The 144179-nt window shown below is 36.9% G+C and overlaps 1 protein-coding gene and 1 long non-coding RNA gene across 3 annotated transcripts; one reads left to right on the top strand and one right to left on the bottom strand.

Moving 5' to 3' along the window:
- The first annotated feature begins 22402 nt into the window (after positions 1–22402).
- Positions 22403–87324, top strand: ADAM7 (ADAM metallopeptidase domain 7). 2 transcript variants are annotated; one of them, NM_001319352.2, is given in 23 exon segments: positions 22403–22537; positions 23843–23946; positions 29672–29748; positions 40852–40930; positions 42627–42703; positions 43726–43915; positions 45719–45772; positions 53728–53799; positions 59943–60112; positions 63078–63162; positions 64968–65098; positions 67016–67190; positions 68620–68709; positions 69752–69947; positions 70342–70444; positions 70887–71073; positions 77095–77175; positions 78012–78090; positions 78606–78711; positions 79286–79385; positions 83917–83982; positions 85278–85333; positions 86356–87324. In NM_001319352.2, coding segments are annotated over 23 exon segments (2331 nt in total). In that variant the 5' UTR covers positions 22403–22485; the 3' UTR covers positions 86357–87324.
- Positions 68132–92666, bottom strand: LOC135964522 (uncharacterized). Its single transcript, XR_010577007.1, has 5 exons — positions 92584–92666; positions 92374–92462; positions 89455–89727; positions 69709–70009; positions 68132–68327 (listed from the first exon to the last, which is right to left on the bottom strand). It is a non-coding gene; the product is annotated as an uncharacterized lncRNA (long non-coding RNA).
- Between the last annotated feature and the right edge of the window lie 51513 nt (positions 92667–144179).

Raw genomic sequence — 144179 nt, forward strand, 5'->3', positions numbered from 1 at the left:
TTGGGAGGCTGAAATGGGCAGACCACCTGAGGTCAGAAGTTCTAGATCAGTCTGGCCAACATGGTGAAACTCTGTTTATACTAAAAATACAAAAATTAGCTGGGTGTGGTGGTGGGTGCGTGTAATCCCAGCTACTCCAGAGGCTGAGGCAGGAGAATCACTTGAACCTGGAAGGCAGAGGTTGCAGTGAGCTGAGATCACAGCACTGTACTCCAGCCTGGGCATCAGTTGAGCAAGACTCTATCCCAGAAAAAAAAACAAAAAATTGTTTGGTTAAATGCTGGGAAATGAACTTTCTCATGGCCTGCCGGGCAACTATCACCAGCTAGAGATTGTTAGTGGTTGTGTTTTCTCTGTGTTTGTTGAGTTTCCCCTATGGCCCTAGACCAGGACAACAGGCATCTACTAACTATAGGTTCTGATTACAAAGAACAGAGATAATTCTTTATTTCCCTGCTAATTACTCTTAAAACGCACGTTGAAAGAAAGAGTACCACCTCCTGTATCCATCAGCAAATAGGACTGTGCCTACCACCATCCTTCACCACCCAGGGCCCGCTGCCTCAAAATTCTCCATTGTTGTCATGAGTCATTGACCAGCAGGGGCAATGGCACCTTTCCAGAGTTAGCCTCTGTGCAAAGAAAGCAGAATCGGGCAGAGAGACACCTGGCAAACTGGAAAGCATTGGCAGGGATGTGTGACTCACTGGGTACCTTCCAAATAGCATGTGGTTGGTTACCATATTTCAAGTGCTTTCACATTTTAACATACATGAAATTGGGATACTGCTTGTAGTATATATGTATGTATATTTTTTGCACATATACGTATTCATATACACATAGAAACACACACACTTTATAAGGTACTATTGCCCTTTTTCATCTCAAAAAGTGTGATGAAATAGATGCTGTCTATTCCATGTCTATTCCAGCATGCTATCTGTGAATGGAGGAACTGTACTCATTACCATGGCTGTTCCAATATGTTAATGATACTAACTGAATGAGTCTGTATTTTTAGGTGTTGGTGGCTTGCTTTTTTGCATTAGGAAATCTTGCAGCTTTCTTCTCTTTTATTAGGCAATTGTGACACCTGCTGTCAGAAACAAAGAACTTACCCTCTTCTCAAAAGCAGGCCTTTTCTGTGGAAAAGAAACACTGCTAGGACATGAAAACTTCTGGGGGAAGATGAGCAAATAAGTTATTTTTTTTTTTTTCTGACTATTTAAAGTCCAGTACTAAGCAGCCTGTTAAAAGTCCAGTATTAAGCAGGAAGCATTTTTCATTGAAACATTCTAAACAGCCCCAAACCTGTCTCTCTACCTCTGCGTCCCTGGCTTTTTCCCTGAGGATGTGGTGGTGAGCCATTTAGAGACCAATAGTTGGACTAATATTTGCAGGCATCTATGCAACCTTTGGGCAGGTAGACAGCACTCTTTTCTAGTTTCTAGCTACCTACATACGTTTGCCTCTCATTTTTTTGGAAATATGACTTTATTAAGGTATAATTTATACACAATAAAATGCAGTTCCTTTAAGGGCATAGTTCAATGAATATTAACAAATGTAACAGCTTCTGCAATCACAATATAAAACATTTCCATTACCCATTCCTTTATGCCCCTTCCTTGTCAGCCCAACTTCACCCGGGGTCCCAGGTAAACACTGATCTGCTATCACTATAAATTAAGTTTGTCTTTTCTAGTGTCAAGCAAAAGGAATCATCCAGAATGCATGTTTTGTGTCCAGCATCTTTCACTCAGTGTAATGTTTAACAGGTTCATTTATGGTTCCAGTTACTATTGCTGCATAACTAGTCACCTCAAACTCAGTGGCAGGGAACAATCATTTGAGCATGCTCATTGATCCCATAGGTCAGACTTTCATCAGGCCACAATAGGGACAGCTCAATGATACATAGGGCCTCAGCTGGGAATACGGACAGACTAAGGGCGAGTAAACGCTTGGGGGTCAGAGTAATGGGGATGATTTCACTCACGTGCCTAAGGATTGATGCTGATTACTGGTAGAGACCTCAAAGGCATGTCTGGGCTGGAACACTTTTATGCGGTCTTCTCATAGCTTCATGGTCTCAGAACAGCAAGACTCATTACCTGGTAGGTCAGGATTCCAAGCAGAAGCCATTTGGCCTTTTCTGACGTAGACACGGAGGTTACGTAGCGTCACTTTGATTGCGTTATGTTGCTTTTAAGTACATGATCATGGTCAGTGTAGATTTAAGGGAAGGCCCAAAAAATTTGACAAAGGATCTGTGGATATATATTAAAACTGCCACGATATTTAATTACAATGGAATAATTTTTAAAAATCATTTTTAAAGATGTTTTAAGAAATCATTTTTTAACTGTTCATGGGTAGTGAGGCAGTTTCCAGTTTTTGGCTATTACGAATATAACTGTAATGAACATTTGTGTACAAGTCTTTGTGTGGGCATATATTTTCATTTCTCAGAGTAAATACCAAGAGTAAAATTTCTAGACCATATGGCAATATATATTTAACTTTATAAGAAACTGACAAAATGTTTTCTAGAATGATGTCACTTTACATCCCCGACAGCCATATGTGAGAATTCAAGTTGCTTTACATTTTCAACAACAGTAGTATTGTCAGTTTTTTCAAATTTTAGTCACTCAGTTGTATATATAATGTTGTCTCATTGTAATTTTAACTTTCATTTCCTTAATGACTAATGTCATTGAGCACGGTTTTCAATGCTGGTTGACACAAATGGGTTGCAATCATTTGCATGTCTTTAATTAGTTCTTTGTCCTATTATTGAATGATTGCAGTTCTTTATATATTCCGGATATATTAGATATCCACACTACACAAATATCATTCCCAGGCTATTGTTTTTCCCTGCTCATTTTCTTAATGTTATCTTTTCAAGAAGTTTTCGATGAAGTCCAAATAATTTTCTTCTGTTGTGTCTTATTTTCTCTGTACTATGAAATCTTTGCTTCTCTTTGGTTGCTAAGATTTTCTCTTATATTTTCTTCCAGAATTGTATTGTTTTAGCTCTTACCTTAGATTTCTGAGGCATTTCCAGTTAATTTTTATGCATGATGTTAGATATGGTTTAATGTTCATCATTTCAATACCTATAACCAGTAGTTCTGGCACCATTAATTGAAAAAAGTATCCTTCCCTCATTGAATTACCTTTGTACATTTGCAAAAATAATTAGCGAGCATAGACATGAGACTCCATTTCTGTCGTCCTTATTCTGTTCTGTTGATCTGTATGTCAGCGCTTCGGATGCTTTGGCCTTGCTGAACTAATTTATTAGTTTCAATTGCATTTTTTAGACTCTTTAGGATTTTCTACATACAATATCATGTTGTCTGCAAATAAAGAGATTTTTACTTCCTTCTTTCTAATAAGCACACCTTTTATTCTTTTTCTTATTGTATCACAATGTTAGGTACTCTAGAAAAATATTTAGTAGAATTGTTGAGAATGAATATCCTTGTCTTGTATTTGATCTTATGGGGGAAACATTCACTCACTCACTCATTCACTCACTATAAAGCTTTCTCAATCCATACGGATGAGGTTGACATATGGAGCTAGATAATTCTTCATTGTGCAGGCAGCTGTCTTGTGTATTATAGGATATTTTGCAGCACTTCAGGCCTCTACTCACTAAACACAGGGGGAACGTCATCCCCCACCCTAACTGTGACAAGCAAACCTGTCTCCAAACATTTTCAAAAGTTCTCTAGGGGCAAAAATCACTCCCAGCTGAGCAACATTGCTATGAAGTGTGATTTTAACTGTAGGTTTTATGGAGATGCACCTTACTAGGTTAAGAAATTTCTCCTCCATTTCTGGTTTGCTGAGAACTTTTATAACCAATGGGTGTAGAGCTTTATCAAATGATTTAATTGTTATAGTAAGTCATTTGATTTTGAAGCGGGATTGCTGTCTGGGGTAAATATCCAAAATTCATCGTCTCACACCAGGGAAATCGAGGATATGGACACACAAGAAGTGAGTTTAAGAGCAGAGGTTTAGTAGGCAAAAGAAAGAGAAGAGCTCTCTCTCTTACAGAGAGAAAGGGGTTCTTGAGTGGGTCTTCTGGTTCTGCGGTGAAATGCATGGGGTTTTATAGATGGGCTTGAGAAGGCAGTGTCTGATTTGCATGGAGCCCAAAAGATTGGTCGAGCCAGGTGTGCCATTCACATAGTGCGAAGAAGCTGACCATCCTACCCTAATCTTTTATTACGAAGATGGGGTCTCTACCTGGCCATTACCATGTTGCCTGCCTCTTTTTTTTTTTTTTTTTTTTTTTTTTTTTTTTTTTTTTTTTTGGCGGAGTCTCTGCTTTGGCCCAGGCTGGAGTGTGGTGGTGTGATCTTGGTTCACTGCAACCTCAGCCTCCCAGATTGAATTGATTCTCCTGCCTCAGCCTCCCTAGTAGCTGAGATTACAGGCACTCGCCACTACGCCCAGCCAATTTTTGTATTTTTAGTAGAGACAGGGTTTCACCACATAGGCCAGGCTGGTCTCGAACTCCTGACCTCAGATGATCCGCCTGCCTGAGCCTCCCAAAGTGCTGGGATTACAGGCGTCAGCCACCGTGCCCAGCCTTCCTGTCTTTTTACTGTACACGTGGCAACAAAGAAAACGGAAGAGGGAACCTCCATTTTGAACACACCTGCCCCCAGGTAGCCTTTTCCTATTAGCACAGTTGCCGGCATTCACCTGTACAAGCTTCCAGCTTGCTTATTTTTGTCTGCAGCTCAATTTTACAGGCTGCTCTTTGTTAGAAAAGAAATTATTTGGAGGAGAAGATGCAGTTTGGTTTTTGGCCTCAGAAATAACACCACACATCTACAACCATCTGATCTTTGACAAACCAGATAAAAACAAGAAATGGGGAAAGGATTCCCTATTTTATAAATGTGTTGGGAAAACTGGCTAGCCATATGCAGAAAGCTGAAACAGGATCCCTTTCTTACACCTTACTCAAAAATTAACTCAAGATGGATTAAAGACTTAAACGTAAGACTTAAAACTATAAAAACCCTAGAAGAAAACCTAGGCAATACCATTCAGGGCATAGGCAAGGGCAAAGACTTCATGACTGAAACACCAAAAGCAATGGCAACAAAAGCCAACATTGACAAATGGGATCTAATTAAACAAAAGAGCTTCTGCACAGCAAAAGAAACTATCATCAGAATGAACAGGAAACCTACAGAATGAGAGAACATTTTTGCAATCTATCCATCTGACAAAGGGCTAATATCCAAAATCTACAAAGAACTTAAACACATTTACAAGAAAAAAACACCATCATCAAAAAGTGGGCGAAGGACGTAAACAGACACTTCTCAAAAGAAGACATTTATGCAGCCAACAAACATATGAAAAAAAGCTCATCATCACTGGTCATTAGAGAAACGCAAATCAAAACCACAATGAGATACCATCTCACGTCAGTTAGAATGGCTGTCATTAAAAGTCAGGAAACAACAGATGCTGGAGAGGATGTGGAGAAATAGGAATGCTTTTACACTGTTGGTGGGAGTGTAAATTAGTTCAACCGTTGTGGAAGACACTGTGGCGATTCCTCAAGGATCTAGAACTAGAAATACCATTTGACCCAGCAGTCCCATTACTAGGTATATACCCAAAGGATTATAAATCATTCTACTATAAAGACACATGCACACATATGTTTACTGCGGCACTGTTCACAATAGCAAAGACTTGGAACCAACCCAAATGCCCATGAGTGATAGACTGGATAAACAAAATGTGGCACATATGCACCATGGAATACTATGCAGTGATAAAAAGAATGAGTTTATATTCTTTACAGGAACATGCATGAAGCTAGAAACTATCATTCTCAGCATCATACACCAGGGCCTGTGGCAGGGTATGGGCCTTGGGGAGTGATAACATTAGGAGAAATACCTAATGTACATGACAGGTTGATGTGTGCAGCAAACCACCATGGCACGTGTATACCTATGAAACAAACCTGCATGTTCTGCACATGTACCCCAGAACTTAAAGCATAATAAAAAAGATATTATTTGAGGGCTGCTTTTTATTAAAAGGAAAACCTTACCAAGAATTCTGACCCTTCCTATCTGCCTAAATAATCTGTTTCTAGCTCCTGTATCAGTTTCTCTTTCATAATGATGAAATGTAGGGGTTAATTTTTGAATGTTATTCCAAACTTGTATTTCTAGGATAAACTCCACCTGGTCATGTTATATTATTCATTTATATATTGCTATATTTCATTTATTTGTATTTTTAACATTTTCTTTGAACTATTTTCTTTCTAAGCCAACCATTTTTAAAAAATGTTTTTGTATGGTTTTGGCAATAGGTTAATTCTGATCCCAAAATGTAATTGTGAACATTTTCCTTCATGCTCAAAATTTTAGAAGAGTTCATGTAGAATTCTTAAGATGCTGGAATGAATTTCACCAAGGAAGTTATCTGGGTCTTGAGTTTGCATTGTGGGAAGATTTAAAACTACAAATTTCATTTTTCTAGTGGCTATATCTATTTAGATTTTCTATATCTTGTTTAATTTGTTTTAACAACTTGAATCTCTTAAGGAATTTTCCCATTTCGTGTAGATTTAAAATATTTATTAGCATAAAGTCATGCTGATCATAATCTCAAACACTTGCCCAACGGTGTTGCTATTCAATCACCAGTATTGTTTGCACCAAATCTGTGGTCTGCACATGAGGGTTTGCGAAAATTCGTTTCACAAAACAACACAGAAGCATGAAAGTTCAATAGGAAATGCTGACATCAATGCACATCAATTCACAGAAAAATTTCAGAAGAACACAACCACATAGAAAAGGAATGTGAATGTATTTTCCAAAAACTCTGCCCTAACAGAAAAAAAAAAGCAGGTATTCATCATTATATAAAACTTCAAAAAATAGTTATTGATCATAAAAGTCAGTCAGTTCTTAGGGACTACTTCTGTTCCTACCATAATCTGTCTCTGTAGTATACTTTCTCACATGTCCAATTTTTCTAGTTTTTACCCCTCTGTTTTAAATGGTCAGTGTTACTTTTTACAATTTGCTACGCTATGTATTTCATTATTACATCATTTCCGATACTGAAGGTGTAAATTGTGTAAAGACTTTTAGAAAGTTTTTATATCTAAAATCTATCTAATCCATAGAAACATAAAAAAACATTTTCTCCATATTCCACAGAAATATAAAAGTAAGATCATAAAACCTATACTAACAAGAAAAATAGGTTAAAGTAGCACAAGGTAAAGTTCTTAAAATTCTCTTTTCTTGTAAATCCCATAGATCAACTAGTTTTCTAGTGAATTAATTCTCCCTGCATGGTAAAACCCATTCACATGTAGGCCTGCGCATGTACACACGTAGAAAACAAATGAAAAAAAATCCATTATTTTTCCTAAAAAAAGTGACTCTATTGTTTTATGTTTCTGTTTTACTTTCACCTGGGAAATTAAAAAAAGCTTCACAGAGTTAGAGAATCAAAATAGTTTGTTGTAAATTAGGAGGAAACATTCATTTGATTGACCTAAAATGTTCTCTCGGTAATTTTACTCTTCAGATAAAGTGCTTTTTCTCAGGGCATACGGTTGAAGTCAGATTTCATTATTAGAAAAAGAGCATTTTAGAGCTAGAAAAGAACCTCAATATTGAACAACCTTAATGGATTTAGAGCTAATTTTAGAAAAAGGTATATTTAGGACACATATTGATTCCTAGTACTGATTAAGTTCGTGTTTCTTCAGAAGTATATATTGCCAGTTACCACTCTATTTTCCTATTCCCTAAATGAGACTTCTAACTGCTTTGAATCATAAGTCTTGGCAAGAAATAGATACTTGGTATTTTTTTAAAAGTTATTTACTTTTAGTAGAGTTACTGTGATATCCTGAAAAACAATTGGATTTTTAGGACATGGACTCAGGAGTCCTTATTCTGCCACTTACTATCTGTGTGAATTTAAAAAGGAAAATTAGTTTTCTTATCTATAAAATTACCACCCCATCCTCCCATTTTAAAGATGAGGACATAGGATATGCAAGCCCTGGATAAAGCATGGTTATGTTTTACCATCTTTGAAAGGTTTAATAGAGATTGCTTAGCAGTGTGTGTGAGACACAGTAAGCATTCAGCAAATGGAAGGTAACATTAGTAACTCTCAATAATAGAAATGATTTTTGTCTTTGTTCAATCTCAGATGTAATGTCACAGCTCTGCTGATTTTCTACTGCACTATTATCTCCCTGACCTAAACCGGTAGCCCAGGGCACATGAGCACCTTCTTTAAGTCCACTTTTTGGGGCCTACATTCTTCTGTGTCCCATGTACTGACACAATCCTTTACACACTTTTAACAAAGAAGGGTGCCCCAGTGTCTAAGTAAAGAATTCTCAGAAGTTTATTATGAGGTTGGATATTCTAAGAGACAAACTTGGCTTTTTCTAACAACAACAACAAAAAAATACAGCATTAAGTTACACAGTAGGTCAAACAAATAATTTTTATCTTTGTTTCTTGCTTTGTCTGTTTAAAATGCTCTTCTGTTTACATGTGTGTATGTGTTTGCACATGCACGTATCTGCATGTACATGTGCAGTGCTCTGTTACTTTTACCATTTGAGAGGCCTTCTATACACCTTCTTTCTTCAAATTTCCATTTCAGTTCTTAAGAGCTCTTGATAGTAAAATGTAATGCAGTAAACCTCTGGGGACGACAGATACTTTGAGCCAGAGAAGTATGTCCTTAAGAAAATGATTCCTCCTTCTGTACACCTGCCTTCTTGTAATATAATAGAGTTTTAACTGCAGTTGTACAATTGGTAGAAAATCTATTTTAGAAGGAATATGATTTGTTTATGCTCCATGTTTATTTCCTTGGAGTTTAATCTCTTTTTTTGGTGGGCCAAAACCTGACCCAGAATCTGGTCGCCCTAAATAAATACTATTGAAAATTTTTCTTTTGAGTTGTTCAAATATCTCCCCAAATTTAAAATGCTTACAAAAATGGAAAATAACACTAACATTAAAAAAAATCGCTGAAGCCAGAGGTTGATATACATTTCCTGTAAAGGCCAGATAGTATATACATATTTTATATCTCACAGGCCCTATGGTTTCTCTTGTAACAACGTTGCCATTGTATCATGAAAGCAGCCACAGACAAGTAGACGTGGCTATGTTTCAATAAAACTTTATTTATAAAACCTGTGTTCCATATATTGTAGTATCCTTTCCCCTGGCTTAAGAAATGCAATGGCTGTCATTTTATTTCTTAATTTTGGAGAAAATCATGCAGCAGTCTTCCAAATCACTGAGAAAATCTTCCAAGATTCCTTGAAAATCATCACATTTAATATCCTATATTAAATACAGTTTGGGTACCCTTTCTCCAGCAAAAGAAAACTCCAGGAATAAAATCTCTGAGCCTGAAGGATAAAAATAAAATATGTCAGTGGGAGAAAAAACTAAATTAAGATGACATCAGGCATAATAACAACCATTTTCTTCTTTCCCCATTCCAATCCATTATTCCAGATATTCTTATCGTTCCAAAAAAAAAAAAAAAAAAGGTTGAACAATTTTATGTCTGTATTTAAAATCTTTAGCAGCTATTGCCACCAGGATAAATTATCTTTTTACCCTAGCAAACTGACTTCTTTTTTTTTTTTTTGAGACGGAGTCTCGCTCTGTCGCCCAGGCTGGAGTGCAGTGGCGCGATCTCGGCTCACTGCAAGCTCCACCTCCTGGGTTCACATCATTCTCCTGCCTCAGCCTCCTGAGTAACTGGGACTACCAGCACGCACCACCATGCCCGGCTAATTTTTTGTATTTTTAGTAGAGACCGGGTTTCACCATGCTGGCCAGGATGGTCTCACTCTCTTGACCTTGTGATTCACCTGTCTCGGCCTCCCAGAGTGCAGGTATTACAGGCCTGAGCCACAGCAACTGGCTGTTTGTTTGTTTGTTTGTTTTTTTAATCTTCTTAGAAGACTATTCAATTGCTACAAGCATGTATTACTCAGGCAAAGCAACAGAGAAAGTCCAGCAAGGATTTTGATGGAAGCCAATGCTGGAGGGCCTTAAACCATAACAACAAACAAAATAAAGCAAAAGAAACAAAAAAGAACAAAGAAAACAAAAACCTACCTCCTGACTTCATAGGGAGTGAGAATAGTTTTTTTGTGAATTCTCCTTAATAATTAGGGATACATAAGCATGATCTTTTAAGGAAGAATTTTGATGAAAGAAAATTTAAAAATTCTTAGATTTCTGAGGACAACCATGAGCATGAGCAGACAGCAGCACCACCAACAAGGTACAGAGGAAGGCAGAGGCTCCAAATACGCCCTTGACCTTTGCATCATTTGCGGTTAGAGTTTGAAAGTGGAAGAAACTGGTTTCCTTAATTTTAAATCTTGTGCAGGTAGTGGTTGCCTTGAGAAGCAAAAACGTTTTTCTAAAGACTATCATTGATAAAGGGTTTCTCTGTGATGCACAGAAGTGAGAGTTAGAATAGTGGAAACCCAGTAAATTAATTGTCTAAGAGACTTGGGCTAGGACAAAGCTCCCCCATTTGCTGGTTTTCCTAGAGTGGGTGAATTTTTCTCTTGAGTCTCAGTTTTCTCATTAGTAAAATGGCTAAACAATAACTAATATGTATTGTGAAAATGACTGAGACTGACAGAGGGAACACTCAGGATATCGGCTATATTTCATGGTTAGCTAGAGGGGTTAATTTCAAACCTGCCTCAAGTGCACGCTTTCCAACCAAAGGGGCATTCTGGGTACCAAATACACTCCTTTACTTTCTCTTCCCAGGGGACAATCTTAGCAGCAGGGAGCTTCTGGCACAAATTTGAGGGCCACACTCAGCCTCTGACCCATGATTAATGGAGACCTGCTGGTACAGGCACACAGAGATCAAGCTGTGCCCAAAGGAACAACTGTGGGTGAAAGCGATCTTACAGAGTTTGAATGAGCAGACTGTAGAGATGCTATCACATTCATTTCTCTTTTCAAGACAACAAAACAAAACAGAACAAAACGATTATGGATATTCAGGTAGTTACAACTATCACTATGGCCTTGGCTCTGGTGTTCAATGGCTTATGAATAGCTCTGGATCCCAGATAACTCTGGAGCTTTTCAGCAGCCTTGGGCTAACTGTAGAGACCCAGAGCAGTATATATTCTTAGGAAAATAAAGGTTACAGTGGTAATTGCTTTTCAGTCATATCAAATCCATAATATTTATCATCTATTCTATAAATTGGGTGTGGCAATAAAGTTATGATAAATCAATAAACTTCTTAAACTACTAGTTACTGAGTCCCAACAATGTGCACGGTCTGGTGTTTTCAGACCCTGCAGAAGACACATGAATGTTAGCCATGGTTTCTGTCTTCAAAGAGCCTACACATATTGTAGAAAATAATATGAGAATGTGACCTATGATTCCTGGCATTGCAAATGTTCAGAAGCAGGAATAGGCAGAGGACTTCAAATTAAGATTTATCACTTTATTAAGGTCTAAACAAACAAACTAACTGAATACCTCACACCTCACTACAACTAGTCCACAATAATGAGGAAAGAAAAGATTGAAGACTCACTCAAAGACCCTCACACACCAACAGGGAGACTGTAGAGCAGAGGGAGGCAGAGTATTAGGAGACAGGGAGGGGTAACAGAGGTTTCCTGGAGAATGTGATATTACATGTGTGGGTTTGGGGAAAGTGATGGGCATGGGACAGGGAGCCCCTCATGCCAGAGGATGATTTATCATATTGTCAGATTGGAGGAGAAAGGGGACATGGAATCAAAAATATGATTAGGCTGCAAAAGGCTTTACAGGTGCCCTCGGAGTTCTGTTCAGTCAACCTTGAAAACTATCTTTCAGTACAATCTGTAGGAAGATGAAAGCAAAGACAGCTGCATGGGAGAATTCACACAGACATGCCATAAAAGGAGCAGGAACATCAAGAACTGAGCAGACCAACCAACCAAGTGATCGTTGGCCAAAAGTAACATCTCTACTCTTTCTTAGTTGATGATTTTAAAACATTTTCCAAACAGTGACTGGGCATGATAACCTATGTCTCCTTATACTTGAGCATTTATGAGAGTAGGAAATTTTCTTCAGAAAGCCAGAAGAATCTGGAGTCTTGGTTATTTATTAATAATACTCAGTTCTTGGAAAGAGCATGTAAGCTATTGTAAGGAATGCAAGAAAATGTAATATAAGGACAATATCCTTAAAATGGTCAATTTACACTAAAAGTATTTATTGAGAGGCTACTATATGTGAGGAACTATACTAGACATTAAGGGTGCAGCACAGAACAACAGATGAAATTCTATGTTTTATTGTAGTACAGAGGGATAGATGAAGAAATACACAAATAAAGTTTTAATCGAGCAGGTGTTAAGAAGTGCTATGATGAGACATCAAGCGGGGAGAGGGATGCATGTTTAGATTCATGTGTGTTGGGGGAGTGAAATCTAAAGTAGAGTGGAAAGTGCTGATATTTTCTGAAAAGTGGGAAGGTCTTACTGCAAAGGTGACATTTAAAGAAAGGACTAAAAGAGGTAAGGGATAGAGCCAGGAGGAAGGAGCCCTGGGATGACAACATGCTAGCATTTGACAGCAAGAACACAGCATGTTACATACAGCAACAAGGGCAGAGAAGGTGAGCAGGGGATGGGTAAGGGATAAGGTCCATGAACAACAAGGCCCCAAAGCAAGTGGGGACTTGGAGATCATTGCAAGGAATTTAGCTTCTACTCACCTACTCACAGTGGGGTGGGAAGCTATTGGAGGATTTTCAGCAAAGAATGGCATAGTATTGTGTCCATTTTAAAAGGAATTATGGGAGAGAAGCAAGGACAAAAGTGATGACACTGCCAATAAAGAGGCTATTGCAGAAATCCTAGTGAGAGATGATTATGGATTAGCTGAGTGGGGGCAGTGCAGATGAGAAGTGGTTAGATTCGGAGTATATTCTGAAGGATGAGACCACAGGATTTCCTTACAGATTATGAGGTGTGAGGGGAAGCAAGGTGTCAATGGTGACTTCAGCATCTTTGGCTTGAGTAGGTTTATTGACAGCATTGCCATTTACCTGAGGTGAGAAAGACAAATGGAGAAAGAACTTGGAGGATGAAGATCACGACATTGGTTTTTGTATATATTAAATTTGAAATGCCTACTAGGGACCAAAATGAAGAGATGATAAATAGATAATTGAAGTCAAGGAAATATTTCTGGGTTCTATGAATTTGACAATCAACCACCCAGCTATCGTTTTAAAGACATGCAATTTATTGAGATTCTCCAAAAGAATAAGTGTAGACAGAAAGGAGAATAAGCAAAACGAGTGAGCTTTGGGGCTCTCCCCATGTTTAAGTGTCTGGAGCATGGGGAACAAGTGGGCAGCTAATGAGAAAGAAAACCTGAGCTGAAAGTCACATAGAGAAAGTGTATCCAAACAGCAGATGATCAATAACAAATCAAACTCGAATGAGAGGTCAAATGAAGTCAGGACTGCTGAGAACAGACCACTGAATGTAAAATCTGGGGATTCTTGGTGACCTTGATAAGTAGTTTCAGCAGAGTAATGAGGGCAAAAACCTGTGGGGTGGCCTAAAGAGCAAATGGTGAGAAGAACTAGTGACAATGATTATAGATAACTCTTGGAGGGGATTTTGTTATAAAGAGATCAGAAAACTCTAGGTAGCTGGATGGAGATGTGAGATCAAGAGAGTTACTGTAAGTTTTTAAAGATGAAGGAAATTGCGACTTGTTTATATGCTCATGGAAATGCTCCAGGACAGAGTGGGTAAAGGATGCAAGAGGGGGTGAGTTGCAGCTGTCAGTTGAGAAAAATGACTAGACAAGTCTCGATCATTTTCAGGAGGTTTATTTGCCAAAGTTAAGGGCACGCACCCACGACACAGCCTCAGGAGGTCCTGCAGACATGTGTCCAAGGTGATTGGGTCACAGCTTGGTTTTATACATTTTAGGGAGATGTGCGACATCAATCAATATATGTAAGAAGCACATTGGTTCCATCCAGAAAGTCAGGGACAACTTGAAGCAGGGAGGGGGTGTCCAGGTCACAGGTAGGTAAGAGACAAATGTATGAATTCTTTGAGTTTTATGCATCTATCTCAATGAGCAGAGGGATGACTTTGAATAGAATGGAAGGCAGGTTTGTCCAGAGCAGTTCCCAGTTTGACTTTTCCCTTAGCTTGGTATTTTGGGGTCCCAAGATTTCCCCTTCATATTGCCATAATGTCCTTCCATAGGGAAGAAGAGTGGGAGTCTAATGCAGAAGTGGATGTATCAGCCTTTGATAGAAGCATGACTCGTTCATTCTCAGTAACTGTAAGACAGAGGATCTGGGCACAGACAGGTGGGTAGATGTGGCAGTGGGGGTTTGTAGAAATGCTTTTCTGATTCTCTTTGTTTCAGTAAATTGGAAGCAAGGTAATTAGCTATTAGAGATGAAGGAAGAGCCACTGGAGGATTGAGGAGTGAGGCGAAGCTGTGACTGAGTTTTGGAAGATGAAACTTACGAATAGAAGCATGAATGCCATCACCTTGGGCCCAGTAATTCAACAGGGGAAAAAAATCTAATTATACTGCCTTCTATACCCTGTCACCACTTGGCTTTAAGCCTGTGTTATTAAAACCATTTTGACCTTACTGAACTTAGTGAAATTCTTAAAGCTGTTATGAAAGAGTCAGATGGAAAGTGAGAAAAACATCAACCCTTTCATAAAATTGAGAGTTATACATGTGCTATGCGCTATTCATTAATTAGCTTGTTTAATGTACACAGTGATCCTGTATAGAATGCTAGGATCACTGTGTACATTAAACAAGATCATTAATGGAAATATCAAGTAGTTTGTTCAATGTCGCTAGCTAAATAATACGATTACCATAATTAAGAGGTAAAATTGTTATACACTCTGTTTACTCTGGGCCTGCCACTCCCTAGGAATAACCTTGTCCCTTTGGGCAGCAGAGTGAGTCAAATTTTTTGATTCTTGCTGCATTTATTATTTGACATTTACTATATATAAATCAATAACTTTGTGGTTGGAAATGGAAAACACGATAGTGATAAAATGACCTCAGTTTTTTATTATTATGATAAGTTAAAATCTATACTTACAATGAAGAAGGTCTAAGAGAAGAAAAAAATCAGTAAAGAGATGCAAACACTTGAACAATAGAGTGATGGAAACATAGCATTTTGTTGTTAAAACAATCTACGGGATCAAGCATAACTATCCCAATTTATAAATAAGGTTCAGGGGCCCCCAGAAATAAGTGACTTGCTGAAGTTTGCTGAATTAGTTAGAGAAGAATACAGGGCTTCTGATTTAGCATCTGGTATTCTTTTCAGAATACTTAAACATAATTACTGAGCTGAAAAGAGCTTCTGAATCTATGAAGAAAATTACAAATTCTCCTGGAATAACATGTCTTTAGAGTACTTTATGATATTTATTGTAAAGTCAGATAGAAAATGCTGATTTTTATTCCAGTAATTCTATATGAACCTTTTTTTGCCATTACAATTATAATTTAAATAAGATACTTTTATTCATTCTCTTCAGTCTCTCCATTCACTTGAATATATTGCAGCTTTCCTTCATGCTTCTTTTTACAAAGGTGGCACAAGGGTAAGCATTTTGGGTCCACAAAGTGGGCACCTTTCCATTTCTGACACAGAATATATTCTTTATCAACTGCCTTTCTTCCCAGGTCTGCATTATTGTGAATTCACTCTTTTAAGTCCTGAAGAAGGTTGATGAGATTGCTCTCCAAGTTGCTAGCTGGGAGTGGGAGTGGGAATGAGGGCGCTAGAGAGAGAAGGAGACTTAGGAGGGTAAGCCTGAAGGAGTATCTGGGTTGTGAGAGCAATCGAAAGGAGGAAAAGGCAAGCTGTGTGCAGAGCTGTGAGGCCTCCAAGACAAGTACTCCTGGCTGACTATTTTGTAAAAAGATGATGCCAGTGGCGATAAGGAATGAATGGAAGAATCTACGGCTTCAAAACTCCTCAAGGAAACCTAGATGGGACTCAATCAGAGCACCTGCTGTGAGAGGTTGCTTCACTAATTTACAGCAGAGAATTAAGAAGAGAACAGCGCATTCTCATACTTGTTTCATCTTCTCTAAAATCTGCTTTCATTTGGCATTTGGACTCCACAGAGTTCCTTTGATATTGAAATGCTTCAGGGTTTTTTTTTTTTTTTTTAAAGCTTTGTATACTTTAACAATATCATTAATTTAAATATAGAAAGCTGTGACCTGAGATGAGAATCTACTATGGGCTAGTTATAAAATCTTCATTTTTTTTTTCCTATCCCATACCAATGACCTGGTAGAATTTAGAATTGAAGGATCATATTCCTCAAGTTGGAAAAATTGATCATAGTGTGATTGTGAGAAGGAATAAAGCTTCTCCTCTCCCAGATCAAAAAAGGAAGGCCTCACTGTATAATAAAAATAACACAGCGCTAGGCAGAAATTTTCTTTTCATCTCTGCTTTCCACTTATTATGTTGTTTGAATAAGTTACAAAAACTTTTCTGTGAATTTCCTTAAAGTTCTTGGTTGTTTCACCTGGGGTAATCATAGATAATGTCATATGTAATATTTCAGATACACTAGAAAGTTGGCTTGACCATAAGTTGCCGAAAGACATCAGACAAATGCCTTAAAATCTTATCTTTTAATATGACACTATAAATAACTAAGATTCCATGACTGGTATTTTAAAAATTGACTTATTTCATTTTCCACAATCTTAACTCTAATAGAGGCAAGTTCAACATATTTCCCATCACCCAACATAAAATGTTCTTTTCAATGGTCACTGAATAAAGCTGACAATTTCCACTTGATGCATGAATGAATGTTTGTTTGGTGAAGGGTCAGATACACTCAGTAGGCCCATTGGCCCTCAACTGTCTCTTCTATTGACCTGAAAGAATCTTAGAAATTCTACCAGTAAAGATGATAATTTGGGTTAAAGCTGTTTCAAGGACAGGTTCAAAATTTCTGGAAAGAAAATATGTAAGGATCTAATCAGAAAATAATTATTTTGCAAATTAATTTAGTAATTCGTTTAACAAATTTATATTGAATGCAATGTCTATATGCAAGATCTTGTTAGGTTTGTGGTACTAGAGTAAGCAAAGCAACTGCACTTTTTACTTTATGGAGCTTTGGTTTTCTGGAAGAGACAAATATTCAAATATTTAGACTAACAAGTGTGGGACACACCAACATAAATTTTCAGATGTAAAGGAATCTTGTTTCACAGAGAAATGTGGCCTAGACTTAGGCATTGGGGAGAATTTCTTGAGATAGTGAACATTGAACTGAGAACTGAAAATGGAGAAATTAATTTGGCCACAAGGAGGAGAGGACAAGACTACAGATAAAAAGGTAATTGTGTCTAGAGGCCCTTTAATGGGAGAAAGCATTGCATATCGAATAAAGAGGGGAAGCCCGAAAACCTGGAGCTCAGAGAGCAGAAGAGAGAAAAAAAATAGTAGCAGATACAATTGGACCAATAAAAGTAATAATATCAAAAATCGACATTTATATAGCTCTTAGAAAATCAACACTTATCTATCTATTGACATATGGGAGGCATTGTTTTCAGTGATTTACATAAATCACTTCATTGAATCCTCACAACAATTGCTACAAGTTAGATAACATTGCTATTCTCATTTCAGGAGATAAAAGAATACTGAAGCAGAGAGAGATCAGATATGCCCAAGGTTTACAGGTAGGAAGGTTAAGTGCTGGAAATTGAACCCAGGTGGTGTGGTTCTTAGTGTGTACTTTTATTTACTCTACTCTACAACCACCTCATCATTAGAATCTAAAATAATCATAGCTTACTGTCTTTATTTTTGAAGTAGAGTTTTTAATAGGCAAGAGAAAGAGAAAGGAATACAGCTCTCTCTCTCCAGTGAGAGGGGACTTCCTAGAGGAGAAGGCCCATAGTTTACTTTTATTGGGTGTTTGCTATGTACCAGGTACCTTTCCAACTTTGCAAATGTATATTATACGTTCATTCAATAAAAATCTATTGCCAATCTACTGTTCTGGGCAATAAAGATACGGTGGTAAACAAAACAGACCCAATTTTTATTCTCACAGAGCTACATTTTAAGGAGAGGGGTCGGGCTATGAAAAATAAGTAAACAAACAAGTAAATGTATAACATTTTAGATGGTGACTAATACAAGGCACAAAAGGGCTTAGAGGTGCCAGGGCGGGAGTGGGCAGGTCTATTTTGCATAGGGTGCTTAGAGAAGATTCACAGAGTGATGCATTTTAATAGAGACCTGAAAGGAGAGGAAAGGATAGACGTGTGACTGAGAAGGTTACATTCCAGGAAGAAGGAACACTGAGCAAAGACCCTTGAAGCAGAATGTGTTTGGCATGTTCAGTAGATGCCAAAAATACTTGGCAATAGGCTCAGAGTGAGGGAGGGGGAGAGTAGTAAGATATGAAGCCAGAGAACATCAGGCTAGATCATGTAGATCCTGGAGTCTATCAGAACTTTGCCTAATACTCTGAAAATGGAAGTTATTGAAAAAGTTTGGACAGAAGGAATCACATAAAGTGATGCATGTTAATAAGACCATTCTCGGTGATTGGTGGATAATACATTGTGAGGGACCAAGAGAAAAACAGTAAGACTAATTAAGAGTTTAGCTTCAATAAACTAAGCTAGAGATGATAATGTCTAGATTATCCAAGAATCAGTTTAAGTAGCAGTAAATGTGGTAAGACATGGTCAGAGCCTTGATGCCTTTTCAGGATAGTGGCAACTGGATTTGCTAAAGAATGGGATGCAAAGGGTGAAGAAAAGAGACGAATCAAAGATGACACCTGAGTAACTGAAAGAATGGAGTTGCAATATCCTAAGATAGGAAAGACTATGGAAACACCAGGTTTGGAGGGGGAGAGCAAGAATCTGGCTTTGTACTTATGCTTGAGAAATCCATTAGTCTTTCAAGTGAAGATGTTGAAAAGAGAGTTCCTTCTATGAGTCTGAAATTCAGAAAAGATCATGTTAAACAAATAAATTTGGCAGCCATCATATTATAGATAACATTGAAGACCAAAAGATTGAATGAGGAACCACCTCATGAGTATATAGAGAAGAGGAAATTCTCAAGAATGAAGCCATGGGAATCTTTAGCGTTTACACATCGGGCAGAGAAAGAGGACCAACAAAGGAGACTAAGAAGATGCAGTGAATAAGTATGGAGGAAATCCATGGTGCACCAGGGACTCAATTCCTTTTAAAAAATTAGAATAATCGACTGTGTCCAATGCTGCTAAAGGATCAAGTGAGTGAGGATTCAAAATTGATCACTGAATTAAGCAAGATACAGATCATTTGTAACGTTGCCTTGTTGAGCAAAGGGTAAAAAGTCTAACAGGACTAATCTGAAGAACAAATAAGGAGAAAGGAACTGGAAATAAACTGTAGACATTTATTTATTTATTTATTTTAGAAATTTTACTGTTAGAATCCAAGAATGGGTGGTAACTGAAAGGAGAGTGATGTAAAAGAATAAATATTTTTCAGAGGATAGAAAAAAATGATATATTTTATATATATATATATATATATATATAATGAGATGATAGAGTAGAGATGGGGAACAATTGGTGGAGTGATGACATTGAGGGGACAGGAAGGAATAGAATCCTGCATATTAATGGGAAATAGACCTTAGAAGCATGAACAGTGCATGCATAAAAACAGGAAGGAATGAGTCTATATGGGCACACATTGTAAGGTAGATGTCATAATGAGAGAAAGTGAGAGTTCCTATGATGGTTTATTTTTTTCCAGTGAAATAGAAAAGCAAGACGGTCAGATGAGAGTGATGAAGAGAAGATTTAGAGATATAGGGAAAGAAGAAAGGGTATACAATAGTTAAGAGAAGTGGGGAGTGAATTAACTAGGGAATAAAAGATGGCTTGTCAGTATGGATTCATTTAATATTCACGTCATTCCTATCAGATTTATATTATTGTGCCCATTTTATAGATGAGAAAACAGAAGTATAGAAATGTTTCATACCTTAACCAAAGCCACAGAGTTAATAAGTGTCAGGCAATTTAAGTCAAGTGAGTCTTTTTTCTAACACCAGTGAAAAACTATTGAAACATTTTTTTAACAGGCATGTGACATTGTCAGGTTTACCTATTAAAAAATCACACTTGTGGCCATGCGCAGTGACTCATACCTGTAATTCCAGCATTTTGGGAAACTGAGGCAGGTGGATCACTTGAGGTCAGGAGTTTGAGACCAGCCTGGCCAACATGGTGAAACCTCATCTTTACTAAAAATACAAAAATTAGCTCGGTGTGGTGGCACACACTTGTAGTCTCAGCTACTCAGAAAGCTGAGGCAGGAGAATTGCTTGAACCCAGGAGGCAGAGGTTGCAGTAACCGAGATTGCACCACTGCACTCTAACCTGGGTGAGAGAGTGAGACTGCATCTCAAAAATAATAAAATAAATAAATAATTACGCTTGTTGCAATGTAACCAAAGAATGTCTTGGACTAGAATGGAGGCAAAAAAAAAACTTAGTGGTGGACTGATTATAAAGGATGTCAATGATGATCCTGACTTTCAGAATTGCAATGCTGAAGGGATGATGGCACTGCTGGCCAAGACAGAGGACAAATTGGGGGGAAATGTATTTTAAAAGTCTTGCACATATTGATTTTACAGGGACTTTGATCCTTCCCTTGAAGACGTTAAGTAGAAACTTCGTTGTAAAGATCTGTTGCCCAAATGGCTAAAAATATAAAATGTGAAGCATAGCATAGCAATAATTAAACCATAACTGAAGATGAGATGGCTTTGGAACAAGCATAATTGGGGGAAAAGAGGGTATTGAATAAATACCTCCAGGAACTCAAAAATTTAAATGCTACATAGAAGAGGATATGCCTACAAGTTGCCACTGAACCAGGAAGAAGTTAAGAAGGCTATTGTGACAAGGGAGCTAAATAGAATAGTTCAAGGGGAAGGATGTGGTCAACAGTGCCAAAATTTGTCAAGAGGGCAAATGAGATGAGAAACAAAATATCTCTTGGAAATCATAAAATCACTGGAGATATTGACCATTTCAGTAGAATAATAAAGGCAGATGCTAGAACTGGGATGTGGTAGCACAAGTTGGAGGTAAGAAAATTGCAAAAAGTCCAGATAATACTGTGTAAGAAATTTAGCTGTAAAGGAAATGGGAAGAAAGTTGATAGTAGGGGTATATGAGATATAGAATAAAGAGAATTTTTCAAAAAGGAGAGACTTTTGTCTTGACTTAAAATGGTAGCCCCATTTTAAGCCAATGGACTCTGATTTCTTTGCCTCCTTTCCAAGGTTGCTTATATTTTCCCAATTTGTAAATATCAGTGTCAATTTCCCCACCTGCAAAGTGGGGATTATATTTTATAATGTTGCTATACTTGGCTGCTAACTGGGAGCAAGTGAAAGTATGAGAACAATTCTGTTTTTCAATCACAATGGATGAATGTTAATGTCAGATGGATTTTTCCCCTTATGTTTCCTTGTAGAAAAGGTTATCCTTGGAGTAGAGGGTCTAAATATCAAAAGGAAGCGTCCAATTGACATAGATTGGTTCAGTTTTTGGAAATATTAGAGAGCTATAGATGCAGGCAAGACATAGAATCTCAAATGAAGATAAAAAGATTATATTGGCCTTGAGATAACTCTACTAACATAACAAGAGAACACAGACATACAGGTAGAATTATCCAGGCCTTTTGCACATTTGTCCATTAGTATTCTCCTTTTTGTATTTATTTGAAAGAGTTCTATATTATAAGGACACTTACTCCCACCTTTTAATTATTTATTGCATACATTCCTGGAGTTTGGATATTTTAATTTTAATATGTGATTTATGCCACATAAATTTTCAATATTTTTCATTTATTTTAACAAATGTTCCTTATAGTTTTTATATGGCAAACAACCAGAGCATATATAAATATTTTTCAACATTTTTTTCCTAAGACATTCTTGATTTTTTCCCACTTTTGAAATTTTCAGATATCTGGTATCAAATTTATATTAGACATGAAGTAGGAATCTATGTCTAGCCAACCTTCACCACCACCACCTTGGTCGTCATCTTTAATTAGAACATGATGTTCAACCTCCAGGTTTTAGCCTCAAGCACCTAGCATGTTGTGTAACTCCCTCAAGGAACACTTCCTTGTGCTGGATCAAAACTGCCCACCTATCTGTGAGGTGCTTCATCCCTGCAGTGGAAGCAAGGAGGAAGAAAGGTGAACACCTTTTCTCAAGCACTTGTGCTCTCCTCTGCCAGAATCACTCAGAATGCTTCCCGGGTGTATATTCTTGATGATTTTACTCATTCTTCAGGTTAAAGGTATGTCTTGCTCCTTTTATCAGGACTTTCTTATTATGCTATGAGGTCATGTTAGTCACAAACTTTAAATTGTAAGTGATAAAGACACTAACTATGCATTGGTGATTTTGCCGAGAGCTTCGACTGGATTATGGCTAATCATGAGAGTCCATGCATCTGTGTAATGCCATATCACTCTTGAACACTCTGACCCACAGTAAGGAGGAGAAGGGAATGGACAAGTACTGCATACCTGCAGCATGGCAGGCACTGTGCTGGCCATTAGCTGTTTTGTATGTTAAAGTGTTTAAAATTCGCAATTAATATCCCCACTTTACAAGATAAAGAAAATGAGATGAGTATTTACAGATCAGAGAGATTAGATATGCTACTCATGACCACACAACTAATAAATTGGTAAAGCCTTGATTCAAATCAGAGCATATTCCACAAAGCCCCCGCCCTCTCCTCTTTATTGCTCTTTAAGTACCATACCTTAATTAAGCAGGGCTCACCTCAAAGATGACTATTAAGGTCATGAATGGAAGATTATGGTTAGCACTGATTCAGGACCAAAATTCTTTAACAGGTAGAAGACTTATACTTAACTATGGAAGGTAAGAGTTTAAATGCAAACATCCCTGGAAGACCAAATTCAGTAATTTACATTGAAACAGGCCAACAGTGCAGGCTTTGACAGGAGACAAAATCCAGGGGTTAGCATGAGGATAATAAAATGACAGCTGCAGGTGGGGCATGGTGGCTCATGCCTGTAATCCCAGCACTTTGGGAGGCTGAGGCGGACGGATCACCTGAGGTCAGGAGTTTGAGACTAGCCTGGCCAACATGATGAAACCCGGTCTCCACTAAAAATACAAAAATTAGCCAGGCATGGTGGTGTGTGCTTGTAATCCCAGCTACTCGGGACGCTGAGGTGGAAGAATCGCTCGAACCGGAGAGGCAGAGGTTGCAGTGAGCTGAGATTGTGCCACTGCACTCCAGCCTGGGTGACAGAGTGAGACTATCTCAAAAAAAATAAATAAATAAAATAAAAAATAAAATTACAGCTGCAGAACATGGGAAAAATATGGAGAAAATGGAGGGACATTGATTTATTTGGCTCCTTTCCAAGTTTCCTCATATTCTCCTGATTTGTAAATATCAGTGTCAATTTCTTTGCCAGCAAAGTGGTAATAATATTTCATAGTGTTGCTGTCCATGGCTGCTAATTGGGGGCAAATGAACTGTATTATAACAATTCTGTTTTTCAGCAGCTGTGGATGAATGTTAATGTCAGACCGATTTTTCCCCTATGTTTCCTTGTAGAAAAGGTCATCCTTGGAGTAGAGGGTCAACAACTGGTTTATCCTAAAAAGCTTCCTCTGATGCAGAAGCGAGATATTGGACACACCCATGATGATGACATAGAGGTACAGGTTTTGATTTAGTAAATAAGACTCATTGCTTTCACAGGCATGTAGACAGTTGTCTCTGGCTCCAACCAAAAGCAAATAGGGAGAGAGGAGTTTCAATTTTTCTAAGGACTCCCATTCAGCATACAGTATGTGCTTAGGAATAAGCAACCTCTCAGTGGGTTAGAAAACAAAAAGGAGTAAGGCTCAGGTTTAGGGGATACCATTCTAAATTTTCCAGTTTATGGAGTTCCACCAACGGCTTTTCAGGCTGACTTATAACAACCTCATTTGTTCTGAGCCAGTGCCTGGCGAATGTCATCTTGAGCATTTTGCTTTCCAGAGGTCTGGTATGCAGGTTTTGGTTTGGAGAGTCTGCAGCAAAGATGTACAACTTTCAGAGGAACTCAAAGACCTGCTTGGTCTGTTGCCTAGAAGGGTATTTATTCAGATTTTAAAAATTAAATAACAATATGTGAAATATTACTTTCAAAAGTAACAAACGCTTGTTATAGAAAATATAGAATATATGTAAGTGGGAACAAGTTTGATAGTTAGGATGTTTTCAATTTCCACTGTTATAAAAGACATTAGATTAATGTCCTTAGATATTTTTTATTAGGCACTTGATTTTTAAGCCTTAGGTTTTAATTTAGCTCATGGACAATATTGACAGGCACTTTGTCCAAATGTACTATGGAAGTCCCAACCCTTCCCAGTGAGTTTCTTCTGTCCACCATTAGAACAGCCAGTTTTTCAGGTTCTCACTTGTTGGGTTTCTCATTCATACATTAGATACATTTTAATTTTCTAAACAGTCCCATTGAGATCTCTTTCCTATGACTTGAGATGATTAAAATAAAAAAGCAACTCTCCATCTCCTCTCCTTTGGAAGTAACACATAACTATTTTTCTTCAACAATTCTCTTTGAAAGATTTCTCTCTTAATATCCAACTCTTTTCTCACTGTCTCAAACTTTGTCTTGGCTGAAGATTGGTACTCAGCTAAGGGGGCTTTCACCAGTTGTCTAACACCCATTGTGCATACACTGGTGGGCTCTTCTCACAACTACTGTCTTAAGACTTAATCAAGACTGATGTTAAAAATCTCATTATAGCTGGGTGCAGTGGCTCACGCCTGTAACCCCAGCACTTTGGGAGGCCAAGGTGGGCAGATCACTCAAGGCCAGGAGTTCAAGACCAGCCTGGCCAACATGGTGAAACCCCATCTCTACTAAAATTACAAAAATTAGCCAGGCATGGTGGCGTGCACCTCTAATCCCAGCTTCTCCAGAGGCTGAGGTGGCAGAATTGCTTGAACCCAGGAGGCAGAGGTTGCAGTGAGCTGAGATTATGCCACTGGGCTTCCAGCCTGGGTAACAGAGCAAGACTCTCTCAAAAAAATAAAATAAAATAAAATAAAATAAAAATATCACTATGAATATGCCAGATAAGCTTGGATAAGGGCAAGAAATATAAACAATGAACCTAAAGCTTCTTGTAGTACCAGAACGTGCTCAAACAGACAAAACAAAATTCAAACCACATTGAAGGGGTCTTGTCAAAAGAATTCAGAAGCCAACAGAAAGAGCTCCCAATGCCCAAAGCTAGGATAATTTGAAGAGCAAAATAAATAACAGTTTTGTGTTATAACATGAAGTATAAATAAATATCATGAGCCCATATTGATCTAAATAAATCATTGAATAAATTATAATACATAAATGGAAAAAATGGACAATTCTCCTGGGAGAAGAATCAAATAATTTATGTAGATGCTATCCTCTCCAGGAGGTGGAACCTAAATCTCCACCCATTAAGTGTGGGCTGTAGGTGGTGACTTCCTTCCAGGGAGTACAGTATTGAAGGGGGGAAAGAGTAATTTTACAGAGAGAAAGATGGTAACACCACCTCAGCCACGTGATCAAGATTAACACTTGTTAAGTCCTGTGGCTCGTAGGGTGTAATAAAATGGCATTTTCTATTGTGGTTCTCACCTCAAAATCCATAACATCAGTCTAAGCATGAGAAAAACATCAGAACAAAAACAAATTGTAAGACATCCTACAAAATGCTTGACAGATACTCCCCATAAAGGTCCAGATCATAAAAAATAAAAAAATAAAAACCTGAGAAACTGAGAGACTTGAGGAGGCTAAGGAGACATGACAACTAAATGTAGTGTGGGATCTGGGATCAGATCCTGAAAGAGTTAAAGTACATTAGGGAAAAACTATGAAAACCTGAATAACTATATACTTTAATTAATAATAATATATGAATCTGGGCTCTTATTCGTTGTGACAAATAGACTATAGTAATGTCAGATGTTAATAAACAGGGAAACCTGAGTGCAGAGTATGTGGAACTCTGCACTATCTTTCCAACTTTTCTATAAACCTAAAATGATTCCAAAATAAAAATTAAAAACCAAATTCTTATTAAAAACAATATTAATGACACAATTTAAAATATATTAACAATATTGACAATATTAACAATCTTTTAATATTTGTTAATATAAAATCCACATTTGAATTTCCAAAAATTTCCATTACACCCATACATGCATGTACACATACACGCAGACACACACACATACACACCTCTACACACACAACTCATCATGTTGCAAAATGTGACCAAACGCTTTCTACCTGATTAAGTACCTAGCCTAGTTTCTTGGCTCTCCGCCTGGGAATTCTATGTCTTTATGATAAAACTGTGATTTTATTGTTCAACTTGCAGTCAAAACAGCCTTAACTTATGCACACTTAACATTGAGCAAATACAAAACTCTCCTTCCCGACTTCATAGCTGCCCCTCTTCAGATCCTCCTTGCTATAGTAGCATAGCTCTACAAGTTAAACAAATCAGAAATCTGGGCTTAGTCTGATTAGTCTCTCTTATATCATCTAACTATCACTGAGCCTTGTAGATTCTCAGGACATAGGCATGGGCAAGGACTTCATGTCTAAAACACCAAAAGCAATGGCAACAAAAGCCAATATTGACAAATGGGATCTAATTAAACTAAAGAGCTTATGCACAGCAAAAGAAACTATTATCAGAGTGAACAGGCAACCTACAGAATGGGAGAAAATTTTTGCAATCCACTCATCTGACAAACGGCTAATAATATCCAGAACCTACAAAGAACTCAAACAAATTTACAAGAAAAAAACAAATAACCCCACCAAAAAGTGGGCAAAGGATATGAACAGACACTTCCCAAAAGAAGACATTCATACAGCCAACAGACATATGAAAAAATGCTCATCGTCACTCTCCATCAGAGAAATGCAAATCAAAACCACAATGAGATACCATCTCACACCAGTTAGAACGGCAATCATTAAAAAGTCAGGAAACAACAGGTGCTGGAGAGGATGTGGAGAAATAGGAACACTTTTACACTGTTGGTGGAACTGTAAACTAGTTCAAATATTGTGGAAAACAGTGTGGCGATTCCTCAAGGATCTAGAACTAGAAATACCATTTGACCCAGCCATCTCATTACTGGGTGTATACCCAAAGGATTATAAATCATGCTGCTATAAACACACATGCATATGTATGTTTATTGCAGCACTATTCACAATAGCAAAGACTTGGAATCAACCCAAATGTCCATCAGTGACAGACTGGATTAAGAAAATGTGGCACATATACACCATGGAATACTATGCAGCCATAAAAAAGGATGAGTTCGTGTCCTTTGTAGGGACATGGATGCAGCTGGAAACCATCATTCTCAGCAAACTACCACAAGAACAGAAAACCAAACACCGCATGTTCTCACTCATAGGTGGGAATTGAACAATGAGATCACTTGGACACAGGAAGGGGAACATCACACACTGGGGCCTATTGTGGGGAGGGGGGAGGGAGGAGGGATAGCATTAGGAGATATACCTGATGTAAACGATGAGTTAATGGGTGCAGCACACCAACATGGCACATGTATACATACGTAACAAACCTGCACATTGTGCACATGTACCCTAGGACTTAAAGTATAACAACAACAAAAAAAATAGCATGTAAATGTCTTTTAAAGTTATCTACTCGTTACTCCTCTGCTCAAATCACCTGCATTCATCAATAGCCTTAAATGGTTTTCCTGGCTACAGTACTGAGTTTTGCTTATCCATTATCTATAATAAGTAAAGTACTAAAACACCATGCTTGCTACCATACGTTTCTGCCTAGATATTTAGCTTCTCTTTGTCCTTAGGATAAGGCCCAAATCCTTGACTTACTAGGTTGTGCATGATTTACTCCTTCCCACCTTGTCATTTCATTTCTATTCAACTTACATTTGATTTTCCAGCAATATTGATCCTCTCTTTGTTCTTCAAATGTGTCATGTTCCTTCCTGACTCAGGGCCTTGGCATGTACTGTTCCCTGCCCCCACCCCCAACTTCTTGCAATATTCCTGGCACAGTACTCGCACCTCTCCTGTTATAATGCTCATTACACTCCACTACGTGTGCTTGGTTATCCAGTGTTTTTCTCTGCCAAGCAGGGTCTTCCATGAGGGCAGAGACGTCCACCTTCTACACCATTGTATTTTCCATATTACTGTGCCTGAAATAGCAGGCATTGAATAAATGAATGGACAATCATCTCAAAGAAATGTGCAACACGTATGACCAACAACTGTGAATCTTACATTATAGAGAATTTTTATGAAGCATGAAGAAATAAGATACCACAAAAGAAAATGGTGAAAGGACATGAATCAGAATCCATTTGAAAACTACAAATAACTCAATAAATAAAGGAAAAACATTGATGTGAATGATCATCCAGGAAAACAATTTATCACAATAAGTTATCAATTCATTGTCTGAAATATTTGTATTAATCATAATAGCTATTACTGGTAAGAAGGCAAGGAAACAGAAACTGCTATAAATTGATGGTAAAGTTCTAAATATGTCCACTTCCTTTCTTCATGATAGTTTGGCAATATTTATCAAAAGCTTTACATTTTTTTTTCATGTCATTGAAAATGCAGCTCTGTCCAACTACAAGGAATACCCCAAACCAAATTTCTCATAGTAAATATAGATTAAATAAATGAAGTTTCACTCACATTGTGCTTAGCTGCCTAAAGACACAGACTATGAAAAATTTATTAAAATAGGAAATAGTCATGATTTATCATTGAGTGGAAAGTAGATGAAAAAACAGAATGTATAAAAATTGTTTCAAAAATGCGTGAACAGGATATCTGTGTATAGGGCTGCTGCATGGACATATGGTAAATGGTGTATCCTTGGATGAGGAGAGAATCTGCATTTTCCATTGTATTGTATTTGATAACTAGAAACTATATATAATATGCTATATATTATTTATAATTATATTAAACTATAATATGCTACATTATAATATGAATAGCTATAATATAAATATAACTAATAATATAAACTATAAAATATAACCAATAATATAAAATATAAAAGAATAAATATAACTGAATATATTTATATTTTATTCTAATATAAATACAACTAGAAGAAATCAGTTCTAAAATATAACTAGAAGGAGGTTTGTAAAATCTTCCTTCTAGTATTAGTTCTCTTTCAATTCATCTTTATCAGTATTTTGCCTTTTGGCTGAAAGGACTGCTGGGTGGATTGGAGATAGGGAATGTCCACCCAAAGCACTGCTTGCTCCAGTACACACTAAATGAGCCCATGTTGAAGTCATGTGATGCCTCTTGTTTTTCAGGAAACGTATGAAGAAGAATTGATGTATGAAATAAAACTAAATAGAAAAACCTTAGTCCTTCATCTTCTAAGATCCAGGTAAGTTCTATTGTGATTCCAGTACCTTATAGATTTTAGTGACTATGGTATCCGAATTTTCGTGAAAACTGCCAGTGAAGTGGATTCCTCAAGTCATTGTTATTTGTATGTAATCTGAATTTTTCCTCTTCAAATAAAAGCTCTTCATGTGTAAGCCAATCACATCTCAAAAGCTTAAAGGCAATCATAGATGCCGCTCTTCTTCTCCCACTCCTAAATAACTCCCTACTTTGGATACTTGGAGTTTTTTGAACTCCATATAGTCACTCTAAGAACAGGGTTAATACATCACTGTGTTGGGAATCAGTGGAACAAAAGAAATTTGAAAAACATGGTTTTTAAAGTGACTTCTAAGTTGTGTAAACTAGATATCAAACCAAGTTCCATTGCAGAGTAAACTACGAACTGTAGAGCATTTGCTTTGTCAAGACATCTTGTGTAGCCAAATACTGTAATTGCAATGCCTATAACTTTCTTCAAGGTGTTCTTCAAAATAATCTTTCTTGTTGCTGCTGTTTAATTTTCATTGTTTCTCCATTGGCCCATTTCTACACATAATAGCTCTGTCTCAGTGTCCCAAATATTAAAAGGATGAGGAGCTGTCAAATGCTAAGTAGAAAAAAAGAGTGATACTGCTGGGGAATTGAGACTCTGGTCTATTAGCTAAAAGTAAATAACAACACACACACACACAGACACACACATGTGCAGAATAATAAACTTAATTCCATAACTATATTGATAATATATTTAGACTCTGCATATTTTTACCTTCTCAGCATGAAAGAAGCTAACATTTATTGAGAGATTTCTCTTTCCCTAAGTTGCTTTTTAATTCCTGAAAAATGTAAATGAGACAGATACTGTTTAATTTGCACTTTATTGAGGAAGAATCATAGGTGCACTGAAAAGATAACTTGTCCGGGGTCACAATACTCATAAGCACACGATGATGCAGGTGGTCTGACTGAGGAGTTTCAAGTTGCTTTCACAATTCCCCCAGGCTGCCTAGGCCTCTGAGTCAATTTCATTGTACTAGCCATTGCTTGATCCTGCTAATCAGCCTGGCGTGGCCTGTTATTGGGTTGCACACACACAGAGCAGTTTAATATAATTTCAATGTGTGTAACAGGCAACACGGCCTCATTCCCTCAGTTCTACAAAGTAAATGAATTTAATGCATACCACAGAGCCTCCAAACCTGTGAATATTACGTAATTGGATGTTTTCATAACACAGTAATAAACAGAAACTGATCTTATTTAGATTTCTATTTGTCTTTTTCTCCATGACCACACTTTTCAACGTTTCCCCTGTAAGTTTCATTCAGCTTGGTTTTGATAAAAATACGTACTTATTTTATAAACTCATGTTGAGAAATAGTGATGAATTTTTCTATGATAACAATGTCAAATCAGATTGTATATTCATTCCGTGGAAACATTGATTGGGTCAACTTTCTGTTCGCTATAATAAATCTATTAATAGATGAAGAGTTTTATTTGTATATGTATATGACTCCCCAGAAATATTAATTTAGAATCTGCTATACAACCAAGCAATTTATTATACAATTTATATTTGCTCTTTCAAAACAACCACAAAATAATTATATTCTATTTACCTGTCGCATCTAGTTAATGTTCCCAAAAAGTTTACTATGATAAAATTTTAACACACAGGGCAGAATTGAAAAAATCCATATACCCACTAACATATACATATACCCATAGACCCATTAAGGTACACATACATACACATATTCATTCATATTTTACTATTTCTGTTTTATATCGTCTTCCTCCTCTATCTATTCATCCATCGATCAATCCATTCATCTTCCATGTTATTTTTATGCATTTCAAATTATATTACAGACATCAGTTTACTTTCCTCTCAATACATGAACAAGCTTAGCATTCGAGTTTAGTATTTGTTTTTGGTTTGTTTGATTGTTTTGAGATACAGCCTCACTCTGTCACCCAGGCTGGAGTGCAGTGGCACAATAACGGCTCACTGTAGCCTTGTTCTCAACCTCCTGGGCTCAGGTGATCCTCCCACCTCATTCTCCCAAGTAGCTGCAACTACAGGCCCATGCCACCACACCCAGCTAATTGTATTTTTGTAGAGATGGCATTTCACCATGTTATCCAGGCTGGTCTGAAACTCTTTGGTTCAAGCAATCCTCCTGCCTTGGCCTCCCAAAGTGCTAGGATTACAGGTGTGTGCCACTCCACCCAGCCTAATATATAGGTTTACAATTAATTTTTTATTTGTGTAACATTTTCATAAAATGAAATGCATAAATCTTAAATGTGCATCTACATATTTGTTGAATTTTATGTATGTATGTATGCATGCATGTATTCATTTATTGTAATTTGACAGACTATGATTGTATATATTTATGTGGCCAAAGTGATGTTATGATTAATGAATACAATGTGAAATAATTAAATCAAGCTAATTAACATATCTATCACCTCAAATACTTATTTTTTTGTGGTGAAAACATCTGAAATTTACTCAATAAGATTTTGTATCGTAAAACACACTATTATTAAGTAAACTCACCGTGCTATGCAACGGATCTCAATAAAACACAAACTAACTTATTCATCCCATGTAACTTGGGCTTTGTACCCTTTGACCATCATCTCCCCCTTTTTCCTACAGCTCCAGTCACTGGTAGCCGCCATTTTACTCTCTGCTTCTATGAGTTCAATTTTTCTAGATTCCACATATCAACGAGATTATGCAGTATTTGTCTTCCGTTGCCTGGCTTTTTTCATTTGGCATAATGTTCTCCAATTCCATACATGTTGTCATAAATGACAGAATTTTCTTCTATTTTAAGGCTGAACATCATTCCATTGTGTATCTTTACCATATTCTCTTTATCTATTCATCTGCTGATGGACGCCTAGGTTGATTCCGTAATTTGGCTATTGTGAATAGTGTTGCAATGAACATGGGGAGGAGACATAGTGATTCCAAATCTTTTACATAAACAACCAGAAGTGGAATTGCTAGGTCCATCCGTTGAGTTCTGGCAAATGCCCATACCTATAAAACTCCTATAAAAATACAGAACTATCACTCAGAAAAGTTCTTCACGCTTCTTCTTAGCCACCTCTTCTCAAAATCTGTCCTTGGAAGTTTTTTTCGCCACGGATTACTTTTGCCCATTCTGGAAAGTTTTAAAATGAGAATCATACTACATGTACTCTTTTGTGTAAGACTTTTAAATTTTAGTATACTGATACTGAGATTCATTCATGTTGCTGCATTTATCAGAAGTTTGCTTTATTTTCTGGTAGTATTCTGTTGAATAAACATAATGCAGTTCGTTCATCCATTCTCCTATTGATAGACATGTGGGCTGTTTTCAGTGTTTGGCTATCATGAGTAAAACTTCTATGAGCATTCATGCACAGCCTTTTTATGAACATATGTTTTCATTTCTCTTTGGTGAACACCAAGGAGTGATACTCCTGAGTCACAGGATATGTATATGTTTAGTTTCATAGAAATCTGACAGATTCTTTTCCAAGGCATTTGTAAAATTTTAGTAACTACCAGCAACGTACGAGAATACTAGCTGCTGTATGTATTCTTCATCATTTTATATTGTCACTTTAAAAAATTTTAGCTATAGTAGTTGGTTAGTTTTAATATTTAATTTCTATTAAATGTTCTGTTTCCTGTTGAAAACTCATGTATGTGCTTATTTTATCATTTTTATATCTTTTTTTACCTTTAAATATTTACCCATTTTTATTGGGTTATTTGTACTGCTATTATTGAGTTCGAGGAGATTTTTTTTTTTCTTGCTCTGTCATCCAGGCTAGAGTAGAGTGGCGCGATCTTGGCTCACTGCAACCTCTGCCTCCCGGACTCAAGTGATTCTCGTACCTCAGCCTCCCCAGTAGCTGGGACAACAGGCATCCACCACAATGTCCGGCAAATTTTTTGTATTTTAGTAGAGATGGGGTTTCACCGTGTTGGCCAGTCTGGTCTTGAACTCCTGAGCTCAGGCGATTCACCCACCTTGGTCTCCCATAGTGATAGGATTACAGGCATGAGCCACCATATAATTTGGAGACCAGTCCTTAGTCAAATATAGTTCTTGTTATGCTTTGTTCCTGTCTGTGACCTTTTAATTCATTTTTTTTAAATTGTGTCTTTTAACAAGTAAAAAGTTATAATTTTAAATAAATTTCAATTTATCAGTTTCTTTCTTTATGTTCATCACTTTCTAGGACCTAAGAAACATTGCCTAAATGCAAATCACAAAGATATTGTATGTTTGCTTCTAAGCTCTTCATAATTTTAGCTTTTAGTTTTGGTCTGTTATGACCTTAAATTTGTGTATGTGCATATACGTGTGAGTGTGTGTGTGTGTGTATGTGTGGGTGTGATTTGCTGGAGAAGTCAATATTCTTGTTTTTCCATATTTACTGCCAATTATTCCGGTCCATTTTGATGAATTGTCTTTCTGGTGCTATTGGATTACTTTGGCACCTTTGGCCAAAATCAAATGACTGTTTATCGGCTCTCTATTCTACCTTATTGATCTATGTACAGTCTGTAAGTCATGGCCAAACTACCTTGATTACTGCAGTTTTTTAGTATACCTTAAAGGCACAATGTGTAACTCTTCTAATCAGAATTGTTTATTTATTCTAGGTCCTTTGCATTTCTCTACAAAATTTAGAATCACCTTGGCAATTTCTATTAAAAGGCCCGCTGGAATTTTATAGAATTTCATTTTAACTTATTGAATCTATAGATAAGTTTGGAGAGAACTAACTTCTCAATAGTGTTGAGTATTCACCTTATAACTCGTCTTCTTTAATGTTGATCAACATGTTTTAAAGTTTACAATGTGGAGCTCTCACCCGTCTTGTTAAATTTATTTCCATATATTTACTAGTTGTGGTCGTTATATAAGCTGAATTTTTTTTTATTATTTCATTTTTCTATGATTTGCGTCTATAATAGAAAAGCAAAATTGATTATTTTATTTAGGCTTTGGATTTGAGAAGCATTAGTAAATGAATTTATTGATTGTTTTATAGAGTACCTAGAAATCTTCTAGGAAATTTACCATCTTGTCATCTGAAAATACTGATATTTTTATCTTCCTCTCTGATTATTATTTATTTTATTTCTATACTTTATTTTATGACAATGGCTAGGACCTTCATTACAATTTTACTAGAAGGAGTGAGGGCAACCTTACACTTTTCCTGATCTTAAAGGGAAAGTATTCAGTATTAAATGATTAATACGACAGTACCTGTAGATTTGCCGTTTATTTATCAGATTAAGAAAGTTCCTTGAAAAGTTTGCTGCAAGTATTGTCTGAATCCATTGAAATGTCCATATGGCAGTGTACATTCATTTTTGATCATTATACATTATATATTATATTACAGTAAATTACTGTATTAAATTTGTCAATATCTTAAGGGTTTTTGAAATTATGTTACTGATGGCTATTCCCAAAAAAACTAAAATTTTAGTTTTTATGATAGATTTATCAAATTTTGATAATAGATTATGTTGGGATCCTGAGTTGGGAAATATTTTCTCCTATATTTTCTAAAAGATGTTATTTATATTCAAAGTGTTTGATAGAATTTACAAGTGAAACTACATGTGCCTTGAGCATATTTGTGTGTATGTGTAGGAAAGAGGTTTTATAACAAATTCAAATGTATTGATAAGGGGTTAGTCAAAGTTTCTATTCTATTATGTATCAGTTTTAAATTACAGTTTTCAAGAAAAATGTCTATTTCAGTTAAGTTGCCCCATATTTGGCATAAAGTGTTTTATAATATTATAATTATTTTAAAAAGTAATAATTTATTGAGTGATAACTCTTTTTTAAATTTCTAACATTGGTAATTTGGGTTTTTCTTCTTATATTACCAATCTAGAAGGGACTATCAATTGTTGACCTTTTATTTAGTTAGTTATTTTTATTTTTATTTTTTGTTTTTGAGACGGAGTCCTACTGTGTTTCCCAGGCTGGAGTGCAGTGGTGCAATCACGGCTATTGCAGCCTCAACCTCCCAGTCTCTAGGCATCCTCCCACCTCATCCTCCTAAGTAGCTGAGACTATAGGCATGTGCCACCATGCCTGGTTTGTTTTTTAAAACCCTTTATGTAAAGATGGGTTTTCACCACATTGCCCAGGCTGGTCTCGAACTCCAGGGCTCAAGCAATTCTGCCTTGGCCTCCCAAAGTGCCAGGATTATGAGAGTGAGCCATCATGCCTGGCCTGATCTTTTCTTTAGCTTTGTGAATAATTGTAATTGGTTGTCTATTTATTTCACTGATCTCCTTTATCATTTGTATAATTTTCTTTTTTCTTCTTATTGGGTGTTTATTTTTCTCTGGTTATAGAAATGTTTACTATTTTCTAAGTATTTAAAATATTGAAGTCATAGCATTTTTCTCAAGTCTTCATTTAGATACATCTCAAAAGTCTTGATTTTTTTTATTATCATTCATTTCAAAATATCTTCTTATTTCTTCTGGGATTTCTTCTTTGAGTCATGAATCATTTTAGAGTATGCTATGTAATTGCCAATGTTTGGATTTGTTTGATTTTTTAAAACGTATCTTTGGGCCAATCATTTGTGTATTTTGCAGTTTGTTATCTGATATTAACACAGGTATTCCAGCCTTCTTATGTTTATTATATAAATAAGATACTATTCTTTTATTCATTTCCTTTCAACATATCTGTGTCTTTACATTTAAAATGTGTCTTTTGTAAGATGGAAATTAGTTTGGTCCTGATTTTTAATGCATTCTAATAATCTCTGATTTTCAATAGGAATGTTAACATTAACATTGAATGTTAATGTTTTTTTTTGTTTGTTTGTTTGCTTGTTTTTGTTTGTTTGTTTATTTTGAGACAGAGTCTTGCTCTGTCACCCTGGCTGGAGTGCAGTGGCGCAATCTCAGCTCACTGCACTCGGTTCCCAGAGGGAACCTCCGCCTCCCAGGTTCAAGCGATTCTCCTGCCTCAGCCTCCCGAGTAGCTGGGACTACAGGCACGTGCCACCATGCCCGGCTAATTTTTTTTTTTTTTTTTTTTTTTTTTTTGTATTTTCAGTAGAGACGGGGTTTCACCGTGTTAGCCAGGATGGTCTCGATCTCCTGACCTCATGATCCGCCCACCTCAGCCTCCCAAAGTGCTGGGATTACAGGTGTGAGCCATCGCCCCCGGCCTATTCTTTTTTAGTAGGTTAACATTTAATGTTAATGTTACCATTCCTATTAACATTACATTAAATGTTATGATTCGTATGGTTGGAATTATTTCATTTCTGTTTATCTCCTCTGTTACTATCCTTTTTCCTTTGATCTTTGGCTTACTTTATTTTTCACTTTCCCTACTGGCTTCTTATTAATCTGTTAAATTTGTAACAATGACTCTCTACATTAGATTTAATTTTCATTTTAGAAATTGCAGCATATATTTACAATTAATTAAGTTATTATTTATAGTTAATACCATGTCATTGTACCTAAAATGTAAAAATATTGCAGTAAGTTCACTTACAGATACTACTTATTTGTGCAAATTTGCCATATACATATATTTATATATTTATATAGATTATTAATCCCATGATGCATAACTATAATTTTGACTTTAAACATTTATATGTATCTTATGTGAAAATATAATGTTTTAGTTTATTCATTTATTTATCATTTCTTATCTCTCCCTTTTGTTAGAGGTTCAGTTTTTCATGTGTTACAATTTCATTCAAACTAAAGAACTTTTACCAACTTTTCTAGTATAGATCTGTGGCAAAAATTTACTTCAGTTTTCTTTTATCTGCAAGCCTATTTAGTCTTCCTTCTTGAAGGCTATTTTTTGCTGCATTTTGCTGCATATAAATTCTGGGTTCACCAATTTTCTTTTTCCTTTTTTTTTTTTTTTTTGCGACAGAGTCTTGCTCTGTCACCCAGGCTGGAGTGCAGTGGTGCGATCTTGGCTCATTGCAAGCTCCATATTTTTAGTGGAGACGGGGTTTCACCATGTTAGCCAGGATGGTCTTGATCTCCTGACTCATGATCCACCCGCCTCGGCCTCCCAAAGTGCTGGGATTACAGGGGTGAGCCACTGCACCTGGTCCATTTTCTGTATTTTTAAAGAAAAGATGATGACTGATGATGTTCTCCTCTCTTCTGGCTCACATGGTCTCTAATGCAATGTTAATAGTTGTATAAATTTCTGTTCCCCAGTCGTATAAATTTCCCCAGAAAGACGTGTTGTCTTTCTCTTGCTGGTTTCAAGATTTTGTCTTTATTTCTGATATGCTGCAATCTGACAGTGATGTGCAAAGGAGTGACTTTCTTCATATAAATGCTGTTTGATGTTTGCTGAACTTCTTGAAATTACAATTCATGTCTTTCTCCAAATTGGGTTCATTTTTTGCTACTACTTTTCCATTTTTTTCTATTATACCCTTTCTCCACTTTCTAGCACTCCACTTATCAGTATATTAGTCCTTTGATATAATCTACTTGACTCTGAAGCTCTACTTCTGTTCTGTCTCTTTTTCAGATTACATAATTTCTATTGAACTCTCATTGAGTCTGTCAGCTCTTTCTTTTATCAGTTTTGTTCTCATTTTAAGGATATCAAGTAAAACTTTTATCTAAGTAGGTTTTAGTTATAACATTTTCAATTTGTTTTTTAAAAATATAACTTCCATTTATCTGCCACAGTTCTACATTTTTGCATGCTTTGCAAATAACTTTCTTTTACTTTGCTGAGCATAGTTATAGTAGCTGCTTTAAAAGTCTTATCTATAATTTCAAGTTCTAGGTTAACTTGAGATAAGTCTCTGCTGATCATCTTTTCTCTTGACAATAGTTCAATGTTTTATGTTTCTTCATTGTATGAATTTGAATTATGAACTGAACAATTTGAATATTATGTGAAACGGACTCTGAATTCTGTTATGTTCCGCTAAAGAGTTCTCATATTTTCATTGTATTTGGAGATTAACTTTATTGGGCTTAAACTGCAAATTCTGTCTTCTGGGTGGCAGCTCAAATTTTAGCTCAGTTATTTTATTCTTAGCGTGGCTACTTTTAGTCTATCCCTCACAGGTCATAGTTCAGGGAAAATTCTGAATTTCAAACTGAGTTTGTTTACAGAACTGAGGATTCTCCCCACTCTCTCATTTTTTTTCCCATGATTACTGTGTACATTCCTGTTACTGTCATTACTCTAAACTCCATTGTATGGCTTTTCAAATCAGAACAACTGTGGTTTTCTAGCAGAGTTTTATCCATCCTCTATGAGGCAGACTTCAGCCTGACCTCAGGCTAAATGCTGTAAAACTGGAAACTTCATCTCATGCTGTGCCTTCTTCCCTGTGCCTCCTTCCCTTTCCTGGAGGATGCTGTTTTTGCTCCATACCTAGACCCTTTAGGTACTTTCTTTTTATATGTTATCCAGAACTAAATAACTATATACAGAATGTCTGTCTGATAGTAGCTTATTCAGCCATAGCAGTAGTGAAATGCTATATTTAGTTCATTTTAAACATTAGTTCAGCATTTTTTGACCACTCCTAGTATTCCAAATACTACCTTAGAAACCAGGAGACACAAATAAATAAAAATGAAAAAGTCCCTTTCCTAAGGTAGTTCACAGGTAACCTTGAAGACTGACCTGAAATACACCAGGGGTGAACAAATGATAATTGGTACAACAAATTGGACATGTATGTATGCATATCCCTTAATCTAAGAGTAATGCTTAAATTTGGAATATCTGTAGCATAAACAACAGCAACAATAACAAAAAATAAAATCAGACAAAGAACATGTAATAGCAGCCATGTGTGTGGCCCATGTAGCCTTGAATGTGTATTTTTAAAAATCTTTATTATTTTTATTTTATTTTTATTTTTATTTTTATTTATTTATTTATTTTTGAGACGGAGTCTCACTCGGTTGCCAGGCTGGAATGCAGTGGTGTGATCTTGGCTCACTGCAACCTCCGACTCCCTGGTTCAAGTGATTGATTCTCCTGCCTCAACCTCCCCAGTAGCTGGTATTAAAGGCATGCACCACGCCCAGATAATTTTTGTATTTGTAGTAGAGACCAGGTGTCACCATGTCGGCCAGGATGGTCTCAATCTCCTGACCTCATGATCCACCCACCTCAGCCTCCCAAAGTGCTGGGATTACAGGCGTGAGCCACCACGCCCGGCCGCTTCAAATGCTTATTATCTTCACCTGTACAGAAAAGGTTTGGTGACCTCTAAAATACATAATAAAAATGTGGCAGACATGAAAACGAACACCTTTGGAAGTGTGAAACACACCTTAGGAAGGGATCTCAAAATCTGCTTGATGGCGTCAGGAAGTATGTTTTGCACTGAGTTTAGAAGAACTTCTACAAGTTTCTTATGTTCAAATTGGGATCAAGAAGTGGCCGTGGGTAGTCCAAAAAGATGTTAAAAAAAAATTATTCAGTGACAGTTGTTAAAGCACCATAAGGCAGGCTTTATTCAGGCCCATCACTATAGATATAGAGACAACTGCAATGGTAAGGTCTTGCCACGGGGGAGAGAGATTGGGCTCAGTTCCAAATACAGCATGGCTAGTGTGAATTTGTTATTATTAGTATATATTGCGTTTACCTAAATATGTAGCTGTTAGGTTACTATGTATTAAGACATATTCACCACATATATCTTATGATGTGATGAATATAAGACATTTTCATCACATATATTAATGCATGTATTTTGCATTAATTTTGGTCTCAGGTTTTTACTTAGATAACATTTTCACCAAGCTTTTTAAAAAATACTGGTTTGCTAAAACTGCCAGAATCTATTTTCTAGTTTTTCTACAGTCTTTATGAACCATTGTATTTAGTTAGAAAGGCTTTTCATATGAGTGGGCTTGACTTTACTTTACTATTTTTAGCAGAAGAGGATCTTGCTGAGATGTGGAAGCAAACTGGACACTTCTCCATCACATTGTTGGTTGTATCTGTCAGATTTTTAGAATGAACAAGTCTCACCACCTGTCTGCCCTCTTTTTCAGGGAGTTCCTAGGCTCCAATTACAGTGAAACATTCTACTCCATGAAAGGAGAAGCGTTCACCAGGCATCTTCAGATCATGGTATCTTATGGAACTTTCCTGTGTCTCTTCTCTAAAAGTAGTATTTCCTGATGTGATTTTGAAACCCTGTTCTATCTGTACAAGCTGCTCCAGAAAGTACTACATCAGAAATAAGTTCTGAATTGATTACTCTCACCGAAAAATCATAGTATAAAAATACGATTGTGTGGACCCTAACCTCTTACTGTGTGACAAGCAAATCATTGACTGCTAATATATCTTTTCTTTTCCTAAACTGATTTCTATACACTCAATATGGTGTTAAGTCTGGGAGAGGGTAAAGCAGGACACCAAAAATATAAGGCACCTTATGAGGCTGTGATCAAGCTACATGGATAAAATCTGAAGCTATGAAACAAGTTTAAAATCTCCATTCATTGATCCTTTTGTGATTCTCACCCCTTTACCCAGTTTTTCTGATGCACCAATATTGAGGTCTTTTTTTCAATCCTCAAATGACTTTTTGTTCATTTGTTATTAATATAATTCCATTAATTTTAATAAAATCTAGATATAGATTTTATTTTTATACCCCCATTGCTTTTTTGCAAAGCAGGTCCTCTGTAACCTTCCAAGAGCATTACTTTTACCAAAACTATACATTTAAAAAAGTATTTCCTCCATTTAAAGCAACAGTCAACTTTTTTTTCTTTTTTTGAGATGGAGTGTCACTTTTTTTTTTTTTTTTTTTTTTTTTTTGAGATGGAGTCTCACTCTTTGGCCAGGCTGGAGTGCAGTGGCACAATCTTAACTCACCGCAACCTTCATCTCCCGGGTTCAAGCGATTCTCCTGCCTCAGCCTCCCGAGTAGCTGGGACTGCAGGCACATGCCACCACGCCCAACTAATTTTTGTATTTTCAGTAGAGGGGGGGTTTCACCATGTTGGCCAGGATGGTCTCGATCCCTTGGCCTCGGGATCCTCCCGCCTTGACATCCCAAAGTGCTGGAATTACAGGCATGAGCCACTGTGCCCGGCTGCAACTTCCAACTTCTATGAGAGCTAAGTCTTTATGCAATCTTCAAAATAGGACAAGAGGAAAACTGGGTAACATTCTTTGATGCAGGGGGTGGGTTATTTGTGAGAGTGTGAGGTCACTGGAAGACCATAGAAAGTGTCATCCATAGGTAGGATTTGAACACATGGAAATGATGGGAAAAATAATTATCTGATTGGACTACCACGGGCAGAGCATCAAGGAAGGAGTAAAAAAGACACCAATTTGATTGAAACAGGCCAGAGAGAAAGGCGTTAGGGGAACTGGTTGGAGAGGGAGACCTAGTTTTCATGATCATCAAGCATTTGTCTTGATTTCATGGGCAACTGGGAAAAATTATAGTATTATCACAGAAGGGTTAGTTTGATAAAAATTATAGGGTGGATTAAGAAGTTATATTTCTAAGGAGAATGGTCACAATTCTAAAACTACTGTCATCATTAATACACTATAAAACTTGTAGAGGAAGAATCTATACTTTGCTTTACACAAACTAATCACATAATTAAGGTAAAAGGCCTCTGAAGCAGGCTCAAATATTTCCAAATGAAAAAATTTAATGAATGAATGCATGAACAAATATCAATGCAATTTGTCAAAATAAAATATTGATATATTCCAAACAGAAAATATTTAGATATTAATATCTATATAATACCAATATTTATAGATATAGTAATAAAGTCTTCTTCTATTTTAGGATCACTGTTTTTACCAAGGATCCATAGTACATGAATATGATTCAGCTGCCAGTATCAGTACGTGTAATGGTCTAAGGTAAGGCAGAATATCTTTCGTTTTCCTTTATGAGTTTTCCTATGGATTTTCAAAGAAATTAACTTTGTTGATTTTCTTTTATCACTCCTGGTATACAGAAAAATGAATAAGAAGAAAGTTGCTGTGCACTTTTAGCAGTTTCAGCTCTAGCCTATGATTTGAGTTTTGACAAACAGATGTCCATTGCATAGTCCTGAACGAGACATGCTTTGCAGTATATAAATAAGGGATTCATATTTGGAAGATTACTGATAATCATTTAGTCTGGCCTCTCATTTTATTGATCAGGATACTGACTGAAATTAGAAACTGTCTCCTGAATATTTCATTTGCTAGTGGTAAAATTGAGTCCAAAACCCAGGTCTTTTGAATACTAGTTTTGTGAATTCCCATTATGCCATGAGGCTTGACCCATTTAGTTTTTACTAAATCCAGCTGTGTTTGCAGCCTCGTGAAAGTAAAAATTCAGAAGTAAGGCCTATAGTTCTCTATAGATCATAGGCTCATGAACAAAGAAGGATGATGTAGAGAGGTAAAGAGTAGAAGAACAAGGAAGTTTTGTCTTTAATTATGGGAAATTTACTTGACTAGTTCTTAGTATTTTCAAGAATGAGAACCCCTTTAGTGACACAATTACCACATATTAGTATTTTTACTTTCATATATTTACTTTTATATATATTCCACGTCGTGATAGACATAGAAACTCACATAATTTTTGCAATAAGTCATAAGACTTGACAGCGGTCCACAACCACCAGTGGGACTTGCTACCCTACCTGTACTCAAAGCAGATATTAGGCTGTGCAACTTCTGAAAATCTAGTAAGTTGACTCTTAGAAAAAAGTATTGATTCAGTCAAAGGCTATGTATCATCACATTTCCTTACCACTGAAAGCACCCTCCTACATGTTCATGAGGCGCTGGCTTTGTAGTTTCTCTTTCTTGAAAAGACAAAGTCAGTGCAATGAAATAGAGCAACTATAGACCTTGAATATACATTGTGTTCCCAATTTCTACAGGGGATTCTTCAGAGTAAATGACCAAAGATACCTCATTGAACCAGTGAAATACTCAGATGAGGGAGAACATTTGGTGTTCAAATATAACCCGAGGGTGCCGTATGTTGCCAATTATTCCTGTACAGAGCTTAATTTTACCAGGAAAACTGTTCCAGGCGATACTGAATCTGAAGGAGACCCCAAAATGAAAGTGAGTATTATTAAGTCATCTTTACCCCAAATGAAACACCTTTTATTTTCTTGATGATGTCTAGGGAGAAAGCATGAGTGTAGCTAGTGAAATGTATGTGTTACTTTGAGTCTGGCACTTTATCAGATATTTGAAATTTGAAAACTTTTGTTTCAGTTATCTATGTAAAAAGTTTATTTTCATAGAGTAAATCTGTTTGTTTCATGAGTTTCAACAAAGGATGATTCTACAATCCTACGTATAGATTGATAGCACTGGGGCTATGAGTAGTTGGAAATAATGGAATTTTCAATGTCCTAAAACATAATCTAGAGATATTATCTTTCCTTGTCTTCCCTGACATTTTTTTTGCAGAATTATTGATGGCAAGCTATGGTCAGCCCTTTTTATCATCCAAATATTTTAATGGTTAAGGACAATTAAGGATAAAACAAGTTCAGTTTCTGGTGGGATGGTTGTATAAACATAGTCCTTGGAGCTTTAGGTTTTTCTACACAACTAATCTATATCTCCTTAAATTCCCGTGGATGTTAGCCTGTAAACTACATTGTTGTTTTTCTTTTTCATATGTCCTTGATTCATATAGTGTCTGAAACATACTATATGCCTAATGGATGTTTCTTGATTGAATAAATCAACAAATAAATGATTACCTAGTCCATAGAAAAATGATTTAGCCAAATCTTTGAACAATTTACCTCTGGTTTGTCCTCAGAGAATGTGTACATACCTCGGTGCATGCATACTGAAACCTGAACACTTAGAAGAATCTCCTGGTATTGGTGTTTCATAGACATAAAAGATCAGCCAGGCATGGTGGCTCATGCTTCATGCCTATAATCACAACACTTTGGGAGGCTGAGGCAGGTGGATCATTTGAGGTCAGAGTTTGAGACCAGCCTGGCCAACATGGTGAAACCCCGTGTCTACTAAAAATACAAAAAATTGGCCAGGCAGTAGTGGAGTGTGCCTATAATCCCAGTTACTTGGGAGGCTGAGGAAGAAGAATGGCTTGAAACTCAGGAGGTGGAGGCTGCGGTGAGCTAAGATCTTGCCACTGCACTCTAGTCTGGGTGACAGAGTGAGACCCTTTCTCAAAAGAAAAATAAATAAATATATAAAAATAAAAATAAAAGATCTATAATTAGCAAAATTTATACATGTTTCCTTGGAATTGAGACTACTGAAAATTAGAAAGTTGAGAGGCAGGGGAAGGAGTACAAGAAATGCAGTCGGTCCTATTACTCCATCCTCTGTTTTAACTGTCAGGTACAGATGGATGTTTTTCACACAAGCTTACTAATGAAGCATTGACTCAGTAAATGAAGAAAACAAAACCTAAATGTTAAAGTATGAGTTTATGATTCTTTACAACTCTTATTTCACCTGAAAGCCTAAACAAAGCATTAGGAAAAAGAGCTAATCCATGCTGGACTTAATACCAAGTGATGGTTTGATGGGTGCTGCAAACCACGATGGCACACATTTACCTACATAACAAACCCACACACCCTCACATGCAGCCTGGAAATTAAAAAATAAAATAATTTTTTTAAAAAAAGAAAAGATAAAAAGAACAAATAGGAAATACTACAATCCGATATATAGGACCCCATGTTTAATCATATAGTAGATCTCATTTAGATAAATTTATATAATTTTTATATATTCATGTGCCTCCCCATTTTGTATCAATAATATTAACATTTCTTATCTTGAAAATATTAGTTTTTTTTTCCAACTTAAAGGGTTAAGATAAAAAGTGTTTAATATACTTCAACTGGATTTTCCTTAAATTTACAGGCTATCCATAATGAAAAGTACATTGAATTGTTCATTGTTGCTGATGATACTGTGGTAAGTTTTCAGCTGAACATATCTCTCTTTATTCTTCCTTGTAGAACTTGTAGTTATGATTCTAGCATAGAGAAAAAGGTATTCTAATCAGAGTTCCATTCTAGGCTCAAAGTCCTATTTTTAGTTTTCCAAAGCAGATGTATATAAGAGACTATAGGGTCCTTTGCCACAATAGCAGACTAACCCAAAATAGAACACCTGTCCCCATTAAGAATGTATGGAAATGCTGAATGACATACAAAAAATTGAAAACATTTTAGCAACCTATTGTTAAGCTCAAAAGAAAAAGTGGAAAATCTACAACTACTAAAAACGAAGAAGAAAATCTCTGTCAGAACAGTAAGTAAAATTTAAAGGCTTGGTGATCCCGATATATAGAATGCAAAAAGAGGCAATTAAGAAATTAAACCCCTGAGAAGCAAAATACTGAAATTTGGAAAGGAGACCTCTGCATCATTCTCAGAGTCATAAAGGGCTGCCCATCTCAGAAAAGGGAACTAGAAACGCTCCACAGAAACTGCAAGAAATAAAGGAAATTTTCTGTCTGCCTGTAGCCATGAGCAGGTAAAATGTTACACATGGGAAAACAAATCTGTTTGTGTTATGCACAGATGTGGGACATGATATTATATATTTCTTCAGATGCAGCATTGCCAAGCAAACTTTTTAATATAAAAACTTATTAGAGGCCTGCTAAACTGCTGGAGGTCAAGTCAAAAATGCCCTAAAATGACTCTTTAATAATCTAAGATAAAATGAACTACATAAGGAAGCCAACCAACTTAAAGAAAAGGAAAATAAGCTCTCCAGGATCTGTAAATCATCCAGCGATATTTCAGACTATGCTATAACATTAAATTATATATTTTAAGTTATTAAAGATGTAAAGATGAATAAAAATGATGTTAAAATAACTAGAAAAGACTGGAAAACAGGGCAGGCATACTTGAAAAACTACCTGTTTTAACATTTATAAAAGGAAAAAGTATATACCCTTGGAAAAATTAAACAGAAGATTAGACGCATGTGAAGAAATAATTAGTGAATTGGAGAGTGGAGGAGTTAGAGAAACAACCATTTCTCCAGAGAAATAATAAGTTGGAAACTGTAAAAGAGAACATAAGAGATATTAATTCAGAATATGAAGTTTATAAAGAGTGAATGGGAATGACTGGATGACAGATGACAAATGAGAGGCAATTCTTGAGAATCTTCCAGAAGGAAAGGAATAAACAAATCAGGTAACATTGTAGAAAAATTTCTGAATATCAAAGACAAAGAAAAATCTTTTAAAATCAATTATAAGAAAGAGATAGATTGACTATAAGTAAATCACAAACAGAGCATACCTTTCAAACAACAGAAGACATAGTTTCTAGAACAATATGTTCAAACAGCTAATGCAAAATGTAAAATTTAAATTGAGTACTAAAATATCAGGCAAGGATAAAGGTTGGGAGAAAGAAATCATACTTAAAATGTTCTATGGGAATTTTAGATTAGGAATGTAAAGGTAGTCACAATTTTACACTTGGTAAGTCAAGTATGGGTGTTAAAATTTTATTTGTAATCACTATTAACCTAGCAATTAGAATGTAAATATCCCAAAACAGTAGAGGGGGATAGATGGATTTGAACATTAAAAAAAAAAAAAAAAAAAGACCAACAGAAAGTCTCAAAGAAAATACACACATGCACACATATGCCAACAGTCATGCACCGCATAACAATGTTTTGGTCAATAGACCACATATATGAAAGTGGTCCCATTGGATGATAATGAAAAATTCCTATACTAGTGACATCGTAGCCATCATAAAATTATAGCACAATGTTTCACTCATGTGTCTGTGGTGATGCTGGTGTAAACAAACCTACCACATTGCCAGTTATATGAAAGTACAGCACATACAATTATGTATAGTACACAATACTTGATAATAAAAAACAACTATGTTGCTGGTTTATGTATTCACTATGTTATATTTTTTATTGTTATTTTATAGGGTATTCTTATTGATATATTTAAAAAGTTAACTGTAAAAGAGACTCAGGTGGGTCCTTCAGGAGGTATTCCAGGAGAAGGCATTGTTATCATAGGAGATGGCAGCTATATGTATATAATTGCCCCAAAGACCTTCCGGGGGGACAAGTTATGGAGGTGGAAGACAATGATATTGGTGATCCTGATTTTGTGTAGGTTTAGGCTAATATGTGTGGTTTTTGTCTTAGTTTTTAACAAAAATTTAAAAAGTAAAAATAAAAATTAGAAAAAAGATTACAGAATATAGATATAACAAAAATATTTTTGTACAGCTGTACAATGTGTTTGTATTTTAAACTGTTGTCTAAAAAGTCAAAAGTTCAAAAACTTTTAGTTTATAAAGTAAAAAAGTTACAGTAAGCCAAGCTTAATTTATTATTAAAGAAATAAAATTATACTTGTATAAATATAGTGGAGCCAAGTGTACAGTGTTTATAAAGTTCACCGTGAGGTACAGTAATGTCCTAGGCCTTTACATTCACTCACTGATTCATTCATTGATTCACTCAGAGAAACCTTCAGTCCTGTAAGCTCCATTCATAATTAGTTCCCCAGGAGGCATACCAGTTTTTTATTTTTTATTTTTTGTCATTTATAACATTTTTTGTACTTTTTCTAAGTTTACATATACAAAAAGCATTATGTTACAATTGCCTACAATATTCAGTATAGTAACCTGCCCTATAGGTTTGTAGCCTAGGAGCAGTAGGCGCTATACCATATGGTATACATGTGTAGTAGGTTATAACATCTAGGTTTGTGTAAGTATGCTTTATGATGTTTGCACAATGATGAAATCACCTAAGAATGCATTTCTCAGAATATATTCCCATTGTTAAGCAATGTATGACTATATTACATATATACATACATACATATAGAATTGTAAATACAAAAATAAAATATGTGAAAGTAATTCCAAATGTGTCAGAAATTAGAGTAAATGTAACAATTACATCTGCCTGTTAGAGGTTAGAAAGTCTTGACCAGGCATGGTGGCTCATGCCTGTAATCCCAGCACTTTGGGAGGCCAAGGCGGGTGGATCATCTGAGGTCAGGAGTTCAAGACCAGCCTGACCAACACAGTGAAACCCCGTCTCTACTAAAAATATGAAAATTAGCTGGGCGAGGTGGCACGCGCCTGTAATCCCAGGTTCTCAGGAGGTTGAGGCAGGAGAATTGCTTGAATCTGGGAGGTGGAGGTTGCAGTGAGCTGAGATCATGCCACTGCACTCCAACCTGGGTGACAGAGTGAGACTCCCTCCATCTCCCAAAATACAAAACAAAACAACAACAAAAAAAGAAGTTAGAAAGTCTCAAACTGTATATATAAAAAAGGATATTATGACATTTATAAGAAATATAGCTAAACTTCTCAGAAACTTGAAAAATCTCATTAAATAATAACATAAAGTAGATCTTTCCCCCAAAAAAGATATCTTATTATTTTAATAGTATGTAAAGGATAATTTATGATTTAAAACGTTATTTGAGATAAATTGGAAAATTAATTAGAAAAAGAGTACCAGAAGGACATAAAATATGAAAACACCTAAAAACAAAGTATAAAAAGATAACAAAAATGTAACAGGCTTGCCAGAGAAAGCAGGGTATTTTTTAGCTCTTCTCTATCAGAAAATTTTAAGTCAAGAGGAATAGCTTCAGCAAAAATTGATAAGATTTGAACTACAAAAATGTAAGTTGGATCTAACCAATTGATATACTACCTTGCATTTTTTAAAAAAGAATATGTATATTTTTCATGTACAAATAACATATTTGAAAAAATTAACAGGGTATCTGGCCACAAAGAAAATAAATAGAAATAACAAAGAGATATCATAAGATCACTTTTTGCTTTTTCACCACAACCAAATTAGAAGTTATAACAAAAATTGTTTAATTAGACCATTAAAAGACACTTGGTTGGGAAACTTAAAGCAAAATATATTTCCAAATATTAATTGTCTAAAAAATTAAATCTGAAATTATGGACTATTTATAACTGACCAAAAACAAAAAAACACTAAAGTAAAATTTACTCGATACAGGTAGCATATCAGTATTTAGACATTTGTCAATTTAAACAGTTTTATTAAGAAAAAAGAAAGAAAATAAAGAGACTAAGAGTCCAACTAGAGAGATTTGAAAACAAAACAGTATAAATCCAAAGAAGATAGAAAGAGGAAAGTAATTTAACAATGAGAAAAATCAATAAAACCACAAGGCGAAACAAAAGACAAAAAAACGTCCAGTGGAGTAGTTCAACAGAGCCGAGTACTAGTTCTCTGAAAACATTAATGAAATAGACAAGCTTCTGACAATGCCGATTAAAAAAAATAAAAATATATGTAAAGTTAGAAAATAAAATATAATTATAAATAAAATTAAGGTTACACATCATTAAAATATACGAAGAACTATGTACCAATAAATTTATAAACAGAAGTATGTAGTTAAATGTTATCAAGCTGACTCAACAATAAATAGGAAATCCCAAAAATATTTACAACAAATTTGAAAAATTACATAAGTAGGCCACAACCTATCAACAAATAAAGACACCAGGCTCAGACTAGTTTGGTGACAAGTTTTACCAAAGTTTGTTGTAATAAATAACCTTACCTTTTACAAACTGTTCCAAAGAATAGGAAAAGAGGAAAAAATCCCACATTTTATATGGTTATTCTAATCTTTGTATTATTTATCTACCACTGTGTCATAAACTAATCAAAACCTGGTGGGTAATCAATGACTCATGCAGCTGCAATAATCTATTGACTCCACTGACTGGCTAGTCTAAGATGGCCACGGTCATTAGCCTGGGACGTGGTATTGGGTTTCAGCTGGCCATGTCTCTCCAGTAGCCTAGCTGGTTATGCTTCCTTGCATCATAGCTGGGCATCAAAGCATCAAAAGAGAGGAGAGGCTCCAAGGTGCAAGAGCCTTTCAAGCTTCTGTTTGTACATGTTTACATGTCTCACCCAAAGTAAGTCATATGTCCAAGCCTAGAATCAACGTTGGAGGAAACTTATAAAAAGATACAGATACCTGTAAGAGTGATTCCTTGAGTCATTACAATAACAATCTATGACAACTGATAATATTGGTAACAAATCTAGACGTGATCTTATGAGAAAGTAAAATTATAAGCTAATTTCACTTATAAATGCAACTTCAAATGTCCAAGAAATATTTGCAAACCCAAGCCAAGATATATCCATAAACAGTTTACATGAGAGTAATGGTTTCCTCCAGTGATGTGAATATTGCTTTGCTTTGACATGAATAGATATTTTTAAATTGATAATCTCATATATATATATATATATATATATATATATATATAGTAGGTATTTGTGTATGTATACACACATATAATTCAACACTCATTCATAATAAAACTCTTAGGATATAAAAAATGGAAGAAAATAAAGTAAATTTACCAAACTCCTGTTTAGTATAAACATTAAACTTATTAATAAAATGCTGGCAGTTTTCCTCCAAAATTGGGAATAAGGTACATATGCTCATTGTCACCAGATGTTTTTAGCATTTTTACTGAAATTCCCAGCCAATGTAATAAGAAAAAAAAGGTAAGACCCATTTTAATTGAAAAGATATAACATTTTTACACATTAAAAATAGAGGAAACTGTAGTTAACCTATGAAAAAAATTTTAAATTGAAATTGTAAGTTCTAAGCACTAAACAGATAGGCCTACACTATCATGTTGCTGAGAAATTTTAAAAAGAGTGCTAAGAGACACTATGCTCTTAATAATAATATACGTGTTATCAAAGACTAAGAACAGGTTATTAAAATTTTTACTCAGATACTAGGAGAAGGGTTGCTTGGTGTTATTTTAGTTGCATTAAACTGGGCTTTATGTGTATAGCTCTTGCACGTGCTGCTTTAATACCGTCTTAAAATATTTAAGGGTTTCTTTATTTACGTAAGTTCCTATGGTAAATCATCCATTTTCATTTGACAAATAGTTAATGTGCGTTCAGTATGCTAGGTTCTGAGTATTAATGATATATATGATAGCCAAACAAAAAGAGCAGCAGAGGTCAGGTGCAGTGGCTCACACCTGTAATCCCAGCACTTTGGGAAGCCAAAGTGGAAGGACTGTTTGAGACCAGGAGTTTGAGACCAGCCTGGGCAACAGAGCGAGACCCCATCACTACAAAAAAAAAAGAAGGAAAAAAAAATAGCTGGGTGTGGTGGTGTGTACCTGTGAATCTAACTACACAGGAGGCTGAGACAGGAGGATCAAATGAGCCCAGGAGGTCAAGGCTGCAATGAGTCATGTTCACGCCAATGCACTCCAGCCTGGATGATAGAGCAAGACCTTGTCTGGAGGAACAACAACAATAAAAAGGGCAAGAAAGCAAGAGAAGGGTAGAAAATGTGAGCATTCCGATCAAATAAAATAAGGAAACCAAAGGCAGTCTTTGGAAACATGTTGAGAAGTTTACATATCTTGAAGATAGTGTGGAATTCTCAGCAGGGAAGTTAAGTGAGGATATGGATGATACACTGACAGCTAGCAAGTTGAAAAAGAAGAGCAGAACACAAATGTCTGAATCCTGGGGAACACCAACTACTAAATAAAGATTTGGCAATAAAAGTACAAAGCTCATACCTAACCATTCCTCCTCCCTCTCCTCTGGTTGAAAATCACTGATTGATAAAGTACCTAATCTTTGTGATCCCTAAAATAGCCTCAGAATCTCTCTCCACAGTGAATTTTAGGCAATGACTTTTGGGTAATTCTTATCTATCAAGCAATCAATGGAAATCCTGTTGGGAAACATATTTGTCATCCAGTATTTAAAAGGATAATGGGAACGCACAATAAAATAGCAGGAGTGTACGGGGTAATAGAAACCAAGAAGTTAAGAAATTTATTGAAATTGAAAATGGTCAACATTAAATGTGGACAAGATGACCAGAAAGGAAAATATATTCACAATTTATTTGATAATTAAGAGAATATTTGTGGGTTTTTAAAAATAGTTTCAATGGAATAGTGTCAGTTATAACCAGAGTGTAGTAGGTTGAGTAGGTGGGAGATGAAAATTGAAGAATGCTATATCTTGGCATTATTTTGATATTTAACGTAACAGGAGAGCAATGGGATGGTAACAAGCAGATACTTGTAAGATTCAGGAAAGACAAGTTAATTTCTTATTTTTATTATGAAAGAAGTTTGACCATTTGCATTTATCCCTACAGTACACCTTATGTTATTATTAAGTACATTTGATCAAGTCTAAATTGATAATTGATACAAGATCCCAATGGTACAAAAAGGGAATGCAGTTAAAAGGAGAGAACAAAAGTCAGAATACACGGGACATGAAAGTCTGGTTTGCCCTCATAGCTGTTTCCTGGAGGGAAGGGGTAGCTACACTTTCCTTTCCCTGTTCAGCATATCTCCGGCTCCAGTGGGGTTTTTTTTATTACATATTCTTTACTTTGTGAACACCAAGGACACAGAAGGGTTAATAAAGTTGCTGTTCTTTGCCATATATTGATTGCTTTGTAGCTTTAATAGGTTTGTTTCATCTATATGATAAAAAATGGACTCTAAAGAACACTAATCAGTTGGTTTAATAAATTAATGTAATGTAGTATAATGTAATGTGGAAAGGAAACAAAGTTAGAAGGAAAAACTTGAAGTAATACTAAACCTAAGCACGTCTTTAGGAGAGCTGTATTTAGTTATTTTATATCAAAAACTTATTTAAGTTGTCTGGTGTTTAGCTGAATGAAAGGAGTTCTCTTTCTTCATTAGACCAATGATTTTTTTCTTTGTAATAGCTGACGATGAATGAAGTATTTTGTTGAGCTTTTATGTAACTCCTATTGTTAATGAATATTAATATGATATTTATATTTCCAGTATCGCAGGAATAGTCATCCTCACAATAAACTAAGGAACCGAATTTGGGGAATGGTCAATTTTGTCAACATGGTAAGGTTTGATATAGTTTTTGAATCAAGCCAATAATATGAGTGCAAAGAACCTTTCAGCACAGATCTCTGCCGGACTATTGTAGTCACCTGATATTAAGGGAGTACAAAGCACAAAGATTCACCAAGTAGACTCATAACAAAAATCCACGGGAAAAAGTAATAACAACAAACCACAGCTCTGAATTTTCAATTTTCGATGTAAATGGCATTTAATATTGAAATAAGTTTCAAAACTTGGTCTCTAACCACAAAATTTATGAAGCAATGTACAAAGAATATGAAAATCAATCACTATAAACCAAATCGCACTACTTTAAATCACTGCTCTGTGAAGTTGTATAATGAAAAGTCTTTTAAGCTATAAGTTGTTGTCCATGGTTTGGCATAGAAAGTGGAGCGTTTCAGTAAAATATATTAAAATGCTTAATTTGTCTAAATTAGAATGAGGTATACAACCCTTTTAAAAAAACAAATTGTGAATTGCAACACATTTTTTTTTTTTTTTTTGCTGACTCATTCTGAGACACCTCAGCCCTATTACTAGGATAAAGAGACCCCATAGGAAAAAGCTGTAAGGAAGGCCCCTCTAGGCCAATGGTTACTAATTCACCAGTTGAGGGACATTTAATCTGCTTGTAGTTTTTTTTTTTTTTTTTTTTTTTTTTTTTTTTTTTTTTTTGAGACGGAGTCTCACTCTGTAGCCCAGGCTGGAGTGCAGTGGCTGGATCTCAGCTCACTGCAGCTCCGCCTCCCGGGTCTACGCCATTCTCCTGCCTCAGCCTCCCGAGTAGTTGGGACTACAGGCGCCCGCCACCGCGCCCGGCTAGTTTTTTGTATTTTTTAGTAGAGACGGGGTTTCACCGTGTTAGCCAGGCTGGTCTCGATCTCCTGACCTCGTGATCCGCCCGTCTTGGCCTCCCAAAGTGCTGGGATTACAGGCTTGAGCCACCGCGCCCGGCTAATCTGCTTGTAGTTTTTGGCTATTGTAAATACAATGGCTTTAAACATTTGTGTATAGTTGTATGTGCAATTATAAAATTTCATTTTTCTTTGGTAAATAACGAAGAAGTAGAAATACTGGGTCATATGGAACGTGTATGCTTCTTTACAGTAATATATTCTTTGAAAGAAAGTTACTATGCACAGCTCACACTTAAGAAGTGTAAATTATGCTCTTCCTCCTTGACAATGGAGCATCTACATAAATTGCTTGAAATTTTTCTACGCAAGAGATTTATCTCTTTTCTTCCATTAACATGTATTTAATAATTTATTTATATCAGTGGATATTTATTTCGTACTTTGAGTTACAACCTAACACTACTTTATTTTGTTGCTCAAATTGTTTCACTTTTGTCCATTGGGCAATATTTCAGCTGGTCTATGTGTCCCTTTGGCATACCCTCATCAGTGTATGTGTGTCTGTGTGTGTGTGTGTGTGTGTGTGTGTGTGTGTGTGTGTGTGGTATTTATAGTGTTGGATTCTATGAACTTCTTGGATCTGTGATTTGCTGTTTTATACTATTTTTGAAAATTATTGACCATGATCTCTTCAAATATTTCTTCTGCCTTCTTATCTCTCTTCTCTTTGTTGTATTTCTATTATATGAATATTAGATCTTGTGGTTTTCCCACAGCTTTGGACCTTCCCCTATGTGGTTTTCACTCTTAACTCTTTGTGTTTCCATTTGGCTAATATATTTTGGGCCGACAGGATTCTTTCCTCACCCATGTCTAGCTTACTGATGTACTCATCAATGGTATTCTGTGTGTCTACTATATATGTACTCTGCTATTTTCATCCACTCTCTTTTATAGTTTCCACCTCTCTGCTGAAATTCCCTCATCTTTTCAAGCTTGTTTTTCAATATATTCATTTTTTTTATTACTACATAACAAGTTACCACAAACCTAGCACCTTAGAACAATACTCATTAACGATCTCACAATTTTTGTAGGCAGGAATCTGGGTACAGCATAACTGGGTTCTCTGCTCAGGATCTCAGAATGAGGAAATCGGGCCTGGCGATCTCAGCTTGTTATTGTTAGCAGAATTTAGTTCATGCAGTTGCAGGATTGAAGTCCTCAAATTCTTGCTGGCTGTCTGCTGGGGCCATCTCAGTTACTGGGGCCCCTGACAATTTCTTACCACACAGTGCTCTCTTGGACCCTTTTACAACATGTCAGGTTTCTTCTTTGGGCCACCAGGAGAAATGCTGCCGCTTCAAATTACTAGACTTGTTTTAAAAGATTAAATTAGGTCTACCTACAGTAAGTTCACTGTTATTCAACTCAGAATCCTCTGATTTGGGTGCCTTAATTGCATCTGAAAAGCTGTAAGCTCCCTTTATCTTTGTGCTGTATCATAACCTAAATATACTAATGAAATTCATCATACTCACAGTGCTGCCCACATTGAAAGGGAGGTCATTCCACAGTGTGTTAGTGTTCAGGAACAGGAATCCTTGGGGGCCATCTTAGAATTCTGCAAACCACATCCATCTTTTCCATTAGAGCCTTCAACATATTACTGATAACTAATTTAAATTTCCCATCAGACAATTTCAGCATGTGGGTCATCTATGAGTTTAGTTTTGTCAGCTCTTTTCTCTCCAACAGTGGGTTGTCTTTTCATGCTCTTTTGTATGTTCTTTAATGTTTTATTGGATAGTAGACAGTATGCATAGTAGAGTCTAACAAAATAGTATTTATGCCTGAAATGGTGCACTTCTTCTTTTGCTAGGTCATTAACATGTGGAAGTCGATTAATCTGGTCAGAAATTGAGCTGGTTTTGCTGTTGCTACTGCTACCTGCAGTGAACTATCAACTGCGTATTCATCTAGTGTTACTTTGTGCATAGGATGGGTCCTGCATTGTTGGAGAGCTTTTCCCCTTATTTCTGTTCCATTCTCAACTTTAGGCTTTGACAGCCAGCACCTCCCTTCACATTCTCACCCCTTCTTCAATAGTGGCCTGTTGTTTGCTCCTCAGTGCCTTCTAGCCTAGTTATGGGGCCCAGAGCACTTTCTATTATCCTGATTTAACCTCAGTCTTAGGGAAGCCCTGTCCATGGGTCATTGGCTGAGTATTTCTCAGTGTTCATTTTCCTCTCCATTGGTAGGAGATCCCGAATGGTCTGGGTTCAGGACAGTTTCCCACCTCTCCTCCAGGAGTAGAAGCCTATTTTTGTTTTGATTTGCTTTGTTTTGTTTTCCTTTTCTTCAGCTGTAATAAATTTTGATTTGAGTTCTGGGGGGAAAATTTGCTATAGCTCCCTTGGCAGCTTAAGGCTTGTGTTCCTTGGGGAAAGAGTTCGGTAGATGTTATAATTTTTTGCAAAGCAGCAATTCTCCCCTTCTTCAGGCCCACCCCACTGAGAGAGGTCATCTTGAAACTCCCTCTCTGTCCCCCACTGTGGTTGTCGGCATCCACGGAGGCCCATGGAGATCAATCTGTGTGCGGACCTGAGATCCCTGTGTCTGGATCTCCATGGGGCTCTGCATTCTCCTTCTCTCCCATACTTGGCCTTAAGCAATTCATTAATGATATTTGGTCAATTATTTCTACCCGTTAATAAAGTGCTCACCATCTTTCTTTCTCGTTATCTGCCACAAGGGAAGTGTTCTGGCACCACCTCTCCTTGAAGGAGACTGTCTTTGCCTAAGGTTCAGGCACACTTGTTGGCCCTATTGCCTCAGTTCTCAGGTGGACTCAGAAAAAAATATATGATTTTGTAGTTTCTCTGGCTTGTCCTTTTTGTCAGGGTAGAGGCAACATTCTTTCTAACTTCATACATTGTAGGCAGAAGCAGAACTTCTCCCAACTATTTCAATTTATGTCTGTGGAAATTGAAAATTTTCCCCATCCCTTTTTGTAAGAGGGAGGAAGGAACAATGTGGAGTGCAATGATTACATCTCATAATCACTTCTGTTTTCTTCCATTCCTTTTATCTTACAATTATGTCTTTTATCACTTCCCTGGCATTGACCCCAACTCAAGATTAAAACTCTCTCCTTGGTTTCTAATCTTCAAATAAACATACATATAAAACCATTGCATAGTGCTGAACTTTTACTGAAGATTTGTAGTTTAGATTGGGAGGTTACATAGCACATTATAAAACAAACAATTTAAGGTAACAAAGTCTAAAAGCCCGTGTGCCTGGCCATTGTGTCCCTTCTTACTGACCCTTTATTATCCTTCACAGAGCCCATACTCATATTATTTCACTGGATCCTTTCTTATTTTGACTTTCATTATGTCTTCACCCCTTTTAACTTAGAGATTCCACAGTTATTTCCCTACTATAAAGAGCAGTTCAATTCTCCACAACCTTCCATATGTGTGTATCCAAAACTATCCAAGAATTTAGCAGATAAAGCATGGCTTTTATTTTATAAGATTTGTTCTTATGAGAAGAAAATATAATCAGAATGACAAATAATATTTCCTTTTGCACTTGTGTGTAGTCTTGTAAATGTAAAGCCCACTTATGAATAGAGAGGGTCCGAAAATCCCAGGTTAAAATTATTGCTATGTCGTACTTAATTTCTGAAGTTTACCACACATTAAGATTAGGGCCAAGAGCCTGGTGTGGTGGCTCATGCTTGTAATCCCAACACTTTGGAAGATCAAGGCAGGAGAATCACTGAGCCCAGGAGTTCAAGACTAGACTGGGCAACAAAGTGAGACATCATTCCAACAAAAAAAAAAGAAGAAAGGAAAGGAAAGGAAAGGAAGAGAGAGAGAGAGAGAGAGAGAGAGAGAGAGAGAGAGAGAAAGAAAGAAAGAGAAAGAAAGAAAGAAAGAAAGAAAGAAAGAAAGAAAGAAAGAAAAAGAAAGAAAGAAAGAAAGAAAAAGAAAGAAAGAGAGAAATGAAGGAAGGAAGGAAGGAAGGAAGGAAGGAAGCAAGGAAAGAAAGAGAAAGAAAGAAAGACAGGTGCAGTGGTATGTGCCTGTAGTTCCAACTACTCAGGAAACTGAGGTGGGAGGATCCTTTGAGCCCAGGATTTCAACTTTGCGATGAGCTATGATTCACCACTGCACTCCAGACTGGGTGACAGAGTGAGACCCTATCTCAAAAACAAACAAACAAAAAATTTAGGGCCAAGAGGAATAAGGATGCATATCACAGGCTTTGTAGATTTGAAGTCAGAGTTTGACTAGATGTCTAACTTCAGGAGAGTTTAAAAGGCATCTAATTCTCATGATTATGAACTGACCTTTTTGGCCTCTATTGACACATGGAATTGAGTATATTCATATCTTGCAGGTTATGAATAGTAGAATATTAACACAAGTTTATTGTTACAGGAATGATATAAGTATTACCCTTCTTATTGACTAGTTACATTGCCTAGTAACATTGTATGAATGATCATTCCATTTCCATTTATTCAGTGTTGATACTTTATCATTCACTGTCTTTCAACCTACTTGTGCTGACTGTTGTGGAATATAAAACTGATACAACACATAGTCCTTTCTCTCAAAATTCCCATAACAATTGCATAAACTCCAACTTCTTTTGTCCTGGCATAAAAGTACCTATCACCCAGGTGTTTACAAAGCAGGTAGAAATAGGTGTGAGGTTTATAGGCTACAACTATTTCTGCCTGCTTAGAGCAATCCCTAGTAACATTTCTCAGATTTAAAAAAAAGGTAGTTACAGAAATCAAACATAAAGATCGAACACAGCAGGTAAGTTTTTGAAAACCAATACCAACTTTCTAACCTGTCACAGAACGAACCCTTGGCTTAAAGTATGAAGGTGAATAAGGAGCAGTCACACCACCTGCCACTGTTAGTAAATTTATGCTTTTAGGCCAGTTCTAAACTCAGAACTTTAATAAATTTTTCCAGCACATCTTGAGACAGTGCCTGTAAGACTTATGATAGTTTGAGGAGGTAGATCTTTCTGATTAAATTTCACTGTTGCCCAGAAAATTCACCAGGTATTCTGGGCAATGCACTCTGTCCCCTTTTGATATATCTGTTTGTAACATGAGGCTTGCACTGTTTACTTATATACCTCACAAGTTCAAATTATTGTTTTTGGGAAAATGTGAAGGAATATAGTAATATTGCAGAATCTTTCCAGCAACCTGACTTTGTGAAAAATGGTTTCTTCTTTGAACAGATTTATAAAACCTTAAACATCCATGTGACGTTGGTTGGCATTGAAATATGGACACATGAAGATAAAATAGAACTACATTCAAATATAGAAACTACCTTATTGCGTTTTTCATCTTGGCAAGAAAGGATCCTTAAAACAAGGAAGGATTTTGATCATGTTGTATTACTCAGGTTGGTAATTGCTCTATTTTCTTGCATACCTTCGGTGGATTATTACAAAAGAAAACAAAAAAATTAACAGAAAAAAAACCTGTTTAAGCAGTTGACTTTTGGCTAGTACATAGGGACGAAATGTTGTTTGTACCTATACAGAAAATTTCCAAGCAAGGCACAGTGGCTTATACCTTTAATCCCAACATTTTAGGAGACCAAAGTAGAAGGATTGTTTTAGCCTAGGAGTTCAAGACCAGCCCCAGGCACCATAGCAAGACCCTATCTGTACAAAAAATTTAAAAATTAGCTGATCATAGGGGCATGCACCTGTGGTCCTAGCTACTTGGGAGGCTGAGGCTGGAGGATCTCTTGAATCCAGGAGGTTAAGGATAACATGAGCTGTGGTTGTGTCACTGCACTGCAGCCTGAGTGACAGAGTGAGACCTTGTCTCAATAAATAAATAAATAAATAAAAAGTTTTCAAGTGGGCTATTTAATGATCTTTCTAATATTAATACTAGAAAAGAAAAAATCTGATATATTCATATTCCTTGGTAGACTTAAAAATGCCATTAGGTAAGCAAAATGCTTTTAGAATCCATTTACATTTTTTATGAACATCCAGAGCTAACTCCTGTCACCCTCCCATGTTGTACCATTCCAATATTCTACCAAAATCTGCCTTTTTGGGAAAGCACCTCACTCTCTGAACATTTCCCCTCATCAAAATCTGCTTGCCTGGTGACCAGCCCTTCAATACCGTCTTCTCTACTCTACAGTTGAACAGACAACTAATCTGATAAGTGAAACCTGTCAGAGCTTTAATATTCCTCACTAAAAGCATGACTTTGTCTAGACTACTCAACCTTTAATTTCTTTAAAAAGGGGACCATTTTTATCATTTTTGTTATTCAAGATACCTAGCACAGTACTTAGCCCGGAAGAAAAGGATAAGTAATTATGGAACTGAATGTAATACAACCTAATATTTAGTACAGTCCTGTTATCCTAAAGAATGCTAAATTGTGGAAGAAGTCCTTTGGAGTGATGCCATCTTTTAGCATCTCTTCTGATGCCCTTAAAGCTACTGTATTAGAATAGTGCCCACTTTTCCTACTTTATATACCCATAATATCAGTATTTCTCCTAAGGTCTGCAAGCCCAGCCTGCTAATCTTCTATTATTATTTAGATGTTGACTTTCCGTCTGAACTCAAAAACCTGAAGCTTCCGATACCTGTAGTTGGAAGTCAGATTCAGTCCTTTGGCAGATTAATGAGAGTGAATCAGACCTCCAAAGTAACATAATTCCTGTTTTTTATATCTGGGATGGCCCATAGCGTATATCTCCAGAGGCATAGTTGTGCCTGGCTTGTGCTTGAATATTCATGCATTAGCATGCCCCAAAATCATGGGGAACGGAGCGTAGTAAAACATCGCCATAAACTTCAGAGTGGGCAAGATTAACTCTTTTGCCCTCTCCTTATACGTGTATTTTTAAATATTTAATAAATAAACCCAAAAATATTTGAATGGGTGTAAGTAGAAAACTTTTAACTACCTTAGAACATCTCCTATTCTAACCAGTAGCTTCTCATATCAATAGGATGTCTGCAAGTAAGGAGATGGGGTGAAATGCTACTAAATAGCCAATTGAGCATCATATTTGGGACTTCTTATGTGTTAAGTTTCTTGGGTATCTGTCCTTCTGTATTCATTAGATGTAGAAGTGGCAAGACAGTATATACAGCATTATCATGTGTTACTTGATGTCAAGCGACCATGAGAGAACACTCAAGATTATTCTTGTCTTGGTGCTTCCCCTCTATATATGTGGTTTTCTCAATATCCCCAGAGTTTAAAACGACCAGAATTCTGTCTTTCCAAGAAGCATAGTCAAATATTGATGCCTAAAATGTAGGAAGAGAAACATTTCAGTAATAAAGAAAAAAATGGTCAAAACAGGTCTAGACTGAAAGGGGTCATCTAGTCTGACCACCTTTTTTGTCTTTGAGTTCTGTTACATTCCAGGTGTGACCCTTTAGCCCTTAATGGCTCTTTTTAAAGTGGTTCAACTCTAAATAATATCCCTGAAATCAAATCAAATTTGGATTCCTATAATATAAATATCTACATTTGTCTTTTCAAGTAATCCAAGAACAGTTCTCATTTTACCTGACAACTCATTTAAGTGTTTTATTGTAGCTATCAAACATACCTGAGTTTCTATGGTTGATTAAAAGTCTTAACATTTTTCAATTGTAGCTAATCAATCATGGTGTTAAGTCCATTCACTATGTTACTTTGTTTTTCCTTCTAAGCACTTTTAAATTTCATTAATTAATTAATTTCTGGTCTTGTAAGTGGTTTTATCCAAGGCTGAGGGCAGAGTAGACAGAGTCAAGTAAAATGGGATTTCGATTTTATTTTTTGATTTGTATTTTTTGTTTTTGTTTTATACTTTTCTACAATTTCAGTTTAAGATTGCACTGGCTTTTTTTTTTCTTTTTTTCTTTTTTCTTTTTTTTTTTAATTGAGTTGGAGCCTCACTCTGTGTCCTGGAGAGCAGTGGCAAAATCTCAGTTCACTGCGACCTCCCCCTCTCGGGTTCAAGTGATTCTCCTGCCTCAGCCAACCAAGTACCTGGGACTACAGGTGTGCACCACCATGCCCAGCTAATTTTTGTATTTTTAGTAGAGATGGGGTTTCACCATGTTGGCCAGGATGGTCTTGATCTCTTGACCTCGTGAATCCACCTGCCTCAGCCTCCCAAATGCACTGGCTTTTTTAATGCCTCGAATATCCCACAGGTTAAAGATGAGCTCAATATCAACTAAGGTGAGCCTCAATTCCAAAACTCCAGAAATAAGAAGGCATTTTCACATGCAAAAGCATTGACATTGTTGGGGTTCACTGCAATTTGATCTTTGTGTTAATTAAACTACTAACTCAGATTGAAGAGTATATTTGCATCTTTTTCGTAGTGGGAAGTGGATCTACACACATGTGCAAGGAATTTCTTATCCAGCGGGTATGTGCCTGCCCTATTATTCGACCAGTATCATTAAGGTGGGCTGTGTTTTATTTATATTACTTAATAATGTTTGAATAAAATTTTTGTAAGTCCTGGGTTCCATGGAAAGAGATTATGTGTTCATTTTGTCATATATACTCACTACGATATGTCATGAACAGACTGTTATGTTTTCTTCATTAAATGAATAAAAAATGTTTCATTAAAAAATTATAAATGTTGAGGGCAAACTCATTTTGTTCAGAGTTTAAAGATCAGCATGCAATGATTAGTAAAGCTCTTTTGCATATGAAATATAGCTACTTATAAGGACAAATAACGTACACACAAGTTGATGGCTCATTTGGCAAGTGAGGATAATTGTCCTTGTGCTGATAATAAGGTACATAAACTACTTCCTGTATCATATCAAGACGACCTGTCAATTCGTTTTTAGAAAGCATAAGACCTAAAAATTGTTGACTCCTTTTTTTTATGTGATCCTTTCCAAGTCTCTAAGCTTCTAGTAAATGTTGTCCAAGTAACCCCATCTGAGAGATTCTTGAAAACACTAAGGTTTCTATTTATTTCCTTTATGTTGCTGCCTAGTTGTTGCTATGCTTTGTCTGTTATTAAGATCAAAGACCTCAAAGCTAGCACTTATTTAAATGACCACATGACTTATTTATTACATAATTATTTTGTGCTTATAGCTTTTCCTATGGTATTTCAGTAACATAAGTTTTGGATCATAGAGTCAATTTCATCTGATGTATGCTGTTAGATTATGCTACTTAGACTATGATATATGCTACTTAGATTATGATATTATAATCACTCCAGGACACATTTTAAACTTTATATGAGTAAGATGAGATGACCAAATTAGGTATGTTTTATTAGCTTTATAGTAATCTGATAGCCCACCTCTTTTTGGAAATTAATTTTGTATTAACATAGAAATTAAAGCATACAATAGAACTATGAGCCAAGTTAACCAATTCTTCCATGGATTTGATATATCTGACATTTAAGTGTTTCTCGTAATAGAAACTTCCTCTTTAAGATTGTATAGCATTGTTGTGCAATGGGAGACTATAAGCTGAAAATAAGAACCTCACGTTTCTGTTTGTATAGAATTTGGATATCTAGTACAAAGAGGACAGTCAATATTACTTATTATATTGTGTAGGATATTTATCTTAGTTCGTTCTAGCTGCTGTAACGAAATATCACAAATGAACAGGTAAGAAACAATAGAAATTTATTTCTCGGAGGCGGCTAAGAATCCAAGATCAAGTCCTTAGCAGATTCAGAGTCTGGTTAAGGCCTCTCTGTCTCAGAGTTGACACCTTCTTGCTGTGTCCTGACCTGGTAGAAGGGGCAGGGATCTCATTCAAGCCTCTTTTATAAGGGCATTAATCCCACTTATGAGGGCTCTGCCCCCAAGACTTAATGACCTTCCAAAGATTCACCTCCTAGTGTCATCACCTTGAAGTTAGTTTTATACCTTCAACATATGAATTTTGAAGAGGTAAAAATCATAATAATGTTAGTTAATAGTTTTTAACTATTTATAAGAATGAGCTTCTATAAATCTAACAACAACTATCACCATGCCATAAAGAAGGAATTTCAAAATGTTAGAGCTAGAGATATTTTAAAAGTCACTTTCTTGGGCTTCTTATATAATTAAGGAAACTTAGGTACAGGGGAGAGAGGTAACTGAGTCCATGCCTTTTTAAATAGGTACCAGTTAACTAGGAGCTAGAAGCCAGGTCTTTCAACCACTAGTTTGAAGCACTATGTACTACAGTGTGCTATCTTTCAAAAATTTCTAATGCAATTTTTTTTTCATTAGGATCTTTTGCCTGACACAAACATAATTGCAAACAGAATGGCACATCAACTGGGGCATAACCTTGGGATGCAGCATGATGAGTTCCCATGCACCTGTCCTTCAGGAAAATGTGTGATGGACAGTGATGGAAGGTGAGGTTCCAACAACACACAGAATACACTTAAATAATTCAGAAGTGGGCTGGGCGTGGTGGCTCATGCCTGTATTCCCAGCACTTTGGGGGCCAAGGTGGGTGGATCACCTGAGGTTGGGAGTTTGAGACCAGCCTGGCCAAGATGGAGAAACCCCATCTCTACTAAAAATACAAAATTAGCCGGGCTGGTGGTACATGCCTGTAATCCCAGCTACTTGGGAGGAGAATTGCTTGAATTCGGCAGGTGGAGGTTGCAGTGAGCCGAGACCACGCCATTGCACTCCAGCCTGGGATACAAGAGCAAAATTCCATCTCCAAAAAAAAAAAAGAGAAAAGAAAAGAAAAGAAAAGAAAGAAGAAAGAAAGAAAGAAAGAAAGAAAGAAAGAAAGAAAGAAAGAAAGAAAGAAAGAGAGAAAGAAAAGAGAATTTCAAAAGTGGATTTTGAGTCAAAACCCATTATTACAGGATATGTTGTAAAGCTATGGAATTTCCTAAAATGTCTATTACATAACCAGACATGAGAGTTTCCTTTCTGGGGCTAAATCTTACCAACTGGTAGTGTCTCTCTCTAGTGATACCATGAGAGAAACCCCAAAACTCTTTCTGGGCACATTGCAAAAGTACACCATGAACAATTATTACCAATCACTACCAAGGCAATTAGGGGAGAAATAGACTCTGCATGCTTTGTTTTGTCATCTTCTCTATAAGCTACAATGTCTTCCTTCACATCTTTATTCAAATGTTATTCCCACCAATGTTTTCCCTGGCCACCTGTTTTCTAGATCACACACATATCCTGGCATTTCACTTCCCACTCCTTTTGTTTTTTGTCTTCTCCTTAGTACTTATTACTATCTAGCATATTCTCTGTTTCATGCATTCAGCTTATTTATAACTTTACTCTTCTGCTGAAATATAAGCTAGTCCCACAAGGTCAGAGGGTTTTATCTGTTTGGGTCACTGTTGTATCACCACTCTACTGGAAAAGTCCCAAACACATATTAAATACTCCATAAATAGTTACAGAATAAAAGCACGTCCAGCATTCCCCACTGTACTGTAAATTGCCAGGCAGTCAGGTGCTAAGTCTCGCACATCTTTGAATCCCTTCAGAGCAAGTATACATAAAGCATTGTATATAGTAAGAAAAGTTTCTTGGTGATCAATGCTTCCACACATTGATTAAATGAAGTAAAGTGGCTAACACAGCCAAATGAGATTACTGGCATAGAATAAGAACTCAGTCATTAATATTTAGTTTACATTATTATTTACATAATTAGTAATATTTTACAGAGTCCTACCATCTCAGTCCAGTGTAATCAAGACTCTAAAGTCCTACTGTATTTAATCGTTATGTCAATAACAATGTTAAGGAAGTCAAAAGAAAAGGAAGATGGAAGGGAGATAAATTTCAGGTTAAGAAGTATATCACATTCCTATGGATATGTACATTATTAAATAAACCGCTTGTCTTAACAAATTTATAGAGAACCACTTTGTTCCAGGCACTGTGTTAACTAATGTTTATTTTTTAAAATCGCACATGATATAATTATTGCTTTGAGATGCTTATAATCTAGTAGAGATGATAAACAAGTATATAGGTTATTTCAAGAGGACCAAATTAAAGAGGATTTGGAAGCAAAAAACATACACAATCAGTCTATAATGTGGGCTTCAGGAAGGATTTGCTAGAGGATCTATAGCCAAGATATTTTCACTAAAATAGCATGTGTTCACTGTGTTTTGAGAAGATATTTTCTGTAATAAAGTAACCCAGTTACTTCCCTGCTCTAACAGTAAACATTTACATTTGTTCTTTCTAAATGCTTCATAAAATGCTCATAGCTGTCGCACCACTATGCATTGATAGGATTAATATTTATTTTTACTTCATTCTACCTCTAGCATTCCTGCACTGAAATTCAGTAAATGCAGCCAAAACCAGTACCACCAGTACCTGAAGGATTATAAGCCAACATGCATGCTCAACATTCCATTTCCTTGCAATTTTGATGATTTCCAATTTTGTGGAAACAAGAAGTTGGATGAGGGTGAAGAGTGTGACTGTGGCCCTCCTCAGGTATTTGCAAACAATGCTATCTTTAAATTGCAAAATTTATGATCAGGTAGAACCTAGGTAGGGATGTGACCATTAATCAAACCAACCATGGTGTTCCTTGTAAAGCTTTTAAAATTTTTGCTTTCCATTTTTATTTTTATTTTTATTTTTTAACAAATTATTGGTGCAGCCTCATTCCAAGGCTTCTTATCAAGTCATGAAACATGTGTAATGACCTTGCTGGAGATCAGCAGCATCACCTTTCCTTGTTTATATACAATTGGTTCTGCTTGTGACAAGGGCCCATAAGTGTCCTTAAGTCTGATGTCTCATGCAGAGTCTGCTCTACAAAATCTCTTACTCAGTCAAGTTTTATTTATTAACTTTTGAGGCTAGCCTGTATCACAGTTGGATAGTTCCTGTTATTGGAAAACTCTTAATAGAGCACAAACGTTCTAATGTTTCATGTATTTATCATAGTTGTGGTCTCTGGAGCATTTAGGGAAAGCCCTTGAAGCAAATTTTAAAGTAATTCTTAATATGCTTTTCTCCATCATAGAAGCTATTTCTTTCAAGAGCTTATCACATAGGTATGTGTTCTACACAACTGCCTCTCAAATTAATAAATGCAGATGAATCACCAGGGGACGTTGTTAAAATGTGGACTCAGATTCAGTAAGTATGGAGTGGTTCTGAGATTCTGCACACTTACCTAGCAGCAAGGTTACAGTGATGCTGCTGGCCCAAGGACCACAATACCAGGAGGTCTAGTAGGACAGCAGTTAGAGACTCCATAATCAGACTGGGGACAGTGACCTGTCCAAAGGTTATAAGAATGTCTTCAGATGTCTCAGGTTAAACGTAAAGAGGCTCTTAATTTTGGAAACTGATCCTCCTGTCCATATGCATTCTTTGGAATGGTTCTATGGATTCATTCTAACACATGAGGTACCTTATCTGGCCACACTCCGTTTTCTTTGAGGTTTTAATTTTGTTTGAGAAAATAGGGCACAGGTTACCATTTTGATGCTATTTAATGATACATTAAAAAATAAAAGTCAGCCTGAAATTATGAGCAGCTTGAGCAAAACGTAAAATGAGATCTTCTGCAGTTGAACTGTCTCACATCATACTTCAGTACAGGGAAGCAGTAAGGCCCTTCAAGGAAATGGAGATCGTTAGGATGATTGAAGATTGTAAATGTTGGACTCTCTAATTCTGTCAGTGAGAATCCATTATCTGTAGTGTATCAAACAGCACAAGAGAAGGAGAAATAGTAAAAGTCCCAAACACCAGTTCTAAACAGTTATCTGTATGTATGTACCACAGTCAACAATCATGCATTAGCATTTAACTGTAACAGATTACACAGAAGCACAACTAGTTAATTCTTCAAACAGGAGTCAAAGCACATATCAACCTCTCATATTTCTTTTGTGGTTATTGCCAGGAGTGTACTAATCCTTGCTGTGATGCACACACATGTGTTTTGAAGCCAGGATTTACTTGTGCAGAAGGAGAATGCTGTGAATCTTGTCAGGTAAGGTCGTGTGCCAGGAGAAGGTTTTTGTTTGTTTGTTTGTTTTGTTTTGTTTTGTTTTGTTTCAGTTTAAGAATGTGTAGGATCTAAGAGTTTTCTAACCACTGGACAGCCCTGCACCACTGATTCCAGAATGAAGCTAGGCTTGCAAGTACCCAACAGAGATTCTTGTGAGATGCTCCAACATCTGAGCATTGGGCTGTGCTATGGCCTGGGGAGTGGAGAAACATCAAGTAGCAATTGGAGTTTTAGGAGGGAAGTCACATGACCAGCTCTATTCTTGCTCCTTTGTAAATAATCACCAATCTGTTTAACCTCAGCTGGGAGGATGGTTGAAATCCCAAGGGTGAGCTAAAAGGGAAAGGGGTATATCAGGATTGGAAAGTGGTAGTGGCTAGTAAGTGGAGAAACGTTCCTGAGGAAGACAACCAGAAACCCCAGTGGCTCTGTCCGAGGGTTTATTGACACTTCTTTCACCCAACTTTATTGTGAACTCACAAAGAAAACAAATGTGTCTTATGCATCTTCAAATTCATCCAGAACCCAGCATAATTAAATTCATATTGAACGGCTGGATGAGAGAATATCTCTATGCAGTTCCCTCCAGCAATGAAAGCAAGGGTATTCTTCTCCACTTCATATGCAGGAATCTGATTTGTTAGGACTGGAGATTTCCTCGTTATAGGCAGGGGTTCCCAGTTTGAGGTAGGTAGGGGGTAGGCAGGGCGTGTACTGGATCCCTTGGAACAAAGAAAAGACAAGATAAATGAGAACACCTGCCCATTTCTTCATTTGATGTACATCCCAATTCTCCCTAAGGCTGTTCTAATACCAAATTTCAAAAACATCATTTTGTCGTTCCTAAAATTACATGAGTGCCAACACATTTACAAATGAGAATGATTCTTGGTGGAATGTAGAAGGAAGCTATGATCCATCCTTAAAACCTTTTTTAGATGAATGGGTCAACTTTCTGTCTACTTACTAAACCTTACCTACCTAAATGTAAACAGGATTTAGTCTCTTTGTATTTCCTCAACAGATTAAAAAAGCAGGGTCCATATGCAGACCAGCAGAAGATGAATGTGATTTTCCTGAGATGTGCACTGGCCACTCGCCTGCATGTCCTAAGGATCAGTTCAGAGTCAATGGATTTCCTTGCAAGAACTCAGAAGGCTACTGCTTCATGGGGAAATGTCCCACTCGTAGGGATCAGTGCTCTGAATTATTTGATGATGGTGAGAGATAATCACAGTGAAGGATTCACATAGATGATGGCCTCTATTTCTCTGTTATTGCCCTGTAGGAATTGGGTCAAGATCAGAGATAATGTCATTTGTGGCATTATTCCAAGATAATGCTTAGCATTTCTCTGTATATTACCTGTCATATTAGTTGATCTTAAGTCTAATATTAACTATCTCAGTATATGAGTTATGTATATTTGTTACTGTTTTATATCTCCAGCCTAAAATATTCTCCTGAGGCAATAGGATGGTTTTTAAATAATGTATTCCATTCTACTTCACTATGACATGATTCTGAAAGTTTAATTACATTAGAAAAATAAGGTCTTTTATGATTCATGGTAGTCATGCTTTTGTTTTACTTTTAAACCATTTTTTACCCCAGAGGCAACAGAGAGTCATGATATCTGCTACAAGATGAATACAAAAGGAAATAAATTTGGGTACTGCAAAAACAAGGAAAACAGATTTCTTCCCTGTGAGGAGAAGTAAGTGCCCCGTGGAAAAAAAGTAATTTGCCTTCTTACAGCACTTTGTCAAAATCAGAATGGCTCCTGTCCCCAAAGCTGTTAACCTCTTTTTACTGAGATCGGGAGAAGAGGGAAATAAGGAAATCTTGGTGTCCTGATTAAAATCATGCTAATTCAAATTACTAATAAAAAAAAATTCCCCTGTAAACTTAAGCCAGTATTGATTTGTGAGGTTCACAGGGAAATCCTAAAGAAATACAATAATTTTACATTTTGTACGGACTCATCTCAGTTCTCAGGGCCAAGACTTTGCTCACTGGTTTTCTCGGCCCATTCCAGCCTCCTTAACTTGGTGAGAAACCTGGATCTAGAAAAAGAGTGACTGGGAGGCTTCATTGCCAGCCTAGTCTCAAAAGTTGTATTTCTAGTTCCAAGTTGGAATATTCTCCCTTTCCTTCAGAGATGTCAGATGTGGAAAGATCTACTGCACTGGAGGGGAGCTTTCCTATCTCCTTGGAGAAGACAAGACCTATCACCTTAAGGATCCCCAGCAAAATGCTACTGTCAAATGCAAAACCATTTTTTTGTACCATGATTCTACAGACATTGGCCTGGTGGCGTCAGGAACAAAATGCGGAGATGGAATGGTAAGACAAAAGACCTTTGTTTTATTAAAACGTCTTAGTTCAATCCTTTAAAAACATTATTGGATACTGTAATTGGTTCCAAAGAGGCCTAGATATGGAAAAGGAAAAAATATTGACAACTATTTTTTAATGAGGAGCAGAGTAGCAATAACACTGTAATAAATATCCATTTTGCCTAATTTTAGTCATGCCAAATGACACATAATTGTTACAAATGTGCTTAATTAGTAACTTACAATGGATATCTAATGAAATTATAGACATGGATTTTTCTAATTAATGCGACTATAAAATAGCCTCACGTCTTCATTTATTTTATTCATTCAATCATATTTACTGGCCATATACTATGGTGCCACTGACTGTACAATAAAGATAAGCATACATGAGAATTTCACACAGTAAAAATTAAATGATTACAGTTCAACAAATTGCTTTCTTAGTGGTGTGAACAATGTACATTGATGTCTAAAGGAAAAGTGGCTGACTTTGCTTAGAGAAGATGAAATGGCATCTTCAATGAGTAACAACATTTCAGCTTTGACTTGAACATTTTAAAACACAGGAAACAGGAGAAGACATTTTAGCAAAAAATGCCTGCACAATATGCAAAGGTACGAAGTGTATGGCATAATTCAGATAACCAGCAATTTCAAAGTGGCTTGACCTTTGGGATAAATGGCAAAAGATGCAATTGAAGAGAAGACAGAATGGGACCAAATTGGAAAGAGTTTTTTATGGCAAGATGACAATATTAGAATGCATACTCTAAACAATAGCTGGCTCATAAAGAATATATGGAAAACACATGATATTTTGCCCCCAAAATCAGCTATCTGAAACTGAGTAGTTTCTCTGTGTGATATGTCTTCCCCTCTCTCTCTACACTATCACCAAAAGTATTACAGTGATATTTGTATAGTGTGATAGAGAAATAACTTGGAAAACCAAAGTTCAGAATGTAGAAAAAAGAGACCTAGAACTAAATATTTAATAGAGATTTATGTTTTGAGTCTATATATTTAACTATACTACTTCCTGTTAAAACGATTAAATGAATATCAACATGCTAAGAAATCTATGTTTGTGAAGATTAAGGTACGTATGCTAACCGCAAGCTAAAAAATTCAAAGCTATTCAGCAAGACAAAGTGTGAAGCCTTAGGTAGATGAAAATACCAAAAGATTTGCTATTCACCTCAGTTATGAAAAACCAGCCTGAAATACAAAGCGTTTCCTTCTTTAAGAGTGGCAAGGACTGAAGAAAGGGGCTGATAGAAAGGCAGTTGTGAAGAAATCCACCTCCATCTCCTAAGTACACTGTGACCATGTACTCCGCATAGACAGCTCATTCCTTCAAGAGAAGGCTTAGGGCAGAAGCACATCCATCACAGCAGTGTCAGTTCTTCAGCCAAATTCTAAGGAAGAAATTCATGCATAGTTAATGCTGGTCTATGTAGGTATCACAATGATGTGAACGGAAAAAAAATCTTCATTTTGGCATTGATATGCTATTTTTAGACTATGAGTTATGGGACGTTATTCAAATCTGTTGTTTTAGCAGGGCTTCTCTAAAACCAAAGGACAAGAAAAGGAGTAGGCTAACAAGACAGAAAACATTTTGGTAATAATTGTCCCACTCCAACCAAACAGCCGTGAAAAGTTCAGTGGTCTGACTCCTTCTACATCAGCAAGGATCAAGTGGGAAGCCTAGTCTTCCATTTTCTTCCAGCTCTAACAGATGCCCTGGCTCCAGACAGGGTTTCAGCGGAGGCTTATGGGGAGTCAGGACATTCACCACAGCTCAGTGGTGATGAATTCTTCCAGCCCCACAGTGTCATGAAAGTATGTGAGGAGGCTGGGTTTCCACCCCAGCTGGCATGAGTGAGGCAATGATTCTGTTAAAACAACAGGTTTGAATAAGATCCCATAGGTCATAGTCCCCAAAGTATCCAGAATACAAATGAGTCACTCTTCATACAAAGAACCAGGGAAATCTCAATTGAAATGACAAAAGACAATCTCTAGATGCAACAACAAGGTGGTACGTATGTTGGAATTACCTGACAAGGAATTTAAAGCTGCCTTTATAAAAATGCTTCAGTGAACAAATACACACACACTTGAAATAAATGGAAAAATAGAAGGTCTCAGCAAAATAACAAACTTCCAGCAAAGATGTACAAAATATAAGTAAGAGCCAAATGGAAATTTTAGAACTGAAAAATTACAATATGGGAATAAAAAAATTCAGCAAATGAGTTCAACAGAAGAATGGAGGGAATCAAAGAGAAAGAATCAATGAATTTAAAGAAAAAAATAAAAATTATTCAATCTCAATTGCCATTTCAAGTAAAGGTGAACATAAGGTAGAACTGGAGCAAAGATGACTCTTGTTATGTTTTTAGCAAACAGACTGGTAGCATTTTGCCCCGGCTCTAGAGATTTGTGGAACTGTGAACTGAAGAGAGATGATTTAGAGTATCTGGTAGAAGAAATTTCTAAGCAGCAAAGCATTCAAGAGGTGACTTGGGTGCTGTTAAAGGCATTCAGTTTTATAAGGGAAGCAGAGCATAAAAGTTCAGAAAATTTGCAGCCTGACAATGTGATAGAAAACAAAACAAAACATTTTCTGAGAAGAAATTGAAGCTGGCTGCAGAAATCTGCATAAGTAACAAAGAGCCAAATGTTAATCCCAAAGACAACAGGGAAAATGTCTCCAGAGCATGTCAGAGGTCTTCATGGCAGCCCCTCCTATCACAGAACCAGAGGCCTAGGAGAAAACGGTTTCATGGCTCAGGCTCAGGGTCTCCGTGCTGTGTGCTGTGTGCAGTCTAGGGACTTGGTGACCTGCACCCCAGCCACTCCAGCTGTGACTAAAAGGCACCATGGTACAGCTTGGGCTGTTGCTTCAGAGGGTGGAAGCCCCAGGCCTTGGCAGCCTCCACGTGGTGTTGAGCCTGCAGGTGCACAGAAGTCAAGAATTGAGGTTTGGGAACCTCGGCCTAGATTTCAGAAGATGTGTGGAAATGCCTGGCTGCCCAGGCAAAAGTTTGCTGCAGGAGTGGGGCCCTCATGGAGAATCTCTGCTAGGGCAGTGTGGATGGGAAATGTAGGGACAGATCCCCCACACACAGTCCTTGCTGGGGCACTGCCTAGTAGAGCTGTAAGAAAAGGGCCTCTGTCCTCCAGACCCCAGAATTGTAGATCCACCCACAGTTTGCACTGTGCGCCTGGAAAAGCTGCAAACACTGAACGCCAGCCCATGGAAGCAGCCGGGAGGGAGGCTGTACCCTGTAAAACCACAGAGGCAGAGCTGCTCAAGACTCTGGGAACCCACCTCTTGCATCAGTGTGACCTGGATGTGAGACATGGAATCAAAGGGGATCATTTTGGAACTTTAAGATTTGACTGTCCTGCTGGATTCAGACTTGCACGGGGCCTATTAGCCCTTTTGTTTTGGCCGATTTCTCCCATTTGGAATGGCTGTATTTATCCAATGCCTGTACCCCCATTGTATCCAGGAAGTAAGTAACTTGCTTTTGATTTTACAGGCTTATAGGTGGAAGGGACTTGCCTTGTATTGAACAAGACTTTGAACTGTGGGCTTTTGAGTTAATGCTGAAATGAGTTAAGTCTCTGGGGGACAGTTGGGAAGGCATGATTGGTTTTAAAATGTGAGGACATGAGATTTGGGAGCAGCCAGGGATGGAATGATGTGGTTTGACTGTGTCTCCACCCAAATCTCATCTTGAATTCCCACACTTTGTGGGAGGGACCCACTAGCAGGTAAGTGAATCATGAGAGCAGGTCTTTCCCATGCTGTTCTCCTGATAGTAAGTCTCATGAGATCCAATGGTTATTATAAGGTTGAGTTTTCCTGCACAAGTTCTGTCTTTGCCTACTGCCATCCATGTAAGATGTGACTTGCTCCTCCTTGCTTTTCGCCAAGATTATGAGACTTCCCCAGCCATGTGGAACTGTAAGTTCAATTAAACCTCTTTCTTTTGTAAATTGCCCAGTCTCACATATGTCTTTATCAGCAGCATGAAAACGAACTAATATAATGTTCAAAAATGTCCTCCTTTATCAAGAAAAAGTTTTTGAATGAAATTTTAAAAGATATTAAATCTATATTAAAACGTGTAATTTGAGATCAAAGAGCATTGCTTTCAAAGTACAAAATATGATTACTGGTTTATATGTAATGTGGGCAGTAAACCACTGAATGGATATTACAAAAAAAATCAATAAGTTAGATGCTAAACTTCTTAACACAATAAGATAAAGGAATTTTAAAAATCAAAGAAAATAAATAAAAGCAGGAAATAGATTTCTAAAAAATTCATCACAGATTTAATCTGAATTCTAAATTTAAAAAAACAGAAGAGAGGTGAAAATATAATTAATGAAATAATCACAATGTGTCCCTGATCTGAAGAATGTATGAAAAAATTCACTTAGTACCAGGAAAAATTTATAGAAAGAGATGAGTGCTTTTACTTACCCTCATGCCTTGAATGTCAAAAATAAAGAATACATGCCATAAGCACAAAAGAGAAAAGGTCATTAATTTGCTACAGAAAGAAATATCAGGTTACCATAATACTTGTCTGCAACAAGTATCCAGAAGACAATGGAGCAACATCTACAGAGCTTTGGGGAACATAATTGTTGAGACCCTAAAACTATATTTACAGCCAAGTTATTATTCAGAAAGAAAAGCAATAGAATAACACTCTCACACATATTATAACTAATAAAATACATAGTAATATAGACTCCACCTGTTTTTTGAAAAGACAAATAGTTCAGAATGTATTCCAGCCAACAGAGAAATACATTTAAATTTAGAAGGTAAAATAAGGAGATAGGATATTAAAGAAATGATTGCAAGCAACAAAATCTATAAGACTTTTGAGTAAATTCTAGTTATTAATTATAATATATTACAGCAATGTAAAAAATCTCAGGAATAATAAATAATTTTGACAATGTAGAATCTGATTTACTCAATCAAAAACTTGAATGAGAGAAAGAGGAAAGAAGCAAAAACATGATAAATTTCTTATCTTACAGAAGGAGAAATTAATGGTGATTTTTTCTTGAAAATGATAGAATTATTTAGATTCAAATATATTAATGTTAACCAAATCAACCTTTAGAAATTAGCATATATAGCTTTCAAATTAGAGAAAACAATAGCTGAATAAAAGTGATAAGTATAGTAAAAGGTAAGCTACAATGTCTGATGTTGGAAATCAAGTAATTAAAATGAAAGGAGTAAGAGTGTATATATATCACTTATTCCAATAAATATGGATGCATTAAGTTCTCCCTACAGAAAATGTAAATATAATATGGATATATTAAGTTCTCCCTATAGAAAATGTAAATATAATCTTTGAATTGGTGGCAATAAATGTTTAACTATAAATAAAATTAAAAATAACACTTAAAAACTAAATAAATGAGTAAGGATGAACCAGGCAAAGACCAAAAATAACAAAACCAATAATATTTTGGTGATCAAATTTACCAAGAGAAAGGAAAATTTAAAGCAAAAATATTAAACACAAATAAGATTAATTGATATTAATAAAATGCCCAACCATCAATTAATAAAATGCCCAACTGTTATATAATAAACATACATTGTTAAACCAAATCAAAAGAAAAACTTCATTGAAACAAAAGAAACTGTTGCAATTACAGTTGTAGAATCTTTGACAGACTAATATTGAAATAATTACTCAGAACATAAATATTTTAATGAGCTTAAAATATTTGTTTGCATGAATAGTACACTCCTCAAACATTTATAGAGGATTTCTCTATCCACAGAAGACACTACATGTGGAATTTTACAATACGAAAAATTACCTAACTTACAATTAAATCATGTAAATTGAAAAATTTCATATGTAAATTACATGCAAAATTGTGTGCTTCACATGCATTACATGTAATTACAATTTCACATTAAGTCATTTTAATTCATGCTTGATTACTTCATTTCTAGGTGTGCAACAATGGTGAATGTCTAAACATGGAAAAGGTCTATAACTCAACCAATTGCCCCTCTCAGTGCCATGAAAATCCTGTAAGATATGACTGCTTTTAAAATTAATGTCTTATCAGCCATATATTTACTTTATTCCTCAGCCTGTATGTGCATGTATATGTATGTATATATGTATGTTTGCTGTTTTCTAAGTCAAATATATATTTGGGATTCATTTTTTCATGTGTTATCAACAAAATTGATCCAAGGAGCTAAACCACATATTATTATACACAGATATAGCCAGTGTTACAAGTAAAGCTTTCATTATGGTACTGGTTATCTAGAAATTCAGTGATTAATGTATGTATAAAGTTTAAATCCGATGTTTAAAGTTGAATCTATTACAATATGTCTTATAGTTAAATTACACCAATGTCAAGTTAAGCTTTTGAGAAAATCGGCAAACATTGTATATTTTTTCACTTAATAAACACTAATACCAGCAATTACTAATAGTTTATGCCTAATATCACTCATATGCTGGGTTAATCAGTAACACTTATATAGTAATACACACACACACACACACATATCACACACACACACATATATATATCAGGTTACCATATTTATCATACATATCATATATTTATCTAGAAAGATAAATCATGCTGTCTTGTTCATCTGCCTTTGAATTTGTCAGTATCATTCTCTTATTCAAAGGCCATTTTCAAAGATGGCTGCTTCTTGTATTTTGTTTACTTATTTTTATGCATCATTGATTTTCTTAGGCAGTTTAATTAACTAATAAAAAGTTCGTGCTTGTGCTTGTGTGCATGTATGTTTGATGTACAGGTAGTACTAAAGTAAGTGAGTTGCAGAACACAACTTATATCAGTCATTTGAGAAAATATCATTGACTGCTCTTCCAGATGGATGACCATGGACTCCAATGCCACTGTGAGGAAGGACAGGCACCTGTAGCCTGGGAAGAAACCTTAAATGTTACCAGTGAGCATCCTAAAACAAAATCTTTCATATATCAAAAGCCTACCCAATGAAAAAAGTTGTTTTTCTTATTTTTCAAGTCTGCTACTTATCTGTTGTGTTTTGATATGGATTTGTATGGTCCTCATATTATTTTGCATGAATACCCAAATTGATTTTACTGCAATTCCCTTTTATAGCGAGTGTAGTCTCTTCTAGCTCAGTTAGGTTTTCTTAGGTCTTCCACAAACCCTCAACACACAAGGGCTTTTCTGTAGTTAATAACTGACAACCAAATCTCTTCCTGATTATTATGGTTCCCTTAAATATAATGGAATACTGGGTGGAGCGTCAGTTGCAAATACAAATGGTAATTTGTATAATGTTTGGGCTTTTTACTTTACATAAAAATAATTGAAAGGAGAATCAAAGTCCTATAGAAAGGAATAAGGAGCATTGTAACAGCTCCATTAAATGTTAATATTCCACTGTTTTACAACTGATACCCTGGCTGAAGTCCGTGTTTTTTCATGTTGCAGATGTTGCCATCTTGATTGTTGTGCTTGTCCTGGTTATTGTCGGTATCGGAGTTCTCATACTATTAATTCGTTACCAAAAATGTATCAAGTTGAAGCAAGTTCAGAGGTACATATGCATTTTCTATGTGTTGAAGGGAATTGTTACTGAGAATATATAAGCTTTGTAGTTATAGAGGATATTCGATGGGGGGAAGTATAAGCTTCTTACTGAAGATGGGGTAAGAATAGTAGTAACTCAAGCTTTTATGTACTTGCTCCTATCCAGATGCTAATATCAATGATTCCCAAACTTTGTGCACGTTGAAATCACCAATGGATCTTTCAAAAAATACTGATGTGGGTTGAAGACATTGTGATTTAATTGTCATTGGGTATAACTTGAGCATCAGTATTTGAAAAATCTTGTAGATGATTTAATTTTAGCCATAAGTGTATACCATAGTTTGTTTACCCCATAGTTTCTGATTCTCCCCACATCAAGAATCAGAAAGGTGACATCACTGAAGATTGTATAGTATTAAGTTGATAATTAACCAATATAAAAAGTTCAATATATCTAACATTGTAATGAAATGGAAACTTTTGAAATATAAAAATTGCTAAAGCTTACTCATGAAGAAATAAATAACCTAAATAGCCCTATATCTAATAAATTAGGTGTTCAATTTCCTTCTTGACAGCCCACCTATAGAAACCCTGGGAGTGGAGAATAAAGGATACTTTGGTGATGAGCAGCAGATGAGGACTGAGCCAATCCTGCCAGAAATTCATTTCCTAAATGTAAGAAACTTCCATTTGCAACAGTTAGTTAATTGATTTTTTTAAGTAGCTGTGTATGTTTAAAATGGAACCCATCCTAAGCTAAGTGACGTGGCAGGTGCAGAGGAGCAACTTAACATGGTTCCACACACACGTGAAGCTTTGAATCTACATGTAGGGAAAGAAAAGAGGACAGGATTCAAAACAAATATGGAACAATAACCAAGATACTATACCAGAGCAGAATATATTGGTTGAATAAAATATTAATTTGTGCACTATTGTAAAAATTTACAAGCATAAACCACAATACGGGCCATAAAGCAAGTCTTAACAAACTTGAAAGAATTGAGCCGGGCACAGTGGCTCACGCCTGTAATCCCAAAACTTTTGAAAGTCAAGATGGGCAGATCACTTGAATTTGAGACGAGCCTGGCCAACATGGTGAAACCCCGTCTCTACTAAAAATATAAAGAAAAAAGAAACAAGAAAGAAAAGAATTGTAGCCACACAAAATATATTCTCAGAATTAAATTCCAATAGAAATAAGTAATGGAAAGATATTACTAATTAGAAAAATTCTCAGTTGAAAATTAGATAACAAATTCTAAGGAACTCAAATTTCAAAAGAATAATCAAAAGGGAATTAGAAAGTATTTTAACATGGATGAAAATTAAATACCACGTACCAAAACACGCAGGTGTAGTAAAATCAGTAAAGGAAAATTTATACCACTTATCTGCTTATGTTTGAAAAGAAGAAAAGTAAAAGATCAATGACCTCAGCTTTTACTTTAAGAAACTAGAAAAGTAAAGAAAATGAAGCCCAATATATGCAGAGGAAAAGAAAAAGTAAATATCTGATTGGTCACTAACGAAATAGAAAACAGAAAAATAACAGAGAAAATGTATTTTGAGATGATTAATAAATTTTATAATCCTCCAGCCAGTCTAACTAGTTAGTACGTATTATTAACATCAAGAATCAGAAAGGCAACATCAATGAAGGTACTATAAATATTAAATTGATAATTAGAAAATATTATGAAAACCCTTATTTTAATAGATTTGACAGTGCAATGATATGGAAATCTTTAAAAGATAAAAATTACTAAAGCTTACTCATGAAGAAACAGATAACCTGAATAACTCTGTATCTAATATGTTAAATTTGTAGTAAAAACCTTTCCATAAACAAAAAAATATTTGACCCCTAAGGCTCTACTGGTGAATTCTATTTAAAAATTCATGAAGACATAACACCAATTCTACATAAACTTTTCCAGATAATTGGAAAGAAGGGGGAAATTCCCAATTTATTTTTTGAGGCCAATATTTCTCTGACACCTACTTATAAAAGTCATTACAAGAAGGAAGCACTACTAACTAATACACTAACAAATATAGGTGCACGAATTATTATTAGATTTTAGCCAATTGAATCTCATGATAAATGATAATGCATCATGATCATATATAAAGGATAATAAATAATTATCAAGTGTTACTGCAATAATGCAAAGAAACTTTAACATTCAAAAAAGCAATGAGGCTAATTTACTCTATTGTCAGGTAAAGTGTAAAATCATATGGTCATATCAATAGATGCAGATAAATTATTTGAAAAAATTATATCTATTCCTGAGAAAATTCAGTAACCTAGAAATGTAAGCAATATATGAAGATCTAAGAAAAATGTTGAAAATCCCACAGAAGTCCCTGCAAATCATAGCTTGTTCAATAATTGTAGCAACAGCTATAATTTCCAATACATTCCACTCACTTAAAAAACTGTTAGAATGGTGATCATTAAAAAGTCAGGAAACAACAGATGCTGGAGAGGATGGAGAGAAATAGGAACGCTTTTACACTGCTGGTGGCTGTATAAATTAGTTCAACCATTGTGGAAGACAGTATGGCAATTCCTCAAGGATCTAGAACTAGAAATACCATTTGACCCAGCAATCCCATTACTGGGTGTATACCCAAAGGATTATAAATCATTCTACTATAAAGACACATGCACATGTATGTTTATTGTTGCACTATTCGTAATAGCAAAGACTTGGAACCACCACAAATGGCCATCAATGATAGACTGGATAAAGAAAATGTGGCATATATATACCATGGAATACTATGCAGACATAAGAAATAGTGAGTTCATGTCCTTTGCAGGGACATGGATGAAGCTGGAAACCATCATTCTCAGCAAACTATCACAAGAACAGAAAACCTAACACTGCACATTCTCACTTATAAGTGGGGGGTGAACAGTGAGAACACATGGACCCAGGGAGGGGACCATCACACACTGGGGCCTGTCGGGGGATGGGGGACAAGGGGAGGGATAGCATTAGGAGAAATACCTAATGTAGGTGATAGGTTGATGGGTGCAGCAAACCACCATGCCACGTGTATACCTGTGTAATAAACCTGCATGTTCTGCACATGTACCCCAGAACTTCAAGTATAAAAATAACATAAGATTAAATAAACAAACAAACAAACAAACTGAGTGGCCAGGCACAGTGGTTCACAGCTATAATTCTAGCACTTTGAGAGGCTAAGGCAAGAGGGTAATTTGAGGCAAGGAGTTCTAGACCAGGCTGGGTAATATGGCAAGCCTTTGTCTATATAAAAAAAGAAAAAAATAGCCAAGCATAATGGTGCACACCTGTAGTCCCTAGCTAGCTGGGAGACTGAGGCACCGAAAACCTCTGGAGCCCAGGATTTCCAGACTGCAGTGAGCTATGATCATGCCACTGCATTCCAACCTGGGCTACAGAGTGATACCTTGTCTCAAAAAAAAAAAAAAAAAAAAAAAAAAAAAAAAAACCAATAAAAAAAGATCAAGACAAAACCTGTAAGCAAAGATTAAGAAACTACAAAGGCATTAGCTTTTTTTAAAAAAAAAAAAAATAGCTGATGAAGAAAGCATGATTCTTGATAAGATTATCTCTTTAAAATGATGAAACTGCCCATTAGGATTTAAATCATGAAGAAGGGATCAAAAGGCCCCAATGTTAAGGTTAATAATTAACTGACTGTTGCTAGATGCAAGTGCCAATAAAAATATAATATTGCCAGTATTTTAAAATCAGGATATTTTTGGTTGGTGGGGTGGTCTGGTCTGGTTACACAGTTCCAGAAGTTTTGAACGCTTTGCCATGGCTTTAGGCATGCCAAAAGCTTTGTGATTTTTACTGCACAATGTTGCAGAGCATATCCCCACTCTATCCCCCAGAACACATATATGACATTTTAGTGGAAATGCCTCTGCTGAATTTCACTGGAGTATAGAGATAGTGAATCTTTCTCTGGTTATATATGTTTGTTAGTTATCATTTTTAACCATTTTTACTCTTTATTATGCCGGCTGTGACTCTAAGAAGGTAAAACTGAGTCTTAATTGTCAATTAGAATGAACAAAAAAAAATGTATGATTTTCTTTTAAGTTTACATTGAGATTTTCAGGAATGAAACCACATGATGCTAATATAATTCTCATTCATTTGTCTTGAGGTTTAAATGAGAAATTGTATGTAAATATGCCTAGCACAGTGATTGGTATATACTTGGCACTTAATATGTGTTATTTTAATCTACTATGCCTCATGTGCTGTTAAAGTTACTTTCCTAATTACATTTTCCTTAAATTAATATGTTAAAATAGGTGGACTTCCAGAGAGAGGAGTCAGGAAAGGTAGGCTGAGTACTGGTCAGTGATGAATAACCATAGAGCCTAGGACATATTTGTTACAATTCTTGATTCTAAGCTTCCTGTAAGGGCTTTCGGTTTTTTGGTTGAATGAGGGGCACCCAGAAGAGAAGAAGAATAAATATCTGCTGAATATGTGAATAAATTCAATTTACTGCTGATAGCATATACACCATGATATTAACACAGATAGCAGAGCTGGATCCTCAGACATCACATTTAGGGTTTTTATATTTTTTGGCATGAAATATTATAAACAATAATGATTTAACTGATGCTTATTTGACACAGTTACCCATCAAAGACCAGTCCTCAGCAAAACTGGGGTTTGGGGGATGTCTGTCTTTGGCATCTTTTACCTGTTATGTTAATGATGCTTGTTTTTTTGTTTGTTTTTACTCTCCCTGCTCTGGCATCCAGATCCTGCCTCCACTGGACCATGCTTTCTAGTTGTATTAATATCTACTGGGGAGTTAACAGAACACACTTTAAAGAGGGAAACTTCATTTAGGAATTTTTATATTTTAATAGGAAATTGTGGAGTTTCTCAAAGACATTCAAGGCCCAAAAGACTGTGGCTGGTTGGGGAATTTCAGGTATACAGCCAAATAGCGATAGTAACATTTGGTGGCTAACAGACCTGCCTCATCATATTCATATCACAACGTATAAATCCCCACTCTTCTTATATGTAGGTTTGTGTTATAGACAGGTCCTGAGATAGACTCATGTGTTGTAGGATAACAACCTAGGCAAGAATATTAGGTCTGGGTCTTTTAGTATTTGTATACTTACTAGGAATTGCAGATTAATAGTATCTCTTTTCACTAGCAGAGAACTCCAGAATCCTTGGAAAGCCTGCCCACCAGTTTTTCAAGTCCCCACTACATCACACTGGTATGTCCCCCTCCCCTTCCTCTTGGTGGCGGCCTGTGTCCTTTCCGATAATAACTTTCATGAAACTTATCTGTTGGTTCCTTGAAAAGGACCAATAATATAACATGGATAGCTCTCTGATTGGCGGTAGAAATGGGACATCCTGACACTCTGGCATAGAGACCTACTTCTTAACAGGGTGGCAGTTAGGGTGAGGAGGGGGAAGTGAGTCAGGCAAGTCCCAGGACAGACTCAGTTTTTTGTTTAAAATGTTGGCATTTTGTTTATCTTGATACATTCATTTTCTTGCAAATTAATTTTGATATTTTAAATTAACACATTAGCACATAATTTATCTTAATTACCGAATTAGTTTTCTCCCCTTAAATTCTGCCCCAGAGACCAATGCCTCACTCACCTCACTCTAGTCCTGGCCCCTGTTCTGAAAGGTAAAACACAGCAATGGTTTTCAGTGAGCCAGAGTCTCTCCCCTGGAACCCTTAGTTAGCTGAGGCAGTATAATCCCTGCATCTTTATTTATAAGGGAGAAACAAAATACTAGCACATATTAGCATACGCATGCATTAGAGACTGAGTCAAAACACACACACACACACACACACACACACACACACAATACAACCACTACAGGATTTCTATGGATTGCCCAAATGACTATAATCTCTATCTCTACATCCTCAAGGTTACTCAGTAGAGCACTTCTTACTCAGAACTGGGTGCTGAATGCACACAGATTTTCAACTCTGTATTTTTAAAAGCAGCCATTCTCGTTAAGCTTTCTTTATGGACGACTAAAATGCTGTGATTAGTTGATTCGTTTATAATCTGTGGTTACACACGATCCTCGATCACACAAAAGGATTACAGAAAGTGGCAGACAGCCGGGGGAGTTGTATGAATGAATTCTTCCTTGAACCCATGCAGTCCATGTTTAAAATCAATTTTACTGAGATTCCAATAGAGATGTTATCAGAATGAAAGTGCTAATACTTAAAAAGTGTTTGCAAATATCTTACCTAATATATTCTAGGGAAGATTCACAAGTTTTACAACCAATAATGGTTTCTGATACAGCTTTGCTTAACCAGCACTATCTACCCTCCACTCCCCCAGTCCCATAGGAATTTACAAACTGTCTTAAGCAATTTGCAAACAGTCTTGGATTTTTCAAGGAGCAAGTAGAGGTGGTCTGTGTGTATGTGCTCACATGTATGTGTGTACAGGCATGTCCGTGTGTGGATGCACATGCATGTAACATCTGGTGCAGCTCCTAAAACATAATTTATTTATTACAGAAACCTGCAAGTAAAGATTCAAGAGGAATTGCAGATCCCAATCAAAGTGCCAAGTGGTAGGTTACCCTGACAGATAGTACCTCCCGTTTTTATTTTTCAAATGCTGGCATAGTTTTGTGTTCTTTACCTACTCATTGATTCACTGGGGACATCCTCTGTACTTATCAACAGATTAGGAAGCCTAGAATTTTTTTTTTTTTTTTTTTTTGCTGATATGCTTAAATTTCTAATATATAATTCTGCTAAGGATGTTTTAATCCAAAACTTTCAAACCGGACCAACGGAGCAATCTAGAATTCAACAGTGCCAGAGTCTCGATACAGGTTAGGAATAATGAAAGCAGCACTATTCTTTCAGACTTTTGTTGGTCAGAGTATACATACCCACAGATTTTCTTCAAGTATGTTAAAGGGCTTTAGTAATGCTGGAAATCACAGAAAAGAAACAGTTTCCTTCATGATTGCTTTTCTAAATTTTTTACTTATCGAATCAATAAATGGGAGGGCTGACTTCACATTCGACTTAGTGTGTCTATATTAGAAAATTTATTCAAAAATTGTGATTTATGTCAAAGGGAAAGAAAATGAGCATGGCTTGAGTACATTTTGAGTTTGTTTTCATTTCTTCCTCCTTCATTTTTGCTGAGTTTTCACAGTGCAGTAGGCACTGGATTAGTATGAAGGTTCTTTCACAGAGCATTCTTATGAGGAATCTTGCTTAATACAGACCTATCGCCCCCTCTACTGAAAAGCAGGGTATTTTCTAATGATCCTTCCACTCCACAATGACAAACCTGTCCCCCAGAGAGTAGAGAGTGAAGACACTCCTTAGTGCCAGCAAACTGTTTGGCATCCCATAATGGAAAACAAAATTATTTTCTTTCTTTCATAATAGGCCTATTTGTTTTATAACTGCTTAATTAGCAATGGCTAGGGAGAGCTATAAAAGCATGAATAAATGTAAGACTACGGAATCCAGAAAGGTTATTCTAATTAGTAGATATAAATGAGTAATGGAAATACATGGTTCACAGATTTCATAGTAAACAACTTATCTTTAACCATCTGTTTCTATTTAGAGCTTGACGTTGGATATCCAAAATGACTGTGCAAGCCTGGGCTTGGGATTCTGGATGCAAGATCTTTACAACCTTACCTAGATATCTGCTACTCAAATTTTTGGTAGTTTTTCCAGTGTCCTCTATCCAGACAGAAAATGTTTAAGAGAAGCAACTTCTTCCTGTTAATATTTACCGGTAGCATTCACACCCTCTATCATAAACATACGCTGCAGAAAAACATTTCTCGTGGTCTTTCAAATGCTCTTTACTGCAATATAAAAATTCGTACTCTTGCCATAGTATTTTCCTACAAAATGTTACTCTAGTTTATTTTAAGAGTCCAAACTTTGAGGATGATAACTTACAGTCTAGGAAGAAAACATTGCATATAAAAAGTTACTTCTTTGGAAATGTAAAAGTACTTTTTAAAACTTGAAATCATTAGCACTAACTCTGGTTTAAATGAAATTCCTGCAGAAATGCCAAAGAAGGCAGGGCTGAGTGGCATGGATTCTACTAGGTAATTGAAAGTGAAAGAGGCAGAAGAATAGTGGACAGAACTGCAGGATAGTCCTTAAAATAACGGTGGAAGGAAAGGAAAACACAGAATACTCCTGGCAATTCTAAATTCCTAGGTTTACCTCTCTAGAATTCCTTAAGAAGCTGACAGAGAAATCAGAGGGTTACAAGAATTTCAGAAAGGGTACTTCAAGTGAGGACATACTCAAAACTCCTATGAAGCGTTTCTAAGGTCTTTATCATGTGCTACTTGACAATGTGCTATTTCTGTGCCGTCTCCACCCCCTACCTGTCTGTCTGTTATGGGATGGGGGGTTACCCTGGGAATGATTTCAGCTGCTGCTTACACAGATGCCTCTCAAGGTATTCTTTTGTGTCCTCTATTTTCTTCTTGCGAACTGTTAAAGCTACATGCAATATTTTTTTTTTCCATTTACTGAAATAAAGTTTTCAAGTGCTAAATAAAAATATTCTGACTCGATGAAATAAATAAAGGCTACAACGGAAGGAAGAAAGACTGTTGTCCTTGTTGACATTTTTGTTGCTCCGCTGACTTGTCTTTTTCCTGGAGTGGAGCCTGCCTGCAGCATAGCACGGCAGTGACTCAGCACTGGATACCACAGGAGCTTTCTTTCTGCATCTGTTGTTCTAATCAAAGCTGCCACTTTAAGAAAGAGTGTTGACAAATGTGTACTTAAAGCCAAGGAAACTAATTTAAACGTTTTATGTAAATTTGAGGGGAAAGAAACCCCAGAAACTCCACATCTGATACATGCTTTCCTCATTAAAGCAAACAATAAGCCTCTGATGTCCAAAATTACAGAACAGCCACATCTTCCTATTCTCCTGAACACTGCATATGTGGATAAACAAAGCACAGTTTGATGATATCGTATTTCCTTTATAAAAGGATCACCTTTCTGATTCATTATTTTTGTATTGTCTCCATATCTCTTTCAGACAAAATCCTCCCTCCATTACTTCTGTCTTGGGCTCCATATTTAACTAACTGCTACTTTCTGGTGATTTTTTTTTCGAAGTTCTCTCTCCAATAATAAACATCTCTTATACTCCCTCCATTCTCCCAACTCATTGCTTCCTGTTCAGATCTCTTTAGATTTCTAATTTGCTTCCCTTTCCTTTCAACAACCTCAGAAGCCTCTGACAGTTAAGCCCCTTTTCAATTTTAGGTCACGTTCTCCAAGTTTTGTCCATATGTAGACCCCGGGCCTTAGGACTTTCTATTCCTTTTAAATGCTGTTAAGAAGCCTCTCCTTCCAATGTCTACAGAGCAGAATCAAACATCACAGCTCCTCGTTACTTGTTGACCCCTTGTCAGCCCAGTTCTGCCATGGCCGTGGAGCCAGTTACTGGCCATGATTTCCCGGGAATGGATATCGGGAGTCCCCACCCCATACATGGACATAGCTGGCACTTGCCCAAACTCAACTTGAGTTTGTTGTATTTGAAGATGGTGTGTTTTAGGGTATGGGGTTGTCCTTGCAGTTGGGTCATGTCCCCTTTGCTCTGAACAGACACAGATGTAACTGGAAGCAAATGATCTTGCCCTTTAGAGCCCATAATACATACTGCCCTTTTCAACACCATTTTTCTAATTGTACATTTACATTTCTAATGGTCTTCCATGGACTGGATTTGGGTTGGGAAGGAGAAATCCAAATGATTTATAAGCAAAAATACTAAAACTTATGGAAAATAGGACAAAGATGTGACTTGGCTATCCTGGGACTGGAGGTGCAGCTGAGGTGAGGAGTGGACCAGCCATGGATGGAATTAGGGTCGCAGTTGGGGGGGCATTCTGAGAATGAGAGAAGCATGGAAGGGTTGCCAAGCTCTCCACTCACCCCTGTGACATGCATGGGAGTGGGTATCTGAGAAAGCACCACGGAGAGTAAAATCCAAGAGAGGACTGAAAGCTGATGGGCTTCGATTACACTCCCAACCCATACACAGATCAGTGGCCTGAGGGCTGAAGTTTTACAGGTCCCTGGGGTTTAAGCAAAACTTCTGTCCAAATTACTGACCACTATAACATGCCGACACTAGGGCAACCCATAGGAAAACAAGATAAAATATAAACATGAGAATTAAAACCTGAGCAGAGATGTCCGTGGCTGTACACTTCAAGCAGAGATGTCCGTGGCTGTACATTTCAGGAAGGGAGTTAAGGGAGAGGATGGGGGAAATCGGTTGTGCAGTTTAAGTCCAGTTCAGCCACTTTTTAAAACACTCAAAACAATAAATCGGAATCCATACTTGCTATATGATATTATCAAACTGCTGCTGTACCAAGGAATCTTCATGCGCATATTCACATCAGTTCTGCCAGGAATACACCAATGACGACACAAAACAAAACCTTCGCCGACAGATGACCTGTCATCAGCATTCCCAATATACCAGCAATCATTCCCAAATATCAAACATCTCCCCATAGCTATTCTGCCTTTTTCTCGAAGTGTCTGTCCTGCCGGATGATTCTAGAATTCAGAAACTCACATCGCATGTGCTAAAATTAGGAAGTCATATTCCAAGAAAGATATTAACTTCTTCATTAGTGGACGATTGTCTGTGTACCTGACAATCCATCAGTGACGTTCATGGAAGAGCCACTAGGTGGCCACATAGCTAACGAAATTCTTGTTAGCTGGAAAACTGATCAAGGCTGCTGCTGTCCCTTTTCCGGAGAGCACTAGGCCCTCAAAATCATGACTTTCAGCAAATATCTTAAGGAATTTGATGAATTCCATTCTTGATGATTACAGATGGAAATCTGGGTGAATTGTTTCAAACACTGCTTTCGTCTCTGGCAGAGCTGTGGATGGAAACAGACAAACAGGGACCATATCCCTAAACAAAAGGGAAATTGGGCTCTCAGCTAGAAAGCTTTGAATGGAGATTTTAGACTGAATGCATAAATCTTCTTTACTCTCAGTCATGAAGTCCAATTTTCTTGACATTGGCATTTGGATAGACCCAAAGAAAACCCAGGCTCCTGAAAACTACTACGAGTGGGTGTCTAGTTTTTTTGTTGTTGTTTTTTAATTATGTATTATCTGTTCATTTTGTTTGAAGGCCATCAAATTAACTTGGCTGACTGCTGCCATGGAAACCTGAAGCTCTCCCACCTCCTGGGGGATGTATAATGGATGGTGAATGTCAGAAGCCTGCATCCTGTGTTACTTATCTGACATTGTGGTGCACTGTTGATGTCCTCTACTAATCATCACCATTGAGTGAGACATATTGATTAGATTCCTAGGCTTTTTGAGAAGCTTCCTGATCACTTTCTAACTGAAGGTCAGGCTTTTAGGAAACTCAAGAGCTGATGTATAGGGAAGTGAGGGTCTTTTGGGTTGGACAGAATCCATTAACATCTGTTTCCAGGAAAAGTTATAATTGTGAGACATATGTAATGGGTATTGATTGCTAAGGAAAGAAGATACACATAACTTTAAACCTTAGAAGTCTCCAAGGACAAAAAAATGGAAAAGGGGGGTCTTTGGGATTGCAGGAATGCTGGCTGGGAGGAAATTACATCAGAGCTGTCTTAGAGGATCTTAGATAAATAAATTCAAAAGCCAAAGTCTCTTGCTCAAGGATACCAGGGATATGCTACTACAGCAGCTAAAACAAACATAGCATTTTGTGAGTGGACACTATTTGTCAGATATTATTCTAAGCACTTCATATGTATTATTTCAGTTAACTTGAAACAATGAGTTAAATACTACTACTATTTTCATTTTACAGCTTAGAAAATTGATATAAAAAAAGTCAAATAATGTGCCAAAAGAGATAGCCGATTAAGTAGTATGTTCACAATTCTAAGCCAGGAAGTCTAACTCCAAAGAGTATGCTTTTAATCATTATTATGCTGCTGATACAAATACAACATTGACAGGAAAAACGCACAGCCCTCACCCCCAAAATTCAGAACTGTGTAAATATCTCACTCCCATTCTCTTCTTCCATCTACGGTCCACCATACTTCCCAACCACAGTAACAATGGTGCATGAGTTAACATATCAAGTAGGAAGAGCAAAGCTAGGCAGCTGTCACCTCCCAGTTCAGCCAGAGCATAGCTGAGATGCTGTTGTCCAAGGAAGAACTGTATCTGGGGATGGACCAAAACTTAAACGCCCTTTGCAGCTCTCATTAGTCACTTCCTAGCAGGGACTTTGTGATCCTTGAATCTTTCCCTTGTGTTATAGTGACTCAATTTCTGGATGATCCTTGCTTAATAGAATAGACCTCTACCTGGGTGGTGCTTTAATTCAGCTTAGTGTGTTTGGGCAAGCTGTGTGTTGTTGTCTCTGCCATCACTGTGCACAATAGGGAAGACAGTGGGCCAGGGGATGGCAGGGGCCAATCAAGAGATAGAGCCCTCTGCTAAAGCGTCCTTCCTTGCTTTAATCAAATGAAGAATGCACCAGATGAGGGTCACTTGGAACACACAGGGAAAGGTAGAGCACCTACAAAGCATCTTCCAGACCCCAGGCACCTGCAAGATGCTATTATATTTCCATGAAATGCACAAGGTCCATGGAAAGGATTCTTTTACAAATGAGGAGGCTAGGGATAAGAGGTCCTCAAACACACAGCCAAGAAATGGCAAAACAGGAATCACAAGCCTCAGACCACCAAAAACGATAAGTCACTCCAGTTTTAAGAATGACAACAGCATCACAATTGGCCACTGGATGACCTCAGAGTTCAATCCTGCTAAAAGTAGCTTAGGATTGAGACCATCCTGGCCAACATAATGAAATCCCATCTCTACTAAAACACAAAAAATTAGCCGAGTGTGGTGGCATGCACCCGTAGTCCCAGCTACTCGGGAGACTGAGGCAGGGGAATCCCTTGAACCCAGGAGGCGGAGGTTGCAGTGAGCCGACTGCACCACTGCACTCCAGCCTGGCGACAGAGCCAGATTCTCTCTCAAAAAAAAAAAAAAAAAAAAAGAAAAAAGAAAAGAAAAAAGTAGCTTTGATGTTGAAAGTGGCTGGTAGCAGAGATCAGTTAGTGCTCCCTCCCCAATCCTAGCCAAAAGGAGCACAGTATCCATTTCATTTTCACATCTTCAGGTTCTTCAAAGTCATGCCCAAAGCAGGGAAAGAATGAAAAGATCTACTGTCATTCTAACAGGATTCAAAGAGAGGAACCACTGGATGGAAAAATGTGAATTATTTTAGACAAAGCCTTTAACATTTAAAATACTCCTCCCATAATTAATCTATTCATTTCTCTCATGTTATCAGTGTCAGTGCCTTGATGTCAAAGTGTATGTCAATAAGCCACAGATGGGAAAATAATAGTTGGAGTGACCTCCTGAGCTTCTAGGTTGTTCTACTCTCTCCTTTAAAGACCTGGTTCAGGGGCATGCCTCCTCAGGTCCACCTGTGAAAGCAGTTGGAGAGTAATCTGATCTTCTCTGAAATGTCCCTCATGCTGTCTCTGAAGAAGGACATTTCCCAAGTTTAAGCTATCATTGCCTACTGTAGTCTTCTGTCTGGCTGGAGGAAGGAAGAAATAATCTCCTAAGTAGCACATTGTGCAAATCTGATGCCTCAATCTTGAGGCACTGCCAAGCAATTCAGGAGAGAAATAAATCAATTCATTCCATCTCGTTAATGCTGCCATGTCTAACAGGTTTCTATGCCGAAAATATCACCAGCTGGACACTGCGACACTTAATATTGCACCTTCAGAAATGAATTATCAGGCACAAGCACAGTCTGATGTCATTCTCCTGACCTGGTTCGCTTGAATCTTCAACAGAAAGAACACTCAGGCTCAGAAGGAACAATGTTAAAATGGCAGAACCACATGACGTCACCTCCCGCATCACAAAACAGGCAAAGTTATTACCCTCTTCACTAGGATCCCTCTTAGACTCCTCTAAATAGAAACAATAACAACAAAAAAGCAGAGGCAGCGATCAAGCACGCTTACAGATTTCAGAGGAAAAAAAACTTATAAAAATAAACAACAAATATGGACTGATACCATATAGGTTCTGTTTACTTATCCATTAACTTCTTTGTTCAACATGTACCATCGCATATTGGCTGTGTTAGAGGTATTATTCTAGGGACGTGAAGATATGCAGGTGTACACAGCCCTGCCCTAAGAAAACCAAGCTCCGTGAGCAAGCAAAACAGGCTTCTAAATGGATGGTCATAAATTATGTGATGTCTGTAAGAAAACATCTTATGCATCCTCTGAATATATATACCTACTATGTACCCACAAAAATTAAAAGATTAAAAATAAAATGCATTGCCACATACACATGAAAAATGAAATTCTGGAAAAATGTTAGAAAAATAAATTAATGTGATACATGGCACCAAAGAGGAAGGCAGTAGGTGAAATTGCCCAGGGAATGAAGAGAAGCCTTGTAATGCTTGCTGGAATGGAGAAGGCTTCAGAGAGGTAACTTTTAATCAAGGTCTTAACAAAGGTACAAAGGTTTGCCAAGCAGAGAATTAGCATTCCAGGGAGAAGCAGCGAGTCTAAGCATACCTGAGTTTGGTGGGTCTGATCACAGAAAGTAGGTTAGTGTAGTTATATCATAAGTTATATAGGAAAGCATGGTATGAGAGTACATTAAAGATAGGCTACACTGGATATTCTATGATGTGGTTATCTATTGTTGTTTGAGACAAGGTCTTGCTACGTTGCCCAGACTGAAGAGCAGGAGCACAATCTCAGCTCACTGCAAACTCTGCCTCCTGGGTTCCAGTAATTCTCTTGCCTTAGCCTCCCGAGTAGCTGGGACTACAGATGTGTGCCACCACATCCAACTAATTTTTTAATTTTTTGTAGAGACAGAGTTTCGCCATGTTGGCCAGGCTAGTCTCGAACTCCTGGCCTCAAGTGATATGCCTGCTTCAGCCTCCCAAAGTACTGGGATTACAGGCATGAGCCACTGTGCCTGGCCTGCTGTGGATATCTTAAAGGCAATTGACTTGGTAAAATAACTTAAATGAAAGTAACAAGGTAAAATTTGTGTTTTAGGGGGGGAGAAGTCATGATTTTGAAGGTTGGATGAGAGAAGGCTACTGTACTGTCCAAGTTAGAAGATATAAAACCTCAGAGAGACCAGGGTGGTAGAAACATAGATTAAAAGGAGGGCTACAAGAAGTTCTTTTTTGATTGGGTAAGGGAACAGGGATGAGGTCAAGAGCAGAGCTGATGCTGTCTTCTATGTTTCTGATTTGTGTAGATGAAGTTTTATTGGTTCCTTAACCAAGAAAGTAAGAAAGAAGCAGGTTAGATTGGAGATGACAATGGAGCTTAAGTTTGATGCATTTTTAACTTTCTTATGTAAATAAATATAGTGAATTAATATAATGATAAAAAGTATACTGGTAAGTTTATGTAATCAAATTGGGGTAACTGGGATATGTATCACTTTAAACATTTATCTTTTTATGCGAGGAACTCTCAAATTATTTTTTTCCAGCTACTTTGAAATATACAATTGATGAATGTTAAGTGTAGACACCGTACTCATTATGCTGAAAATATGTACATGTGTATCAACCAAAAAATCTAAAAAAAATTATACTGAGAAATACTCAGATAAGTTTTCATTAAAAAATTACTTAAAAATGTGCATTCAATTTTACCCAGTTATTGTGCTAACAGTTGACTATCTAGAACCTTGGACTAGGAACAGAGGGTATGTAGTACAGGGTAGGTTTATCAAATATTGTTTTAGATTTAAAAGCAACTTGTTCCCTTTAGAAGTTTTGAAAACAAAGCCCAGTGAAGTTAAACCACTAGTGGAAAATAAATAAAATATGGATAATTGTGCAAACAGGACCCAACTCTCCTAGCTTCTTATGTAGTACATGGTCCCTGCCCATCTGCAGACTCATTGGTGAGATAAAGACTATTAGGCTATTCCAAAAATTCTCTACAAACCCTAAAGACTTTATAGTTCTCCCGAGTAAGCGCCTCTGTAACTTTCACTCTAAGCCCCAATAAAGGCCTCTCAAGGGAAAAGTTAAGGTCCCCTCAAGCAAGAAAGTCATTCTATTTGAAAAGACAAAATGACAATTTTGTGCTATTCTACCCAACACAATCTTCCTTGTTTCCCCGACTTGAAACACTAAGTCCACTGCAAATGTTTAATATCTTTTATATCTTCCATGTCTCTACTTAAATTTTTGAACATATTGAATATTATTTTAATGAGTGTTCTGAGCCTAGTCTGCTAAATCAAATATCTGTGTCTGTTCTAGGTTAATTTTAAGTTTTCTTTTCATATAAGACCCCCACTTTGGCTTTACCTTTTGCTATCAGTAAAAGCTCCCTGAGGCCTCACCAGAAGCAGATGCTGCCATACTTTCTGTACAGTCTGTGGAACCATGAGCCAGTTAAAACTCTTTTTTTTTTTTTTTTTTTTTTTTTTTTTTTTTTTTTTTAGAGGGAATCTCGCTCTCTTGCCCATGCTGGAGTGCAGTGGCACAATCTCGGCTCACTGCAACCTCTGCCTCCTCAGTTCAAGCAATTCTCCTGCCTCAGCCTCCTAAGTAGCTGGGATTACAGGTGCCACCACACCAGGCTAATTTTTGTATTTTTAGTAGAGATGGGGTTTCACTATGTTGACCAGGCTTGTCTCAAACTCCTGACCTCAAGTGATCTGCCTGCCTATGCCTACCAAAGTGCTGGGATTATAAACCTCTTTTCTTTATAAATTAACCTGTCTCAGGATGCCCTCTCTCACCACTCCTATTCAACATAATGTTGGAAGTTCTGGCTAGGGCAATCAGGCAAGAGAAAGAAATCAAGGGTATTCAGTTGGGAAAAGAAGAAATCAAATCGTCCCCGTTTGCAGATGACATGATTGTATATTTAGAAAACTCCATTGTCTCAGCCCAAAATCTCCTTCAGCTGATAAGAAACTTCAGCAAAGTCTCAGGATACAAAATTAATGTGCAAAAATCACAAGCATTCTGATACACCAGTAACAGACAAACAGAGAGCCAAATCAGGAATGAACTTCCATTCACAATTGCTTCAAAGAGAATCAAATACCTAGGAATCCAACTTACAAGGGATATAAAGGACCTCTTCAAGGAGAACTACAAACCACTGCTCAGTGAAATAAAAGAGGACACAAACAAATGGAAGAACATTCCATGCTCATGGATAGGAAGAATCAATATCGTGAAAATGGCCATACTGCCCAACGTAATTTATAGATTCAATGCCATCCCCATCAAGCTACCAATGAGTTTCTTCACAGAACTGGAAAAAACTGCTTTAAAGTTCATATGGAACCAAAAAAGAGCCCGCATTGCCAAGACAATCCTAAGTCAAAAGAACAAAGCTGGAGGCATCACGCTATCTGACTTCAAACTATACTACAAGGCTACAGTAACCAAAACAGCACGGTACTGGTACCAAAACAGAGATATAGACCAATGGAACAGAACAGAGTCCTCAGAAATAATACCACACATCTACAGCCATCTGATCTTTGACAAACCTGAGAGAAACAAGAAATGGGGAAAGGATTCCCTATTTAATAAATGGTGCTGGGAAAATTGGCTAGCCATAAGTAGAAAGCTGAAACTGGATCCTTTCCTTACTCCTTATACGAAAATTAATTCAAGATGGATTAGAGACTTAAATGTTAGACCTAATACCATAAAAACCCTAGAAGAAAACCTAGGTAATACCATTCAGGATATAGGCATGGGCAAGGACTTCATGTCTAAAACACCAAAAGCAATGGCAACAAAAGCCAATATTGACAAATGGGATCTAATTAAACTAAAGAGCTTCTGCACAGCAAAAGAAACTACCACCAGAGTGAACAGGCAACCTACAGAATGGGAGAAAATTTTTGCAATCTACTCGTCTGACAAAGGGCTAATATCCAGAACCTACAAAGAACTCAAACAAATTTACAAGAAAAAAACAAATAACCCCATCAAAATATGGGCAAAGGATATGAATAGACATTTCTCAAAAGAAGACATTCATACAGCCAACAGACACATGAAAAAATGCTCATCATCACTGGCCATCAGAGAAATGCAAATCAAAACCACAATGAGATACCATCTCACACCAGTTAGAATGGCAATCATTCAAAAGTCAGGAAACAACAGGTGCTGGAGAGGATGTGGAGAAATAGGAACACTTTTACACTGTTGGTGGGATTGTAAACTAGTTCAACCATTATGGAAAACAGTATGGCGACTCCTCAAGGATCTAGAACTAGAAGTACCATATGACCCAGCCATCCCATTACTGGGTATATACCCAAAGGATTATAAATCATGCTGCTATAAAGACACATGCACACGTATGTTTATTGTGGCACTATTCACAATAGCAAAGACTTGGAATCAACCCAAATGTCCATCAGTGACAGACTGGATTAAGAAAATGTGGCACATATACACCATGGAATACTATGCAGCCATAAAAAAGGATGAGTTTGTGTCCTTTGTAGGGACATGGATGCAGCTGGAAACCATCATTCTCAGCAAACTATCGCAAGAACAGAAATCCAAACACTGCATGTTCTCACTCATAGGTGGGAACTGAACAATGAGATCACTTGGACTCAGGAAGGGGAACGTCACACACCGGGGCCTATCACGGGGAAGGGGGAGGGGGAAGGGGGGAGGGATTGCATTGGGAGTTATACCTGATGTAAATGACAAGTTGATGGGTGCTGACGAGTTGATGGGTGCAGCACACCAACATGGCACAAGTATACATATGTAACAAACCTGCATGTTATGCACATGTACCCTAGAACTTCAAGTATAATAAAAAAAAAAAAAAAGAAAAAAGAAACTATTGGAAAAGTGAAACACAAGCCACAGGTTGAGATAAAATATTTTCAACACACACACACACACACACACACACACACACACACACACACACACAAATTATCCTGTCTCGGGTATTTCTTTATGGCAGTGTGAGAATGAACTAATACATACTGTGAAATACAGCTGCCTTACTCTACTTGGATCCATAGCTCCTTCTCTTTACCTCAGGGAATCCGCTGGACTCTGCCTGGGTTCCCCCTTCTGTGTGCCGCAGCCTGAAAACTCTGAAGACAGTGAGTTTGGGGAACCAGATAGTTCAGATCCTTCATTTCCAGTCTCTCAGGATTCATCATCCTTCATTGTTGGATGGCTTGTGCCTTAAACTGTTGTTTTCATACTGTTTGCCATTTAAGTTTTTACAGTTGTTCCAGATAAGAAGGTAAATCTGGTTCCTTTTTCTCTAGTTAATGCCTGGTTGGATACAAGTAAAGAGTGAAGTTGAATTGTAGCTTCCCTAGCTGGCAAAATAGTGAACAAGAAAGCTAAAGAAACATAGCTGGTACAAAACACCAGAAAGTTCTGAAAAGTTCTGGAATTTTTTTTTTTTTAACTTTTCAATGGATTGTTGTTTTGATAAGAAAGTAAAGGTTATTCTCAGAGTCCAGAAACAATGAGAAACATAAATCCAGAAATGTAAGTTAAATACAAACTACTTTAATCACAACCTCAATGTTTCATCTCACAATAAGGTTCCTGTGAACATGAGACTGTTTTAGAAAATCACAGAATGGAACTGGAACTAAGTCATCCAGAACAAAGGTCAGTAGAAAAAGTAAACAACAATGTTAAGACTCACAAATATGGCCAGATGTGGTGGCTCACACCTGTAATCCCAGCAGTTTGGGAGGCCCAGGCAGATGGATCATCTGAGATCAGCAGTTCAAGACCAGCCTGGCCAACATGGTGAAACCCCATCTCTACTAAAAATACAAAAATTAGCTGGGCGTGGTGGTGCTTGCCTGTAGTCCCAGTTACTCAGGAGGCAGAAGGATTGCTTGAGCCTGGGAGTGGAGGTTGCGGTGAGCCAAGTTCGCACCATTGCACTCCAGCCTGGGTGACAACAGTGAAACTCCATCAAAAACAAAACAAAACAAAAAAGCCTCTCAGATATAATCAATTTTGGGATAGACTCAAAATATAAAATAAGTACATTCATTATATTTAAAAAGTTATGGGATGATCAGAGAAATAGAAATAGTGAATAAAAGTAGTCTGTATAATGTATAACACACATAACATAGTTGAAATTTAAAATGCAATCGATGTGTTGAACAGTATTTTGAACATAAACAAAGAGATAATTAGTGAGCTTTATGACAATTCTGAAGAAGTTATTCCAAAACACAGCATATAGTTGAAAATAAATATAGTTGAAAAATAAAAGACTAGGAAAGATGTAAGAGAAAGTGAAAAGATGTAACATATCTAACTGAAGTGATGATACAATGGATTGACATTATTCAAGTAACGATGGATATATATATTCCAGTAACGTTAAAAAGAAAGAGATGAAAAAGAAAAGAAAAAATGTTTTCAAAACTAGAGCGTGTCAGTTTCCAGGTAAAAATACTCTTCTTAAAAGTCATACTAAAATTTCAAATCATAGGGTTTAAAGTGAAGAATCCAATACCTCCAAGAGAAAATGCAGGTTATAAAAAAGGGATTAAGAATAGGATGGCATTATATTTCTTAATGCAGCTTGGGAAGTTAGAAGAAAATGGAGCAAAGGTTTCAAGAGTTGAAGGAAAATCATCAGACTGCACTTTCTTTGTTGCAAGACAGCATATAATTCCTAAAACCAACAAAGGTACAAATGGAAATAGAAGTAACTTACTTAGAAATACAGAGGCAGCTGGTAGTGGGAATAGGAAAGTATGGAATATCTAGTATATAACAAATGAGCATCAGAAGTGGTAACATATGGGGCAGAAGCTCCTGTATTTCATTATAAATCTTTGGATATTATTTGATATTTTAAACTATGTGTACATTTTATGAAAAAAAATATTTTCAAAGAAGATAAGGTAGCTGTCCATCACAAGACACAGTGAGCTATTAAGACATTCGACTTCTGGTTCATACAAATGAGTAAATAACTTAGACAATTTTGCTAAAAACTTAATAATTTTATTTTCTGGTTGAAACACCAAGAGATGCAATTTTTTTGGTCTTCAATGTATAAAGATCAAAATATCTAATATTATATCTCATATATATATAGGTGCTTATGGATGTGTGTATAGATAGATAGATAGATAGATAGATATAGATACAGATTTTTTTTTTATTTCAAGTTGACTTCCCCGTTGGAGAATTCATACAGGGTAGGATGAGGGGGTATGTCCACAAGGTTGACATAGAAGTCCAGGGAGGACCAGGACTGTCCCTTTGTCATCTCTACTTAGTGCCAGAAGGACAACATGAAATTGTGACTGAGAGAAAAGTTGAGGCTGAGCCAGAGAGGCATGTGCAAAGTGGGCCCTTAAAATTGCAATAGAGGAAGCGTCAAGAGTCCACATATTGAGATCAACTGGAATTGGAGAGCTAGGCAATTTGGTGAGAACTGGCTGAAATGAGGGAAGTAAATAAGAAGTGGCCTGGAGTAATTCCAGACACGAGAGCCAATGTCTGCCACTAGGCTTGTACAAATTCTCCATATACGTTTGCATAAGTGAGTTCTTCCGTTTAAAAAGGATGGGACAAAAAATGACTTTCGTGTGTCGTATGATGGGAGGCCTCAAATTTAAAACCAATACATATATACCCAAACACCCAAACACACAAATACACAAAGGATTGAATTTTGACGTTCAATCCATGGCTTCTATGAGCCCTCCAAATAGATGAAATAGATGAGATTACCAGTCTGCAAGTGATCAAGACAAAGCTCTTTGTTGTGTTGATGAGCCAGCATCACTGGATGACAGCATCACTAGTATCTGACTAACTTGACAGAATATCTGCATCCTGCCTTTGACTAAAAAGCCTAGCACTGAGGGTTCATTTCTTCTAGGTAATGGGCACATTTCTTTTCTTTAAGGAGCACTGTTAAGATAGGAGTGTTAAAATCAAGGCTTTAACAAGAACACAAGGATTTTTAAAAGAGATTTACTATTTTAATTAGAACCAATGATTAGAATGGCTTGCATTACATTGCAGTACTTAGAATATGAGAATGCAATTTTCCTTTAGTCACTAAGATAATAATTTTTATGTGTGTATTCAGAGGCTGTGCATATGTATAAGAGAAGTGGAAGATGGTTTTTAGAATAGTTAGGCCGCAAGAAAAATTTAAAACTTCACTAAGCTAGTGATATTAATACTTGCATTCATTTGTTAAAATCTTTCTCTTTTTCACAGTCAAATTTCCTACTTATGCATGTGAAATATATAGTTTTTCCCCCATTACAAGAGGTGCAAAGTTTCTCCTTACGAAAGTTGCATTTTGGCAAGACATTAGAAATAAAAGAAACACAAGTGGTGTTTAGTTTTAGTTTAGTGTTTTTTTTTGTTTTTGTTTTTTTTTTTTTTTTTTTTTTTAAGAAAGTCAATGATAGCCATAGAAATACTAGGATTTCTAATAGGTCCTCAGAGTATGATTGAAAAGGTCATGTCAAGACAGGGTCAGCAGTACACCTTGGCACTGAGTGAGTTTGAATTGGCTTAGAAGATGGGATCGTATTTACCTGAAAGGAAGCAGAAAAGATACTCTAAATCATTTTTGTTCTCGGGAACTTATATTGGCTTAGGAAGAAGGACTAATATGTACAAGAAAACAATCCCATGGTAAAGCGTGCCATTAACCTTAAACATTAACCTTAAACAAACTAGGTGCACAGGGCGATCTAGCCCTATATGTGAGTTTGTGTGTATGAACCTGAAGGACATTGTGAAATACTATTTTCTAGGCTCTAAACATGGGTCATTGTGGGAAATAGAAAATGAAAGAGGCAGAGATGTTAAATTTCTTTTTACAAAGTTGCATGATTTACTAGTTAAAATCAATGGGGACTACCTATAGTAATGTACAAATAAATAATTATTTTTAAGATAGAAACATGAGACACCTGACTTGCCATCCTCATTCTTAGAGCAGCAAATGGCTCATCTGAGATCTTAGAACAGATGCAGAACCATAACACAGGCTCTCCTTCCATAACAAGGGCATCACATACTCTTCCTCTAACACAGAATATGGATCATGAAGGGCATTGCCAACTCCACTGCCCACCACTTCTGTAAGTAAAAAAAATCAACTCGGAGTTTTCAAAACAGCTGTGTATTATTGGAGAGGAGGCACTTAGGATGAAGATACCTGATGAAGCCTACTTAAATGTGTCTTCTGTATTGAATATTAAGCACAAGAGTAAAATCCTAGTTTAAAGAAAAATTTGGAAGAACACTATACTAAGTAGGAAGTTTTCTATATCCAATTGTGGGGAAATTTTTGGCTTGTTTTATTTTCTCAGTTTTTCATCACTTGATTGTGAATGAGAATAGCCATTTCTCCTGTTATAATACTTTGTATATAACACTGTAATATATAATTACTGTGCTATGCAGTAAGCACTCATTTATAGAACATAGTAGTAGATCTGCTGTATATATATCTCAAAGCATTGGTTCTTGCTTTGGTGATCTTTCCCTTCAATTCACTTTACATAAAAAGTCTCAAGGTAATTGTAATTCCTGTTCATGACATTCTAACATCCTTACCAGTGAGACAATATATGCCATATATAGAAAATGTAACAGTTGTTCTTCCTCATGTTAAATGTATGAACACATGGAAATTGAGATACACAGAAAGTAGCTTCAAGCAAGGATACTCATTGTCATTGTCTGTGTCATTCATTAGAAGTTCTATGGGGGTAAAATAGCCATAGTCAGATAGTTGTTTTTATTTATACATAACTAAATTTTATAAAATTCAGCTTTCAAAGGCTACTAAGCCATCAACAAATATTTAATTGGCACCTACTATGTGTTCAGCCCTCAGAAATACTACTACATATACATGACAACTATTGTTAATGTTAAAATAATGAGATTTATCAATTTGGAAAAGAGAACTTTATTTCTCATAAAGGGTTGCAGCCTACAGGGTGACCATTCTGACAGACTGGGAAGCGTAGTCTCTGGTCAGAAGCCAAAAACAGACACCTCAAAGGGAATAGGAATTTATGCTGAACAGGGTGGGCAAATATATATAGTTGGAAAGCTGTGGTAGCCATGTATATTTATGAAAAGAGAAATGTGTGCATGCACAATTGAGTTTCATGTCCCTTTATGAGTATAAATGGCTGCAAGTGCCATGACCCCAGAGCGGAGTTTTCAGCCCTCTAATGGCAAATGGTGAAGCAGAGAACATGAAAACCCTCATTACACATTCTTTGTAGACTGGCCAGAGCCACTCCATGGTTGGTGGACTCTTATCAAAAGGAATGTGGCTGGTTGTTTTGTTGAAATTGCAAAAGGGTGGACCAGTGTCCAGCAGTTGGTTTACACTATTGGTAGAGTCTTTTGAAAGGGTTGGTTTCTGTTTTTCCCTTAGGGAAGAAAGCTTAATAGCAGTTTGCAAAGGAAGGGGTATAACGAGGCACATCTAACCTTCCATCTCATCATGCCTGATAATTCAGTTTTCAAGGTTTCTCTGAGGTCTCCTTGGCCAAGAAGGGATCTGTTCAGTCAGTTGGGAGGCTTAGAATTTCATTGTTATTTCTCATGATAAAAAAGATAAGCAGTTTTTATCCTTCTATTTGGATTTTGAAAATAAGATCTACCTATAAATAATACAAAGTATGTCATTCAAAGCTGGATGTTAGTGCACAGTATATAAAGTGTTATATAACGTGAATATCCCAGGTCTCCCTACACTATGACTTCAAAATAGAGGTAGAGGAGTGAAATCATTAAAACTGCAGGCTCTGCAGTGAAACCACCCAAGTTAGACTTCTCAGCTCTGACACATACTAGGTGGCATGTACCTTTCACTGCCTCCCCATAAGCTTCACTGGTAGGTATTATTCTCTCATTTAAATTTCCTCAATTTATAATAGTTCTGGGAGTCCTATAGGGATTCTCACATACATCCAACAAATCACAGAATTGGCTGCAGTCATGCAAGTTTATGCTGTTTGTCCACCCAGGCTCAAGCTTGCTCCTTTCTGCTGTCTCATCCCAGCACTGTGCACACCCCTTCTCCAGATCATTCAAAACTTTCAATCATCAGGATGCCTCCTAGGTGATTCTCAGATTCACTTTACACCCTTTTTTCATCCTCAAGAATGCTGTGGACGACAGCAATGAGCATTTCCTTTCTGTGGCTTCCTTTGGAGTTTGTACAACAGGAGACACAATAGGCTGAAGTTTGGAAAGGAAAGACTGGGATTGGGCTTTGCATTCTCCCAACTCCTTTTGCACAGGGCTATGGCTTGGGAAGTTGCCGTGCTACTCTATTAAATTCCACAACACTTGTCAAGCGGCCTTGTCCCTAACAGCAACTCCCCCATACCTTTCTCTTCCAGCAACAGTTCACTCCCTTTGCCCTTTAGGGTGAGGGTGGTAAGGGCTACCTGCTGTTGATAGTCTTGGGGTTCTTCATCATCCTTTTTGATTTTCCTGAAACTCTAAGTATACCTTTTTGCAAAATGGGACATCATCCTCTTCCTGCTACTCCTCTCATTCACACTTATCAATTATCCCCCATTCAAGTGTAGCACTTATGACCTGCCTGGACTCTGAATGTCACAATGTCAAAATTCTGCTGCGTTTCATGCCAAGGGAGGGGAAGGAGAATATTCATCCTCTTTTCCCATTTGGTGTCACATGCAATTATATGGAGCCCAAAGCAGATCAGCTTATATTCAGATAAGTCAAATAGTTACACCAAATCTCATAAAACTCAATTCTCTATAATCTTAGAAAAGAGGCAAAAAAATAAAAATGAGGAATCAAGTTATTCTTCCCATCCTCTATCCTCTTCATAAACCCTGCTCATAATCACAACATTCCTCCCAGGCATAAAACAAAAGTTGCATTGCCTGCCTCTGGATACAAAGAGGCTCAGCTGATGGGAGCAAGAGTTGGGAAGGCTTGGCTTACAGAGCATTAGCTTATCCAAGCAGAACGTTCTCAGTTCCAATAATAGAAGCCAGGAGGAGTAAGAAACATAATTACAAAGGTTGGACAAATCAGAAAAGATAGATAAGATGAAATTGACCTTGACAAATAGAAAGGATTAAGAAGTTTAGAGAGTATTTCAGGGAAAGGTAACATTTGTGCAAAGATAATGAGGTAGGACATTAATACATTGAGAGGAGTGGGGTTTAGGGAGCAATGGAAGATGAAGTCAGATGGGTAGAGAAAGCCACTCGAAGGCGGATCTTGAAAGTTACATAGAAGTATTTATATTCGATGTAATCAGCAATAGGAAGACATTGAAGGTATAAAATCAACCTGAAGAGACAAGTGACAGGCCACTGGAAGGAATTCTGTTCTAGTAGTTTTGGTTAATTAATGAGATCTTGGAGCCCTGGTAGTGCTATCTTCAAAATCGCCCTTTTAAACTTTCTGGACAATGTAGAAACCAGTAGAAGCCAAGCCCATTCTTTCATAATGGCAGCTGTGGAAATCTTTAAATCTTTAGTTAAGAGAGCCTTACAAAGAATTATGGCACTTTGCTAAAGCTCCGCTCAGTAGAAGAGAGATGACAGATAAATAAGCCTTCAACACAGCTCTGCACTTGGAAATTGCAAAGCTGACAAAATGTTCAGAAACTCACCCAGAAGTAGTTTCCATACAAGAAAGTTTCCTTAATTCCTATTTCTTGAAAAGTGAGTAGATAATAATTCTTTAGGCCCAGGCTACCTTTGTGATGGCACATGGTTTTAAATGTAGTCTAAAAGAAGCAATAATAGCCTTAGAAAAAGGGCAAAGGGATGAAAAGGATCAGAAATGGCTACAAAGTCCATCTGACAAGGACTCCAATAAGATTACAGGCCATAAAGTGGTCTATACGTTCTGATTATCTAAATGTTCTGCATATGATACTTTCTTTTTCCTTTATGGCCAACTGTAAGAAATACAAAATCTTTGGAGGAAAATGGAAAGCTAGCATATTTAGAATATTTTTTAAAAAGGTTATGCAATATTCTGTGCATTTCCTTATTTAGTAACAACTTTATTAAGTCTATGGGTGTTTAGTAGTTTGCTCAAAATCACACAAAAAGATTTTAAATTAGGACACTCAGTCTTCATAATCAATACCTTTTACATGTTACTCGCCTGGTATAACTAACAGAAATCATTTATTTGAATATATATGTGGTCAGCCCAATTGATCTGTTTTCCTCTAAGAATTTTCAACAGTCATACTGCTGAGCTAAGTCTCTCTGAATTAAATCAAGCCTATAGCTAAAGGAGATGCCCTCTATAGTCCTTTCCTCTTTTCTAACTGGTTTTACTCATTGTTTTATTCATTCACTGTGTGTGTTTGAAGGAAGCTAAGCTTTGATATCATTTATTCATCCATACTTTCATATATTTCAGCACCTCTTATATGGAGGGCATCAGTGAGAACCAAAATAAAAACTACAATCCCTCCCTTGAGAAGTTTAAAATAAAGTGAATGGACAATTGTGATCTTCTAAAGTTGTATATTCGATAGTGAATATTGTATGTTGAAAGTAACCTTGCAGAATGTGTCATGTCAAATGTAATAAATTGTATATTCTGACAAAGGAATGGAATGCCAGATTTAAGGAACTAAAGTTTATCTGGGCACCGGACAGTCATTTTATATTTTTGAGGAGAAAGGTCATTTTAATATTCCTTGAATATGTGTAGTTTCTAAATACAATATGTATGTAGCACGAAAGTACCGAATTTAGAACGGAAAGATGCCTTTACAATTATGTTGTTCTATCCTCTTATTTGACAAGGAGGACATGCAAGCTTAGATAGGTGAAAATTACTTACCTGGATCTGATAGGGCCTGAATTCTACATTTTCTAAATTTAAACTTCCTGGCAGATTGTCATTGAACTGAATGTCTGTTAACTCCCAAATCAGTACTTCCTCAGATCTTTGTGACCCAATATTGATTCTTTATCTTATTTGCCAAATAAATAGTTTAAGCAAAATGCTATGTGCTGGGTGTAAGGAGAAAAGTGACACACAGTCCCTGACCTAGAAAAATCTCCTTAATGTGGGAGAGGGTAAAATGCAAAGCAATACATGTGTTAATCCATTTGGATTCACAGGGGTATTAGGAGAGAATAATAAATATATTGTGGCATCTTAATTATCCATTATGCTTATTAAAATGCACGAGTATTATATAAAACATTACAAATGAAATGCTATCAAATTCGTATGACATTGTTGTAAAACCCTCAAGATATTGAACAGCTTCATTAATGACACTGTTAGAAAAATACTGCTGCATTGCAGGCAATATTCCCATTTGGAATAAACTCATTTGCACTTTTCTCCTCAGTGATGGAGCCACTGCTTTGCTATCAGCCATTGCTCCAGAAACTCCTTAAGCTAAACCCACATTTGGGAAATAATAGAGAAAGGTTTTTTGACTCCTCTAAAACCTTCTAAATCTTCCATAGCAGTTGGTCCATTTGCTGAGCTACAGAACTCACGCTTTCATAAAGGAATTTTACTTCACAGATTCAAAGAGTGGTTCAGGGTTGTAATGGTCATTGGGCCATTTTTCTCATTTTTCAGGTGTGGAAACTGACACTCAGAGAAACTGGATGACTTGCTAGCTAGCTGCCAGATGAAACTAGATTCCTAAATACCTAGCACCTGTCTGGTGTTACTTCTGCTACAACATATTATCTGGATACCTGTCTTACTCTGTTTTGTGCTGCTATGATAGAATATCTGGGACTGGGTAATTTATTAACAAAAGAAGTTTATTTGGATAACAGTTCTGGAGGTTGAGAATTCCAAAATCAGGCAGCCCACCTGAGGGTTTCTTGCCGCTTCAACTCATGGTAGAAAGAGGGGATGGGGAAGAGAAGGGGAATGTGTAAAGAGACCAAACACAAGAAAGAACAATCTGGTTTCTGCTAACTAATCCAATCCTGCAAGAGGGAGAACTCGCTTCCCTAGATGGTATTAATCTACTCATGAGGGATCCATCCCTGTGACCCAAGCACCTCCCACTAAGCTCCACCTCCCAACACTGCCATATTGGGAATCAAATTTCAACATGAGCTTTGGCAGGAACAAGCCACATCTGACCCACAGCAGTATCTTCTCCAATGTAATCTTTCCATTATCAATAAACTCACAGTGACCCATTATGGCATGAGGTTCAAAATGTGTTCCATCTATTCATTAAACACTATTATGAGTACACATGGATATTTATTCCAAGCAGGGAGCTCGAATGAGAAAGAATGACACAAACAGGGTTTTCTCTTTGTGGCAACTCTACTGGGATGGGTCACCTTAGTCTGTTTCTTGTACTGAACATGATCTCCTCTAGTGATTTATATAGAAAACCTTACGGAAACTGCAAGAGAGAAATTCTGCTGGGTACTTTGCCTAAGTTATCTCATTCAGCCCTCACAAATCATGATGAGTGTGTATGTGGTGTGTGAGAAACTTTGGTTTCTCTGAACCCAAATTCGTGCTGCTTACACTGTACCAGGTTACTCATTGAAATCTCCAACTCTGCCCTGAAATTAAGCAAAAGTAATATTTGTTTTCGTATAGTGTAAATATATGTGTATATTTCAGGCTTTCAAATTAACAGAACCATGTTTGAACTGATATGACATTTTGTATTTCCCAACTGTTCCATAATTTTTTGTTTGATCAATGAGAAAATCTTTATAAGTGACTTTGCAAGTCATAGTGTTTGTTTGTTTTGTTTTGTTTTGTTTGTTGTGTTTTTATGGCAAGGAGTAGTGGCCTGAACAGATCTGACTTTGTCATTCTATGGCCTCAGAGGCAGGGATGAATTACAGCTTTTAAAGTTTCCGGGGTTTTGTCCATGTCCTAGGTTGGTAAACCCATCCATCTCAGCTCCAGAATTGTTGTAGACTCCTCAGGGCCACTGGGAGCTATTGTCTAAAATACCAGGTCTCGGCCAGGTGTGGTGGCTCCTGCCTGTAATCCCAGCACTTTGGGAGGCTTGGGCAAGCAGATTGCTTGAGCCCAGGAGTTTGAGACCAACCTGGGCAACATAGCAAACCTCGTATCTATAAATAAATAAATAAATAAATAAATAAATAAATAAATAAACTGAGCATGGTGGCTCTTGCCTGTGATGTCATATACTCAGGAGCCTGAGCGGGGAGGATCATTTGAAACTGGGAGTTTGAAGCTGTAGTGAGCTGAGATTGCATCACTGCCCTCCAGTCTGGGTGATAGAATGAGACCCTGTCTAAAAAAAGTAAAATAAAAATAAATAAAGTACTAGGTGTCTCTTTTACAGAGCAAAGTGAAAAACATTACCAAGATTGATGTGAAAGTCACAGACACTGATGTTTGTGATTTGTGGAAGACTCATTACCTCATTGAAATGTCAATGCCTCCATGCAACCTAATGAATGCTTGGCCTTAAGTCACCCAGTATTATGTAATGTAATAAAAATCTACTGGGGTTCAGTGGGGTAGGTGATAGTGTCATGGTGTTAGAACACTTTTGTACAGTGGCCAACACAATGACTGCTTTCATATTCATTTCCTTCGGCTTCATTGATTATGTTGTGTGACTATGCATAAACACGGCATAAATGTTAGTCTGATTTACACTGCAGTGACCTCTAGCAAGCAGCACCAATTTCCTTACAACTCCAGTCTTGCAGCTCCCAAAACTCAATATTTGGGAATGGTACATATAAGCAAAGCCAAGGTGCTAAAAGGTGTATCTAAAATATAGGAGTTTACTCATCTAACCCCAGCTACAGAAATAGATAGTCAGTGGAAACTCAGTTAGACTGTGAGCAGAATAAGAACAAGAAATGAAATCGCAACAAAGGAATTTTACCAGCAGATATGAGAGAGTTGCAGGAAGAAGTTCTGTAAAATATTGTGGTTAAAATCTATGAGGCTACAGTTAAAGTTTAAGCCAGGTGCTGAAAGAACCATAGATTTGCTCCTAGCTCTGCTCTGATTCTTTGAAAATATTGAACATAAAATTTGAACTCAAGTGCCTATTTTCACATCTGTAGTTTGAAGCATATATCTATCAATTCTAGTGACAACATGTTTTGGTCATATTTACCACACTTAGATCACAGCATTCTCTAATTCATAGATGACACTAAGGTTAGGTCTATTGAATAAATTAGGGTTTAGTCTTCTTATTGCCTGTGGTGCTCACACATAATTAAAAGGCAGCATAGAATGGTGGTTAAGTGCATAGGTTGAACCCAGAAAACCTGTGTCTGACTCTTCACTACACTACTTATACATGTAAACCCGGTTAAGTTCCATAATCATTCTGTGCCTCACTTTCATCAAGGGTACGTTGTAATAATGGTACCTACATCATAAGATTGTTATAATAATTAGCTGAGTAAATATAAGTAAAGCAATTAGGGCAGAGCCTGGCATATAGAAAACACAAGTACATGTTATTAAATTTGACCTTGTTAAAAAGATCTTTATTAACTCTATGATTTCCTGTTTATTCCCTTCTTGACAATATTCTATTAAAATAATTTATGAATACTGAAATTGCCCAGTGAAGAGCAGGGGAAAGTGAAGGTAAAGATTCACAATCAAGGAGCAAGAATAAACATTTTACACATCCCCAGATCTCCCAAGTTGCTCTCATGTCCTAGAATACAAACCAATCAATGCATTTCAAGGAGGCTCCTTTATAAAACATAATGCATTACTCATTAACTTAGGAATCTGGAAATAGAATGCACTTTCTCACAACTGCAAAAAGGAACAGAAAGGCAGGTATGCTACTTAATTCCCTTGTTTGAATTCAGTATTACAGTGTGCAGCATTTTTTACTAGAAGACCCCAGGCATAACATGTTTATCATAAGCTTTCTCTTTGAGGCCTTTAATTTGCCCACACTCCCTCCCCTTGAGTTCCCATTGCAGTTCCACTAGGGAAGCAACTTTCTGATCTTATAGCCTACACATAGCTTAGAGGTTTGTCTGTCTTACTTTCACATTCCACTGAGCAAAGGAAATTGTTTCCAAAAGAATAAGGCAATAAATTTCCTATTTTTGCTTTTAAAATGCATAGGTAATCTGTTTAGAATGATCTCTCTTTGAATACATAAGTTTGAAACATCTTAGGGTATCGTGATTATGAGCTAATTCCTGCTCCATTCTTCCAGGCTGGACTATAGCTCTTAGGTCTATCCTGTAAAGACTCAGCTCTGAGCCAATTTAGATTAAACCAAAGGATACCATAAGAAAACTGGTAGCCACCCTTGGATAGGGTCAAGAATTGGTCATGCTTTAACCAGCCCATGGTTTGTTCTGCAGTGATTCATAGACATCTGCTTGTCAATGAGTTGCAGTCTTGCATTAACCTCTACTATAAGTTTCCAGACCACATACCTGGGCTTCTGCCTGTTTCCTGAATTGCACTCCATTTGTAATCCAGTTTCCTGATAGCATTGGAAATTGGAACTGAAATAGAGAGGACCCTGACATACAACTTTACCCCCATTGTTATTTGCTTTGGGGACTGGACTACTTTTCTCTATTTCTTATGTTGGTTTTTATTTTGTTCAAAACCACATGGACCACCTGGAACCATGACATTGATTTCTATTTACCAGTCATATCTCCACTATATCGAAGTTCTTTCTTCTGCACCACTCTTTAGATCAGACTCCTCTGTAAACTGACAGCTCAAATCAAGAAATAATTAATGCTACTTGTGGATACTCTCATTCTTATTTAAGCTCTCAGAGATAGCACCGCATTTGGGTTTGTTAGTTCTGGCCTGGCTTATGTCTACTCACTCATGTCCTCACTGAGCAGCTACAGATGGTTAGTTCATCATGACCCATGGAAGGGCCTAATGCAATCCTACTTCATTAAAAATTAGAATCACATACTCACAGACACACACACACACACATATGCACACGCACAAAAATAATATTCCCAGAGTTATTCACAATAGAAATACATGTACACATGCACAAAAATGTCATTGCAGGATTATTTCAAATCATTTAACAACAATGTATAAATAAATCATAGGATATTTATACAATAGAGTACTATACAATAATAAATAAACATAATTTATCAATACATGCAACATTATAGATAAATTTTGTAGGCATAACTGGGCAGAAAAAGCCAAACACGAAAGGATATATTCTCAGTGGTTGTGTCTATATAAAGGGCAAAAACAGACAAAACTAAGTGGCTATAGTGACTACCTCTGGGAAACAGAAGAGAAGACACAGAGAACAAGAGTTAGGAAGTAAACATGAGTAAATCACAAACTCCATCTTCTAGGAGCTAGCAGCCCTGCAGAGAAGAGGAAAATGTACACAGAGGTTTATGAAATTGGAAGTAGCACCTTAGGGGGCAGCAAGCAGAGAGCCTTTCCTTTGACTCCTAAGGCTCCCTAGAGATCTGGAAGGCTTTTATTTTATGATAGAGTTTATATTACAGTGAGTCCTGGAAATTGTCATCCATCTGCTATAACTTGACGAAAGAAGAACTTGAGGCATCCCAGGATGTAGATAATGTTTCATTGCAGTCTCTCAGTAAAAAGACAGACATTTTCACATCCAATATTTGTGCACTTTTCTGACTATGTATTCTAATTATAACATTATTAAAGATAAAAATATGACCTCCTGTAGTTAAGGTTCCTGCTATTTAATTTTGGGGCTACAGACTTATAAATAGTACCTAATCTTCCCCTTGGCTATTCATCTACCCTCATTCTACCAATATTATTCTGTGGGCAGATGATGCCAAAGTCTATAGCTGTAGCCCTGAGATCCCTACCCTGCTGTCAAGCACACTTGCTACACGGGACCACTTGAACCCTTCCTCACCTTTGACAGCGTGTCCACAATACTATTATTTCTGCCTCTACAATCTGTTGAGTCCATTCTCTCTTCCCCTCCCTGATAATTATCATTCTTTTTGCCACCTCATGCCTTTTCCTGGACAATTGTAGCTACCACCTAATCGGTCTTCACAACAATTTGTATCCATCATAACTGTGACTCCTTCAAGACCATAAACATGTTGACACCATTCTTTTGCTTCTAAGTGTTAATGTCTCCCAATTGCTAATTGAATGAAATCAAAGCCCCTGGGCCTGGCCTTCATAGCTGGTTTCAAGCTATCTCACTTAGGCCTTTTGCTGCTCTACTTCTCATATCTGATTCTTGTAACTAGATTGATTTTCTCAACATTTGCTGCATCTAGTCTTACTAATCATATTTTGTTTCTTTTATTCATAATTGGCCCTCTGCCATAGATTTGCATCCTCCTATCTTCAGAGACCTAATTCTACATATCCCACAATGTCTAATTCAAATGTTACCTCTTTGATAAAAGTTTTTCCTCATTCCTTCCAGGTGCAATTTCTCCCTCCTTTCAAGGACTATCACCACTTTATTTTTATATCTTTTATATGTGCTTATCAATGTTCCCCTTTTATCAAGGGCCTAATTTCAAAAAAAATACTAAATGTAGAATGAGAAAGCAGTAGTTTGAATCCTACCTTTGTTGCTTACTAAGTGTGTGATTTGAGGGAAGTCATTTAGCTTCAATTTTTTCTTTTTTTTTTTTTTTCTTTTTTTGAGACGGAGTCTTGCTCAACTGTTGCCCAGGCTGGAGTGCAGTGGTGTGATCTCGGCTCACTGCAACCTCTGCATCTTGGGTTCAAGCAATTCTCCTGCCTTGACCTCCCGAGCAGCTGGGACTACAGGCATGCGCCACCATGCCCGGCTAATTTTTGTATTTTTAGTAGAGACGGGGTTTCACCATGCTGGCCAGGCTGGTCTCGAAATCCTGACTTTATGATCCACCCAGCTCGGCCTCCCAAAGTGCTAACGTTACAGGTGTGAGCCACTGTGCCCGGCCTTTTTTATTATGTCAAAATATGGAAGATGGCTGCAAATTTTCAGGACTTACTACAGTATAAACTCCATTCTAAAATGAAAGCCTTCCAGAACACTACAGAGCCTTGGGAGTCAACAAAAAGACTTTCTGCTAGGTACCGTCTAAGGCTACTCCCTGTTTCGTAAATCTCTGTGTACATTTTCCTATCCTCTGCAACGTTACAAGCCGCTAGAGGATGGAGTTTGTGATTTACTCACGTTAAGTCCCTTAACATAAGCACCATGCCTTGTACACAGTTAGTGCACTAGAAATGTGTGTTCTTTAAGTAAATCATGCAAAAGAATCACATAATGAGAGAGTGGTATTTTACACAAAGAATTAGACAAGTCTAAACTTATTGGGAATGACCGAAGAAGTTGTATTCACTGATAACATCAGGATCTAAACCCAGGTGTCATGTCTCAAGGCTAAGACTCAAATAACTTGACGGTTCATCTAATCATAAATAAAACAGTGAAAGGAATTCCAGTGATCATCTAGTTCAAGCACGTCGTTTTATAGGGGCATCCCTCCAACTGCTGAAATGCCTTTCCCACTTAATATAACCAGAAAAAGCTGCAGCAAGAAGGCAGGTTTCCTCTTTTCTCTAGAGATCTCTTCAGCTTGTCATTCTGCTTACCTCTGGAAGCCCTGTTGCTAGGCAACCATGAGCTCTTTCTACCACTTAAGTTTTAAGTGCATTTTATGAAATTTCTCTGCTTCATATAGTTGAATGATGGTGGAGTTTACTAGTGAGAAACAACAAGCCTGAAAACAGCCAGCTTGTGAGCTTAGGGAAGTTAACTCAGTCCGGTTCCTCTAACTGGACAATGAGATTGTCTTACTTGATGTGAATAATGAATAGGGGATTGGCATCACAGCATCAAGCATCCCGACTCCACACCAGCTCTGGGCATGTGGATGAAAGTGCTTACATCTTTTTCAAGTGTAGTGAATATTACTCTCACTATGCCCTTTTAAAATACAGATTTTTCCATGAAAATTATACGTTTTGGTTATTTGTTTTAACAAGATTTTCACTTGGAAACTTCCACATTTAATCTGATTTTTATAGCAACTGCATATAGTAGAGACCTTTTTCTTGCGCCTGATTTATGATCTTTCCCTGGAAATTGCCCTGGGGACCCCTCTGGCCTACTGCTGAACTCTGGTACTCTTGGTTTCTCTGGTTCCTTCAATAGGGGAGAAAATGAGAATTAAAACTGACTTCTTTAACTGGTTTCAGCCTTGCTATTCGTATTTCTCTGCAATGCAGCACAGCATTCTCTCCCAAGCACAACGAGTTCTAACTTTGACAGTGTTTTCATCATTTATAATATATTTTAATATCGGGACTCAGTTTACACATTTGGGAGGATTCAGTTAGTAGTTTCTCAAAGGCTTGGATATAATGAGACGTTTGTAGCCAGTCGTTCTCCTGGCCATTATTTTGTCTCACAAGCCAACTCTGAACCCAGTTTACTTCACGAAAATTGACAACAGTGGTTTTATTTTTAGCTCTTGAGCCAACTCTGCAATGATAAATCAACCAGTTATTTCAAAAGTGATACAAGAGCTAGGAATTATTATTCCAAAATATTTGAAAGTTGTCAAGGGCCATACAAACTTTATTAAATCATTTATAATAAAACATGTTAGAATTAAAACTTATAATAATTTACTTTTATATATCACTTTTCAGAATATAAAATACCTTATCTTGATGCTTACAATGACCTTGTGGGATAGGCAAAGCTCTCTGAAGGTAGGTATTAGCTCCAATTTATACACTTGAGAAGCTGAGACTCAGGGAAGTAACATGACTTGTTCAGGAACATTCTGTGGAGGAGTTAGGACTTTGACCCAAGATGTTCTGTTCCAAACTCACCATTCTATTACTAATGATACTCTTTGCAAAATATCAGAAGATTATACGTATTGAGCTACTTATTCCATACCTTGCGTGGTAGAAAGTAATGATAATTCTAATCAATGCTAATACTACACATTGTGAATACATTTGGAATTCAAGTTCTATGACACACATGCTATTATTTTCCACATTTTATTGATAAAGAAATTCAGGCAAAATCAAGTTACATAACTTGCCAAATATCACACGTTTAAGAGAAAGATGAGGATTCAAATCGAGGCCAGTTGGTGAGTCCTGAGCACCGCTATGACTGATGTAACAAATATAAGGCAGCTAGCTGCAGAGAAGGGGCAGTGGTGACCAAGCAAGTTCACAGGTTCATTTGAGGACCCATCTTGGGACCTCATGTTCATTAACACAGTATTCACTTGCTATAAGCTTCAAGCAAATAACTGGTTGGTTTATGACTATGCAGCTAAAGAATATTAGACTCAAGAACTGTGGGTCTAAGAACACAGCTGAATCTGGTGGGTTCAGGGTCATAGAGATGGCTCCTCCCCTAAGTTACTGATTGAGACACTTGCCTTTGACCCTGCTCTAAATCATTCCTATATCTTCATTTTTTCCCCATGGGACATAACTTAAATAAAATCTGATAGGTAGGATGATCTTATGTCTCCATTTTCCCAGGTCATTACTGTTTTACTTCTGTTGTTTCAGAGTAATTATTGACAATAGCCCCTTTCACTCTCAAAGGCTTCCCAGTTTGGATAGTAGATTATATAGTAAGAAACCCATAGTTTCCAAACTATCGAAATTTCAATTGAGTGGAAAACCTCACATTTTGTTGTATAATTGACTTGAATATGGATAGTTAGTAGCTATTTTGCCTTGAATGGATTGAACTTAGCTCAGTCTCATGTCTTTCATCTGCAAGATGGAGGTACCAATATGAATCTTGCATACTTATTATGAGGATTACATTATACACAAGCATTGGCTCCCTGTGAATTTGTTCCCATTATTCACTTCCAGTATCCTTTATTTAACACTTAACTGAGGACTGACAGTTGTTCTTTTCTGTATATGCCGCTTGTCTTTTAAAATAGGTAAGGCCCTCAGTGGTCATGATCCAACGTTAAATCATTGTAAGTCCCAATCACTTGATATGCTTCCTTGTAGTTGCTTTTTGTGTAATAAATGTTTGCAGATAGTAGATTTCTCTATGAATTGATCTTATTGAAATATTTAAGCATTTCTAGTATACAATAGTTTCATGGAATCAATGTTAATGTCAGAAAGTCATCCAGCCACAGATCTTACTCTCTTGGGTAAGCAAGTTCATCCTGGTGGATACAATGCTTCTTTTATGCTACTAGGGTATTCCTTAGCAAATAACTGCAAGAATGCTTTACATGTCATGGTGCATTGCAGCTAGAAGTCTTCCCTTCTTTCTGATCCTTATATCAATATTTGTTTTCTTCGTTTTGTACATGATAAAAGTTCATCCTTTATTAAGGTACTAAATAGTATATCGGTGGCTTTAGAGTGATTTAGGCTCTCTGTAAGAATTTCCAAGTTCCTTAAAGAAGCACTGTATTGTATCTTAAGAGTTACCACATGGTTTGGCTACAGAGAAAGTCAGTTCCAAGTTAAAATTTATATGAAGATATGTTTGCAGGGGTCTTTGCAGCCTTCAGGACTGATCTGCATAGGATCTCTATAATATGCAGCTGAGAGGGAGAGTAAGACATAATGGCTGGCCTGAAACACACACACACCAGAGCCATTCTAGAAGAATCTGACCTTGCTAGAAAGGCCAGCGGCAGAGATGACCAGGGAGGTCCCAGCACAGTGAAACTGGCCTCAGTTATGGTATTCCAAGTGTTCAGTGTTGAGGAACAGAATGAGGTAGTGAGAGCATAGTATGGAAAAATCCAAGGATGAGGGAGTAGCATTCCTGGCAATCAGAGAAACTGTTGCTATGAGTTCAAGAAATTTCCTCATTGAGAACTCTAGGCCTACCCTCTTTAGGGATTAGGAATTATACTTCCTCCATAAACATTCATCACATTTTATAGCAATTTCTTGTTAATTATCTGTCACCTCACTAGACTGTACACTATGTGAAGGTAAGGGGATCTCAGCCTTATCCTGCGCTAATCCAGTACCCAGAAGGCACACTGTAGCTGTTCAATAAATAATTGTTATATAAACAAATGAACCAACAAGCTACACAAATAGCAGTATATTAGCCATAAGTCTAGGTAGAACACTAAAGCAAAGCTTCATAAGGGAACTAATTAATCAGGCAAGTACCAGGTTGAAATTGTGGATGTGATATGGACTCACCTCCATGGACAATACCCAAGGTCAACCTGGCAGAGACTCCACGGGACCACTGAAATTCAGGGTATAGCATATGGCTTAATCCCAAGTCTAACCAAAGAGAAGACACTACCACTGATATCCCCTGTTCTTGCTTTGCTTAGAGAACACAAATATGGTGTTAATAGGTCAAGCCTTGGGGAGTCACAAAAGGCTCTGGGGTATTTGTCCTTGCATTAGGTCATTTTAAACAGATGCTTCTGGCAGATTCTGTAAAATCTACGTATTGGTTTTATTTTTATTGTAATTTGATGGAAAGCTGGGTATTGATTTTTAGAGTAAAAGAAAAAAAAAAAAAAACTTGGAAAGGTTTTCATTCTTTCCATTGACTTCATTAGGACTATAACAAATCAGTCATCTATTAAGACTACAGCATTTGTATAGAGAAGACAGAGTCCCACATTAAAATTGTTTTGTCCCAATCTCTGTCTCTCCCTAAACAAACACAGTATGTTGCTTAACTATTCTTCTAAAGATTTTTTTTTTACTTGGGCAGGGCATGGTGGCAGTGCCTGTGGTCTCAGTTACTCAAAAGGCAGAGGTGGGAGGAACCCTTAAGCCTGGAAGATCGAGGCTGCAGTGAGCTATGCTCACACCACTGCACTCCAGCTTGAGCAACAGAGTGAGAACTTGTCTCAAATAAATAAACCAATAAAAATAAAGAGATTAACAAAATAATAATTTAGAAAGACAAAAAAATGCTTATTTATTTTTTGAGACAGGGTCTCACTCTGTCACCTAGACTGGAGTGCAGTGGCATGATCATGGCTCACTGCAACCTCGACCTCCTGGGCTCAAGCAATACTCCCAACTGAGCCTTCTGAGTAGCTGGGACTATAGGTGTGCATGACCATGCCAAGCTAATTTTTGCATTTTCAGTAGAGATGGGGTTTCACCACGTTGTCCAGGTTTGTCTTGTGCCCCTGGGCTCAAATGATCCATCCACCTCAGCCTCCCAAAGTGCTGAGATTATAGACATGAACCACCATGCCTGGTCAATATCTTCATTTTTCATGTAAATAATTTCACTTTAAAAAGATCATTTGCTTATTTGCTTCGAGGTAAATTAAAGACTTCAGGAAATATCAAAAGTACTCTATATACATTTGAATCTATTAACACATCTTCATTTTCTATTTGAAAAAATTTTAAAAAGCACTATGAGGTAGTTTTTAAGGATACTTCAGGCTGAGCTATGAGTCACTCTGGGATAAGTACAGTTCAAGGTGAAGCTGAGGCATGGTCAGATCAAAACCATTGGAATGAACATTAATATATTTAGCTCTGTATCCTAGGGCTTAGGCAAGAATTCGAAGTAGAGAATGTGCTCAGAAAGTGGATGAAACAACAGATGAAAAATTTTTAAAGTGAACAAATTAAATAATCTCGAAGGATGTGTCTGTTAATCAGCTAACCAGTGATACCAAACAATGCCCAAATCGGCCGAGGCATTTGACTTAGTATTGGTACTGATAACATACAATCAGGTCAAACCTGTGGTTCCTGGCATGAGTTCCCATAGTTTGAATGGATGGCACAGCTCAGAAAAGACAAGTGACAGGACCGATGTCTAGATTCTAATAATGCTGAGCCACAGCTGAAGTTAAATCTCTTATCTCACCATGGAAATGAAAAGTTAAGCAGGAAGACAAGATAAAGAGGAACAAAGAGGCCTACACCTCAGAGGCAAAGGTGAAGGCTGTAGCCCTGTGGCTTTCAGATGCACATGGCTCATGAGAGCTGAAGCAGATCAATGACAACAAATCTAATTCATGACCTATGCTGTCACTGAACTTCTTTCTGTCCTGATGGGGATTGGCTACAAACTGGGAGGGAAGTTAGGGCGAAGTGAGGGCTTCAGTATCCCATGGCAGAAATAAGTGGGGAGTCACAAAAGGCACCGGGGTATTTGTCCTTGCATTAGGTCATTTTAAACAGAGGCTTCTGGCAGATTCTGTAAAATCTACATATTGGCTTTATTTTTATTGTAATTTGACAGATAGAGAGTAATACTGAAAAATTCCTGCTAAGTGTAACATGTTCTTTCTCACCACCTAGGATGAATGAAACTTATCTAGAGTAAAGAGGAGATGGTAAAGAAGATGCCAGAGAGGGTGGGTCTGTGTACGTGCCTGTCATCCCTACAACTGCTCTGTGATCTAGGTTTCGTTTCTCCCAGTTTTACAACAAGGAAACTAAAGCTCATGGAAATTAAATAATTTATAAAAATGTATAATACAGGAAGAGACAGAGATAGGTATCGAAGGTAGATATTTTTCAATCTTACAGCACTTTCAGCTAACTTAAGACTCTGAGAATCTAAGTCTATGAACTGCAACAAAAACAAAAGACACTGTCTGCCCTTCTTTTTCGGACTGGGCTGTCCTCACCTGTTAGCTATTAAGAAATGTGCTCATTCTCAGGCCCTTACTCTGTAGTCTGACTCCAATCATCATCCCTATTAACCAATCTTCAGATGCATATTGTGCTAGGTTCTGAGAGAGACTGAAAACTTATAACTCCTAAATCTTGACCTCACAGGGTTTATAATCTAATTGGCAACACAAGATAAATATTGTAAATAGGTCACCATATTAGTCCAGAAGCAGGACAGAAGAAAAAACGTAAGCAGTCAAAAATGCGAACTCAGACTAATAGGAACTGCTTTAACTAGAAGAGATGAGATATTATTATGACTTAAAGGATTCACGGGACTAGAAAGAGAGGTAATGGCAAAAACATTCCTATACCAGAGAAGATTGAGTAAGCTGCTCATGGTTAACTATAGGAGATTTTTTTTTCTTTTTCTTTTCTTTTCTTTCTTTTTTTTTTTTTTTCTTGTGATTAAATCTTGCTCTGTCACCAAGACTGGAGTGCAGTGGCGCGATCTGGGCTTACTGCATACTCTGCCTCCTGGGTTCACGCCATTCTCCTGCCTCAGCCTTCTGAGTAGCTGGGTCTACAGGTGCCCGCCACTGTGCCCAGCTAATTTTATGTCTTTTTAGTAGAGACAGGGTTTCACCGTGTTGGCCAGGATGGTCTCAATCTCCTGACATCGTGATCCGCCCGCCTCGGCCTCCCAAAGTGAACTATAGGAGATTTTTAATTCACGGATCCTTCCAATGCTGCTCTAATCCTTTAGCTGTATTCATCCTTTTTGTTCCCCCATGCATAGATTTCTATTCCCCTCTCCAACACTAACTCCCAGTTTACCAAAGACAGATGGTTAAGGAGGTGTAATCCATGGGAAATAGATGTTTCTGAAGTCACAAGGTTTAGTACATATAGTAGAGCATCAGTCTATCGTTCTCCTTGCTCTTTTATATTTTTCAAGAACTGAGATCTTTTTAGCATGCAAATAGAGGCATTATGAGTCAGCAAAAAGAAAATAAAGTTTTGTTATAAGTCAAATTGACTATTAGTATTGTTGTATGTTTTGAAAGGAAATAAATGGCATTCACTTCTTTAATCTATCCATATGCTCTATGTACATCACCGAAAAGTCTTTAGAATCAAGAGTTAGCTCCAACACTGTACTACATAGATTTATACACACAAGGGTTAAAGTATTAAAAACTATCTTAAAGCTACATGGAAAGCGAACAGCCAATGAAATGCTCTTTTGATGAGGTAATGCTATTTGCTTAAGCTTCATTGGTTGAGTCTAAAATTTCTGTTTCCAGGAGTTGGAGGACAAGTTTCTCTGCAACCAGAAAGAACTGGATAGTCTCCAATTGCTTATATAAGATATTTTATGATCACTCAGTAAAAGCAAGTCCCTCCTCGACTTGCCAATAGCCTAGAATTATTTCCCAACAAACTCATACATAAACTAGCCTGCAGGGATTTCTGCTTGTTCCAAGAGAAAATCTACATAAGAGATTAAGAAATGCAGAGTAAAATTCTAAGTAATTATATTTGTGTACTATGTTGGAAAGAATATTAAACTATAAGTTAACACACCTCTTTCCTAATCCAAGCTCTGATACAATCACCTTGGCAACTTTGTGCTTCTACTTACCACTTCTAGGATTTAGGTTCATCTTGTTTTTGTTTTTCAAAATTCTTATTTCTTGCTGAAAAATGATGATAATTGTGGCAGTCCTACCTATTCCACAGAATTTTTGCATGCAAGGGCATCCAATGAAATATCGAACATGCAAAGGCTCTGGAAGATATCACATCTACCTCAACTTCCATGGTTTCCTATAATTTTAGGGACAGATGACATTATGACCCCTTTTTGAGGTAACATTAGTACCCTTTATAAGCAAACACAGAAATCCTCTTAGCTAGATGTGATATGTCCATATGTTAAAGGAAAAAAAACCAGAAACTGAGAAGGCAATCTGCCTTAATGTTAGGGAGGAAGATACAGGTTTTCTTGAGGTAGAGTTCTATCCAAGACAAACTGTCTTGAGACTTAATTATCTTATTAGAATAGCTCTCTTAACTTTGTGAAATATAGTTAGGCTGATTGACCCATTGGGAGTTTCAAATCGTATCTTCAAGCCCACGAGACTTTGAAGCAAGTATCCCACTACTCATTGCAATGTCTAGCCATCTAAGTATACAACCCACTGCATAGGCACATCTATAGCTTCAAGTCTGTTGCTATCTTGGCAAGAAAAAAAAGTGCAACAGATTTATTTCCTAGGAGAGAGTTCTAGTTATAGATCTTAACATATTTAAAAGCAAAATTCTTGATATTCTTTCTACCCAACTCTAGCCTTCCCAAATCCCCACCTCTCTCATCTCAGTAAATGGCAATTCCATCCTTCATGTTGCTTAAGCAAAACATCTTGGAGTCATCTTTATTTCTCCTCTTTCTCCACCCAACCTTGACTCTATCAGCAAATACAGGGGACCTACTTTTGAAATCCACTCACAATCCAGCCTCTTCCACTCATAATCACCACTGTGATTATCACTCTGGTGGAAACTGCTGCCATTTTTCCCCCTGGATTATTGCAAAAACCTCCTAATTACTCTCCCTGCTTATGCCCATCTCATACAGTCTATTGTTCAAAAAGCAACTTGAGTAATTCTCCTAAACAGTTAATGAGCAATGTCACCTCTCTGCTCCAGAACCTCAGAGGTCCCATCTCACTCAAAGTGAAAGTCAGAGGCCTTACACTGACCTGGCCCCAACACTATCTCTCTACTCCTCTTCTACTACTGCCCTCTTCTGTTCCTGGAATACAGCAAGCATCGGCATCCGCCCTCTGCACCTTTGCACTGCGCAGTTTCCTCTGTCTCGGATGACTGTCTTCCAGCAAACTTCCTCTTGCTCTCTCTTCAGCTTTATTCTCAATTATAACCTTTTCAAAGGCGTTCTTAATCTTCTGTCATTGCAATGGCTAATTTTGTGTGGCAACTTGACTGGGTTAAGGGATGCCTAGATAGTTGATGAAACATTATTTCTGGTTGTGTCTATTTCCAGAAGAGAGTAGCATTCGACTCAGTATACCGAGTAAAGAAAATCCCCCCTCACCAAGGTGGGTGGGCATCATGAAATTCATAGAGAGACAAGATGGAACAAAAAGGTGGAGGAAGGGAAAATTCACTCTCTGTCTCCTTCTCCCTCCTTCCCTTCCTCCCTCCCTTCCTCCCTCTTTCTCTCTCTCACATACACACAAACACACACTTCTTGAGCTGGAGCATCTATCTTCTCCTGCCCTCAGAAATTTTAGCTCTTGGTCTCTGCATCTTCAGATTCCAGGACTTACACTAGCACAACCCTAGCACCCCCTCCAAACACACAGCCTGTTCTTAAGACTTTAGACTCAGGCTAGGAGTTACACCAGGGGCTTCCCTCATTATCAGTCCTTCAGACTCAGGGTGGGAATCACACCGTGGGCTCCCCTCATTCTCAGACCTTCAGACTCAGGGGACTCAGGATGGGAATCACACCATGGGCTCCCCTGGTTCTCAGGCCTTCAGACTTGGACTGAATTACACCACCAGCTTTCCTTGTTCTCCAGCTTACAGATGGCATGTCATGGGTCATCATCTTCACAAATGCATGAACTGATTTGTATAATTAATCTCCTCATATATATTTTGTTTTTCTATAGAACCTTGACTATTAAACCCATACAAAATTACATCTTCTACACACACCCTTTCTTTTCTGCATTGCTATGTTTCTCTCTACAGTTCTTGTCACTGTCTAGCAGATTTTAGGTTGTCTTGTTTGTTGTCATCCCTTTTGCACGACAACATAAGCTCCATGAGGACAAGGATTTCATCATTTTTCTTCTATATTCACAGCACCTAGCAGTAGGTGCTGAAAAATATTTAAATATAGTACACAGGAAAGGTACTGTATTCATATCTTACTTGAAGTAGTTATAAAATATTTAATACTTAAGGAAAAACCAAAGTGTTATTAGGAATTCTTAAAATTGATCCTAAAAATATTGTAATTTATATGTTCCCAGAGGAGGCATTCAGTCAGTGTCAGTAACATTGGACTAAGTGGATAGCTGCTCAAGGACATTCTATTGATTGGAGAAACAGGAAAAAGTAATGTACAAATGAATGCTTAGAATTACTCAGACACTGGGCGATTTTCTTTCTTTAGCATTTTGATCTAATTTCAAGAATCTCAGTGATGAATAATCATTTATATGTACATATTCTTATGCATTCATTATAAAATCAGTCCTTTCTGTTTATGTATAAACACATGTGTACCAACAAGATACTGAAATATCATTTATTATCCTGATTACAGACAGTGAAATTCTGATACATGAGTAAGTTTCTCTCTAAGCCCAAGTTAACCAGTTATTCAGGCAGGTTGAGAATTCATCTTAGATAGAAAGAATTTTTAAAATGATCTAGAAGAATCAGTATGTCTCTGAGAACTTTACTGATGTGCAGAAGGAGTACCTTCATTAGAAACAATATGGTATATATTATAGAAAATATTATTCTGATACTTGTTAAAAGGATATGAAAGATTTTAATCAGGACTATTACCATAGATATCAACACCATTAGAGTAGAGGAGAGAGATGACCTCTGAATACAAAACAGACCTTTAAGGATTTATAGCCAAAGAGTGGAGTGAGGGAATCAGTGGATAGAAAATTACTGGCTGGGTGCAGGGCCTCATGCCTGTAATCACAGCACTTTGGGAGCCAAAGCAGGCAGATGGCTTGAGGCCAGGAGTTCAAGACCAGCCTGGCCAACATTGCAAAACCCCGTCTCTACTAAATATGCAAAAATTAGCCAAGCGTAATTGTGCACATCTGTAATCCCAGCTACTCGGGAGGCTGAGGCAGGAGAATCACTGGAACTCAGGAGGCTGAGGTTGCAGCGAGCTGAGATAGCACAGCTGCACTATATCCTGGGTGAAAATCTGTCAAGAAAGAAAGAGAGAAAGAGAGAGAGAGAGAGAAAGAAAGAAAGAAGGAGAGAGAAAGAAAGAAAGAGAAAGAAAGAAAGAGAAATGGAGACAGAGAGAGAAAGAAAGAAAGAAAGAAAGAAAGAAAGAAAGAAAGAAAGAAAGAAAGAAAGAAAGAAAGAAAGGGAGACAGAGAAAGAAAGAAAGAAAGAAAGAAAGAAAGAAAGAAAGAAAGAAAGAAAGAAAGAAAGAAAGAAAGAAAGAGGAAGGAAGGAAGGAAGGAAGGAAGGAAGGAAGGAAGGAAGGAAGGAAGGAAGGAAGGAAGGAAGGAAGGAAGGGGGAAAGGAAAGGAAAGGAAAGGGAAGGAAGGAAGGAAGGAAGGAAGGAAGGAAGGAAGGAAGGAAGGAAGATTCCTAGGAGGTGACAGCTAGGACTACAGCCTGGGTGACACAGTGAAAATCTGTCTCAAAAGAAAAAGAAAAGAAGAAAGAAAGAAAAGAAAATTACTAGGAGGTAACAGCTAGGATCCAGGGTAGTGGGATTCTTGCTAAACTGACTTAACAAGATTCTTACTGAAGGTAAGCCAAGTATGTATGCACCAAAGGCTGAGAATGAGAAATCCGATGAGTTATCGAGGCTGATTGGATATCAAGGTTGGGGAGATTCTTGCTAAAGTGACTTAGCAGGATTCTGACTAAAATCGCACTGAGCAGGCCTAAGATAAAACCCAAGAATGAGGCTTAGTCTTAAAGGCGACTCAGAGGAGCCCGGCTAAGGTCTGGTCAAGGAGAGAATCTTTATTACACAAAAGGTCATTATCAAGAGCCCTTCTGAAGTTCATTTGTCTCCAAATATCATAAATAAGATTCGGCCATTATTTAATTAAACAGTTTGCATCCACTGACCTTGCTGTAGGCACTGTGCTCAATATAGAAGAAATAAATTCAAATATAATGCAATTTTGACCTGAGAACTCCCACTCTAGTGGAGAGACCAAAGTGTGAATTAATCATCACAATGTAATACAGCATATGCTTTAATAGAGGGTAAAGAACATATTATGAAACACAAAGAGGAAAGGGAATTGATGTTGAACAAAAGGGAAAAATACAGGGGTCATGGAAGTCTTCACAGCAGTTGATTCTTTTGGTTTGGGTCTTAATGGAAGGGTAGGAGTTTACAGATCAGAAAAATAAAATTGAGGAATATCATTCAAGGAAAAAGTAACAACACTTACATAGGTTCAGAAATACAAAACAAATATGATAGCTCATTGAGAGATGCAAGAAGAGGCTGGACCCAGATGGGGTGCCTGAAGAAGAATGGAAATGAGTAAGGCAGGTAGTCACCTGGATCCAGATTGTGACGGACGCTGTACTCTAATTGCGTCCTTGGGTTTGACCCTAGAGGAGGAACAGAGGAGTGAAAGTCAGATTTATAGTTTAGAAAGATTTCTCTGACACAAGTGGAAGAGGGAGACTGAAGTAGAAACAGACCAAATAAAAAAGACTACTTTGTTGGTTTCTAGAGTCTAGGAGAAAAATAACAATGAGGGTTTCAAGGAAGGCTAATGAGGTTGCAAAGGAAATGACAAATTTAGAGGGGACAGATTTTCATTAGAAATCCAGTGTTAATTATAAGGTAAGACTTCTGAGTGCTTATGAAGATAGTGGTAGTATTAATACATATAAAGAGTATAGAAAAATGAAATAAAATAAAAACATGTTGCCTGTGGGATATATAGAGAGATTTGTTTCTAATATGTTGAATTTAAGGTGCTCAAGTGACCTCCAAGTCTAGATGTCTGGGATGCAGATCTGCGTGTGGGCTTGTAACGCAGGTGGAGGTAGAAGGTGAGACAGGAACTTGCAAATCTATAATAGAAATACTATAATAGAAACAGGAGTTTGAGCCACTAGAGATGGAGAGCGTACACAGGAAGAACACTGTGTGAGAAGATAATGAAAAATGGAACCCAGGTGCACTCATGCATAAGAAAAACCATTGTGTGTTCAATTAAAAAGAAAAGGCTTATGTTATATAACCCCAACTGTTCCTAAGGAGGATGAATTATGTTAATAAGAAAAGTCCTGTTTTGAGAGCACATTGATAGGTTTAGATAAGCAAATAGGAGAGATGCAAATCGGCTAAATTACTCTGCAATTGAGAACAAGAGAATTGAAGTTCTTTAGACAAAAATAGAGACAAAAGAACACAAAAGGAAGGCTAGATGCTTAGGGAAATCAGAAAGCAAGACTCTGGCAGGAACTTTAGAAAAAATATATTTCGGCAGGGTGCAGTGGCTCATGCCTGTAATCTGAACACTTTAGGAGGCCGAGGTGGGCGGATCACGAGGTCAGGAGCTTGAGACCATCCTGGCTAACATGGTGAAACCCCGTCTCTACTAAAAATACAAATAAATAAATAAATAAATAAATAAATAAATAAATAAATAAGCCAGGTGTGGTGGTGGGTACCTGTAATCCCAGCTACTCAGGAGGCTGAGGCAGGACAATAGCATGAACTCAGGAGGCAGAGCTTGTAGTGAGCTAAATAGCTACTGCACTCCAGCCTGGGCAACAGAGCAAGACTCTATCTCAAAAAAAAAAAAAAAAAAAAATTGAGGTTCTATGTTGTGATTTACACTCTTCCCAAATGAAAACTTCAGTAATTCCACGGTTTACTGATGTCTTTACACCTGTGGATTCTTTGGCCTGGGATTGTGTGGAGGGGGTCAGTTCTCTAACAGCTATTGATTTCCACTTTTGGCTACTTAGTACAATTAAAAGACTATGTTTATAAGATAAGATAGAGGAGGCCATGAGAGACTAGGCAGCAATAACTGACACACAAAAAATTGTGAGGAGGACTTCCTACTTCCCCCAGGGGCAAGAAGGTTCCTGTTGACCTATGTGCTACACAGTATAGATAGACATAAATGATACATGCCAATAAAACACATCTAATAAATTTAGCTAGCTAGCTAGCTAAATGATCTTAGGCAAGTGTCCAATATTTACTCATATATTGACTCACTTACATATGCCTCTTATTCTTATAGCAAATTCAAATTCAAAATGATAGCCTCATTGACATGCATAGCATGTCATAGCATGTTTGTCTATATATTTAACCTCCTTTCTATCAATACATTCCCTACCACGTGTATATGCAAAATGTTGCTTCACTGTACATCCCCAAAAATACGGGAACAGTATATGTATTGCTTTTTGTTTGTTTTTTTAAGCTACATATTGGTGTAGTGGTGGCCAGGTGTGGTGGCTCACGCCTGTAATTCTAGCACTTTGGGATGCCAAGGTGGGTGGATTACCTGAGGTCAGGAGTTCAAGACTAACCTGGCCAACATGATGAAACCCCTTCTCTACTAAAAATACAAAAATTAGCCAGGCGTGGTGGCACACACCTGTAATCCCAGCTACTCAGGAGGCTGAGGCAGGAGAATTGTTTGAGCCTGGGAGACGGAGGTTGCACTGAGCTGAGATCGTGCCACTGCACTCCAGCCTGGCCGACAGAGCAAGAGTCTGTCTCAAAAAAAAAAAAAAAAAAAAAAAAAAAAAAAAAAAAACTACATATTAATCTCTGGTTTTAGAAAAAGATAATTTTTTTTTTAATTTTATGAGGTTTTGTGTTAGGCAAATCATGCAAAGCAGATACAAAAAGCTTAAAAACATTTCCATAATGCAAAAACATAAATCAGAAGGCTTTTTTATGAAAATCAATGCAGCCAAGCAAACCTTATGTGCATTCTGCAGGCAGCTGCTGTCAAGTTTCCATGTTGCCCTATGGGTCTCAGAGGACACCCTTATTCTTGCTGCAGATACTGCAAAGATGTGGGTGTGGTTTCCAATACAGAAGCTAACTGTCTATGAATATTCATAGACACACTCTAGCTAAAACCTTCTAAGGGTTTTCTGGGAACAGTTAAAATAGCAACAGTAAATTTTAATCTTACCAGATAAAATAGATAAGGAAGGATGCTGAGTTATTTGAAAATGAATATATACAGCACCCCACTCCCAAAGCCTGTTCAGCACAGAGCCAGTTTCCTCCAAATCAGTCCCCTCTGAGTTATGAGGGTGTGTTACTTGAAACAAATTGGTAAGGAATGAGAAGCACAATTCACAGAAGCTACAAAACAATAGGATCCAATGATTTCTTAAGACGGTGTCTATAATTGGATATTTCTGAATCCCTAGGAAAAGTTCCAAAACTCAGATAGCCTCAAACTTTCCTTACATAGTATTGATCTTTTACAAAATTGTGCACTTAAGCATCGTTTTCCCAATCATAAACTGATCTTTGCACAAAATGTGAAAAATACAAAGTTGTATAAAGAAAGCCAAAATACATTTAACTCCTCAATCCAAAAATTATAAATGCTATAAACATAGAGACAACTATTTTACCTCACATAAATCTTTTTGTGCAAATTTATCTATGTATCTATCTACCATCCATCTAACCTATCTATACGTATATATACATACATGTCACATAAATCTCTTTATACAAATTTATCCATATATCCATCTATCTACCATCCATCTATCTACACACATATACACATACACACAATATTTTTAAATGGATATTTTATATATTTAAAGACAGTGGTAGTTTATCTATATACTGTTTGATATCTCTCTTTTCAGGTTATATCAAGGTCACTTTGCTACATTTTTACAAATGATCTAAAATCCCACATTATGGATATGCTATCATGCATGTAAATAAACTTTAATTGTTGGATATTTAGTAATTTTTATTGTTTGCTATCATAAATAAGAATATAATAAATATTATTGTACATAATAAAGTCTTTATGGGCATTTCTGATTATTTCCTATAAATAAATTTCTTGATTAGAATTAGCCTGATAAACTTCCACAAAATTTTAGAAAATGTATAGAAATTTTTGCTCATAAATGAACATTTCTTATTTCCCCTCATAGTCACGACTAAGATAATAACTATGATCACAATAGCAAAAAATCTTAATCTGCATTATTGGATTTCTAACAAAGGGGAACATTCCCATACGATTATTTATTTCTTTTTCTATCATTCGGTAATGGTCATATTATATCCTTGATCATGGTCTTTAATAGCGCAAAAATTAATTTTTGTAGTATTTAGTTCTTTCACTCTCTGTTTCTACCTTTATCAAATATAGTTTTAGCAAAATGTAAATTTTTGTTAAATGAATTGGAAAGCTTTTGATCTTATTTTCTTTTAACCTGGCATAATTAGTTACAGACATTAAATCTTGGAAATTCAAAATAAAAATAGACCTGGAATTACTAGTTGGGGCAACAGTATTCTTCAGATGTAATTTTTTGGCCAAAAAATAAATCTCATTTTTGCATATCCACAATCAATTCCTATCTTCTATTTCTTCTTAAATCAAATGAAGTCATAACATTTTCTAGTAATTATGTTTATTCTGTCAAGATTTCAGGTGAAATAAAATTTATTGGCAGACTAGTCTACATATGTTATTTATTAAATATATATATTTTTATTAGTCACATATCCTTTTTATTTATAATGTTGTGGGGTTTTTTTCCTTATCTTTTCTTAAAAATAGATGATAAAAGTTTAGTTAATTAGTACTTTATTTTCTGGGGAGTTATCATTTTAATTTATAAGTGATCTTTGTATTCCCACTTAAAGTTTTTGCCCTGGAACCCTCTAACTATAACTAATGCTAGGTATACTTTGCTTTAGTATTTTATAAATTTTTGGTCCAAAATATTCTCTCCAACAAGTTACTGATAACAATTCCATTTCACCTTATTTTGGAAGAGTATTATTAAACAACAGAATTGTTCTTTACTTTTTGTCCAGTCTATAATCAGGCTATTTATCTTGGTTAAATGTTTCATAAAAACTCATGTTGGGTCTTTTATTACATTTTATTATACCTTTTTTTTTTCTATTTTGCTGTTTGAGCTAAGATTTCTTATTGGATTTTGCTTTTCTCCAATAATCTGGAGAACTTACAACCATTTCACATTTTATGTATGTATGATTAATTCAAACTTTTAAAACTATATTGGAAATTTATGTTTCTAATAATAAGTGTTAGAAATGGGAAAATATTAACTGACTTCTATTTTAGAAGATAAGGTGGGTTTTTTTTATTTTTTATTTTTTTGTTTTGTTTGGTTTGGTTTTTTGAAATGGAGTCTCGTTCTGTCGCCAGGCTGGAGTGCAGTGGCGTGATCTTGGCTCAGTGCAACCTCTGCCTCCGGGGTTCAAGCGATTCTTCTGCTTCAGCCTCCCAAGTAGCTGGGACTACAGGGACACGCCACCATAAACTTCCTATACTATTATGCTTTGGGTGCTATTTTCCCAGATACACCAATGATATTTTTTAATTAGTTGTTTGTTTGACTTTCTTTTTGTCACTAGGTTTTAATTTCCTAAATTTACCTGATTATCACAATCACATTGGGCTTTGGTTGCAATTCTGAATGTTTTGGTTCCATCCAAACCTACCTAATCATACTCTCTAGGAGCAGGCCTAGGAATTAATATTGTCAGCATGTACTTGAGGTATGACTTTGAGCTTGTTTCTTTTTAAGAGCTGTGAGTTTACATTCAACATTTTTAGAGTTTGCGTTCAACATTTTTTAATTTATTTTTTATTTTTTTTTTAACCATGGGACCTGTTTGATCTGCAAACTAGAGAGTATCATTCAAGAGTCTTTTTCTTTTTTTTTTTTTTTTTTGAGACAGAGTCTCTCTCTGTCGCCCAGGCTGGAGTGCAGTGGTGCGAGCTCGGCTTACTGCAAGCTCCGCCTCCCGGGTTCACGCCATTCTCCTGTCTCAGCCTCCCCAGTAGCTGGGACTACAGGTGCCCACCACCACGCCCAGCTAGTTTTTTGTATTTTTAGTAGAGATGGGGTTTCACCGTGTTAGCCAGAATGGTCTCGATCTCCTGCCCTCATGATCCGCCTGCCTCGGCCTCCCAAAGTGCTGGGATTACAGGCATGAGAAGAGTCTTTCTATGTTATCTATATATGTATTATTACTGTTCTGTTTTTTCCCCCTTTTTTTTTCTTTCTTTAAATAAGAATGCCAATTATGTGTAGATTTTTTATTTTTTTCCGTTTTTTATTAAGAATGCCAATTATGTGTAGATTACCTCCAGTTTTTATATGAAAACTTTTACCTTTTACCCATTTGAATGTTTTTGCTTTTAATGGTGAGAGTTTTTGTCTATCATGGTTCCATTTAGTAATCTGGATTTCTGCCATTGTGATATGTTCTCCCGAATATGATGCAGATTTTAATTCTTAGCTCCTACTGTTCTTGCTGGTTTATTTACAACTTTTTAAAATAATTTCATGTCAATTTTACTGAGAAATGTTTTACTTTCATCTTTCTTTATTTTATGTCCTGTTTGCTATAATTATTCAATCTCAAAAATGTGTTCTTTCCTTAAGGGCACCGAATTGTTGCAGAATCATTCAACTCTGTGGTTTTGTTTGTTTTGATTTGACTGGGCTTTGTTTCTTTACTCCCAAGTGAGAGTGAGTAAAGGTCTATCCAAATGATTTTCTTTATAACAAGGTGGGTGAGACCTCCTGGGTTGTTCTCTTAGTTTACCTGACTACTGCTTAACTCTCTTTATTTTTAATTCAGGGCCTCCTAATGCAGTGTTTTTCTTACTAACATGCTTGTAAATCACTAGGAATCTTCTTAAAAAAACAGATTCTGATTGAGTAGCAGTGGGTGGAGCCTGAGGTTCTTCATTTCCAATCAGCTCTCAGATATTACTGATGCTGTAGCCCTAAGACCCACAGTTTCAGTAACAAGGTCCGTAACAAGATACATAGTCACTAACTATCTCTTAGTGTTTCAGACTTATAGATATGAAATGGAATCAACTGATAAGGTTTCAGTCTTCTGTAAAACCTTCCATTAACTGTAACACTTGCTTCTCCAAATTTGGGGGCATGTAAGGGATACAGGTTGTATGCAAGTTGTTTTGTTTTTTAATTTTTTTTATTTCCATAGGTTTTGAGGGAACAGATAGTGTTTGCTTACATGAGTAAGTTCTTTAGTGGTGATTTGTGAAATTTTCGTGCATCCATCACCCAAGCAGTGCACATTGAACCCAATTTGTAGACTTTTATCTCTCATCCCCTTCCCACCCTTTCCTCTTGAATCCTCAAAGTCCATTGTATCCTTATGTTTTTGCATCCTCATAGCTTAGCTCCCACTTATACTGAGAATATATGATGTTTGGTTTTCCATTCCTGAGTTACTTCACTTAGCATAATAGTCTCCAATTTCATCCAGGTTGCTGTGAATGCCATTTATTCATTCCTTTTTATGGCTGAGTAGTATTCCATTGCAGATGTAGATACAGATATAGATATAGATATACACACACACATATACCACATTGTCTTTATCCACTCATTGATTGGTAGGCATTTGGGCTGGTTCCACTTGTTGAAATTGCAAATTGTGTTGCAATAAACATGTGTGTGCAAGTAACTTTTTCATATAATGACTACTTTTCCTCTTTGCCATCCTCTCTCCCCACTTGTAGGTGCTGCATGAACCAAGTGGCCTCATGGTGACTTTGAGCCTACAAGTGTGCACACTGTCACGCCTCTGATCTGCCTCAGCCACAGGCTTTCATTGCTCCAGATAAGATACTGAGGGTGAAGTCTACTGTGGTCTCCTCTGTATATTTCCTGTAACAGAACACTCTCAAGAGTGAATAGTGCATGTCAGCCCTGCCTTCCTTTAAACCCAAGTACTTTTGTACTCTATCCTGCAGATTTCTTAACTTTTCAGGACTATGGATCACTCCTATTTCTTATCAAAGCGTTGATGGTGATTTTTCCTCGTTATATTTTGTTGATCATTTCATTAAGGTACTGTGAAGAGGGTGGAAAAAATGGAGGGAGAGCCATTTAGAGAAATACATGAAGTTTTCTGCTCATGTTGCCATCTCATCCAGAAGTCTTACAAACTCCTGTTTGTATTATTTGTATGTTTGTGTGTGTTTTCTGTTTCCCATATAAAAATAACCCTATTAACTTTTATGGTTATATAAGTAACACTTCTTTATTGTATGTTTTATAGATGGTACAAAAATGTATAATGATAAAAAGGAACTAAAATTGTCCTTGCTATGGTCTACATCTGTGTCCCTACAAAACTCATATTGAAACAATCTCCAAGGCAACAGTATTAAGAGATAGGACCTTTAGGAGCTGATTAATTAATGAGAAAGAAGCTCTCATGGATGGGGAGTAGGCCTTTAATAAAAGCCTTGAGGGAATGGGTTCCCCTTTTCCACTTTTCTGCCATGTGAAGAGACATGCATCCTGTTTTGTGCTTCCACCTTCAGCCTGCATGTGGAGCACTAAGCTAAATATATTATATGCCTTATCTCATTTTAACCTCATCATAGCCCTGTGAGGTAGGAACTTCATTATTTCAGTTTTGCAAAGCAGGGAACTGAGCTGCAAAAAGCACAGTGGATTGGCCAAGGTCATTGAGCGTGGTAACTGGGCAAAGGCTAAGGAATGAAAGGCCATATGTTCAAAGTCAGACAGAATTTCCTCCTGAAAGCCATGAGGAGATACAGAAGGATTTTTACCAATACAGTGACATGATCTTATCTGAATTTTATAAAGCTAGACCTGGGGTTAGGGACTGAGGAAGAAAGGTGGAGCCATGGGCAGAGGAGAGGAAAACAGAGTCATTTAGAAAGCTTTAGGTGAGATCTAAGGGTGAATACTGAATCAAAACACATGCATCTGGTGAGAAGGGAATTGATTTGAGAGAGAAAAGCAAACTGTAGTGGACCATCGAAGGGTAATTCAAGAGTTAAAGTACTGAACCAAAACAGATATTAAAGATGCTTTATTAAATGCAAAAAATTAGCCGGGCGAGGCGGCGGGCGCCTGCAGTCCCAGCTACTCGGGAGGCTGAGGCAGGAGAATGGCGTGAACCCGGGAGGCGGAGCTTGCAGTGAGCCGAGATCGCGCCATTGCACTCCAGCCTGGGCGACTAAGCGAGACTCTGTCTCAAAAAAAAAAAAAAAAAAAAAAAAAAAAAAAAAAAAAAGATGCTTTATTATTGTATATCCCCCCAAAGGATGATGGGAACCTGCGCAATTATACAGAATTTATACTATGATAAATATTGACTTGGCAATCTGGAAAATCTGATTAGTGATTAATAGCCCAAGTTATTTTAAACTCATGGGTCACGGTCATTAAGAAGGGAGAAAATTGCCTCTCTTGTTGCATTATACTTTAATTCCAACTGAGAAGAATCGTTTAGCAGTCTTTGTTATGCTGCTTATAAATATCTTTTGAAAAATCGGATAGCATCAACACAGTATTCTTCTGACACTTCATGACACTGCATTCAGCTGCTACCAAACAGGACAGAGTCCTACAGTCCCAAACCAGGACCCAGAGTTTCCAGGGATGAAGGCCCAGTTCCTGTCTTCACTTCTTGGCTCATGACTTTAAGAGGGTGGGTGGGGGAAAGATTACAAAAAGAAATCACTTGGTTATCAGCTCCAGAACAAGTTTCCCTCAATTTCTCTCTTTTATGTCCACAAAAATTGGTCAAGGCCGGGCGCGGTGGCTCAAGCCTGTAATCCCAGCACTTTGGGAGGCCGAGATGGGCGGATCACGAGGTCAGGAGATCGAGAGACGATCCCGGCTAACACGGTGAAACCCCGTCTCTACTAAAAAATACAAAAAAATAGCCGGGCGAGGTGGCGGGCGCCTGTAGTCCCAGCTACCCGGGAGGCTGAGGCAGGAGAATGGCGTAAACCCGGGAGGCGGAGCTTGCAGTGAGCTGAGATCCGGCCACTGCACTCCAGCCTGGGTGACAGAGCAAGACTCCGTCTCAAAAACAAAAAAAAAAAAAAAAAAAAAAAATTGGTCAAGGACAATTCACTAACATCATGGTTTTCCTCCTAAAAGGACAATAAAAGCAGTAGCTACTTACAATCTTCCAGGGAAAATAGGACCAGAGAAGTGTGAGAACAATAGCTCAGTTTGCCTGTCTCTAGGGTACCTTTCCCTACAGACACAAAATGAGCAACACTGTAGGGGTTCAGGCCATGAAATAGAATGATTCAGTATTTTGCACAAAGTCCACCTGGAAATTAAGTTCCTGCTAAGTCCGGTTCTTTTTAATTATAACCTGTAAAAAAATTATTGCATGTGTTAAATTTTCATAAATCATGTCCAAAATAAGGCTTCATGTTTGGGAGCCTGGATGACATTTTAAGAAATACAAAATAAGCCTATTCCAAGGTAGGAAAAGTGATCAGAATTGATGCAGGTTGCCTTGGCACATTTCCTAAATCTAAAAAAAAAGCAAGAAGTTATAAATTTATAATGTACATAAAAAGGACATCCTGTAGAGGTTTTAATTTTACATATTTTATTCATTTTTAGAGATGGGGTCTCACTATGTTGCCCAGGCTGGCCTCGAAATCCTGGGCTCCAGTGATCCTCCCACCACAACCTCTCAAGTACCTGGAACTACAGATGTGCACCACCTCACTCAGCGAGGGTATTTTTGTTTGTTTTTTTGTGGTTTTGTTTTTTTTCTCTTGAAAATGGTATTAGGGACGGAATGCTTTTCTCCTGTCCTCAAATTTGTATGTTGAAACCCTAACCTGCAATGTGGTGGTATTTGGAAACAATATTAATATTTAGTAGATGAGGCCCTTATGATGGAATTAGCACTCTGATAAGAGGAAATAAAAGAGTACTTGCTGTCTTTCCCTTCACATACAGAGCAAGAAGACATTATGAGAGTACAGAACAAGAAGAGGTTATGAGAATACACAGTAAGATAGCAGCCACCTGAGAGCCAAGAGACCTCAGAATGAAATCTGCCTTGCTGACACCTCAAACTTGGACTTCTCAGCTTCCAGAACTGTGAAAAATAAAGTTCTGCTGTTGAAACCACTCACTCTGGACAGCCCAAGCCAATAAAGACCAATAGTAACTACTTATCTGAATTCTAACACTATAGATTACGTTTCCTTGGTTTAGAATTTTATATAAGTCGACTTACACTGTATGCATTAATTAGGTTTGGTTTATATAAACATAACGAGAAATTCATTCATATAAGGAAATGCTTTTTCTTTTTCCTTGTTTCTTGAGAATTTACTTTCCTTGTTTGTTGTTGTTGTTGTTGTTATTGTCTCGTTGGCTTGTTGTTGTTGTTTTACTGTGAATAGTATTGGCATTACTCAAATGTTTATCTCCAGATGGAGAAAATATCATTTGATCCCCACTCCCCACCATCATTTTTCTAGTAATATGAAAGAAAACATTGGTTGATTTTCAAACATTAGCTTACTCTAATATTCCTGGAATAAGACCAGTTTATTCAAGATGTATTCTTTTTTAAAAATATATTTTGTTGGATTCACTAAGCTTAAATGTTATTAGAATTATTACATCTATATCCCTGAGAAATATTGGTTTATAATGTCCTTATCAAGTTTGGGGATGAAGGTTATATTGGCCTCATAAAAAGAGTTGGGGAGTATTCCCTGTGTTTCTATATTTTGAAAGAATTTTTTAATATTGGTATTATTCTTTTCCTTAAGTATTGAAAGAATACTGGCAAAGTTATATGAGTATGTTTTGGTTTGTTGTTATTTTGTGTATATGGAAGGTATTTAGCAACAGATTCAATTTCTTTACTAAATATTAGGCTAGAGATTTTTTTCCTATTGCTTTCAGTTTATGTTAGTTTTTTCTTAAGCAATTTATCTATTTCATCCAAATTGTCAAATTTACTGGCAGAAAGTTATTTCTAACATCCTGTTACCACTTTAAATGTGTATAGGAGATGTGGTAATACTCATTCTTACTGCTGGTAACTTATGTTTCCTCTCTCTTCTTTCCTTTTTCCTTTTCTTTCTTCCATACTTTCTTCCTTTTTACCCTTTCTTCCTTTCTGTTAATTGCCCTTTCTAGGTATTTATCAATGTTATTAATTTTTAAAATAATCAATTTATAATTTCGTTGCTTTTTACTATTGTACTCTAATTTTATTTATTTCTGCTTTTAACTTTACTATTTTTCTTCTATTTTATTTAGTTTAGCTTTGTGAGTACTTTGCTTTCTTTCCTTCCTAATATAGATACATAACACTAAAAATTTGCCTTTGAGCCTTAGTTGAGTTCCACAATTTGCTTTTTTAAAAGGTTATATCTTTGCTGAAACTGAATTCAAAATACTCTATAATTTTGGTTGTAACTTCTTTGGTCTACAAATAATTAGAAATGCATTGTTAAATTTCTAAGTTTGGAGATTTTATTTATTTTTCATTTTTTTTCTTTCTTTCTTTTTGACAGAGTTCCCTCTGTCACCCAGGCTGGAGTAAAATGGCACACTCTTGGCTCACTGCAGCCTCTGCCTCCTGGGTTCAAGCAATTCTCATGCCTCAGCCTTCTGAGTAGCTGGGATTATGGACATTCACCGCCATGCCCAGCTAGTCTTTGTATTTTTGGGAGAGACGGGGTTTCGCCATGTTGGCCAGGTTCGTCTCAAACCCCTGGCCTCAAGTGATCCACCCACCTCAGCTTTCCAAAGTGCTGGGATTACAGGCATGAGCCACTCTGCCTGGCCCAATTTTTATTTTATTTTTTATTTTTTTAGACACATCCTGTCACCCAGGCTGGAGTGCAGTGGTATAATTATGGGTCACGGCAGCCTCCGTTTCCTGCGCTCAAGCGATCTTCCCACCTCAGCCTCACAAACTCAAAGAATTTTAAGTTATTTTTAATTATTTATTTCTAGCTTGATTTCCCTGAAGATCAAACCTCATCCTCTGAATATTAATCCTTTGACATTTGTTAAAGCTTTCTTTGTGGTTCAGCACATAAAACAGTTCAGCACACTAAAAGAGTAAATGTTTTAGTAAATGTTTTATGTGTACTTGAAAATAATGTGAATTTTGAATCAGTAGCATTTCTATACACCCATAACGCCCAAGCTGAGAGCAACACCAAGAACACAACCCCATTCATAATAGCCACAAAATGAATGAAATATCTAGGAACTCAGCTAACCAGAAAGGTGAAATATCTCCACAATGAGAATACAAAACATTGCTGGAAGAAATCAGAGATGACATGAACAAATTGGAAAAACATTTCACACTCCTGGATAGGAAGAATCAATGCTGTCATTATAGCTATACTATCCGAAGCAACTTACAGACTCAATGCTATTCCTATCAAAATATTCTTTCTGAGAATAAAATATTCTAAAATTTATGTGGAACCAAAAAAGAACCCGAATAGCCAAAGTAATCCTAAGCATAAACAACAAAGCTGGAGGCATCACACTACCAGACTTCAATGTATCCTGCAAGGCTACAGTTACCAAAACAGCATGATACTGGTACAAAAACAGACACATTGACCAATTGATACAGTCAAAGAATACAGAAATACAGTGGCACACCTACAACCATCTGATCTTCAACAAAGCTGACAATGAGGAAAAGACCCCCTGTTCAATACACAGTGCTGTGATAGCTGCTAGCCGTATGCAGAAGATTGAAAACGGGCCCCTTCTTTCATTATATAAAAAAATTAACTCAAGATGTATTAAGGATTTAAATGTAAGATCTGAAACTATAAAAACACTAGAAGAAAACCTGGCTCATACTTTCTGAACATAGGCCTTGGCGGATAGTTCATGAAGTCTCCAAAAGCAACAAAACAAAAATAGACAACCGTGTAGCAACAAAACAAAAGTTGCCACAAAAACAAAAATAGAAAGGTGGGATCTAATTAAACTAAGAGCTTCTGCACATCAAAAGAAACTGTCAAAAGAGTAAACAAACAGCGTACAGAGTGGGAGAAAATATTTGCAAAGTATGCATCCAACAAAGATCTAATATCCAGAATTTATAAGGAACTTAAACAAATAAATACGCAAAAAGCAAACAACCCCTTTAAAAAAACGAGCAAAAAACATAAATGACGCTTATCAAAAGAAGGCATACACATGGCCCACAAGCATATGAAAAAATGCTCAACATCACTAATCATTAGAGAAATGCAAGTCAAAACTACAATGAGATACCACCTCATATCAGTCAGAATGGCTATCATTAAAATGTTAGAAAACAAAGTGTTGACAAGGTTATAGATAAAAGGAAACACTTACATGCTCCTAGTGGGAATGTAAATTATTTCAGCCACTGTGGAAAGCAGTCTCGAGATTTCTCAAAGAATTTAAAATAGAACTACCATTTGACCCAGCAATCCCATTACTGGCTACATACTCAAAGGAAATAATGTCATTCTTCTAAAAAGATACATGAATGCATATGTTCATCACAGGACTATTCACAGTAGCAAATACATGGAATTAATCTAGATGTTTATGTATGGTTGACTGGATAAAGAAAATGTAGTACATATACATGACAGGATACTATACAGTCATAAAAAAGAATGAAATCAAGTCCTTTGCAGCAACATGGATGCAGCTGGAGGCCATTATCCTAAGTGAATTAATGCAGAAACAACAAAAAAGAAACAACAAAAAAGAAATGCCACATGTTTTCACTCTCGTAAGTGAGAGCTAAACACTGAGTATACATGTACACAAAGAAGGGAACAATAGATACCAGGGTCTACTTGAGGGTAGAGGGTGGAAGGAGGGTGAGAGGTGAAAAACCGACTGTTGGGTACTATGCTCATTATCTGGATAACAAAATCATTTGTAAACTAAACCCCTGTGACATGTGATTTACTCATGTAACAAACCTGCATGTGTACCTCTGAACCTAAAAGTTGAAAAACAAAAACGAAAAGAAAAGAATGTGAATTCTATTGTGATTTTTATGGGGTGTTCTTCATGTTAAATGCCTATAGTTCCATTATTGGAATGCTAAGCTTGTGGAATTTATTTATATCCTACTGCTCAAGGTCATCGCCCAGGTCTGATTGCAAAAATTCACAAAATTGCAACCTCAGGCATAAATGGATAAATCAGAGCAAGTTTACTGAATGTGTTGTTAATTTCTTCTATATTCTCACTGAGTTTTATCTACTTGTTCTATAAGCTATAGATGTTTGTTAAAATCTGTCTATTAATTTGGTTTGTCTATTTCTCCTTTAAATTATGTTAATATTTTTTGCTTTACATATCATAAAGATGCACCATTGAAGGCATACAAATTTAAAATATTGATACTGTTTTGACAGATTTACCCAGTTATTATTATGAAATATACCCCTTTATTTTTAGTAAGATTTCTTACCTTAAAGTCTGTTTTGTTTGATATTAGCAAAGTTACTAGAGCTTTCTTTTATTACATATTTACATGGAATATAGTTATTTTGATCCATTTATTATCTTTATGTTTAATGTGTTTAAATATAAGTGCTTAATCCATTAATACTCAATTTAATTACTTATTTAGTTCTGCTTCTATCTACCACTTTACTGCTTGTTCTCTATTTGACCCAATAATTTTAATTTTATTTTTTCTCATTTTATATTTTATATTATTTAAATGTTATTTTCACTATTCCATTTTGCTCTTACTAACTTCTTAGTTATTTTCTGTTTCATTCTTTTTTTAGTGGATACTACATATACCATAGCAGGCATTGTGGTTACTACGTATATTATAGCAGGCATTTTTGAGTGAGTGTAATGCAGTATAAGTATTACTTTTATCACTTCCTAATAATTCTGGAACTTACAATTCTTTAACTCAAATTACCCCTTATGCATTTTGTGTTATATTTATCACACATTGTAATTCTATATTTTATATATATATTAAATTATACTTTAAGTTCTAGTGTACATGTACACAACGTGCAGGTTTGTTACATAGGTATACATGTGCCATGTTGGTTTGCTGCACACATTAACTCATCATTTACATTAGGTTTTTCTCCTAATGCTATCCCTCCCCCTGCCCCTACCCCATGACAGGCCCTGGGGTTTGATGTTCCCCACCCTGTGTCCAAGTGTTTTCATTGTTCAGTTCCCACCTGAGAACATGCGGTGTTTGGTTTTCTGTTCCTGTGTTAGTTTGCTGAGAATGATGGTTTCCAGCTTCATCCAGGTCCCTGCAAAGGACATGAACTCTTCCTTTTGTATGGTTGCATAGTATTCCATGTTGTATATGTGCCACATTTTCTTACTCCAGTCTATCATTGATGGACATTTGGGTTGGTTCCAAATCTTTGCTATTGTGAACTGTGCCACAATAAACACACATGTGCGTGTGTCTTTATAGTAGCATGATTTATAATCCTTTGGGTATATACCCAGTAATGGGATCGCTAGGTTAAATGGTATTTCTAGTTCTAGATCCTCACAGACATTAGGAGTTTTCTTTTCTGCAGTCAATTTCCTCACATTTATTCACTTATATACTCTAACAGGCTTCTCATTCTTTCCTGCTTTTCCATATTTTCACTGAAATCATTAATTATTCCTGTAGACCTCCCTGTATTTTGTTTAATGTAGGTATGCTGGTGACAAATTTACTTGGTTTTATTCTGAATATGTCTTTACTTTCACCTTCATCTTTGAAGGATATATTTGCTGGGTGTAAAATTCTAGGTTGGCGGCTGGGCGTGGTGGCTCATGCCTGTAATCCCAGCACTTTGGGAGGCTGAGGTGGGCAGATCACAATGTCAGGAGATCGAGACCATCCTGGCTAACACGGTGAAACCCCGTCTATACTAAAAATACAAAAAAATCAGCTGGGCGTGGTGGCAGGCGCCTATAGTCCCAGCTACTCGGGAGGCTGAGGCAGGAGAATGGCGTGAACCCTGGAGGCGGAGCTTGCAGTGAGCCCAGATTGCGCCACTGCACTCCAGCCTGGGCGACAGAGCGAGACTCCGTCAGAAACAAACAAACAAACAAACAAACGATTCTAGTTTGGCAGTTATTCGTGTTTCAGCACTTTAAAGATGTCATTGTATTTTTTTCTTACTTCTTTTATAGAAAAATCAACTGTCAGTTGATCCTTTAAAGTTAATGTGTTGCTTTTTCCTATGACTACTTTTAAGACTTTCTCTTTCTCTTTGGTTTTTAAAAATTTCACTAGCGTGTGCCTATTTTTTAACGCATATTTGCCAACCTGGCTTTCACTAAGTTATCTGAAGTCATAGGGTGATGTTTTTTCATAAATTTTGAAATATTTTTAACAATCGTTTCCTTAAAAACTATCTGCTTTCCATTTTCTTTTCTTTCCCACCCAAATACCAAGTACGTGTTACACTTTTTGAGCACGACTCATATGTCTCTTTTACTGTGCTCTATTTTTTCAACTCATATTTCTCTCTGAATTTTGGGTATTTTCTATTGGCTGTTCCTCTTGGTCATCATTCTGTCTTCTGGTATATTTAATTTGCTGTTAAACTCATCCATTCAGAAATTCTATGGAAATCCCATATGGAAAAATTCTATTTTTCATAGATCTGTAGTTTTCTGACATTATTCAATCTATAAAAATTGTATCTTAACTGTTTTGTCTAGTTTGTCTTAGTGGGAACATTGGTCTGCTATGAAATTCTCCATCCCATCCCTAAGATTTTCTACACAGATTCCAATTCCATGGTGAAATTCTGCACTCTTTCCGTTTTTCTCTTTTCCTTTTTTGAACATCCTGATCAGTTAAAGAACTAGTGTGCTAAATGTAA

Source organism: Macaca fascicularis, chromosome 8 (genome assembly GCF_037993035.2).
Source record: "Macaca fascicularis isolate 582-1 chromosome 8, T2T-MFA8v1.1".
In the NCBI taxonomy this organism is placed as follows: Eukaryota; Metazoa; Chordata; class Mammalia; order Primates; family Cercopithecidae; genus Macaca; species Macaca fascicularis.